The 143,302-nt window shown below is 49.2% G+C and overlaps 3 protein-coding genes across 3 annotated transcripts; 2 read left to right on the forward strand and 1 right to left on the reverse strand.

Moving 5' to 3' along the window:
• Window positions 1–13,568: 13,568 nt before the first annotated feature.
• On the forward strand, window positions 13,569–20,754 carry LOC135981887 (GTPase IMAP family member 2-like). Its single transcript, XM_065586654.1, has 2 exons — window positions 13,569–13,689; window positions 18,555–20,754. Exons 1-2 carry the CDS (start codon window positions 13,644–13,646, stop codon window positions 19,343–19,345), a joined length of 837 nt encoding a protein of 278 aa, XP_065442726.1. The 5' UTR covers window positions 13,569–13,643; the 3' UTR covers window positions 19,346–20,754.
• A 20,272-nt stretch (window positions 20,755–41,026) lies between these two features.
• On the forward strand, window positions 41,027–41,848 carry LOC135981064 (GTPase IMAP family member 2-like). The gene has a single exon (XM_065582382.1). It carries the CDS (start codon window positions 41,027–41,029, stop codon window positions 41,756–41,758), a length of 732 nt encoding a protein of 243 aa, XP_065438454.1. The 3' UTR covers window positions 41,759–41,848.
• Window positions 41,849–64,515: 22,667 nt separating this feature from the next.
• Window positions 64,516–116,596, reverse strand: LOC135981874 (cytolytic toxin-alpha-like). The gene is made up of 5 exons (XM_065586530.1): window positions 116,518–116,596; window positions 94,611–94,742; window positions 79,629–81,680; window positions 68,522–68,586; window positions 64,516–66,075 (listed from the first exon to the last, which is right to left on the reverse strand). Exons 2-5 carry the CDS (start codon window positions 94,705–94,707, stop codon window positions 65,980–65,982), a joined length of 2,310 nt encoding a protein of 769 aa, XP_065442602.1. The 5' UTR covers window positions 94,708–94,742; window positions 116,518–116,596; the 3' UTR covers window positions 64,516–65,979.
• Window positions 116,597–143,302: the final 26,706 nt, after the last annotated feature.

Genomic DNA, 143,302 nt, shown 5'->3' on the forward strand with positions numbered 1-143,302 from the left:
AGTATGGCCGTTCTTATGTAAATGTAACTGTAAATGGGGAATCATCATCAAGGGGGTCTGTTTCTAGTGGGATCCCTCAGGGAATGGTTCTTGGCCCCATGCTATTTAATTTTTTTTTTATTAATGAATTGGAAGAAAACATAAAATCATCACTGATAAAGTCTGCAGATGACACAGAAATTGTAGGACTGGTAAATAATGAAGAGCACAGGTCATTGATTCAGAGCAATCTGGATTGCTTTTTAAACTGGTGCAAGCAAATATGTATTTAAACATGTCTAAATGTAAATGTATACATCTAGGAACAAAGAATGTAGGCCATACTTATGTAAGCAGAGTCAGGATGAGCTCTACCCTGACATCTGGTGGTGAATTATGGCGAGTGTGGAAAAGAACTCCAGGGGTTGATCTGGTTTGCATAGGCACACCCACTCGCCTGGCATGAAACAACAGCAACTCAAAGTGGTTACTTTGGCTGGTGTGGGATCCCCAGTTTCTTTGTTATTGGGGCAGGAAGAATAAAGTTTTGTTACCCTGATTCTGTGAATCAAGGGCAGTGAACCTGTTGTATGACAGAAGGACTGAGTGAGTCCTTCACCATTACCTAAGTAGCACTTGCTTGACAAGGGGCATGGGTTACAAAACCCAGTGAATGGAGAGAGGATGGGGATAGGTATTTGTACTTGATGGTATTGGCCCCTCTCTGAGGGGTTGGAACACCAATTGCACTATCTCCTCTCTCTACTGTTGCATATCAGAGCTAACTTTGATTCCATTAGGAGTCTAGTTACAGACTGCTGAACTGAATTTGCTTTGGGCCCATGGTGCACTGGGGCTCCCCTACTATGAACTGAAATTGCTAAGAGCTGAAATTGCAAAAGAGCTGAGATCACTGGGGCTGTGTTAACTAGTGGGGGAGCCTGAAGCTATAATGCTAAGCGGCTGGCAGAGCAGCTAGCAGAGTGGAGCCTTGTGGGACGGTTGGAGTGGAGCGGAGTGGCTGGAGGAGCAGCTAGCAGAGCAGAGCCTTGTGGGAGCGGCCCAAGGGACGGCTGAAGTGGAGCAGAGCTGAGCGGCTCACAGGTTGGTGAGCAGAGTGGAGCAGCTGCTGGAGCAGTTCGTGGGACAGCGGGAGTAGCTCATGGGACAGCTGGTGGAGTGGAGTGGCTCGTGGTGAAGGCTGCGGCGGAACCCCATCGGCCTCGGATCACGTAAGGTACCCCTTAATGCCCTGTGCGCCCCCCCCAAACTCTGGGGCTGCACTGACCAGGGACAGAGACTTTGGGGGGTTGTTGGACTTTTGGGACTTTGGTGATCCTTGGGTTGCTGGTTTCAAGAACCCAAGGGAAAGGACACAGCCCAACTTGCTGGGGTGGTTTTTTTTTGCTCATGGGTTGTGTTATGAATCCTGTTTGTGGTGTTTTTCCAGTTTAATGCTGATGTCGTTTACCTCATGTTATTAAACATTTTCTGTTACACTCAGACTCCGTGCTTGCGAGAGGGGAAGTATTGCCTCTTAGAGGCACCCAGGGGGTGGTATGTAATGGTCCCAGGTCACTGGGTGGGGGCTTGAGCCGGTTTTGCATTGCGTTATTAAAACGGAACCCCTAGATACAGAACCCGGCCCTTGTTGCTGCCAACTTAGATGGGCAGAAGGGTTACACTTACATGACAGGGGACTCCATCCTGGGAAGCTGTTGTCATAATTTCAGGGTTAACTGCACCTTTGACACCCCTCCTGGTCTGCCTCGAGAGCACTCACTTAAAGATTTCAGGCTCCTAGTCATCACCTCTCTCGAATGGAGGCCCATGTCTTTCTCCCTCCAGAGGGGGCTTTAGGCTTGCAGTCCCTCTGCATTCCACTGTGATTTTCCCCACAGCCTAAGTGGGGTCCAGCGCCTGTGGTTAGCCTTCCTCCAGGGGCTATAGCAGTGTATGCCAGTAACCAGCCAGCCTTCACAAAGCAAAATGCTTTTACCCTACGAATGAATCCATTACAGACAAAACATACACACAATACAGGCTTTCCAGAGGTCGCCCATCGGTCTTAAGGGACCCTAGTAACACAAAGTCTTTCCCACCCTTCCTCAAGGGTTGGGGGCACACACACACGCCCTTGGATAGAAGGTCCTGTCCATTTGCTGAATCAAAAGAAGGCTCTGAGTCAGTTTAAACAGCCTTTTATCCCCCAAACCCATTCTTTGTCTGTTGGTCTCTGGAAAACCCAGTTTGAACCATTATATACAAGCCACCCCAGGCAGTAGTACCCCTCTGGAGGTGTTTACAGTTTCAAAGACTAGCCTTACTCCCACACTGTTTTTAGTTCCTGGAAGAGCGATGGTAACCCTCCTCCCTGGAGTTGCATACAATCCCTGGCCCACCATGATATGTAGAACATGAATAGACTTTATACAGTATGGTTCCCCAGTAATACTGCATCTGGTTGCAATATCGGTCACAGCAGGAACCCTGAAAAAGAATTGGGGTGTGGTGGAGAATCAGCTGAACGTGAGCTCCCAGGGCAACACTGTGGCCAAAAGGTCTAATGTGATGCTGGAATGCATAAACGGGGGAATCTCAAGTAGCAGCAGAGAGGTTATTTTACCTCTTTATTTGGCACTGGAGTGACCGCTGCTGGAATCCCGTGTCCAGTTCTGGTGCCCACAATTCAAAAACGCTGTTGGTAAATGGGAGAGGGGTCAGAGAAGACCCAGAGGAACGATTAAAGGATTGGAAAACCTGCCTTACAGTGACAGACTGCAAGAGCTCAATCTGTTTAGCTGAACAAAGAGAAGGTGAAGGGGTGACTTGATTACAGTCCACGAGTACCTAGATGGGGAACAAATATTTATTAATGGGCTCTTCAACCTAGCAGAGAAAGGTCTGACACGATCCAATGGCTGGAAGTTGAAGCTACACAAATTAAGACAGGAAATAAGGCGTACATTTTTAACAATGAGAGTAATTAACCATTGGAACAATTTACCAGGGGTTGTGGAGGATTTTGCATCATTAACTATTTTTAAATCAAGACCAGATGTTTTTCTTAAAGATCTGCTCTAGGAATTGTTTTTGGGAAGTTCTATGGCCTGTGTTTACACAGGAGGTCAGACTAGACGATCATAATGGTCCCTTCTGACCTTGAAATCTATGATATTACATATATACACAATGAACCCTTGCAGAAGAATGCTAAGGTTGAAAATGTAAACCCTGCAGCATTAGGCAATGCCAGAATTATTACTACTCCTACCATCTTGCTTCAGGAAGAATGGTCTAGTTGAAATTTTTTTTTTACTAAAACAGTCTCTCCTGTATTTTTAAATCTCACACACACACACACACACACACACACACACATGGAGGAGGAAACCCTCTGATTCAAATGAAGAAGGGACAAAAACTGGACTTAGAGGAGGTAAAATAGCAGATTGGGACAAGGAATCTGGTGAGACTGGGACTGGAGGGCTTGGGGAGAGAAACAGGGACTGGAATTTGAAGTGGGGCAAAATGGGGCTGGTTGGGTGTGACAATGGTGTGCCCTGTGGGAGCCAGCTGAGGTCACTCAATTAGGGTGAAATGCAAACAGAATGGGGAGGACAAATATCAAACACTGGTGGATCTTCCAATATTTAGATTTATCAACCAGCCCAAAACAGTTTCTGTGTTACCTCACTGGTTACTCAGAAGTCCAAACAATGCAGTTCCCTTAAAGTGCCCAGTCTCAGGCATCCATCCAGGTACCCATGTCAAAATATGATAATGATTATTGGAAATCTTATCTCATCATATAAAAGAAAAGGTTCTTCCAACCCCAAAGGACCAGCCACACACCCAAGTCAAATTACAGCATAGATCTTACTCAAAATACACGCCTATAGCCAATTCTTATTAACTAAACTAAAATTTATTAAAAAAGAAAAAAGAGAGTGTTGGTTAAAAGATCACTGTACATAGAGACATGACTTCAGTTCTTCAGGTTTAGATACATAGCAGAGATGGTGAGCTTGTCATTGCAAAGAGTTCCTTTAGAAATAGTCCATAAATTCTAGTCCACAGTCCATATCCAGGGTGGAATCCAGCCAATGACTGGCATCTCAATCCTTATGGCCTAGGTTTCCACTGTATGAAACCTGAAGCAGATCTGAGATAAAACAGAATCAGGTTCACAGGCTTTTATACATTTCCAGAAGCCTCTTAACCATTCAGTCCTGGATGAACAATATACTTTTGATGTGACTCCTTTTCCCCCAAACATCACCGGCAATTAGCTGTGCAGATTAACACAAGGTAATTTATCCATTAAACAGTTCAGATACAGTTCACCACAAACTTGAAAGAGACATGTAAACAATGCCCCTACTTTAAGGTTCATCTAACAGTTAGCCTTCCCTTTTGATTTCTGCAACAACATCCATGGTAATAGACAGGAACTCTATTACACTGTCAGCATCTATAAGATATAAGGAAACACATAGAATTAGTATTGCCTCTAACTTCTAACAATACCGGATTGCACTTCAAAGTTCTACTCCAACCTAGTGGAATGACCTCGTTATCATTTACATATCTTCCTAACAAGTCTTTAAAGGTCGACCTTGGGTCATCCAGCCTATGGGTTCGTTAACCTTTCTGGCCATGTGCCACATTTTGCTCAGATAACGTCACATTAGGCAAGGAGTCTAGTACTGGGAGCCGGGGTTGGGGTCGGGGGAGCGATGGTATTGGGACAGGGACAGACTGCAGGGGAGAGGGCAGAAGAGTCTAATCTTGGGGAAGAGGCCGAAGAGTCTGTGCCCACCAGAGCCCATTTCCCCTCCCAGAGCCTGGAACAGAACCCAGAACAGAACCCAACCTGAGTCTCACCATTGCTTTCCTGTCAGGAGATATCTGTGAAACCCACTGGCAAAGTGTGGGTCTACCAGGTTAAGATTGCCCTGTGCTATAGGTGCTGACTTTGTGGGTGCTCCAGGGCTGGAGCACCCACGGGGAAAAATTTGTGGCTGCTCTGCACCCACCGGAAGCCAAGCTCCCCTCCCCGCTCCCCCGCCTCGCCTCACCTCCACCTCCTCCCTTGAGCGCGCTGCATCCCCGCTCCTCTGCCTACATCCCAGCATAACAAGCTCCGGAAGGGAGGTGGGAGGTGCGGGAACACTGTGCACTCAGGGGAGTAGGCGGGGAAAAGGTGGGGCTGGGGTGAGGATTTGGGGGAAGGAGTCCATTAGGGGCAGGGAGGGGGTGGAGTTAAGGCAGGGACTTTGGGGAAGGGGTTGGAATGGGGGGCGGGGCAGAGGCAGGAGGAGGTAGGGCAGGGGTGGAGTCGGGGCGGGGCCGGGGGCAGAGCGCGGTTGAGCACCCACTGGCGCCAACAGAAGTTGGTGCCTATGCCCTGTGCAACATTAGTTTGCCCCCCTTGTGCCAAATAAAAGACTCCGAGTGCTCAGTTAATGAGCACCTATTGAATATTTTATGCTAATTGTTTAATACATAGCACTTGGCCTTATTTTTTTACACACTAATTAAGCCCTCCTCTGATTACAGAACTATTAATTCCCATATGGGCTTTTCTTTGGCACTCCAATATTATAGTATTCAAGTGCTTCACAAACATTAATTTATGTTCATAATACCCCATTTTACAGACTGGAAGCTGAGCCACAGAGAGATTAAGGTAAAAAATATCTGCCAATTTTGGGTGCCCACTTTGAAGTGTCTGGACCTGACTTGTCAGAATCCTTAGCATTATACCACACTTTATTTGTTCAAACTCAGCTCCCATTAACTTCAGTTGCAGCTGTGAGTGCTCAGCTAGGGTTGCCAACTCTCCTGGACTGGACGGTCCGGACGCCATTTGCGGCAATGGCATACTGTCCGACCGAGTTGGAAACCCTGCGCTCAGCACTCCTTCAAATCAGCCCTCAGGGTCTCACTTTGGACAGCCAGGGAAAGAGGAACACTCAGCTAGTGACCACCTGTGAAAAGCTGGATTTAAGGGACTTGCCCAGCATCACCCAGTCACTCTGTGGCAGAGGCAGGGATAGAATACAAAGGCAGAATTCCAGGGCATTGTTCAGCTGCCTTAACCTGGAAACCATCCTCTCTGCTCCTGCAATCCCCACCCTCATTCCTGTGCACCTGTGACTCTGTGGGTGGGGCTTGCCATTGCTGCTGGGGATGTGGTTGGAGCTCTCCCCCATCCCATTCACTCCTGCTGACCATCTACTTGCCTGTTGGCCTGCACCCCCCACCCCCTTCCTGGGATTATCTCAGCAGAGACTCTCGTTTCACAAGTGCATGTGCATGCATATATCTCCTTGGACTCCCCCTCCGCAGTTTGCATTGGGCTGTTGGGCCTCCTCCTCCTGCTCTTGCCTTCCCACCAGACATCCCCCCCTCACAGTTTGCTGCTCCCCCATCTCGAGTGGTCCCCTCTCTTTATAATTAGCTGTTCTCCCCTCCCCACCCATTTTGTGTGGTGAAAAGCTTGTTACCTGCCTCCCCCCAGTCCCCCTTTGCTGTTTGTTGCTCGCTTTCCCTGCCCCACCAAGCCCTGCTTGCCCTATGCCTCCCTAGCACTTGTGACTTCCCTCACCCACATTTCATTTTATCCCCTGTTCAATGCACCCCTCACACTTACAGCTGCCTCTCACTCAGAGTGCAGCTAGAGGAGTTGGTTCCTCCTCCCAAAACGGTCTATTTTGCTTCCCGCCTTCCTTTATTTATATCATTAACCCACTCCATAGCCTACTGCGGAGGAGTGGTTAGCCAGCATGTTTCCTGCCCCCACCCTTCCCTTTCCCATTTCTCTCCCCCTCTCCAGTGGCTGTTCCCATCACTTGCCCTCAAGGGCAGGCCCTGTGTGAGGCTTCCACTCCAGCGACTTCACACGTTGGGGGCTGGGGGAGACTGAGGGAGGAGGATCCCCAGCCACCATTGTTGCTTCTGCCCCCATGGCAACCCATAGGCGTGGGAACTAGGAATGTGAGGGGTGCTGCAGCACCCCCAGGTTTTACACAGGGCTCTGCTCTTGTCCCCATGCCAGGGGTCCTGGTTACTGCCTCACACCCAGGGTCCCGGATGCTGCCCCACACCTGGCCTTGGGCTCCACTGCCAGCCCCACATCTGGGACCCTGGCTGCCACCTCACGCCTGGAGTCCCGGCTGCTGGCCCCATGTCCTGCCCGGGGTCCCAGCTGCTGGCCCCAGCCTTGGCCTCCTTACCCCTGTAAGCTCTAGGGGAGGGTGGACAGGCGTAAGGGGGCTGGCTTTCAGTGCCCCCACTATTAAAAGTGTTCCAGCACCACTGTGGCATCCACCACCACTGCCAGTGTCAGGCAGCTGCTGCCCCCTCACTGAAATAACTGTGGGGCTTTTGGTTGGCCTCTCCCAGTACCAGGAGAAATGGGGAGGGCTGAAGAGACAGCAGGATGCTGAGACTGACAGTCCCCACGGCCAATAGGGAGAGGCCAATGCTTCAGATCAGCCTGATTGATAGGGCCGGCGGGCCAATGAGGGAGTCAGGAGCCCAGAGGCCCCATCCTCCGTGTGAGCTGGAGTTGTCTGGGCCAGAGTGGGGCTGAGCTAAGGGGAGAGCAGCAGGCGTAGCTGGGCTGGGGGCAGAGCCGCGCCAGCCAGATCCAGAGTGGAGCTGGGGGCAGCGCTCGGGACGTGCAGGTCAGCCGCGATGACGGGGAGCTGCGGGCCCAGCGCTGGGGAGCGGACGCCGGCTGTGCCACAGGTGATACCAATGCCGAGTGTGGGGAGCAGCTGGGGAGAGCGAGGGGCACCGTGGGCAAAGGGCCCAGCGCAGGGAGACGCCCCCAGCCAAGAGATCTGGCAGGCCGGACTTGGGAGGGAGGGGGAGGTCATGCTCCCAATGGGGGGCTGATGCTGGGGAGAAGGGTCCTGCCACTAGCGCCTGAGGGCACGGGGCCGCCACCAGAGCAGGTGGCCGACCCGCAGTGTCACCGCAGCACAGTCAGGGCCTGGGAGGGAGGTCTGGGATGTGTGAGGAGCAGACTGTGAACTTTCCCTTCACCGCAGAGATGGCTGGTTATGGCGTCCCAGGGTCCACTGGGCGGGGTCCTTATTTCTTTCACCTTTTCCATTTTTTCCTTAATTTTTCTTACAGTTGCTGTTTAATAAATTGTATTTGCTTGAACCATATGTAATGATCAGTGGTCCAGGGAAGCGCCCAGCGCAGAGAGAGCAGCCTTAGTCTAGAGCAGCCTGCTCTAAGTGACCATGACAAGGTTGGGGGTCGAGCCCCCCAGGAATCCTGGGCCCAGCCTTGTTGGGGCTATGAGGACTCTGTCACACAGGAGAGTGGGAGGAGAGCCCTCGAGGTCAGGAAGGCCTCCAGGAAAAGGGAGTGGGAGCGAAGACTCAGATCCTTTCGCTACTAGCCAATGCTACTGGGGTAGTACAGAAACAAGGAAAGTTCCCCACAATAGCAGGACCATGATAGCTTAGAGCAGTACCATCAGTGCCCCCAAAATTCCTGTGGGGTGGGGACTCTGTGGTCAAAATTCCTGCCACCACCAAGGGAGCCCTGTCAGTCAGCAAAAAGGGCAAGAATCTCAGCTGGAAGGCTCCGTTCTTGCTGGTGGCTGCCACCAATGTGACCCCACTATCATCCATGACTCTCCAGCCCCTTGCCATCCCTTATAGCAGCTCTAGGGGCACTCACTCAGCCCACAGAATGTGCATGCAGGTGGCCATAGATCCATCCCCTGCCCTATTTATTGGCATCTGCCGGAGCCCTTCCTTCTGCCACTGCCACCACCTCTTTTAATGTCAATGGTGGCCAGGGCTCCTTTCCTATCCTGACTAGGAGGAACAACGCCTGTTGCCTCCTGGTGGCCGCATTGCCCCACATTGAAAATTAGATGTGGGCTTTGGCAGGGGTAATAGGGCCCTCGGTCATCGTGGTGGCTTCAAAGATGTACAAGAAGGTTGGCATCAGAGGCTGCCGCCCAGGAGGCACTGGAAAAAGACATCTCAGCGGTGATCCTCTTTGTCCCCATCGAGCCCCTGGAGGATCCAGGAGTACAGGTGGTCCTCACCACTATCCCGCCCTTCCTCCCCAACGCTGCCCTACTACGTCCACTGTATGCATTGGGGAGACTGGTCTCTGCCATCAGCTGTAAATTCACCTCTCCCCTTCCTGTTTCATCACATCCTTTCATTCTACTGGCAAATCATGATCCAGGTGCCAGTGGCCAGTGAGAGCTTAGAGGCAGGACAACCCTTTGCCAGTGGGCCTGGTCTGGTGCTGAGTCCATTGTGGCACCACCCACTCCTCCCTTTTCCCAGTCTACTGCCCAGTTCACTGCCCATGCTCTTGTTTCTGGGGTGCCCCCTGCCCTTCCCATCTGCATGGCTGTGGATAGCACCATGCTTGAGGCACCAAGCCTGCTGAGGCAATGGCCAGTGTTGGGTTTACAGCAGTTCAGGGGTCGCCAAGCTTAGGCTGAGGCTATGGGCACAGAACCCATTGTGGTGCCAAAGCCTGGTGTCATAGGGGGACCCTGCCCCTAACTGTCTCACTCCTGTGCCTGGTGAGGTGATGCCACACACGGGCAGCTCAGCTGCTGGAGACCCCAATCCCTCTCTCGGCCCTCCCTTTCCACCTTCTATAACTTCCCCTTTTGGGGGTCTGTCCCTCAGGAGGTGGTATTTGTATTGCCCTTCTCTGCTCCATGGGGGCCTGCTGCACTCCCTCCTTTGTTGGGGGATGAGGCAGACAACACAGTGCAGGTGGTGCTGCACTAGGATTCTGTCACCATTGAGGGAAGGGCACACATACCCTGCCTGAAGGCTGTGGGGCTGCTGAAGGGCCCCAGTTGGAGGACAGCCAGGAGTCAGTGGGCTCAGTTGAGTCAGTGGAGCTCTCAGCCCCCGACATGCTGCGGGATGAGCTGCATCAGTTCTTGGCAGCTATGCATGGCTTCAGGAGGAAGGTGGAGCTCACTCTCCAGTGGTGGGGGATGGAATTTTCATCTTGTCCTCCAGGTCGCAAGGGCCTTGGTCGGGGAAGGCAAGAGGACCAGGAAACAGTATACTGCAGTCTACCAGAAGGCCTGCAGCTTCTCTGATTCCCTCTGATTCCTTCAGGATTGAGCACAGGTTGCTGTGTAGTTGTGGGTGGGTGGCACTCCTGGCCATAAGGATCCTAAACCCCACAATGAGACCCTTCACTCTCAACACCAGGAGTTGTAGGGTTAGTCTCTGAAGGTGCCAGTGTAAAAATACAATTAGTAAGGCCAAAAAAGAATTTGAAGAACAGTTAGCCAAACACTCAAAAAGTAATAACAATGAATATTTTAAGTACATCAGAAGCAGGAAGACTGCTAAAGAACCAGTAGGTCCACTAGATGATCGAGATGCTAAATGAGCACTCAAGGGAGATAAGGCCATTGCGGAGAAACTAAATCAATTCTTTGCATCGGTCTTCACGACTGAGGATGTGAGGGAGATTCCCAAACCTGAGCCATTCTTTTTAGGTGACAAATCTGAAGAACTGTCCTAGATTGAAGTGCCATTAGGGGATGTTTTGGAACAATTTGATATTACTATTTAGTCTAAGTCATCAGGATCAGATGGGATTCACCCAAGAGTTCTGCAGGAACTCAAATGTGAAATTGCAGAACTACTAACTGTAGTCTGTACCCTATCATTTAAATCTGCTTCTGTACCAAATGACTGGAGGATAGCTAATGTGACACCAATTTTTTAAAAAGGTTCCAAAGGTGATCCCAGCAATTATAGGCTAGTAAGCCTAACTTCAGTTACAGACAAACTGGTTGAAACTATAGTAAAGAACAAAATTGTCAGACACATAGATGAACACAATTTGTTGGGGAAGCATCAACATGGTTTTTATAAAGGGAAATCATGCCTCACCAATCTACTAGAATTTTTTGAGGAGGTCAATAAGCCTGTGGACAAATGGGATCCAGTGGATATGGTGTACTGTACATCAGACGCCACCGGTGTGGTGCTCTGCTCTGTTAATTGTTGATAACCGTCGGCTGCGTGTGTGTGTTCCCGCTGCGTGCTGCCCTGGCTCTGTGCAGATCGCTGGCACAGCAGACCGCAAGAGAATCCCCAATGATCACAGACTCAGATAAGGTATGAAGGCACCCTGCTAGGTTTATTGCCAAATGAAGCACAGTAGAAGCACCCAGCAGACTCTACCAGGATACTAAGAATGCGTTCCCCTGACAATGGACTCAGCTTAATCAGTGATGGGACTCTCCACTGCCCCTAGGCTGGACAAAGACAGCTCCCCCAGAGGTACATTTTTATACACAGGTACAAACAAGTTACACATCACTCCTGACGTATCGAGGTACAACCCCACATCACTCCTGACGTATTGAGGTACAACCTCTCAATGTGTCAAGCTGCCGCTTATTACCTTGCACATGTTGGTTCAATCAAAACAACTCTATCCTCATATTACCCTTTTGACCCTGTCTTCAAGATGGATCAGCATGTTCCTGTTATCTGAGGGGAATGTGCTAGTACCGGAGTGTTCTGGTACCACCCTAGCATATGTTTATATCACTTGTGCCTAGTACCTTCTAGGTATGTGTATATTTGCAACATCAGCCCTGTTCTTGCCAGATTCTGTGAACAGGGCCTGCCTCTTGCTCACAGCTTAACTTTGCTTTATATCAGCAAAGTCTTGACATTACTTTAGTTCAGGCCTTAGGCCTCATACTAGGCCTCTAATACAAGAGTTTATGTTTCAGGGCGTCATCTTACTAAACTTAGATTTTCAGAAAGTCTTTGACAAGGTCCCTCACCAAAGTAAGCTTAAGCAAAGTAAGCTGTCATAGGATAAGAGGGAATGTCTGCTCATGGATCAGTAACTGGTTAAAAAATAGGAAACAAAGGGTAGGAATAAATTGTCAGTTTTCAGAATAGAGAGAGGTAAGAAACCAATCCTATTCAACATATTCATAAATGATCTGGAAAAAGGGGTGTCACTGTGCCTCAGTGGGTCACAACTTAGAATGCCAAATTCAGGACAAATTGCTAAGAAATAGGGCAGACACACCCCAAAACTGGTGGTTATTCTTCCATAAGAAATACCAAACCAGCAACAAAAGTTAACTTCCATCTCACCACACTGGCTAACAAGAAGTCATAAATGCATCTCCTTAGATATTCCAGTTCTGGATTCAACACCCAGACACTAGACTTAATGATGAGTGGTTATTTAAAACCAGTTTCATCAATCAAAGGGTTCTTCTGATCCCAAAGGACCAGCCACACATCCAGGTCAATATATAACTCAGATCTTACCCAATAATCACAGTGTTACCAATCCTTTAGTATCTAATATCTGAAGGTTTATTTATAAAAAGAAAGAAAGGTGAGAGTTAAAATTGGTTAAAGGAATCAAATACATACAATAATTGCAAAGTTCTTGAATCAAGTTTGAAGCAGTGATGGCATAAACTGCTGGCTTGTTAAATCTATGGTTGCTTCCAAATGACTGGAAGGTCCTCAGTCCTTTGGTTAGATGCTTCCATTAGTATAAATCCATAGTCAGATATCAGAGCAGGAAAGAGGCAAAATGGAGATGTTTCAAGGGCCTTTTATATTTTCTGCTATGTGGAGGGAAACTCATTGTTTCAAGCAAAGCCCTCAGCACAGTTTGTGGAAAAGTACAGCCAGAAGATGGAGTCCAGTGTTACATGAGCTGGTCACATGCCCTTGCATGCTTCGATGAGTCATAGGAAGGGCCATTACCCATATTCTGGCTGGAATGTCCACAGGAAAGTCCATTGGGTGGGGATAAGTTTCTTCCATGGCCCCAGGTGTTTGTTGATAGGCCATCAATTAGAAAGGTTCATTCACATACGCTGGCTAGACTGGATGTAAACTACCTTGTGGGTGTTACCACAGGAGCAAACACATTTGAAATACAGGTACATAGTCAACATTCATTACTTCAGGTACATAAATGAAACACACATACAAACAGGATAACCATGGTCAGCACGTCATAACTTTTTCATTGACTCCTTACATGACATACTTTGCACAAGATTTGTTACAATTGGACAACAGTGGTCGCAACAATAGTATGTATGGTCATATTTTAATCAGATAATGTCACAAGGGGTAAGCAGTGAAGTGGCAAAATTTGCAGATGATTCAAAATTACTAAAGATAGTTAAGACCCAGCAGACTGTGAAGAGCTACAAAAGGATCTCACAAAACTGGGTGACTGTGAAACAAAATGGCAGATGAAATTTAATGTTGATAAATACAAAGTAATGCACATTGGAAAACATAATCCCAGCTATACATATAAAATGATGGGGTCTAAATTAGCTGTTACCACTCCAGAAAGTGATCTTGGAGTCATTGTGGATAGTTCTCTGAAAATATCCATTCAATGTGCAGTGGCAGTCAAAAAAGCTAACAAAATGTTGGGAATCATTAGGAAAGGGATAGATAATAAGACAGAAAATATCATATTGCCTCTATATAAATCCATAAAAACTGTTATGACTATACCCTTTAACATTGGATGGTAAATAACTACATTCTCCTCTTTCTTTTGTTCAGAAATCCAGTGAGATACTGAGTATTAAATTGGGATTGAACACCTTGCTGGTTAAAATGTCTTCTAAGGAATCTTCTCCCACCACATCTGGACAGCCCGAAGGTAAGGTTTTTATCAGCTGCGTTCAGTGAAAGTTTGTGACAATATTGCATTGCCAGACAATTCGGCCCTTGCTCAATATGGATCTGATCCAATGCTCATTAAATCAATCAAGGGGAGTCTTACCATTGATTTCAATGGGCTTTGGCCCAGGTATTGTGTTTATATCTAAAATGGGACATATGGTCACTGCAGCTCTCACAGCAGAGATTCAGTGATGACTAGAATTCAGAGACCAACTCACTCTGCCTGGGCTAGACTTAGCTCAAGCAGAGAGAGATGAAAACTGGTCCGGATTATCACTCAGCCTGCCAGTTCACGACAACCCACCACCCAGCCTGTTCTCTCTCTGGACAGAGGAGGAGAAGCACTCTCAGGCCTTGTCAACATTGGTAGATGTACAGTGCCAGCAGTTACAGCACCGCTCAGAGAGCGTTGCAGGGAAAGCACTGTTGTGTCTAAACACAGTCAGCTGCCACGATGGTGGCATGGCCACAGTTGCGACACTTGCAGCGGCATTTGGAGCGGTGCACTCTGGGCAGCTATACCACAGAGCTCCTCTTCCTCTTCTGCTTCTGAGGCTTGTGGGAAGGTGGAGAAGGGGCACAGGACATCCTGGGTCCTTTCCCAATGCCCCATCATGCATCGCTTTGCATCCCAGCAGCCCCTTCACTTCCGTCCATGTTTGGCGCCATCTTTCAACAGGTTTTGTACTGTGCACTCACCCTGCCTCTTCAGTCTGTGGGAATGGATCCTGAACTGTTGAAGAATGTGCTGATGGGTCTCCCTAACATAGAGTGACCAGACGTCCAGATAAAATCGGGACCGTCCCGATATTTAGGCGTTTGTCCCACTTCCCGATCAATCTTTGGTCGGGACGCAATTAGTCCCGATATTTCGCAGTACTCCTTGCACTCCACTGGCAGCACTCGGCTTTTCTCAGCTTCCCCCCCACCCTTCTGCCGGCAGCACTCGGCTTTTCTCTGCACTTTTTTTTTTTGCTCCACCAGTGACACTCCCCCCGCATGTGTCCCGATATTTTTTTCCTCTCATCTGGTCACCCTACACTAACACGTTATGAATGGCAGCTGAGTTACTCCTTAAACTAGAAAGTGATGACGAAGAGGCTGACACTGATGCTGCCACACATAGTAGCTATGACACAAGATTGCTAGTGGCATTCATGGAGGTGCTGACCACAGTGGAACGCCGCTTTTGGGCTCAAGCAACAAGCACTGAGTGGTGGGATCACATCGTCATGGAAGTCTGGGATGACGAGCAGTGGCTGCAGAACTTTCGGATGAGAAAAGCCACTTTCATGGGACTGTGTGAGGAGCTCACCCCCACCCTGTGGCGCAAGGACACGAGATTGAGAGCTGCCCTGCCAGTGGAGAAGCGGGTGGCTATTGCAATCTGGAAGCTGGCAACTCCAGACAGCTACTGGTCAGTCGCAAACCAGTTTGGAGTGGGCAAGTCTACCGTTGGACTCGTGTTGATGCAAATGTGGAGGGCCATTAATTGCATCCTACTCAGAAAAACCGTGACTCTAAGCAACATGCAGGACATTGTGGATGGCTTTGCATAAATGGGTTTCCCTAACTGCGGAGGGGCGATAGATGGCACGCATATTTCAATTAGGCACCAGACCACCTAATTTCCGAGTATATTAATCGGAAGGGGTATTTCTCAATGGCTCTCCAGGTGCTTGTGGATCACTGTGGGCATTTCATGGAGATTAATGCAGATTGGCACAGAAAGGTGCATGACACACGCATCTTTTGGAACACTGGCCTTTTCAGGAAGCTGCAAGCCAGGACTTTCTTTCCGGACCAGAAGATCACTGTAGGGAAAGTCGAAATTCCCATTGTGATCATGGGAGACCCACTTACCCCTTGATGCCATGGCTCATGAAGCCATGCACGGAAAGCCTTGACTGCAGCAAGGAACAGTTCAACAACAGGTTGAGCTGGTGCCGAATGACTGTGGAGTGTGCCTTTGGCCATTTAAAGGCCCGCTGGCGATGTCTGTATGGGAAGCTGGACCTGGCCGATGACAACATTCCTATGTTTATAGCCGTGTGCTGTACCCTCCATAATATTTATGAAGGGAGGGGTGAAAGCTTCACTCAGGGCTGGACCACTGATATTCAGCACCTGGAGGCTGAATTTGAACAGTCAGAGACCAGGGCTATTAGAGGGGCCCAGTGCAGGGCCATAAGGAGTAGGGATACCTTGAGGCAGCAATTCAATGCTGAAAACCAGTAATCTCTGGTGCCCTGCACAGGAGTGCAGTGCTTGCAATGCTAGTAGGCAACTGTGATTGCTGCATATGATGCACTGACTAGCAGTACTGTTGCTTTCCCAGACTATGCTCGCTTTCATTTAATGGAATAAAGAATGCTTCTAACCCCCCCCAAAATCATTTATTACAAAAAACCCCCCCACAGTTGGAGAGAACTAGAGGTTATGACACATGTGCACTGTATGGGATGGGAGAAGGATGGGAGGCCCAGAACATTCACAGATTTGCATATGTCCATATGTTGCCTTGCTGTCTGGAGTGCTGTGCAATGGGTGCTGCACTTCAACCAGGCTAAACTGCATGGGGAGGGGGGTTGAGTGCAGTGGGAGCTTCCGGTGGGAGCCTGCAGGGCTGGATGGTGAAGGGGCAAGTGTGGAATGCAGTGGGTGCTGACTGGGGTCAGGACGGTGGCCCAACTGTGTTGGCGGTGACATGGGGGCGCAAGGGAAAGAGTTTTGGGACAAGGGCTGCAGGATGGGGGTGGGCACGGATCTGCTCCATATGCAGTGCTCTGAGCGCCTGTATCGAGTCTGCCTGGCACTCCATAATGCTTAGGAGTCGCTCTGTGGTTTCTTGCCAACGATCCGCATTCTCCTGGCAGACCCTCCTTTCGGTCTCCCGCCACTCCTGTACTTTTTGATTTTCAGTAAGGGACTGCTGCATGACTTCATGCAGAAGGTCCTTGCTTCTTCACAGCCATTTCCTGAGTCTGTGCAGCCATCCAGCCGTTGATAACAAGGACGGCTGGGATATCAAGGTTGCATCTGTAAAGCCAAAACATAACATTTAACAGAGGCAGTACTGTTAACACTAATCAGAGCAATGATTCGGCCAATCTTAAAGCACATTGCACATAATAGCACAAACTGCCTGTCCCAAGGTGGGCGCACACAACCCACAAGAGCCCTGAAATGGTGAGTAACCACAGGAGCACGGGGGACTGATTGTTCCAGGGCCGTACTGTCCTCTGGGGTCCAGTGCCTTGGGGAGAGCCAACAGCTGCAGGGGGCCCCTATACTCAACGCTGTCCCCACATTTTCCACAGGATGGGTTCGTCCTGGAAGATATCTCGCTGCTGAGGGTGACCTGGGAAGCAAGGGAGGGTCTTCTACAACAACGTGGCTTCCACCCTGGCCCTTATGTGGCTTGCCTGTGTGCAGCAATGGTCCCCCCGCCCCTCACGGCACAGTGCCGTGGACGTGTTAGCCTTACTGGGACGAGGAGCACAGTAGCTCTGCCAAGGAACCTGCGCAAGTGGATTGCCCAGCTTCTGCATGAGACCTTTGAAGAGATCACTGAGGCCGATTACCGCGTTGTGAGAGAGCGCATCAACACCCTATTCCGCATCTAGGCATGCACGCAGCCCTAACCCTTCTTTCTGCAGCCCTCCTCGCCCCAACAATCCACACCCAACAACTCCCTTCCAAAAATCAAAGTCGCTTACCAGCCACCTCATCTGCTGTTTACTCCTCCCCAAGCACTGGATTCTGCGACTCACAAGCTTCCTCCAGGCTTGAAAACAGCTCCTGGCTGCATGCACCTATGGATGGCGAGTCATCCTCTGGGCCCCATCCTCCTCAGCACCCTCGCTCCTGCTTTCCTCCTCCTGGTTCGTTGCACTCTGGGATGGCACGGCCTCTGAAGTGTCCATGGTGCTCTTCGGAGTGGAGGTGGGGTCGCCCCCAAGTATCGCATCCAGCTCTTTGTAGAACCGGCAGGTTGTGGGCGCAGTACTGGAGCGGCGGTTTGCCTCCTGCACCTTGCAGTAGGAATTCCACAGCTCCTTCACTTTAATCCTGCACTGCACTTAGTCCCGGTCATGGCCCCTTTCGGTCATGGCCCTTGATACCTGTCCACAGGTATTGTAATTCCTACGGCTGGAGCGCAACTGGGACTGGACAGCTTCCACCCCCCCAAACACTGATGAGGTCCAGCACCTCGCCATTGCTCCATACTGGGGATCACCTGGCAGGTGGGGGCATGGTCACCTGGAAGGATGCGCTGAGAGCACTCCACACCTTGCTGAGCAAACAGGAAGGGGACTTTCAAAATCCCCAAAGACTTTAAAGGGCGTGTCTCATGGTTGGTCACCTGAGGGCAGAGCAGTAGAGTTCAAACGATGATCAGAGTGTCTAGAACCGGCATTGTGGGACACATCCCAGAGGCCGATCACAGCACAGTAATAGACCAGGGCGTCCACACTGGTGCTGCGGTGCTTCAGCCTGGGTGCAGAAAGCTCTATGCCTCTCATGGAGGTGGATTACCAGGAGCGCTCCAGCTGCAGAGTCTGGGCGCTCCAAGTGCCTTGCCAGTGTGGACACCTCAGGAGTTATAGCGCCTGGGGCTGATTTAATGTGCTCCAACTTGCAAGTGTAGAGAAGGCCTAAGGTCCACTAGGATGAGACGTAAGCTGACTTCACTTTCAGCATGATTTAGTTGGATCCAATACCTCTAGGCCACCCATTTATCCTTCCATTGAAAGTTAAAACATTAAGCCATTATTTCTCTGCCCCCTCTCTGGTACCTGCGCAGTGATGTTCTGAATCTGTCACACTTGTTCCCAACAGGGCCGGGGAACAGCAGCCAACTCTCTGGGGAATCAGAACTGAGGATCATCCTCGTCGGTAAGAGTGGAGGTGGGAAAAGTGCAACAGGAAACACCATCCTTGGGGAGGAGAAGTTTGAATCCGTACTTAAGGCAAAGCCTGTTACTCAGACATGTAGTGAAGGCAGCAGGATCTGGAAAGGAAGGAAGGTTGTGGTTATCGACACACCTGCTATTTTTGACACCAAGGACTCTGATGAAGAAACCACCCGTGAGATCAATCACTGTATGGAGCTCTCCTCCCCAGGCCCCCACGCTCTGGTGCTGGTGACCCAGCTGGGCCGTTTCACTGAGGAAGACCAGCGCGCCGTGAGGAGAGTACAAGAGATTTTTTGTCCCAAGGCCATGAAGTACACAATCGTCTTATTCACCCGCAGAGAAGACTTACAGAGTGGAACCCTGGAGGAGTATATCTCCCACTCAGATAACAAACAGCTTCAGGAGCTGATCGAACAGTGTCAGGGCCGATACTGCGCTTTTAACAATAAAGCTACAGGGGAGGAACGGGCTGCCCAGGCTGACAAGCTGATGACTAAGATTGCTGATATGGTGGAGGAGAATAAAGACCAACCAGTCTATACTAAAGAGGTGTCTGAAAAGGCTGAGAAGCTTCAAAAGGAAAATACAGGTTTGGACGAAAAGATGAAGGAAAAACAGAAACACAGAAATCCTGTGAGAACAAACAAAAATTCAGACTGGATAAAAAAATACATATTTCTTGGTAGGCATGCTTCCTTTAACTTCCCAAAATAATAGTAACTGGGCTAATCTATTTTCTAATTCTCCTGTAGTTTTACCATTTTTGTATCATTTCAGCTATTACAGCTGGATGGAAAAGAACTTTTTATTTTTCTTAGGTAAAGTTTCCAAAAGTGTTTAAGGTTATGTCCACATGGCACTTTGGAGCAAATGGGAGCAAATGGGAGCAACCCTCTCACACCAGCTCGATAAAAGCCCACCCCCTGGGCTTCAGAGTCTGAGCCTCAGCTCGAGCCGCAACTTTCAAAGGGTGTTTTTTGAGAGCTAGTGTGAGCTTTGTTAGCCTGGGCTCAAATGCTGTGTAGACATAGGTTCTTAAGTTACGTAGGATGTCCCATTTTGTGCATGTCTTGAGAGACTTTGAAGGATTGTTCCTGACAATATGTACTCCAATGTTATGTTCAATTCAGTCTTAAGCAAATCACTGATGGAAATCATGTTTGTTGATTATCTGTTAGGAAAATGTCCTGTTACCCTGAATGTTCTTTTCCTCAATTTCATCCAATTATACCTAGTGTGACAAAGTTCCTCCTCTGCCTTGGTGGCTTCTGCGCTTATTGGCGGATTTGCTCGCCTCAGAGATTCACAGCAGTCCTCGGTTTGGCCACTTTTGCTAGTGGCTCAAACCTGCTGTTCACTCAGCTAACCTCATCACTGGCCAGCATGGGGAAAGGGAGGAGAATAATCCCCGCAGTCTCTGCTGACCCACTAGTGGGTCAGGGGACAGGCCAGGGACCTTCCCCTCTGGTGGGACCCACAGTCCAGGTCAGCTCCTCTTGTATCCAATAGGGAGTTGGGGGGATAAGGGGAACCTGGGCCCTCCCTCTACTCCAGGTTCCAGCCCAGGGCCCTGTGGATTGCAGCTGTCTACAGTGATACATGTAACACCTGTGGGACAGCTACAACTCCCTAGGCTACTTCCCGATGGGCTCCGCCCCAGAGGTGAGCTGGAGCTGGTTCGCGGGAACTGGTTGTTAAATTTAGAAGCCCTTTTAGAACCAGTTGTCCCGCTCAGGACAACTGGTTCTAAAAGGGCTTTTAAATTTAACAACTGGTAAAGCTCCAGCAGCTCCCTGCCCTGCCCCCGGCCCCAGCTTACCTCGCTCTGCCTCCTCCCCTGAACACTCCCCCCAGCTTCTCCTCCCCCTCCCCGGCTTCCCACGAATCAGCTGTTCACGCAGGAGGCCTGGGAGGGCTGAGAAGGTGAGCTAGGGCAGGGCGTGAGGAGGGCTCCAGGCGCCACGCGGCCCGGCCTGGCTCGGCTCCGGCCCGGCCTTGGCCGCGCGGCTCTGGCCCAGCCCCGGCTCCAGCCGAGTGGTGTGGGCGCAGCCCAGCTCCGGCTGAAGCGCCGCCAGCCATCTCCAGGAAGCGTGGTAAGGGGGCAGGGAGGGAGCGTTGGAAGAGGGCAGGGGAGTTCAGGGTGGTGGTGGGGAGGTGGATAGGGGTCGGGGTGGTCAGAGGGCAGGGAACAGGGGGATTGAATGGGGGCAAGGGTCCCGGGGGGCAGTCAGGAAGGAGCTGGGGTTGGATGCAGCGGTGGGGGGCAGTCAGGGGACAGGGAAGGGGGGTGGATGGGGCAGGGGTACCAGGGAGGGCAGGCCACGACCCCCTCATGGGGTGAGGAGAAGGGAACCGGTTGTTGAGTTTTTGGCAGCTCATCACTGCCCTCCCAACACTTTCTTTGTCCTCACCACCAGACCTTCCTCCTGATGCCAGATAGCGTTTGTACTCCTTAGTCCTCCAGCAGCACACCCCTTGCTGACTGAAGTGAGGTCCTTTTTCAACCAGGTGCCCTGATTAGCCTGCCTGTCTTAATTGATTCTAGCAGCTTCTTAATTGTCTCCTGGTGTCCTAATTAGCCTGCCTGCCTTAATTGGTTCCAGCAAGTTCCTGGTTCCGCCCCTGTTACCTTACCCAGAGAACAGGACCTGCTTAATCTGGGGCTACTATCTCTCCTTTCAATCGGTCTCCTGTAGCTCTCTCGCCTGGAGGAAGGAGGGAGAGGGCTGCTCCCCTGGCTGGGCCAGACACACCCCCTTCTCTGTTACCCAGTGGCTGACTGGCTGGTGGACCTGCCCCCCTACCCTCCATTACTGCTGCTGCCGCCCCAACTGCAGCCGCTTGTGGGGGAGGGCCTGCTGGCCCACTCCCCAGGGGAAGGGAGTGGGGGACCCCAGCCCCAGCCATTGCTGCTGGGGACACCACCACCACCTGTGAGGGGTCCTTTCTGCTGGCCACCGGACTGCCGCCTGGAGCTGCTGTTGCCAGCTGGGAGCTGCTGGAGTCCTGAGGGGGAGGAGAAGAGGACCATCTGCCAGTGGAGGAGTGCACTGAGACTGCAGACCACCGTGGAGGGGGCCTCCCAACCAAGGACTGAGTAACTTTTGAACTGTGCTCTTGTGGTGGGGGTCTAGACTGAGTTTGTGGGGACGCAGGGGGTGTGGTGTGGAGCCTGCCCCCTGATCCATCTGTGTCCCCTCCCAATCCCCAACACCACCATCATCGCTGCCCCCTCCTCCACCCCCACCGGCTGCTTACCATCTAGCTCCGCTCCTGCCCCTGGGACTCAGCTACTCACCTGGCTTGCCACACCTGTTTCCACCAGTCGGGCCTGAAGCAGCAGCCAGCCCAAATTGACTTTTGTGCAAGCGCATGTACCCCCCCTTGGACTGACCCCCTCCCCTCTGCAACAGGTCCCCAGCTTTTGCCCCTTGCAACCTGCCCCATTTGCCCCTTGCAGCCTTTTGCCCCTCCCCTTTGCCCCATCCCCCCTCATTAGCTTAAGTTTGTTTGTCTGCCCCACCCATTCCCCTCTGCTGCTCTGTTTGCCCTGCCCCAGCCTCTGAAGCTAGCCCCTTGGTTCCTCTGCCCCACTCCTAGCCTGATTGTTCCCCTGCCCCTGCGGTCCCTCCTTGCCCTGATTAACCCCTCCCCTCATGCGCCCATGCCCCTCCCATGCACTTGTGCCCCTCCCCTGTTTGAGTTGACCCCCGTATCACTGCACCCCCATTGCTATTGTAACTCCCCCTCCCCTAGTTCAACTAGAGGAGCCGGATCCCCATCTTGAGTCAGTGACTGAACCCCCACAGGTCCTTGATAGCCCCCCTGTCTAGCCCTCCCCTTTCGGTGGCCTCCTCCCCTGCCCACAGCCTAGCGGGGAGGAGTGGTCGACCTGTGCCCTCCTTTTCCCTCCTCCGTCCGAAGTTCCCCCTTCCTCCCCGCTCATTATGGCAGGGGACATGGCAGACGAGACCCCTCCAGCAGACCCAGCCACCCCTCCCCTGCCTGCCCCCCATCACCTCCCCTAGCCTCTACCTCAACCACCGCTGCCGAACCACCTGCTATGGCCCCCGCTGGTGCACCGGCAGCAGCGGGCAATTGGGTAAACTCTGCTGCTGCCACGTCCCTTGCCCCCTCCGACTCTGGGGGAGCCCCCCCAACCAGCGGGAAGGGCCAGGGCAAAAAGAAGGGTAAGGGCCCCTCCAAAAAGACCAGGTCCTCCATTGCAGGTGCTGCCCCCACCGCCGCAGCCCTGCCACTGGCCGCAGCGTCCCTTCCCGCTGCTCCCTCCACCAGCTCTGTGGGTGCCCCTCCCCCAGCCCCCAGGGTGTACGCCCAGGTGGCGGCGGCCCTCCCACCTGCCGCTACGTCATCTCTCCCAGCCACTGCCTCTGCTACCATCTATAGTGGCTGGGGCCCCTTCCCCACCTTGACCAGGAAGCACGGCGTCTGTTGCCTCCTGGTGCCCGCCTCGCTCCATGTGGAAACCTATGTGCGGGCGTTGGCGAGGGTGATGGGTCCCACGGCCATCGTAGCGGCCTCCAAAATGTACGGAAAGGTTGTCTCCCTAGCATCGGAGGCCACTGCCCAGGAGGTGGTGGAGAAGGGCCAGGTGGTGGGGGGCGCGTTCGTCCTCCTGGAGCCGCTAGAGGACCTGGGCATCCGGATAGTCCTGACCTCCATCCCTCCCTTCCTGCCCAATGCCGCCCTGCTGCCCGCCCTCTCTACCCTGGGGAAACCCATCTCCGTTGTTAGCTCTTTCCCACTGGGCTGCAAAGACCCCGCCCTCCATCATGTCCTCTCATTCCGCCGGCAGGTGCAGCTTCAACTGCCGCCGGTGGCGCGTGATGGAGAGGCGCTCGAGGGGTCCTTCCTGGTCCCCTATCGGGGGCCCGCTACCGGGTGCATTATTCCACTGGGGAGGCCCGGTGCTACCTCTACTGGGTGATGGGGCACGTCCGGAGGGACTGGCCCTTGGCCCGGCAAGGAGGAGTGTCCAGGACCCCTGAGCCCTGACAGGGCGCCGGCCCCATCATCGCTGGCACCTCTAGCTGTCCAGCACCTGGAGCTGCCCCACCTCCTTCTTGGTCCACCACTGCTCCTGTTCGAGCCCAAGGGGTACTCCCCCCAGCACACCCAGATGAGTGGGAGAGCCCCGCCTCCGCTGCATGCAATCTGCGGGGCCCGTGGAAGAGGGTGTGGCGGGGATACCGCCGGACATAGGAGAGGGCCCACCCCAAGGGGAATCTTCCGTCCCTCGTGCTGCCCCACCTTTACCTCCCCGAGTCCCTGAGCCATCGCCCCTGCCCCAACCCCTGTTAGGCAGCCCCCTGATGATGTCATGGAGGGCTGGGCCCTAGTGCAGGGGAAGCGGGGCAAGTGGAAGGCTCGAGCTCCGCTCCTTCTATCCAATGCGAAGGCCCCCCGGAAGACCAGGAAGGGGGGCACCGATGCCGAGCCGTCCTCCATCCCCCCTGGCATATCCCATCCAATAGTGCTGGCTGAGGAAGTCGTGGCAGCACTGGAGGGTAGCACTGTCCCTCCTCCACAGTCCTTCCTCGCGGAGGCCCCCGATGGAGCCCGTCCTGCCCCCTTACCATCTGGAGCCCCGAGGCAAGCATCGCTTTGGGCGCTGGCGGGGAGAGCCCCGGGGTGGGGGAAAGTGATCTCCCTTCCACCTACAAGGAGATTGAGTCCCTGGGTCTGATCCCGGTCTCCCAGGGGGAGGACGAACCTCTGCCAGCGGGCCTCAATCTGAGCGATCTCACCCCGGCCCCCCTTTCACCATGCTCAGTCCCCCAAACCGTTGCTTCTGCTCCTGCCTCCGAGGGGCCCCTGGACTCTTCCACCAACCTGGCCAGAGATGGCACCCCGCTGACGGCTGCCGAGCCTACTGAGGTGATGGCCAGTGCCTCGCGGCTGGGACCCGAGTCACCAGGGGACTCCCTTGTAGCTGCGGGGCAACCGACCTCCTCCCATGTGGGGGCCCCTTCACTGATTCTCCACCCATGGATGCCGTGGCCATACCACCTGCCTTAGAGCAAGAGCCTGGTATCGCTGAGGGCCCCTCTCCCATCCCACTGACCCCGAGCCCAATTGCAGGGTGCCACCCCCCCAGTGGCCCAGCTACTGGGGCCCCCGGTTCCACTATTGCCCCTGCCTCTGACCTGCCCCTGGTGCTGTCCCCATCCTTGTCCCCTCCACCTCCTGCGTTGCTATTGTCACCCCTGGGGCCGAATCCTTCCCTTTCCCATAGGATGACCCCCCGAGAGCGGCCTTTGTGTTTCCCTGTCCCGACCTGCTGTACTATAAACCTCTCAAAATTAAACAAACATTATTTAGATATATGTTGAAATGTATTTTATATTCATGTTTTGATTATGCTGAAAAAGAAATTGAGTAGGTAATCTAAGGTTCTGATGTATGAAATATTAGATAGTTATAGTGAAAAAAAATATGAACTAATCAAATTAATGGTAATTTTGAAATCCTGGTATAGTGAGACTTTTTTTAAGTTAATGATACATTGGTTGCCAAAGCTTGTAAAAGACTGCAGAAGATACATTCCTTGTAAAGTGAGAGAAACTAACAATCTTTCTCTTTCTTCTAAAATTTTAGAAAATTAAGTTTTCCTGTAACAGGTGTAAGCAGAGTCAGGAAGAGCTCTACCCTGACATCTGGTGGTAAATTGTGGCAAGTTGTGCAAAAGAACTTCAGGGGCTGATCTTGTTTGCATAGGCACACCCAGCCTGCCTAGCATGAGCCCACAGCAGCCCAAAATGGTCAATTTGGCTGCTGTGGGATCCCCAGTTTCTCTGTTATTGGGGCAGGAAGAATAAAGTGTTGTTGCCCTGATTATGTAAATCAAGGCCAGTGGAACTGTTGTATGACAGAGGGACTCGCCATCAACTAAATAGCACTCGCTAGACAAGGGACATGGGTTCCAAAACCCAGTGAATTGTGTGAGTGTCAGTGACTGACTGACTAAGCACTTGCATTGTCTTTCTTCTCTGTTGAATGTCAGAGCTAATTTTGATTCTATTAGGAGTCTAGTTACAGACTGCTAAGCTGAATTCACTTTGGGCCAATGGTGTACCAGTCCTGGGGCTCCTCTACTACAAGCTGGAATCACTAAAGAACTAAAAATCACTGAGTGCTGTGTTACCTGTGGAGAGGCCTGAAGATATATTGCTAAGTGGCTGGCAGAGCTGAGCAGTTTGTGGGATGGCTGGTGGTGTGGAGTGGCTTGGGGTGAAGGCTGCAGCAGAACCCCATGGAGAGGCAGGGTAGTTGGCCTCAGACCATGTAAGGTGCCCCTTAATGCACCCTGCCCCCATTTCCACCCAGGGGGGTAAAAATGCTGGGGCTGCATTGACCAGGGACAGAGACTTTTAGGTTGTTGGACTTTTGGTGATTCTTGGGTTGCTGGACTCAAGAGACTTTGGGGACTTCGGGTGATTTTGGGGTTGCTGGACTCAAGAACCAAAGGGAAAGGACAGCCCAATTTGTTGGGGGTGGGTCTTTGCTCATGGTTTGGTCTTTGAACTCTAGTTGTGGTGTTTTCCCAATTTATTGCTGATATTGTTTACCTCATGTTAAAATTTTTCTGCTACACCGAGACGCTTTGCGAGAGGGGAAGTATTGCCTCTTTGATGCGCCTAGGGGTGTGTGTAAGATTTTCCCAGGTCACTGGGTGGGGGCTCGAGCTCCTCGGTGGTCCCTGCGCCGAGAACCCAGAGGGAGATGTACCACTTCCAGGGAGCTGCGCAGAACCCGGTATGGAGCCTACCAGCCCACACCAACCAGACGCCTGACAACTTTACAATATTGGGACAAATGGCATCCCAACTGTATATAAGTCGGGACATGGGACAAAGAGTTAAATATCGGGACCATCCTGATTTTATTGGGACATCTGGTCACCCTACATGGGACAGTGTCTTCTGCCTCATGTTCTTGAGTTCTACAACCAAAAATTCCTTTTCTGTGCCCCCCCTCTGCTTTCTTACCACACCCCACTTACAGTGCTTGTCCATGGTCAGCGAGGACCCAGGGCTCAGAGGTGCATCTGTGTGAGTTCACCTCCCATCTGGGGAAGAAGGCACATGGCTTGCTCTGCCATCTGAGCTCTGGCTGGCCGACTCACCAGCCTCTGTTCATCTTTGCTGCCTGCTTTGCCTGCCACTGTTCCTTGCTGCTCCCACCAGTTGCTGTTCCTCACCACCTCCCGCTGGCCGACTGCTTGTCATCTGCCTCTCTGCTGTGACCTCTGTCGGTCAGTCTCTTATGCTTTGTCTATACTATGCAACTTTTAGTGACACAGCTGTGTCACTACAACCGTGCTGCTAAAAGGTGTGCAGTTTAGCCGTTGCTTGTCGGCTCTCTTGTTGACAAAGTCTTCCATCCCCAACGAGCAGCATTAGCTTTGTCCTGCTGACAAAGTGCTGTTCTCACAGGTGCCTGTCGCAGGCAAAACTGTTGTGTTTCAGATTGTGTGTTTTTTAACACCTCTTAAAGACAAAACTTTTGTTGTTCAGTTTCCCATGTAGACATAGCCTTAGTGATTGCCAATGGTTGAAGTATCTTAGACTAGGTCTACACTACGGGGGGGGGGATCGATCTAAGATACGCAACTTCAGCTATGTGAATAGCGTAGCTGAAGTTGCGTATTTTAGGTCGACTTACCTGGCTGTGAGGACGGCGGCGAGTTGACCGCTGCCACGCTGCCGTCAACCTCCGCTTCCGCCTCTTGCCGCAGTGGATTTCCGGAGTCGACGGCAGAGCCATCGGGGATCGATTTTATCACACCTTCACTAGACGCGATAAGTCAATCCCCAATAGATCGATTGCTACCCGCCGCTCCAGCGGGTAGTGAAGACGTGCCCTTAGTTCAATGTACCTGGTTCTTCTCACAGCGGCAAGTCAACTGCCGCAGCTCTCCCGTTGACACTGCTTACTCCTTCTGCCGAGGTGGAGTAAGTACAAGTGTCAATTTGCAGATCAATTTATCATGCCCAGAGGAAACATGATAAATTGATCCCCATGACATTGAACTCTACTCACCAATCCGGCAGGTAGTTTTTAGCTCTTAGGAGGCTGGATAGAAACAATGCTCTATCACAAGTGATTCCAGCTCTGACTGAGCATTTAACATAACAAAAGACTCTTAATGAAGTCTATTTAGCTTTATTTTTGAACAGTGCAAAGGAACAGGTTAAACTAGACCAGGCCTACACAACTCGTAAAGCGGCGAGGGCCATATTACTCCAAAGAAAACAGCTGAGGGCCGAAACCCCCTGGCCCCGCTGAACCCCCCCCCCAGCTCCGCCCAGCCCCCCCGAAAGACAACACCACCACCCCAGCGCTGCCTGCCCCATGGAACCCCCCCAGCGCCACGCAGCCCCCCCCAAAACAACCCCCCCAACAACCCCTCCCCCCAGTGCCACATGTCCCACGGAAACAAACCCTCCTTCCCCAGTGCTGCCCTACCGAAACAGAGGTATTGTACCTTGGTAATATGTTATAGTGGGCCACTAAGGCAGTATAATTAAGGTAAAAGAAAAATGTCTTTTTGCTAGAAGTAGAATAAGATCTTTCCCCCACTTTGTAATCAATTGCCCTGTTGAATGAATGAGATGTGAATGAGGAAGGCAGCACCTCCAGACAGCTGCAACCTTTGGAGAGGGGATGGGAGCCAGACCAGATCAGTAGAACAGGTCAGCCACCGACTCGCCGCTCACCTCCTCAGCCCCCCTACCACGGCTCACCTACTCACCCCTCACCACTGCCCACCCGCTTGCCTTCTCAGTCCCCCACCCCCCCGCTCGCCTACTCAGCCCCCCTCCCTTGCCGCTGGCTCACCTGCCCACCCGCCCACCTCCTCAGCCCCCCACACCTCCGACTCACCTACTCACTGCCTGTCTGCTTGCCTCCTCAGCCCCCCTCCCTCACCCTTCACTTGCCTACTCACCCCCCATGGGCCGCATAGTGAGCCCACCTACTCAGCCCACGCGGGCCGCATGTTGTGCAGGCCTGAACTAGACCAAGATCCCTTTAGGGACAGGCCACACCTCTCAGCTCAGACACCTGTCCCCACCCTTCTTGCTTTCAGTGGGTACTGGCATTCCAGCCCTTGGCTTAATGAGGCCCTTTCAGCTGAGAGTGACCGCCTCATTCGGGCCAGGTTAAGCACAGTTCTGCTTCCCTTTACTTACACAATAAAGACAACTACACGGATAACATTTCACTACCCCTGCATTTAGTAACTACAGTGTTTTGTAACCCAACACCAGCCAAAGTTTCTCACTTTTGAGCAACACAGCTCCTGTCTGCTGGATACCTACACAGAGTGGGTGTATGCATGTAAATACAGTTTGCTCCTGAAGTCTCTCCCCCTCCCAGTTAGCTGTCAGCAGAGAGCTCATTGAGACCCTGCTTACACTTAGATAAAAAGATTCTCTTTTAGTGGACATTTTAAAAATCAAAGAACTCATTCAAATATTTCAATGTGTTTTTAAAAATCATAAGCTGAAATTGAACACTATACATAAGAACAATTGTGCTGGGTCAGACCAAAGGTCCATCTAGCTTAATATCTTTTTTTTTTTTTTTTCTACACTGGCCTGTGCCAGGTGCTTCAGAGGGAAGGAACAGAACAGGCAATCAAGTAATCCATCCCTTGCTGTCAACTCCAGCTTCTAGCAGTCAGAGATGTGTTTCTCAAATACAGCCACCAGGGGATTTTCATGTGGCCACAACAGCCTCCTGGGCAGTGATGGGAGGGGTGCAAAGCAGTGACTCCATCCCTGCCCTCCCTGTTACTCTCGTATGTGCTGCACAATGCTGGAGAAGGAATCTGAGTTGTTGATCCACCTTGATGGGGCAGACTTGGGCTCAGATTTCATCCTTGGGGTGGTTGGGTGGCGGGTTCCAGCGGTGGGACGTCACTTCAGGGCCACAGGGCTATGGCCATGCGGTGGCAGGCACTGACCCTCTGGGTTGGGCTCAGGCCCCCCTGGCCACAGCCCCCAGGATCCTGCTCTAGCCCCCCAGCTGCCTACCCTCAGCTCCAGCCATGCAGCAGCAGGCGCCACCCCCCATCACCTATATCCCCAGTGCCTCCTCTATCCCCACATCCATCCCCCCATTGCCCCTGGTCCCCACTACTCCCCCCTGGTTTAATTTGTCCTGGGCTTACTGAGAAAAGTGATATTAACAAACATGCAAGTATCACTTTTCACAGCAGACTTACTAGCTAACTGGGAGGCTGTGAAAAGTGACACTTGTATGTTTGTTAATAAGACTTTTCTCAGCAAGCCCAGAAACAATTTACGCTTGAGAATAAAGACAGCTGTGCACTATTTTATAACTGAGTCTGCAAAAAATCTCTACATAAATAAATTACAATGATTTTGACATGTATATCTGCATATTTGGAGTGGGCAAGTCTACTGTGGGGGCTGCTGTGCTGCAAGTAGCCAATGCAATCGTTGACCAGCTGCTATCAAGGGTAGTGACTTTGGGAAATATGCAGACCATGGTGGATGGCTTTAATGCGCTGGGGTTCCCTAACTGCGGTGGGGCGATAGACGGAACGCATATCATAGAATATCAGGGTTGGAAGGGACCTCAGGAGGCATCTAGTCCAACGCCCTGCTCAAAGCAGGACCAATCCCCAACTAATCATCCCAGCCAGGGCTTTGTCAAGCCGGGCCTTAAAAACCTCTAAGGAAGGAGATTCCACCACCTCCCTAGGGAACCCATTCCAGTGCTTCACCACCCTCCTAGTGAAAAAGTTTTTCCTAATATCCAACCTAAACCTCGCCCACTGCAACTTGATACCATTACTCCTTGTTCTGTCATCTGCCACCACTGAGAACAGCCGAGCTTCATCCTCTTTGGAACCCCCCTTCAGGTAGTTGAAAGCAGCTATCAAATCCCCTCTCACTCTTCTCTTCTGCAGACTAAACAATCCCAGTTCCCTCAGCCTCTCCTCATAACTCATGTGCTCCAGCCCCCTAATCATTTTTGTTGCCCTCCACTGGACTCCTTCCAGTTTTTCCACATCCTTCTTGTAGTGTGGGGCCCAAAACTGGACACAGTACTCCAGATGAGGCTGCACCAATGTTGAATAGAGGGGAACGATCACGTCCCTCGATCTGCTGGCAATGCCCCTACTTATACAGCCCAAAATGCCGTTAGCCTTCTTGGCAACAAGGGCACACTGTTGACTCATATCCAGCTTCTCATCCACTGTCCTTTTCTGCAGAACTGCTACCTAGCCATTCGGTCCCTAGTCTGTAGCAGTGCATGGGATTATTCCGTCCTAAATGCAGGACTCTGCACTTGTCCTTGTTGAACCTCATCAGGTTTCTTTTGGTCCAATCCTCTAATTTGTCTAGGTCCCTCTGTATCCTATCCCTACCCTCCAGCATATCTACCACTCCTCCCAGTTTAGTGTCATCTGCAAACTTGCTGAGAGTGCAGTCCACGCCATCCTCCAGATCATTAATGAAGATATTGAACAAAACCGGCCCCAGGACCGACCCTTGGGGCACTCCGCTTGATACCGGCTGCTACCTCGATATGCAGCCATTGATCACTACCCATTGAGTCCGATGATCTAGCCAGCTTTCTATCCACCTTACTGTCCATTCATCCAGCCCATACTTCTTTAACTTGCTGGCAAGAATACTGTGGGAAACCGTATCAAAAGCTTTGCTAAAGTCAAGGAATAACACATCCACTGCTTTCCCCTCATCCACAGACCCTATCTTGGCCCCGGAACACCAAGGCGGCCAGTACGTAAACCGCAAGGGGTACTTTTCCATGGTGCTGCAAGCACTGGTAGATCACAAGGGATGTTTCACCAACATCAGCGTGGGATGGCTGGGAAAGGTGCATGACGCTTGCATCTTCAGGAACTCTGGTCTGTTTGAACAGCTGCAGGAAGGGACTTACTTCCCAGACCAGAAAATTACTGTTGGGGATGTAGAAATGCCTATAGTTATCCTCGGGGACCCAGCCTACCCCTTAATGCTATGGCTCATGAAGCCATACACAGGCACCGTGGACAGTAGTAAGGAACAGTTCAACTATAGGCTGAGCAAGTGGAGAATGGTGCTTTTGGACATTTGAAAGCGTGCTGGCGCAGTTTACTGACTCGGATAGACCTTAGCAAAACCAATATCCCCATTGTTATTAGTGCTTGCTGTGCCCTCCACAATATCTGTGAGAGTAAGGGGGAGACGTTTATGGCAGAGTGGGAGGTTGAGGCAACTCGCCTGGTGGCCAATTTCACACAGCCAGACAATAGGGCAATTAGAAGAGCACACCAGAAAGTGTTGCGCATCAGAGAAACTTTGAAAGCCAGTTTCATGACTGGCCAGGATACGGTGTGACAGTTGTGTTTGTTTCTCTTGTTTCTCCGCCCCCTATATATATATGAAAGGAAATAAAGTCACAATTGTTTAAAAAACACTCTTTATTATTTGCTGCACAACACATTGAGAGAAATCAGAAGGTAGTCCGGGGGAGGGGGGGAGGAGGGATTTGGTTAGGGGGGTGGAAGAGGAGGGAAGGAAAAGTCCAGAAACCAAATCAAAAGTTCACATATGTCAGCTTTATGCTGCTTGGGTGATCCTCTGGGGTTGAGTGTGTGGGTCTCCGTAGCCTCCCTCCTCATGTTCTTGGGCATCTGGGTGAGGAGGCTATGGAACTTGGGGAGGAGGGAGGGCAGTTATACAGGGGCTGTAGCGGCAGTCTGTGGTCTTGCTGCCTTTCCCGCATTAGATCCACCATACAGCAGAGCATATCAGTTTGCTCCCCTATGAGCTTGACCACAGTGTCCTGCCTGCTCTCATCGCCCACGTCCCTCCTCTCTTCGTGTTCCTGTAATGCTTTATGGGACACCACAATTGTTTGCCTCCATGCATTCAGCTGGGCCCTATCAGTGTGGGAGGACTGCATGAGCTTGGCGAATATGTCATCCTGAGTTCATTTTTTCCGCCTTCTAATCTTTCCGTCATGGCCCTGGAGACTTTAGCGTATGTATTTGTGTTCCTTTTTTTGGAACGTAGTTCTGCCATAACAGATTCGTCTCCCCAACATGCGATGAGATCAAGTACCTCCCATTTGGACCATGCTGGAGCTAGTCTGCGAATCTGGGACTGCGTGATCTCTTGTGATGGTGGACTCTGCATGGTCGCCTGTGATGGTGGACTGTGCTGATGGTGACCAAATAGGAAATGAAATTAAAAAGTTCCCGGGGCTTTTCCTGCCCTCCTGGCTAGTGCATTGGAGTTGAGAGTGTTGTCCAGAGCACTCACAAGGGAGCATTCTGGGATAGCTCCTGGAGGCCAATAACGTTGAATTGCGTCCACAATACCTTTAACCCAGGATTGCGATCTCGATTTAAATGCTAATCCACTTGCCAAGGTGGAGTACAGAAATCGGATTAAAGAGCCTTTTAAATTGAAAAAAATGGTTTGGTTGTGTGGACGGAATCTTTTTTTTTAAATTAACTCGGCTAATTCCAAAATAACCGACTAATGTAGACCAGGCATAAGTCTTTTTTGAACCCAGTTATACTTATAGCCGTCACAACATTCCCTGGCAAGGAGTTCCACAGGTTGACTGTGCGTTGTGTGGAGAAGTGCTTCCTTATCTTTGTTTTAAACCTGCTGCCTATTAATTTCATTGGGTGATCCCTGGTTCTTGTGGTTCAGGGGGCTGGTCAGGACACAGGGACTGAGAGGAGGAGCAGAGACCGGGTGAAAGGGGGATGAGGATAGCGTGACCCGGCCGAAAAGGGACCCTGGCAGCTCTGGTCAGCACTGCTGACACAGCCATTAAAGGTTCGGTCAGCAGTGCTGCAGCACTAAGTCAGGCTAGTCCCTACCTGTCCTGGCTCCGTGCTGCACCCTGGAACTTAAGTGGCCAGCAGGTCCAGCTCCTAGGCGGCGGTGGGGCCATGGGGCTCTGCGCGCTGCCCCCACCCCAGCACTGGCTCCACCCTCCCATTGGCCAGGAACTGGCCAATAGGAGCTGGAGGGTGGGACAGTGCCTGTGGGCAAGAGCAGCATGCGGAGCCTCCTGGCCCCCCGGCTACTAGTGCTTAGGGTTACCATATTTAAAAAATAAAAAAAAGAGGACACTCCACGGGCCCTGGCCCGCCCCTTTCCCACCCCAGCTCCACCCTTCCCCGCCTCTTCCCCAAAGTCCCCGCCCTAACTCCCCCTCCTCCCTCCCAGCCACGCGAAAAGGACTGCCCGAGTGCTACCGGCTTCATGGTTTGCTGGGCAGCCTCCAGACCCTGCGCCCCCAGCCGGCGCAGGGTTTGGAGGCTGCCCGGCAAACTGTGAAGCCGGTAGCGCTCGGGCTTCGGGCAGCCCCCTTGCCTCCGGACCCTGCGCCCCCAGCCGGGCACTTCCCCTCCCGGGCTCCGGCTGCTGTGCTCCTCCCCTGACTCTTTGGCTCTGTTTAAGGGCCGAGCTGCCCAAGCGCTACTGGCTTCGGGCAGCCCCCATGCCTCCGGACCCTGCGCCACCAGAGCAGAGCAGCTGGAGCCCGGGAGGGGAAGTGCCCGGCTGGTATTTTCCCAGACATGTTCAGCTTTTTGGCAATTCCCCCCGGACGGGGGTTTGATTACCAAAAAGCCGGACATGTCCAGGAAAAACCGGACGTATGGTAACCCTACTAGTGCTGGACCTTCTGCTTCCAGGGCACGCGCCATGTGGTGTCAGCTCAGGCAGCCTGCCTTAGCTTTGCTGCATCACTAACAGGGAGCCACCCGAGGTAAGCACGCAGCTCAATCCTGAGCCCCAAATCCCTGCCCTAGCCCCGAGCCCTCCCAAACCCGGAGCCCCCTCCTGCACCCCAAAGCCCTCATCTCCAGCCCCACCCCAGACCCTGCATCCCCAGCCAGAGCTGTCACCCCCTCCTGCACCCCAAGCACCTACCCCAGCCCAGTGAAAGTGAGTGAGGGTGGGGGACAGTGAGTCACCAAGGGAGGGGGAATGTAGTGAGTGGGGTGGGGCAGGGCCTGAGGGAAGAGGTGGGGCTAAGGTGTTCAGTTTTGTGCAATTAGATGGGGAGAGTGCAGGGCAGCAGGGCACTGGGCGAGCAAGAGGCAGATTTAGGGGTGCAGGGAATGGGGATCACGGGGATGTGGCAGCAGGAGGGAGGCTGAGGGGGGCGCAGAGGACAATGATGGAGTTAAAGATGGAGGAGATCAGCTGGCAGCTCTCCCAGCCTGAGGCAGTGGTGGGGAAAGGAGTCCCCTCCAAGCAGCCAGGGGAAGGCCGTATTGCAGTGTTGCTAAGCTCTCACTCCCCACTGTGCCTGGGGCCATGGCGGGAGGGACAGGGCTTCACCGGTCGTGGGGTTGCAGTGGGGGACGGGACAGAAAGGAGCAAACGGGGTTGCGGGGCTGTAGTGGGGGGTGGAATGGGGGACCCTGGATGGAACAAAGGTGGGCCCCGGGCAAGTGGCAGAAAGGGGTGGGACTGTGGCGGGGCTGCAGGCAGAAGGGGTGGGGAGGGGTCCCCCCACTTGCTCTGGCCCAGGGCCCCAGGAAACCTGAATCCCCCTCTGTGTCTAACTGAGCACACTGTGTGTTCTGGCAGCCCCAGCCCCTCAGCTGAGGAGGAGGAGAGGGTCCTTCTGGGGGTGACAAGCTCCAGCAGCCCTAGGGGGCTATTGAAGGCCCCGTACACCACAGTAAATATTCAGAAGGCAGCCAATGCCCCATGACACTTCCCAGGGTACCCAGGGCTGGGAGGCCCCTTGCTAGCACCTGCCCTTAGCATGAGGCAGCCTTGTCTGGCAGGGGTCAGCTCCCGGCGCCCCCAGCCACAGGCCGCACCAGCTCCCCCCCTCTCAGCCTACGCAGGCTCCGCTCCCTCTGCAGATTAGCAACAGATACGCTCCAGCCCCCGAGCATCAGAGCATCCCCTGCAGTGTCCAGCCCTGGAGCCACTGGGCACTCACAGAATTACAGACCCACTGGTCCCAAAGGCGCAGTACAGCACCACTTACTAGTTACCCTGGGAACAGAGCTCTGTATAGCACACAGCACTGAGATTTGTACATAGAGAAGGCGAGTGTACGTGTATTGAACAAAGACCAGAGAGTCTGATGGCAGCCGGCAGCAGCACTGGAAACAAAGGGTTACAGATAAAATAAAATGATAGCGCACAGACTAAAGCCTCAACTTAACTCATGGCACTTTATGATGTCATCAGAGCAGAAGCTCACCCCAAATCCTCCCCGTGTGTTCCAGCCTGGCGTGGCTGTGAGCTTCTGTTCATGAAGCAAGGCCCCTGTCAGCTCACGTCCTAGGTGAAAGATCCCGTGTGTCTCCCTGCGTTCTCCTGATAGATCTAAGAATTAGTCAGGTCTTTGTCATAAACCAGACACCCGCCTGCTGCACGTTCCTTCCTTTTTTTGATCTCTGATCGACTTTGCAATCTTGATTAGCTGGTGATTCCATGTGCACTTTGACTTCCACTGCCAGACACACACTACACAGTGGTCAGCCAGGCATTGTCTCCTGTCCCTCATCTGAACAGAACCTGTCACTGTCTGGTGACCTGTTTTACCGACTATGACGGGTTGGATCACAGAAACCCACTTGGGAGCTGCCACCCGATGTGCAAAGACGACTTCTACCCCTGTTTTCCCTGCCAGCTCAGGACCCCAGCACCCTGTCTTGCTGAGCCAGACACACCTGTCTGCTCCAACACAGACCCAGGGTCTGAATTACTTGCCCCAAAGCTGCAGGCTTCACTGAAAGCAGCTAACAGAAGTGTTTTTGTCTTTAACACTTACATACCCAACTCCCAATGGGGAGTAAACCCAAATAAATCCGTTTTACCCTGTATAAAGCTTATGTAGGGTAAACTCATAAATTGTTCGCCCTCTATAACACTGATAGAGAGAGATGTACAGTTGTTTGCTCCCCAAGTATTAATACATACTGTGACAAAGTTCCTTCTCTACCTTGGTGGGCCTTGGGCTTATTGGCGGATTTGCTCCCTTCACAGATTCACCCTGTGGGTCAGGAAACAGTCCAGAGACCTTCCCCTCTGGTAGAAGCTATAGTCCAGGTCAATTCCTCCTGTGTTTGATCAGGAGTTGGGAGGTTTGGGGGAACCCGGGCCCACCCTCTACTCCGGTTCCAGCCCAGGGCCCTGTGGACTGCAGCTGTTTAGAGTGCCTCCTGGTACAGTTGCACGACACCTACAACTCCCTGGGCTACTTCCCCATGGCCTCCTCCCAACACCTTCTTTGTCCTCACCACCGGACCTTCCTCCTGATATCTGATAACACTTGTACGTCTCCATCCTGCAGCAGTACGCCTACTCACTCTCAGCTTCTTGCACACCTCTTGTTCACTCCCAGTTCCTCTCTCTCTCACACACACTTCCTCTCCTCTGACTCCCCCTGGCCTGACTGGAGTGAGCCCTTTTATAGCATTAGAGGGGCCTTAATTAGAGTCAGGTGCTTAACTGCCTCACCTGACTCTTAGCAGGTTAATTGGAGTCAGGGGGTCTATTAGCCTGGAGCAGCCCCTGCTCTGGTCACTCAGGGAACAGAAAACTACTTATCCAGTGACCAGTATATCTTCCTTCTACTACTCTGCTGTTCCCAACTGGTCTGGGTCTATCACAATACTCTGAGTTAATTAATAAGTAAAAAGTGATTTTATTAAATACAGAAAGTAGGTTCCAAGTAGTAACAGACAGAACAAAGTAAGTCACAAGCAAAATAAAATAAAATGCGCAAATCTGTCAGATCAAACTGAATACAGATAATCTCACCCTCAGAGATGCTTCAGTAAGTTTTTTCTCAGACTGGACCCCTTCCAGGCCTAGGCACAATTCTTTCCCCTGGTACAGCTCTTGTTCCAGCTCAGGTGGTAGCTAGGGGATTCTTCATGATGGCTCCTCTCTTTAGCCAGCTGAAGACAAAATGGAGGGGTCTTCCAAGGGTTTAAATAGACTTTCTTTTGTGGGTGGAGACCCCCCTCCTCAGTCCTATGCAAAGTGCAGCTCCAAGATGCAGTTTAGGAGTCACCTGGGCAAGTCACATGTCCATGCATGACTCACAGTTTTTACAGGTAGCATCCATTGTTTACATGCTACCTTGAACGTCCTCAAGTAGACTTCTTATGTGGATTGCAGCCTTACAAGATTCATTGTCCATTAAGTCTCTCTTGATTAGGTATTTCAACATTCCTTTCTCCAGGAACTGACCAAATGCTCTACTGAGGTTATTTAGAAACCAAGCCAGTACACAGCCAACATTCATAACATTCATAACGTCGAATACAAAAATGATACATGCATGCAAATTGGATGAATAGATTCAGTAGATCATAACCTTCACAGAGATATGTTACATGGCATATGTAGCATAAAACACATTCTAAGCATATTTCCATAAAGCCTTATGGGAGGTACCGTCACACAGACCTTGTACGTTTTCAGTGTGTATATTGGTGAGAACAGGTTATTGTGGCTGAGCCTGGGCCGAGCCCTGGTGCACATGTGTTACGTAACCCAAACCTAAGATGAGGTTTCCCTAGTCTAGAATCAGGTTAACACCTTGTACCTTGATTTCACTGGTCAAGATCAGCCTTCGGGGATCCTGGGGGTCAACATGGACCAGTGAAATCAAGGCAGGAGTGGGGAGCTGGGAGGACCAGGAAAGTTTCTGTTCCCAGCAGCAGATGAAGCCCTTAGTTTTGGGGTTTGTTTCACAACCTTCTTCTGTGAACAGACTCTTTAGGGTATAAGATTATATAAGCTCAATAGATGTGCATGTGTATAGAAAAAGCGTTACCGGCATAGGATGAGTTCTGTCTACACTACTGTATCCAGTTCTACTTACCTAGTTGTACTTTTTACCATTATTCAGTAGCTACCACCACCCTAGGAGGAGTTCAGGGGTTGCTTGCAATGGAGTCAGGTCAGCCAAAGAGAAAAAAGCATCATCAATAGGGTTTGCATGAATGAGGCTTCAGGTAGCTCTTGTATAATTAAATGAACTGGTAACATTATAATAAAAACCTGCTGGATCTGTTCTAGTGTTGCAGGGCTCAGCAATACCAATAATACAAAACTCCTTCATTTCCTGGAGGGGGGCTGTTGCACTTCCCAATGAGACCATCACTGAACTCCAACAGCTACTAACCTGCCTGAGGTATTACCGCACAGCCCTGCAGTGATGGGATTCCTGAATCCAGATTTCAAACAGGCTTTTTGCTTTCATTTAGGCGAAGTTTTCAATTCTGTGTCAGAGGAGGAAAAGAAAGCACCAGGTACTCTGCACAGGTAGGATATTTATTCCCTACCAAGGGGCAGCTGTCTGACTTGTTCTGAAGCCAGATGGTACCATCCTCACTCCTACAAACAGAGACAAAACGGTGTCATTACTAGGGCACTGTCTCATGAAACTTGAACATTTACTTTAACGCATTTGATCTGTGCTCCATGTTAAAATGTGTGTGAAATCCCCATCTCTGATGGAGCAATTGGGGGAAATCTCCCCTAATCCTGCCCCAGCTTCTCCCACCCCCCAACCACCCACAGAACATTTATCCCCACTCTCCCATCCCACCAAAACCTCCCTGTTTTCCCTTAAATTTCATGTGGCTTCAGGCGATGTTGTGGGAGGTTCTGCACCAGCTCTGAGGGCCTTTCCCTGTTTGCCAGAAGCCGGGAATGGGCGACAGGGGATGGATCACTTGATGATTCCCTGTTCTGTTCATTCCCTCTGGGGCACCTGGCACTGGCCAGTGGCCACTGTTGGAAGACAGGATACTGGGCTAGATGGACCTTGGTCTGACCCAGTGTGGCCGTTCTTATGTTCTTAAGAACATGGGCAAGGGGACTGGGCCCGATAAAGGGGTTTCCCCAGCCTAGGGAATGCCAGGTTCAGGAGTGGTACCTTTTGAGCAATGGGCAGATTGTGGATAGAGCTTGTGGTGGATCCCGCTACCTGCAGCAGCGGAAGCCATGCACCATCCAAGATGATACATTAATATTGTAACCAGCTTTCATTTGAAAGCCCCATTTTAGCCCCCCTATAACTTTAGCCTGGAAAATGTGTTAGGCCTAAAAAATCCCAGATTTACCTAGTAAACTAAGAGTTTCTGAGGAGTCTGACGATAACTCGTGAAATGGTGTTTGAGTTACGGAACATGAAAACATTTCCCCGGTTTGACATTTTCACATGTGAATGTTTCTTTGGCTCCCTCTAGCTCAAAGAGCAGCTTGTTTGTTCTTCAAACTTCCTATATTGTTAAATCACCCTGAGAGCTCATGCACTGGCGATATTTGGTAAAAATAGATTGTAATTAGGCCATTATTATTATTATTATTATTTTGGGGGGCCCAGACTAGTTCCTGCTGATAACAATCGGAATTGTTTCTCCTGGGCTTCAATGGGACCAGTACTGGACTCTGTATGCGTGTAAGCTCTGTAAGCGAGTCACTCCTTGGTCCCCTCTGCTTCTCCCTAAACGTATTTTTTTCGGGTGATCTCAGGCCTGCTAATGGAGGGGAGGGAGAAGGGGGCAATTGTCTAGGGGCCTGGGCGATTTCAAAGGACCCGGAGCTCCAGCCATGCAGGAATGATTCAAGTAGGGTGACCAGATGGCCCAATTTTATAGGGTCTGTCCCAATATTCAGGGCTTTTTCTTATCATAGAATCATAGAATAGGGTTGGAAGAGACCTCAGGAGGTATCTAGTCCAACCCCCTGCTCAAAGAAGGACCAACCCCAAGTAAATCATCCCAGCCAGGGCTTTGTCAAGCCGGGCCTTAAAAACCTCTAAGGAAGGAGATTTCACCACCTCCTTAGGTAACCCATTCCAGTGCTTCACCACCCACCTAGTGAAAAAGTTTTTCCTAATATCCAACCTAAACCTCCCCCACTGCAACTTGAGACCATTACTCCTTGTTCTGTCATCTGTCATGTGAGACTGAATCAAAAGCCTTACTAAAGTCTAGATATATCACATCTACCACATCCCCCCATTCACAAGGCTTGTTACCCTGTCAAAGAAGCTATCAGGTTGGTTTGACATGATTTGTTCTTGACAAATCCATGCTGACTATCACTTATCACTTTATTATCTTCTAGATGTTTGCAAATTGATTCCTTAATTAGCAGGTAGCAGGTTTAAAACAAACATGAGAAAGTATTTTTTCCACACGATGCACCGTGAACCTCTGGAACTCCTTGCCAGAGGGTGTTGTGAAGGCCAATACTATAATGGGGTTCAAAAGGGAGCTAGATAGATTCATGGAAGATATGGCTATTAGCCAGGCTGGGCAGGAATGGTGTCCCTAGCCTCTGTTTGTCAGAAGCTGGGATTGGGTGACAGGGCATGGATCACTTGAGGATAAGTGCAACAGGAAACACCATCCTTGGGGAGGAGAAGTTTGAATCCATACTTAAGGCAAAGCCTGTTACTCAGACGTGTAGTGAAGGCAGCAGGACCTGGAATGGAAGGAAGGTTGTGGTTATCGACACACCTGCTATTTTTGACACCAAGGACTCTGATGAACAAACCACCCGTGAGATCTGTCGCTGTGTCGCGCTCTCCTCCCCAGGCCCCCACGCTCTGGTGCTGGTGACCCAGCTGGGCCGTTTCACTGAGGAAGACCAGCGCGCCGTGAGGAGAGTACAAGAGATTTTTTGTCCCAAGGCCATGAAGTACACAATCGTCTTATTCACCCGCAGAGAAGACTTACGGAGTGGAACCCTGGAGGAGTATATCTCCCACTCGGATAACAAACAGCTTCAGGAGCTGATCGAACAGTGTCAGGGCCGATACTGCGCTTTCAACAATAAAGCTACGTGGGAGGAACGGGCTGCCCAGGCTGACAAGCTGATGACTAAGATTGCTGATATGGTGGAGGAGAATAAAGACCAACCAGTCTATACTAAAGAGGTGTCTGAAAAGGCTGAGAAGCTTCAAAAGGAAAATACAGGTTTGGACGAAAAGATGAAGGAAAAACAGAAACACAGAAATCCTGTGAGAACAAACAAAAATCCAAACTTTATAAAAAAATGCACATTTCTTGGTAGGCATGCTTCCTTTAACATCCCAAAATAATAGTAACTGAGCTAATCTATTTTCTAATTCTCCTGTAGTTTTACCATTTTTGTATCATTTCAGATATTACAGCTGGATGGAAAAGAACTTTTTATTTTTCTTAGGTAAAGTTTCCAAAAGTGTTTAAGGTTGTGTCCACATGGCACTTTGGAGCAAATGGGAGCAACCCTCTCACACCAGCTCGATAAAAGCCCACCCCCTGGGCTTCAGAGTCTGAGCCTCAGCTCGAGCCGCAACTTTCAAAGGGTGTTTTTTGAGAGCTAGCGTGAGCTTTGTTAGCCTGGGCTCAAATGCTGTGTAGACATAGGTTCTTAAGTTACGTAGGATATGTCCCATTTTGTGCATGTCTTGAGAGACTTTGAAGGATTGTTCCTGACAATATGTACTCCAATGTTATGTTCAATTCAGTCTTAAGCAAATCACTGATGGAAATCATGTTTGTTGATTATCTGTTAGGAAAATGTCCTGTTACCCTGAATGTTCTTTTCCTCAATTTCATCCAATTATACCTAGTGTGACAAAGTTCCTCCTCTGCCTTGGTGGCTTCTGCGCTTATTGGCGGATTTGCTCGCCTCAGAGATTCACAGCAGCCCTCGGTTTGGCCACTTTTGCTAGTGGCTCAAACCTGCTGTTCACTCAGCTAACCTCATCACTGGCCAGCATGGGGAAAGGGTCTCTGCTGACCCCACTAGTGGGTCAGGGGACAGGCCAGGGACCTTCCCCTCTGGTGGGACCCACAGTCCAGGTCAGCTCCTCTTGTATCCAATAGGGAGTTGGGGGGATAAGGGGAACCTGGGCCCTCCCTCTACTCCAGGTTCCAGCCCAGGGCCCTGTGGATTGCAGCTGTCTACAGTGATACATGTAACACCTGTGGGACAGCTACAACTCCCTAGGCTACTTCCTGATGGGCTCCGCCCCAGAGGTGAGCTGGAGCTGGTTCGCGGGAACCGGTTGTTAAATTTAGAAGCCCTTTTAGAACCGATTGTCCCGCTCAGGACAACTGGTTCTAAAAGGGCTTTTAAATTTAACAACTGGTAAAGCTCCAGCAGCTCCCTGCCCTGCCCCCGGCCCCAGCTTACCTCGCTCTGCCTCCTCCCCTGAACACTCCCCCCAGCTTCTCCTCCCCCTCCCCGGCTTCCCACGAATCAGCTGTTCACGCAGGAGGCCTGGGAGGGCTGAGAAGGAAGCAGTGGCTTCCCACAGGTGAGCTAGGGCAGGGCATGAGGAGGGCTCCAGGCGCCACGCGGCCCGGCCCGGCTTGGCTCGGCTCCGGCCCGGCCCTGACCCCGGGGCCCGGCCTTGGCCGCGCGGCTCTGGCCCAGCCCCGGCTCCAGCCGAGTGGTGTGGGCGCAGCCCAGCTCCGGCTGAAGCGCCGCCAGCCATCTCCAGGAAGCGCGGTAAGGGGGCAGGGAGGGAGCGTTGGAAGAGGGCAGGGGAGTTCAGGGTGGTGGTGGGGAGGTGGATAGGGGTCGGGGTGGTCAGAGGGCAGGGAACAGGGGGATTGAATGGGGGCAAGGGTCCCGGGGGGCAGTCAGGAAGGAGCTGGGGTTGGATGCAGCGGTGGGGGGCAGTCAGGGGACAGGGAAGGGGGGTGGATGGGGCAGGGGTACCAGGGAGGGCAGGCCACGACCCCCTCATGGGGTGAGGAGAAGGGAACCGGTTGTTGAGTTTTTGGCAGCTCATCACTGCCCTCCCAACACTTTCTTTGTCCTCACCACCGGACCTTCCTCCTGATGCCAGATAGCGTTTGTACTCCTTAGTCCTCCAGCAGCACACCCCTTGCTGACTGAAGTGAGGTCCTTTTTCAACCAGGTGCCCTGATTAGCCTGCCTGTCTTAATTGATTCTAGCAGCTTCTTAATTGTCTCCTGGTGTCCTAATTAGCCTGCCTGCCTTAATTGGTTCCAGCAAGTTCCTGGTTCCGCCCCTGTTACCTTACCCAGAGAACAGGACCTGCTTAATCTGGGGCTACTATCTCTCCTTTCAATCGGTCTCCTGTAGCTCTCTCGCCTGGAGGAAGGAGGGAGAGGGCTGCTCCCCTGGCTGGGCCAGACACCCCCCCCTTCTCTGTTACCCAGTGGCTGACTGGCTGGTGGACCCGCCCCCCCCCCTCTATTACTGCTGCTGCTGCCCCAACTGCAGCCGCTTGTGGGGGAGGGCCTGCTGGCCCACTCCCCAGGGGAAGAGAGTGGGGGACCCCAGCCCCAGCCATTGCTGCTGGGGACACCACCACCACCTGTGAGGGGTCCTTTCTGCTGGCCACCAGACTGCCGCCTGGAGCTGCTGTTGCCAGCTGGGAGCTGCTGGAGTCCTGAGGGGGAGGAGAAGAGGACCATCTGCCAGTGGGGGGGTGCACTGAGACTGCAGACCACCGTGGAGGGGGCTTCCCAACCAAGGACTGAGTAACTTTTGAACTGTGCTCTTGTGGTGGGGGTCTAGACTGAGTTTGTGGGGATGCAGGGGGTGTGGTGTGGAGCCTGCCCCCTGATCCATCTGTGTCCCCTCCCAATCCCCAACACCACCATCATCGCTGCCCCCTCCTCCACCCCCACCGGCTGCTTACCATCTAGCTCCGCTCCTGCCCCTGGGACTCAGCTACTCACCTGGCTTGCCACGCCCATTTCCACCACTCGGGCCTGAAGCAGCAGCCAGCCCAAATTGACTTTTGTGCAAGCGCATGTACCCCCCCTTGGACTGACCCCCTCCCCTCTGCAACAGGTCCCCAGCTTTTGCCCCTTGCAGCCTTTTGCCCCTCCCCTTTGCCCCTTCCCCCCTCATTAGCTTAAGTTTGTTTGTCTGCCCCACCCATTCCCCTCTGCTGCTCTGTTTGCCCTGCCCCAGCCTCTGAAGCTAGCCCCTTGGTTCCTCTGCCCCACTCCTAGCCTGATTGTTCCCCTGCCCCTGCGGTCCCTCCTTGCCCTGATTAACCCCTCCCCTCATGCGCCCATGCCCCTCCCATGCACTTGTGCCCCTCCCCTGTTTGAGTTGACCCCCATATCACTGCACCCCCATTGCTATTGTAACCCCCCCTCCCTTATTTCAACTAGAGGAGCCGGATCCCCATCTTGAGTCAGTGACTGAACCCCCACAGGTCCTTGATAGCCCCCCTGTCTAGCCCTCCCCTTCCGGTGGCCTCCTCCCCTGCCCACAGCCTAGCAGGGAGGAGTGGTCGACCTGTGCCCTCCTTTTCCCTCCTCCGTCCGAAGTTCCCCTTTCCTCCCCGCTCATTATGGCAGGGGACATGGCAGACGAGACCCCTCCAGCAGACCCAGCCACCCCTCCCCTGCCTGCCCCCCATCACCTCCCCTAGCCTCTACCTCAACCACCGCTGCCGAACCACCTGCTATGGCCCCCGCTGGTGCACCGGCAGCAGCGGGCAATTGGGTAAACTCTGCTGCTGCCACGTCCCTTGCCCCCTCCGACTCTGGGGGAGCCCCCCCAACCAGCGGGAAGGGCCATGGCAAAAAGAAGGGTAAGGGCCCCTCCAAAAAGACCAGGTCCTCCATTGCAGGTGCTGCCCCCACCGCCGCAGCCCTGCCACTGGCCGCAGCGTCCCTTCCCGCTGCTCCCTCCACCAGCTCTGTGGGTGCCCCTCCCCCAGCCCCCAGGGTGTACGCCCAGGTGGCGGCGGCCCTCCCACCTGCCGCTACGTCATCTCTCCCAGCCACTGCCTCTGCTACCATCTATAGTGGCTGGGGCCCCTTCCCCACCTTGACCAGGAAGCACGGCGTCTGTTGCCTCCTGGTGCCCGCCTCGCTCCATGTGGAAACCTATGTGCGAGGGTTGGTGAGGGTGATGGGTCCCACGGCCATCGTAGCGGCCTCCAAAATGTACGGAAAGGTTGTTTTCCTAGCATCGGAGGCCACTGCCCAGGAGGTGGTGGAGAAGGGCCAGGTGGTGGGGGGCGCGTTCGTCCTCCTGGAGCCGCTAGAGGACCTGGGCATCCGGATAGTCCTGACCTCCATCCCTCCCTTCCTGCCCAATGCCGCCCTGCTGCCCGCCCTCTCTACCCTGGGGAAACCCATCTCCGTTGTTAGCTCTTTCCCACTGGGCTGCAAAGACCCCGCCCTCCATCATGTCCTCTCATTCCGCCGGCAGGTGCAGCTTCAACTGCCGCCGGTGGCGCGTGATGGAGAGGCGCTCGAGGGGTCCTTCCTGGTCCCCTATCGGGGGCCCGCTACCGGGTGCATTATTCCACTGGGGAGGCCCGGTGCTACCTCTACTGGGTGATGGGGCACGTCCGGAGGGACTGGCCCTTGGCCCGGCAAGGAGGAGTGTCCAGGACCCCTGAGCCCTGACAGGGCGCCGGCCCCATCATCGCTGGCACCTCTAGCTGTCCAGCACCTGGAGCTGCCCCACCTCCTTCTTGGTCCACCACTGCTCCTGTTCGAGCCCAAGGGGTACTCCCCCGAGCACACCCAGATGAGTGGGAGAGCCCCGCCTCCGCTGCATGCAATCTGCGGGGCCCGTGGAAGAGGGTGTGGCGGGGATACCGCCGGACATAGGAGAGGGCCCACCCCAAGGGGAATCTTCCGTCCCTCGTGCTGCCCCACCTTTACCTCCCCGAGTCCCTGAGCCATCGCCCCTGCCCCAACCCCTGTTAGGCAGCCCCCTGATGATGTCATGGAGGGCTGGGCCCTAGTGCAGGGGAAGCGGGGCAAGCGGAAGGCTCGAGCTCCGCTCCTTCTATCCGATGCGAAGGCCCCCCGGAAGACCAGGAAGGGGGGCACCGATGCCGAGCCGTCCTCCATCCCCCCTGGCATATCCCATCCAATAGTGCTGGCTGAGGAAGTCGTGGCAGCACTGGAGGGTAGCACTGTCCCTCCTCCACAGTCCTTCCTCGCGGAGGCCCCCGATGGAGCCCGTCCTGCCCCCTTACCATCTGGAGCCCCGAGGCAAGCATCGCTTTGGGCGCTGGCGGGGAGAGCCCCGGGGTGGGGGAAGGTGATCTCCCTTCCACCTACAAGGAGATTGAGTCCCTGGGTCTGATCCCGGTCTCCCAGGGGGAGGACGAACCTCTGCCAGCGGGCCTCAATCTGAGCGATCTCACCCCGGCCCCCCTTTCACCGTGCTCAGTCCCCCAAACCGTTGCTTCTGCTCCTGCCTCCGAGGGGCCCCTGGACTCTTCCACCAACCTGGCCAGAGATGGCACCCCGCTGACGGCTGCCGAGCCTACTGAGGCGATGGCCAGTGCCTCGCGGCTGGGACCCGAGTCACCAGGGGACTCCCTTGTAGCTGCGGGGCAACCGACCTCCTCCCATGTGGGGGCCCCTTCACTGATTCTCCACCCATGGATGCCGTGGCCATACCACCTGCCTTAGAGCAAGAGCCTGGTATCGCTGAGGGCCCCTCTCCCATCCCACTGACCCCGAGCCCAATTGCAGGGTGCCACCCCCCAGTGGCCCAGCTACTGGGGCCCCCGGTTCCACTATTGCCCCTGCCTCTGACCTGCCCCTGGTGCTGTCCCCATCCTTGTCCCCTCCACCTCCTGCGTTGCTATTGTCACCCCTGGGGCCGAATCCTTCCCTTTCCCATAGGATGACCCCCCGAGAGCGGCCTTTGTGTTTCCCTGTCCCGACCTGCTGTAGTATAAACCTCTCAAAATTAAACAAACATTATTTAGATATATGTTGAAATGTATTTTATATTCATGTTTTGATTATGCTGAAAAAGAAATTGAGTAGGTAATCTAAGGTTCTGATGTATGAAATATTAGATAGTTATAGTGAAAAAAAATATGAACTAATCAAATTAATGGTAATTTTGAAATCCTGGTATAGTGAGACTTTTTTTAAGTTAATGATACATTGGTTGCCAAAGCTTGTAAAAGACTGCAGAAGATACATTCCCTGTAAAGTGAGAGAAACTAACAATCTTTCTCTTTCTTCTAAAATTTTAGAAAATTAAGTTTTCCTGTAACAGGTGTAAGCAGAGTCAGGAAGAGCTCTACCCTGACATCTGGTGGTAAATTGTGGCAAGTTGTGCAAAAGAACTTCAGGGGCTGATCTTGTTTGCATAGGCACACCCAGCCTGCCTAGCATGAGCCCACAGCAGCCCAAAATGGTCAATTTGGCTGCTGTGGGATCCCCAGTTTCTCTGTTATTGGGGCAGGAAGAATAAAGTGTTGTTGCCCTGATTATGTAAATCAAGGCCAGTGGAACTGTTGTATGACAGAGGGACTCGCCATCAACTAAATAGCACTCGCTAGACAAGGGACATGGGTTCCAAAACCCAGTGAATTGTGTGAGTGTCAGTGACTGACTGACTAACCACTTGCATTGTCTTTCTTCTCTGTTGAATGTCAGAGCTAATTTTGATTCTATTAGGAGTCTAGTTACAGACTGCTAAGCTGAATTCACTTTGGGCCAATGGTGTACCAGTCCTGGGGCTCCTCTACTACAAGCTGGAATCACTAAAGAACTAAAAATCACTGAGTGCTGTGTTACCTGTGGAGAGGCCTGAAGATATATTGCTAAGTGGCTGGCAGAGCTGAGCAGTTTGTGGGATGGCTGGTGGTGTGGAGTGGCTTGTGGTGAAGGCTGCAGCAGAACCCCATGGAGAGGCAGGGTAGTTGGCCTCAGACCATGTAAGGTGCCCCTTAATGCACCCTGCCCCCATTTCCACCCAGGGGGGTAAAAATGCTGGGGCTGCGTTGACCAGGGACAGAGACTTTTAGGTTGTTGGACTTTTGGTGATTCTTGGGTTGCTGGACTCAAGAGACTTTGGGGACTTCGGGTGATTTTGGGGTTGCTGGACTCAAGAACCAAAGGGAAAGGACAGCCCAATTTGTTGGGGGTGGGTCTTTGCTCATGGTTTGGTCTTTGAACTCTAGTTGTGGTGTTTTCCCAATTTATTGCTGATATTGTTTACCTCATGTTAAAATTTTTCTGCTACACCGAGACGCTTTGCGAGAGGGGAAGTATTGCCTCTTTGATGCGCCTAGGGGTGTGTGTAAGATTTTCCCAGGTCACTGGGTGGGGGCTCGAGCTCCTCGGTGGTCCCTGCGCCAAGAACCCAGAGGGAGATGTACCACTTCCAGGGAGCTGCGCAGAACCCGGTATGGAGCCTACCAGCCCACACCAACCAGACGCCTGACAACTTTACAATATTGGGACAAATGGCATCCCAACTGTATATAAGTCGGGACATGGGACAAAGAGTTAAATATCGGGACCATCCTGATTTTATTGGGACATCTGGTCACCCTACATGGGACAGTGTCTTCTGCCTCATGTTCTTGAGTTCTACAACCAAAAATTCCTTTTCTGTGCCCCCCCTCTGCTTTCTTACCACACCCCACTTACAGTGCTTGTCCATGGTCAGCGAGGACCCAGGGCTCAGAGGTGCATCTGTGTGAGTTCACCTCCCATCTGGGGAAGAAGGCACATGGCTTGCTCTGCCATCTGAGCTCTGGCTGGCCGACTCACCAGCCTCTGTTCATCTTTGCTGCCTGCTTTGCCTGCCACTGTTCCTTGCTGCTCCCACCAGTTGCTGTTCCTCACCACCTCCCGCTGGCCGACTGCTTGTCATCTGCCTCTCTGCTGTGACCTCTGTCGGTCAGTCTCTTATGCTTTGTCTATACTATGCAACTTTTAGTGACACAGCTGTGTCACTACAACCGTGCTGCTAAAAGGTGTGCAGTTTAGCCGTTGCTTGTCGGCTCTCTTGTTGACAAAGTCTTCCATCCCCAATGAGCAGCATTAGCTTTGTCCTGCTGACAAAGTGCTGTTCTCACAGGTGCCTGTCGCGGGCAAAACTTTTGTGTTTCAGATTGTGTGTTTTTTAACGCCTCTTAAAGACAAAACTTTTGTTGTTCAGTTTCCCATGTAGACATAGCCTTAGTGATTGCCAATGGTTGAAGTATCTTAGACTAGGTCTACACTACGGGGGGGGGGGGATCGATCTAAGATACGCAACTTCAGCTATGTGAATAGCGTAGCTGAAGTTGCGTATTTTAGGTCGACTTACCTGGCTGTGAGGACGGCGGCGAGTTGACCGCTGCCACGCTGCCGTCAACCTCCGCTTCCGCCTCTTGCCGCAGTGGATTTCCGGAGTCGACGGCAGAGCCATCGGGGATCGATTTTATCACACCTTCACTAGACGCGATAAGTCAATCCCCAATAGATCGATTGCTACCCGCCGCTCCAGCGGGTAGTGAAGACGTGCCCTTAGTTCAATGTACCTGGTTCTTCTCACAGCGGCAAGTCAACTGCCGCAGCTCTCCCGTTGACACTGCTTACTCCTTCTGCCGAGGTGGAGTAAGTACAAGTGTCAATTTGCAGATCAATTTATCATGCCCAGAGGAAACATGATAAATTGATCCCCATGACATTGAACTCTACTCACCAATCCGGCAGGTAGTTTTTAGCTCTTAGGAGGCTGGATAGAAACAATGCTCTATCACAAGTGATTCCAGCTCTGACTGAGCATTTAACATAACAAAAGACTCTTAATGAAGTCTATTTAGCTTTATTTTTGAACAGTGCAAAGGAACAGGTTAAACTAGACCAGGCCTACACAACTCGTAAAGCGGCGAGGGCCATATTACTCCAAAGAAAACAGCTGAGGGCCGAAACCCCCTGGCCCCGCTGAACCCCCCCCCAGCTCCGCCCAGCCCCCCCGAAAGACAACACCACCACCCCAGCGCTGCCTGCCCCATGGAACCCCCCCAGCGCCACCCAGCCCCCCCACAACAACCCCCCCAACAACCCCTCCCCCCAGTGCCACATGTCCCACGGAAACAAACCCTCCTTCCCCAGTGCTGCCCTACCGAAACAGAGGTATTGTACTTTGGTAATATGTTATAGTGGGCCACTAAGGCAGTATAATTAAGGTAAAAGAAAAATGTCTTTTTGCTAGAAGTAGAATAAGATCTTCCCCCCACTTTGTAATCAATTGCCCTGTTGAATGAATGAGATGTGAATGAGGAAGGCAGCACCTCCAGACAGCTGCAACCTTTGGAGAGGGGATGGGAGCCAGACCAGATCAGTAGAACAGGTCAGCCACCGACTCGCCGCTCACCTCCTCCGCCCCCCTACCACGGCTCGCCTACTCACCCCTCACCACTGCCCACCCGCTTGCCTTCTCAGTCCCCCACCCCCCCGCTCGCCTACTCAGCCCCCCTCCCTTGCCGCTGGCTCACCTGCCCACCCGCCCACCTCCTCAGCCCCCCCACACCTCCGACTCACCTACTCACTGCCTGTCTGCTTGCCTCCTCAGCCCCCCTCCCTCACCCTTCACTTGCCTACTCACCCCCCATGGGCCGCATAGTGAGCCCACCTACTCAGCCCACGCGGGCCGCATGTTGTGCAGGCCTGAACTAGACCAAGATCCCTTTAGGGACAGGCCACACCTCTCAGCTCAGACACCTGTCCCCACCCTTCTTGCTTTCAGTGGGTACTGGCATTCCAGCCCTTGGCTTAATGAGGCCCTTTCAGCTGAGAGTGACCGCCTCATTCGGGCCAGGTTAAGCACAGTTCTGCTTCCCTTTACTTACACAATAAAGACAACTACACGGATAACATTTCACTACCCCTGCATTCAGTAACTACAGTGTTTTGTAACCCAACACCAGCCAAAGTTTCTCACTTTTGAGCAACACAGCTCCTGTCTGCTGGATACCTACACAGAGTGGGTGTATGCATGTAAATACAGTTTGCTCCTGAAGTCTCTCCCCCTCCCAGTTAGCTGTCAGCAGAGAGCTCATTGAGACCCTGCTTACACTTAGATAAAAAGATTCTCTTTTAGTGGACATTTTAAAAATCAAAGAACTCATTCAAATATTTCAATGTGTTTTTAAAAATCATAAGCTGAAATTGAACACTATACATAAGAACAATTGTGCTGGGTCAGACCAAAGGTCCATCTAGCTTAATATCTTTTTTTTTTTTTTCTACACTGGCCTGTGCCAGGTGCTTCAGAGGGAAGGAACAGAACAGGCAATCAAGTAATCCATCCCTTGCTGTCAACTCCAGCTTCTAGCAGTCAGAGATGTGTTTCTCAAATACAGCCACCAGGGGATTTTCATGTGGCCACAACAGCCTCCTGGGCAGTGATGGGAGGGGTGCAAAGCAGTGACTCCATCCCTGCCCTCCCTGTTACTCTCGTATGTGCTGCACAATGCTGGAGAAGGAATCTGAGTTGTTGATCCACCTTGATGGGGCAGACTTGGGCTCAGATTTCATCCTTGGGGTGGTTGGGTGGCGGGTTCCAGCGGTGGGACGTCACTTCAGGGCCACAGGGCTATGGCCATGCGGTGGCAGGCACTGACCCTCTGGGTTGGGCTCAGGCCCCCCTGGCCACAGCCCCCAGGATCCTGCTCTAGCCCCCCAGCTGCCTACCCTCAGCTCCAGCCATGCAGCAGCAGGCGCCACCCCCCATCACCTATATCCCCAGTGCCTCCTCTATCCCCACATCCATCCCCCCATTGCCCCTGGTCCCCACTACTCCCCCCTGGTTTAATTTGTCCTGGGCTTACTGAGAAAAGTGATATTAACAAACATGCAAGTATCACTTTTCACAGCAGACTTACTAGCTAACTGGGAGGCTGTGAAAAGTGACACTTGTATGTTTGTTAATAACACTTTTCTCAGCAAGCCCAGAAACAATTTACGCTTGAGAATAAAGACAGCTGTGCACTATTTTATAACTGAGTCTGCAAAAAATCTCTACATAAATAAATTACAATGATTTTGACATGTATATCTGCATATTTGGAGTGGGCAAGTCTACTGTGGGGGCTGCTGTGCTGCAAGCAGCCAATGCAATCGTTGACCAGCTGCTATCAAGGGTAGTGACTTTGGGAAATATGCAGACCATGGTGGATGGCTTTAATGCGCTGGGGTTCCCTAACTGCGGTGGGGCGATAGACGGAACGCATATCATAGAATATCAGGGTTGGAAGGGACCTCAGGAGGCATCTAGTCCAACGCCCTGCTCAAAGCAGGACCAATCCCCAACTAATCATCCCAGCCAGGGCTTTGTCAAGCCGGGCCTTAAAAACCTCTAAGGAAGGAGATTCCACCACCTCCCTAGGGAACCCATTCCAGTGCTTCACCACCCTCCTAGTGAAAAAGTTTTTCCTAATATCCAACCTAAACCTCGCCCACTGCAACTTGATACCATTACTCCTTGTTCTGTCATCTGCCACCACTGAGAACAGCCGAGCTTCATCCTCTTTGGAACCCCCCTTCAGGTAGTTGAAAGCAGCTATCAAATCCCCTCTCACTCTTCTCTTCTGCAGACTAAACAATCCCAGTTCCCTCAGCCTCTCCTCATAACTCATGTGCTCCAGCCCCCTAATCATTTTTCAGAGGGGTAGCCGTGTTAGTCTGAATCTGTAAAAAGCAACAGAGGGTCCTGTGGCACCTTTGAGACTAACAGAAGTACTGGGAGCATAAGCTTTCGTGGGTAAGAACCTCACTTCTTCAGATGCAAGTCTGAAGAAGTGAGGTTCTTACCCACGAAAGCTTATGCTTATGCTCCCAGTACTTCTGTTAGTCTCAAAGGTGCCACAGGACCCTCTGTTGCTTCTAATCATTTTTGTTGCCCTCCACTGGACTCCTTCCAGTTTTTCCACATCCTTCTTGTAGTGTGGGGCCCAAAACTGGACACAGTACTCCAGATGAGGCTGCACCAATGTTGAATAGAGGGGAACGATCACGTCCCTCGATCTGCTGGCAATGCCCCTACTTATACAGCCCAAAATGCCGTTAGCCTTCTTGGCAACAAGGGCACACTGTTGACTCATATCCAGCTTCTCATCCACTGTCCTTTTCTGCAGAACTGCTACCTAGCCATTCGGTCCCTAGTCTGTAGCAGTGCATGGGATTATTCCGTCCTAAATGCAGGACTCTGCACTTGTCCTTGTTGAACCTCATCAGGTTTCTTTTGGTCCAATCCTCTAATTTGTCTAGGTCCCTCTGTATCCTATCCCTACCCTCCAGCATATCTACCACTCCTCCCAGTTTAGTGTCATCTGCAAACTTGCTGAGAGTGCAGTCCACGCCATCCTCCAGATCATTAATGAAGATATTGAACAAAACCGGCCCCAGGACCGACCCTTGGGGCACTCCGCTTGATACCGGCTGCTACCTCGATATGCAGCCATTGATCACTACCCATTGAGTCCGATGATCTAGCCAGCTTTCTATCCACCTTACTGTCCATTCATCCAGCCCATACTTCTTTAACTTGCTGGCAAGAATACTGTGGGAAACCGTATCAAAAGCTTTGCTAAAGTCAAGGAATAACACATCCACTGCTTTCCCCTCATCCACAGACCCTATCTTGGCCCCGGAACACCAAGGCGGCCAGTACGTAAACCGCAAGGGGTACTTTTCCATGGTGCTGCAAGCACTGGTAGATCACAAGGGATGTTTCACCAACATCAGCGTGGGATGGCTGGGAAAGGTGCATGACGCTTGCATCTTCAGGAACTCTGGTCTGTTTGAACAGCTGCAGGAAGGGACTTACTTCCCAGACCAGAAAATTACTGTTGGGGATGTAGAAATGCCTATAGTTATCCTCGGGGACCCAGCCTACCCCTTAATGCTATGGCTCATGAAGCCATACACAGGCACCGTGGACAGTAGTAAGGAACAGTTCAACTATAGGCTGAGCAAGTGGAGAATGGTGCTTTTGGACATTTGAAAGCGTGCTGGCGCAGTTTACTGACTCGGATAGACCTTAGCAAAACCAATATCCCCATTGTTATTAGTGCTTGCTGTGCCCTCCACAATATCTGTGAGAGCAAGGGGGAGACGTTTATGGCAGAGTGGGAGGTTGAGGCAACTCGCCTGGTGGCCAATTTCACACAGCCAGACAATAGGGCAATTAGAAGAGCACACCAGAAAGTGTTGCGCATCAGAGAAACTTTGAAAGCCAGTTTCATGACTGGCCAGGATACGGTGTGACAGTTGTGTTTGTTTCTCTTGTTTCTCCGCCCCCTATATATATATATGAAAGGAAATAAAGTCACAATTGTTTAAAAAACACTCTTTATTATTTGCTGCACAACACATTGAGAGAAATCAGAAGGTAGTCCGGGGGAGGGGGGGAGGAGGGATTTGGTTAGGGGGGTGGAAGAGGAGGGAAGGAAAAGTCCAGAAACCAAATCAAAAGTTCACATATGTCAGCTTTATGCTGCTTGGGTGATCCTCTGGGGTTGAGTGTGTGGGTCTCCGTAGCCTCCCTCCTCATGTTCTTGGGCATCTGGGTGAGGAGGCTATGGAACTTGGGGAGGAGGGAGGGCAGTTATACAGGGGCTGTAGCGGCAGTCTGTGGTCTTGCTGCCTTTCCCGCATTAGATCCACCATACAGCAGAGCATATCAGTTTGCTCCCCTATGAGCTTGACCACAGTGTCCTGCCTGCTCTCATCGCCCACGTCCCTCCTCTCTTCGTGTTCCTGTAATGCTTTATGGGACACCACAATTGTTTGCCTCCATGCATTCAGCTGGGCCCTATCAGTGTGGGAGGACTGCATGAGCTTGGCGAATATGTCATCCTGAGTTCATTTTTTCTGCCTTCTAATCTTTCCGTCATGGCCCTGGAGACTTTAGCGTATGTATTTGTGTTCCTTTTTTTGGAACGTAGTTCTGCCATAACAGATTCGTCTCCCCAACATGCGATGAGATCAAGTACCTCCCATTTGGACCATGCTGGAGCTAGTCTGCGAATCTGGGACTGCGTGATCTCTTGTGATGGTGGACTCTGCATGGTCGCCTGTGATGGTGGACTGTGCTGATGGTGACCAAATAGGAAATGAAATTAAAAAGTTCCCGGGGCTTTTCCTGCCCTCCTGGCTAGTGCATTGGAGTTGAGAGTGTTGTCCAGAGCACTCACAAGGGAGCATTCTGGGATAGCTCCTGGAGGCCAATAACGTTGAATTGCGTCCACAATACCTTTAACCCAGGATTGCGATCTCGATTTAAATGCTAATCCACTTGCCAAGGTGGAGTACAGAAATCGGATTAAAGAGCCTTTTAAATTGAAAAAAATGGTTTGGTTGTGTGGACGGAATCTTTTTTTTTAAATTAACTCGGCTAATTCCAAAATAACCGACTAATGTAGACCAGGCATAAGTCTTTTTTGAACCCAGTTATACTTATAGCCGTCACAACATTCCCTGGCAAGGAGTTCCACAGGTTGACTGTGCGTTGTGTGGAGAAGTGCTTCCTTATCTTTGTTTTAAACCTGCTGCCTATTAATTTCATTGGGTGATCCCTGGTTCTTGTGGTTCAGGGGGCTGGTCAGGACACAGGGACTGAGAGGAGGAGCAGAGACCGGGTGAAAGGGGGATGAGGATAGCGTGACCCGGCCGAAAAGGGACCCTGGCAGCTCTGGTCAGCACTGCTGACACAGCCATTAAAGGTTCGGTCAGCAGTGCTGCAGCACTAAGTCAGGCTAGTCCCTACCTGTCCTGGCTCCGTGCTGCACCCTGGAACTTAAGTGGCCAGCAGGTCCAGCTCCTAGGCGGCGGTGGGGCCATGGGGCTCTGCGCGCTGCCCCCACCCCAGCACTGGCTCCACCCTCCCATTGGCCAGGAACTGGCCAATAGGAGCTGGAGGGTGGGACAGTGCCTGTGGGCAAGAGCAGCATGCGGAGCCTCCTGGCCCCCCGGCTACTAGTGCTTAGGGTTACCATATTTAAAAAATAAAAAAAAGAGGACACTCCACGGGCCCTGGCCCGCCCCTTTCCCACCCCAGCTCCACCCTTCCCCGCCTCTTCCCCAAAGTCCCCGCCCTAACTCCCCCTCCTCCCTCCCAGCCACGCGAAAAGGACTGCCCGAGTGCTACCGGCTTCATGGTTTGCTGGGCAGCCTCCAGACCCTGCGCCCCCAGCCGGCGCAGGGTTTGGAGGCTGCCCGGCAAACTGTGAAGCCGGTAGCGCTCGGGCTTCGGGCAGCCCCCTTGCCTCCGGACCCTGCGCCCCCAGCCGGGCACTTCCCCTCCCGGGCTCCGGCTGCTGTGCTCCTCCCCTGACTCTTTGGCTCTGTTTAAGGGCCGAGCTGCCCAAGCACTACTGGCTTTGGGCAGCCCCCCTGCCTCCGGACCCTGCGCCGCCAGAGCAGAGCAGCTGGAGCCCGGGAGGGGAAGTGCCCGGCTGGTATTTTCCCAGACATGTTCAGCTTTTTGGCAATTCCCCCCTGACGGGGGTTTGATTACCAAAAAGCCGGACATGTCCAGGAAAAACCGGACGTATGGTAACCCTACTAGTGCTGGACCTTCTGCTTCCAGGGCACGCGCCATGTGGTGTCAGCTCAGGCAGCCTGCCTTAGCCTTGCTGCATCACTAACAGGGAGCCACCCGAGGTAAGCACGCAGCTCAATCCTGAGCCCCAAATCCCTGCCCTAGCCCCGAGCCCTCCCAAACCCGGAGCCCCCTCCTGCACCCCAAAGCCCTCATCTCCAGCCCCACCCCAGACCCTGCATCCCCAGCCAGAGCTGTCACCCCCTCCTGCACCCCAAGCACCTACCCCAGCCCAGTGAAAGTGAGTGAGGGTGGGGGACAGTGAGTCACCAAGGGAGGGGGAATGTAGTGAGTGGGGTGGGGCAGGGCCTGAGGGAAGAGGTGGGGCTAAGGTGTTCAGTTTTGTGCAATTAGATGGGGAGAGTGCAGGGCAGCAGGGCACTGGGTGAGCAAGAGGCAGATTTAGGGGTGCAGGGAATGGGGATCACGGGGATGTGGCAGCAGGAGGGAGGCTGAGGGGGGCGCAGAGGACAATGATGGAGTTAAAGATGGAGGAGATCAGCTGGCAGCTCTCCCAGCCTGAGGCAGTGGTGGGGAAAGGAGTCCCCTCCAAGCAGCCAGGGGAAGGCCGTATTGCAGTGTTGCTAAGCTCTCACTCCCCACTGCACCTGGGGCCATGGCGGGAGGGACAGGGCTTCACCGGTCGTGGGGTTGCAGTGGGGGACGGGACAGAAAGGAACAAAAGGGGTTGCAGGGCTGTAGTGGGGGGTGGAATGGGGGACCCTGGATGGAACAAAGGTGGGCCCCGGGCAAGTGGCAGAAAGGGGTGGGACTGTGGCGGGGCTGCAGGCAGAAGGGGTGGGGAGGGGTCCCCCCACTTGCTCTGGCCCAGGGCCCCAGGAAACCTGAATCCCCCTCTGTGTCTAACTGAGCACAGTGTGTGTTCTGGCAGCCCCAGTCCCCCAGCTGAGGAGGAGGAGAGGGTCCTTCTGGGGGTGACAAGCTCCAGCAGCCCTAGGGGGCTATTGAAGGCCCCGTACACCACAGTAAATATTCAGAAGGCAGCCAATGCCCCATGACACTTCCCAGGGTACCCAGGGCTGGGAGGCCCCTTGCTAGCACCTGCCCTTAGCATGAGGCAGCCTTGTCTGGCAGGGGTCAGCTCCCGGCGCCCCCAGCCACAAGCCGCACCAGCTCCCCCCCTCTCAGCCTACGCAGGCTCCGCTCCCTCTGCAGATTAGCAACAGATACGCTCCAGCCCCCGAGCATCAGAGCATCCCCTGCAGTGTCCAGCCCTGGAGCCACTGGGCACTCACAGAATTACAGACCCACTGGTCCCAAAGGCGCAGTACAGCACCACTTACTAGTTACCCTGGGAACAGAGCTCTGTATAGCACACAGCACTGAGATTTGTACATAGAGAAGGCGAGTGTACGTGTATTGAACAAAGACCAGAGAGTCTGATGGCAGCCGGCAGCAGCACTGGAAACAAAGGGTTACAGATAAAATAAAATGATAGCGCACAGACTAAAGCCTCAACTTAACTCATGGCACTTTATGATGTCATCAGAGCAGAAGCTCACCCCAAATCCTCCCCGGTGTGTTCCAGCCTGGTGTGGCTGTGAGCTTCTGTTCGTGAAGCAAGGCCCCTGTCAGCTCACGTCCTAGGTGAAAGATCCCGTGTGTCTCCCTGCGTTCTCCTGATAGATCTAAGAATTAGTCAGGTCTTTGTCATAAACCAGACACCCGCCTGCTGCACGTTCCTTCCTTATTTTGATCTCTGATCGACTTTGCAATCTTGATTAGCTGGTGATTCCATGTGCACTTTGACTTCCACTGCCAGACACACACTACACAGTGGTCAGCCAGGCATTGTCTCCTGTCCCTCATCTGAACAGAACCTGTCACTGTCTGGTGACCTGTTTTACCGACTATGACGGGTTGGATCACAGAAACCCACTTGGGAGCTGCCACCCGATGTGCAAAGACGACTTCTACCCCTGTTTTCCCTGCCAGCTCAGGACCCCAGCACCCTGTCTTGCTGAGCCAGACACACCTGTCTGCTCCAACACAGACCCAGGGTCTGAATTACTTGCCCCAAAGCTGCAGGCTTCACTGAAAGCAGCTAACAGAAGTGTTTTTGTCTTTAACACTTACATACCCAACTCCCAATGGGGAGTAAACCCAAATAAATCCGTTTTACCCTGTATAAAGCTTATGTAGGGTAAACTCATAAATTGTTCGCCCTCTATAACACTGATAGAGAGATATGTACAGTTGTTTGCTCCCCAAGTATTAATACATACTGTGACAAAGTTCCTTCTCTACCTTGGTGGGCCTTGGGCTTATTGGCGGATTTGCTCCCTTCACAGATTCACCCTGTGGGTCAGGAAACAGTCCAGAGACCTTCCCCTCTGGTAGAAGCTATAGTCCAGGTCAATTCCTCCTGTGTTTGATCAGGAGTTGGGAGGTTTGGGGGAACCCGGGCCCACCCTCTACTCCGGTTCCAGCCCAGGGCCCTGTGGACTGCAGCTGTTTAGAGTGCCTCCTGGTACAGTTGCACGACACCTACAACTCCCTGGGCTACTTCCCCATGGCCTCCTCCAAACACCTTCTTTGTCCTCACCACCGGACCTTCCTCCTGATGTCTGATAACACTTGTACTCCTCAGTCCTCCAGCAGTACGCCTACTCACTCTCAGCTTCTTGCACACCTCTTGTTCACTCCCAGTTCCTCTCTCTCACACACACTTCCTCTCCTCTGACTCCCCCTGGCCTGACTGGAGTGAGCCCTTTTATAGCATTAGAGGGGCCTTAATTAGAGTCAGGTGCTTAACTGCCTCACCTGACTCTTAGCAGGTTAATTGGAGTCAGGGGGTCTATTAGCCTGGAGCAGCCCCTGCTCTGGTCACTCAGGGAACAGAAAACTACTTATCCAGTGACCAGTATATCTTCCTTCTACTACTCTGCTGTTCCCAACTGGTCTGGGTCTATCACAATACTCTGAGTTAATTAATAAGTAAAAAGTGATTTTATTAAATACAGAAAGTAGGTTCCAAGTAGTAACAGACAGAACAAAGTAAGTCACAAGCAAAATAAAATAAAATGCGCAAATCTGTCAGATCAAACTGAATACAGATAATCTCACCCTCAGAGATGCTTCAGTAAGTTTTTTCTCAGACTGGACCCCTTCCAGGCCTAGGCACAATTCTTTCCCCTGGTACAGCTCTTGTTCCAGCTCAGGTGGTAGCTAGGGGATTCTTCATGATGGCTCCTCTCTTTAGCCAGCTGAAGACAAAATGGAGGGGTCTTCCAAGGGTTTAAATAGACTTTCTTTTGTGGGTGGAGACCCCCCTCCTCAGTCCTATGCAAAGTGCAGCTCCAAGATGCAGTTTAGGAGTCACCTGGGCAAGTCACATGTCCATGCATGACTCACAGTTTTTACAGGTAGCATCCATTGTTTACATGCTACCTTGAACGTCCTCAAGTAGACTTCTTATGTGGATTGCAGCCTTACAAGATTCATTGTCCATTAAGTCTCTCTTGATTAGGTATTTCAACATTCCTTTCTCCAGGAACTGACCAAATGCTCTACTGAGGTTATTTAGAAACCAAGCCAGTACACAGCCAACATTCATAACATTCATAACGTCGAATACAAAAATGATACATGCATGCAAATTGGATGAATAGATTCAGTAGATCATAACCTTCACAGAGATATGTTACATGGCATATGTAGCATAAAACACATTCTAAGCATATTTCCATAAAGCCTTATGGGAGGTACCGTCACACAGACCTTGTACGTTTTCAGTGTGTATATTGGTGAGAACAGGTTATTGTGGCTGAGCCTGGGCCGAGCCCTGGTGCACATGTGTTACGTAACCCAAACCTAAGATGAGGTTTCCCTAGTCTAGAATCAGGTTAACACCTTGTACCTTGATTTCACTGGTCAAGATCAGCCTTCGGGGATCCTGGGGGTCAACATGGACCAGTGAAATCAAGGCAGGAGTGGGGAGCTGGGAGGACCAGGAAAGTTTCTGTTCCCAGCAGCAGATGAAGCCCTTAGTTTTGGGGTTTGTTTCACAACCTTCTTCTGTGAACAGACTCTTTAGGGTATAAGATTATATAAGCTCAATAGATGTGCATGTGTATAGAAAAAGCGTTACCGGCATAGGATGAGTTCTGTCTACACTACTGTATCCAGCTGTGCTTACCTACTTGTACTTTTTACCATTATTCAGTAGCTACCACCACCCTAGGAGGAGTTCAGGGGTTGCTTGCAATGGAGTCAGGTCAGCCAAAGAGAAAAAAGCATCATCAATAGGGTTTGCATGAATGAGGCTTCAGGTAGCTCTTGTATAATTAAATGAACTGGTAACATTATAATAAAAACCTGCTGGATCTGTTCTAGTGTTGCAGGGCTCAGCAATACCAATAATACAAAACTCCTTCATTTCCTGGAGGGGGGCTGTTGCACTTCCCAATGAGACCATCACTGAACTCCAACAGCTGCTAACCTGCCTGAGGTATTACCGCATAGCCCTGCAGCGATGGGATTCCTGAATCCAGATTTCAAACAGGCTTTTTGCTTTCATTTAGGCGAAGTTTTCAATTCTGTGTCAGAGGAGGAAAAGAAAGCACCAGGTACTCTGCACAGGTAGGATATTTATTCCCTACCAAGGGGCAGCTGTCTGACTTGTTCTGAAGCCAGATGGTACCATCCTCACTCCTACAAACAGAGACAAAACGGTGTCATTACTAGGGCACTGTCTCATGAAACTTGAACATTTACTTTAACGCATTTGATCTGTGCTCCATGTTAAAACGTGTGTGAAATCCCCATCTCTGATGGAGCAATTGGGGGAAATCTCCCCTAATCCTGCCCCAGCTTCTCCCACCCCCCAACCACCCACAGAACATTTATCCCCACTCTCCCACCCCACCAAAACCTCCCTGTTTTCCCTTAAATTTCATGTGGCTTCAGGCGATGTTGTGGGAGGTTCTGCACCAGCTCTGAGGGCCTTTCCCTGTTTGCCAGAAGCCGGGAATGGGCGACAGGGGATGGATCACTTGATGATTCCCTGTTCTGTTCATTCCCTCTGGGGCACCTGGCACTGGCCAGTGGCCACTGTTGGAAGACAGGATACTGGGCTAGATGGACCTTGGTCTGACCCAGTGTGGCCGTTCGTATGTTCTTAAGAACATGGGCAAGGGGACTGGGCCCGATAAAGGGGTTTCCCCAGCCTAGGGAATGCCGGGTTCAGGAGTGGTACCTTTTGAGCAATGGGGAGATTGTGGATAGAGGTCGTGGTGGATCCTGCTACCTGCAGCAGCGGAAGCCATGCACCATCCAAGATGATACATTAATATTGTAACCAGCTTTCATTTGAAAGCCCCATTTTAGCCCCCCTATAACGTTAGCCTGGAAAATGTGTTAGGCCTAAAAAATCCCAGATTTACCTAGTAAACTAAGAGTTTCTGAGGAGTCTGACGATAACTCGTGAAATGGTGTTTGAGTTACGGAACATGAAAACATTCCCCCGGTTTGACATTTTCACATGTGAATGTTTCTTTGGCTCCCTCTTGCGCAAAGAGCAGCTTGTTTGTTCTTCAAACTTCCTATATTGTTAAATCACCCTGAGAGCTCATGCACTGGCGATATTTGGTAAAAATAGATTGTAATTAGGCCATTATTATTATTATTATTATTTTGGGGGGCCCAGACTAGTTCCTGCTGATAACAATCGGAGTTGTTTCTCCTGGGCTTCAATGGGACCAGTACTGGGCTCTGTATGCGTGTAAGCTCTGTAAGCGAGTCACTCCTTGGTCCCCTCTGCTTCTCCCTAAACGTATTTTTTTCGGGTGATCTCAGGCCTGCTAATGGAGGGGAGGGAGAAGGGGGCAATTGTCTAGGGGCCTGGGCGATTTCAAAGGACCCGGAGCTCCAGCCATGCAGGAATGATTCAAGTAGGGTGACCAGATGGCCCAATTTTATAGGGTCTGTCCCAATATTCAGGGCTTTTTCTTATCATAGAATCATAGAATAGGGTTGGAAGAGACCTCAGGAGGTATCTAGTCCAACCCCCTGCTCAAAGAAGGACCAACCCCAAGTAAATCATCCCAGCCAGGGCTTTGTCAAGCCGGGCCTTAAAAACCTCTAAGGAAGGAGATTTCACCACCTCCTTAGGTAACCCATTCCAGTGCTTCACCACCCACCTAGTGAAAAAGTTTTTCCTAATATCCAACCTAAACCTCCCCCACTGCAACTTGAGACCATTACTCCTTGTTCTGTCATCTGTCATGTGAGACTGAATCAAAAGCCTTACTAAAGTCTAGATATATCACATCTACCACATCCCCCCATTCACAAGGCTTGTTACCCTGTCAAAGAAAGCTATCAGGTTGGTTTGACATGATTTGTTCTTGACAAATCCATGCTGACTATCACTTATCACTTTATTATCTTCTAGATGTTTGCAAATTGATTCCTTAATTAGCAGGTAGCAGGTTTAAAACAAACATGAGAAAGTATTTTTTCCACACGATGCACCGTGAACCTCTGGAACTCCTTGCCAGAGGGTGTTGTGAAGGCCAATACTATAATGGGGTTCAAAAGGGAGCTAGATAGATTCATGGAAGATATGGCTATTAGCCAGGCTGGGCAGGAATGGTGTCCCTAGCCTCTGTTTGTCAGAAGCTGGGATTGGGTGACAGGGCATGGATCACTTGAGGATAACCTGTCTGTTCATTCCCTTAGTAGCATCTGCCATAGGCCACTGTCAGAGGACAGGATACTGGGCTTGATGGAGCTTTGGTCTGACCCAGTATGGCCGTTCTTATGGTCTAATTATTTGCTCCATTATCTTACCTGGTACAGAAGTTAAGCTGACTGGTCTGTCATTGCCTGGGTTGCCCTTGTTTCCCTTTTTATAGATAGGCACTATATGTGCTCTTTTCCACTCTTCTGGAATCTCTCCCGTCTTCCATGACTTTTCAAAGATAATTGCTAATGGCTCAGATATCTCCTCACTCAGTTCCTTGAGTGTTCTAGGATGTATTTCATCAGGCCCTGGTGACTTGAAGACATCTAACTTGTCCAAGTAACTTTTAACTTGTTCTTTCCCTATTTCAGCATCTGAACCTACCCCATTTTCACTGGCATTCTCTGTGGCAACCTTCTTGGTGAAAACCAAAACAAAATTGAATTAAATTAAATGGCAACAAAATTAATGAACTTAGAGTTAAGGTTGCCCAGTGATCTCTCATGTCCTTGCTGGATATTAAGTTCACCAAAATTCAAATGTCTGAAAACCAGGAAATACAGAGTTCAGTTAAGCACCCATGCAACTTTAACTCTGTTCCCCGTCACTGGCAATAGCCACTGGGAATGATCTGCCTGCACTCCAGCTGCATTCACTGTGTTAAGTGTAGCTGTGTTGAATGGTGGAGGAATTTGTTTGTTTGTTCTTTGAAATATCAAAGTATTTCAAAATTTTGATTAGCTCTGGCACAAAGCAACACATTGCATAGTACAATATACTTAACACACAATCTGACAATGGTCTGAAAGCATAAAGTAGGATTTTATTTAGTAATTTCTGCCGTTAAAATACTTTGCATTCCTTTGCAAGACAAAGATATTTTTACAGTAGGATACAAACACATATGAACAACCCAGAGAGAAGATTAGATGTGAGTAATCATTTTAGCACAATGGTAGGGGTTGATCCTGGAGCAGGGTTCTGCCTTTTGTAGCCTTTTATTTTATTTAGAATAAATGCAGTGATTTGATCCTACATCACCCTGGGTTCGGCTCTGGTTGCCACAGTGTCGAGATTAACAGAGTGACAGTCACCTATTTGCTTCAGATTTAGAGCCTCTAGGAACACAGGAAGACCATGGATAGTGACACACACACTCACAAGTACAATGTCTAGTCTGTATTACACATTTTATTAGAGTCACGAGCAAGGTTACAATTACCCAAGCATATAGAAATCCTATGATTACCCAGGCCCAAGTTATAAATATAGTCATACTCACATCCCTAAAGATATTCTTAGAATCTGATGGATTCCTCACCCATTGAACGTCAGTAGAGGGATGGTTCCTGCTGGGAATGTTCCCTTGGCTACCCTCAATTTTACTCACTCTGGGAACCCTCTTTTATTTTGTAATTTTGACTACATCTAACATACTACGCATGTGCACGAAGGTGTCAACCCTTTTTTTTCCTTATCTGTATTTCCACACCCCATAAATATTGGGGTGCCCTGTTTTTCATAGGTTGTTTGTAGTTCCTCTTATTTTTATTAGCATCTACGCACAACATGTACCCTGCGGTCAGGACCTGTGTTGTAAATAATATTACAATAAAGTATCTTGTGATCTTGAACAGTACATTGTGGTTGATTTTCCACAACGTCACCTGCCGGCACATCTTTCCATTAGTCTTCTGATCTTACTGGCTGTGACAGCGGTGCCCGTGGGAGCCAGCTGAGGTCACTCAATTAGGGTGAACTGCAAAGAGAACGGGGCGAACAAATGCCAAATGTGGTGGATATTCTAATATTTAGATTTATCAAGCCAGCACAAAACAGCTTCTGTATTACCTCACTGGTTACTCAGAAGTCCAAACAACAGAGTTCCCTTAAAGTACCCAGCCTCTGGCCTCCGGCCAGACACACATGTCAAACATATGATGATAATTACTGAAAATCTTATTTCATCATATAAAAGAAAAGGTTCTTCCAACCCCAAAGGATCAGCCACACACCCATGTCCAATTATAACTTAGATCTTACCCAAAATACACACTATAGTCAATTCTTATTAACTAACCTACAATTTATTAAAAAAGGAAAGATAGAGAGTTGGTTAAAAGATCAATATACAGACTTGAGTTAAAAAAAAAAAGCAGAGATGATGAGTTTGTAGTTGCCAAAAGTCCTTTTAGAAATAGTCCAGAGGTTATAGTTCAATGTCCATATTCAGGGTGACTCCAGTCAGTGACTGGGGATCTCAATTCTTATGGCTTAAGGTTTCCCCCTCTTGAAACCGAAAGCAGATGTGAGAAGAAGGATCCTGTTCCACGGTTTTTATACGTTTCCAGCAGCTTCATGGCCTGAAAGAACAATAGGCTTAACTCTCTGTCTCACACACATCCTGGCAATTAGCACAGGTAATTTATCCATTAAACAGTTCAGATACAGTTTACCACAACCCTCAAAGAGACATAGAGACAATAATACTATTTCCCTCAAGTGTCATCATAAATGTTAATATTCCTTTCGGATCTTGAATCAAAGCTATACTAATAGACAAGAATTGTTTGCTTACATCTCAAGACCTGAGCAAACATCTCCCCTTCTACCTCTAACAATCCAGGCTTGCATTTCAAAGTTCTAGTCTAACCTAATGGGATAGCCCAACTATCATTACATATCCCTTCCTAACAAGTCTTTAAATTTTTGCCATGGGTCATGTCAGTCTATGAGTTAGCTAACTCTTTCTGGCCTTGTGTCACTTTTCAATGAGATATTATATTACACCAATATAACGTCACACTAGCGTAGAGTCAATCTTTGGTTACTTATTCATGTCAGGCATTCTTAAACCTATGGCCTAGTATGGCTAAGCTGAAATCTGACAGGCCTCAGCCTGCAGGCCTTGCGTTTCAGCCATGCTGCACGTATATACCTAATGCTACTTTTCACTCTTATACTTCTATAATCCTACAGCTTAAGTCTAGTTAGCATACCTGAATTAGAAGTAACTTAGCATATGAGTTAACATCACACAACACAACCATACATGGATAATAAAATGAGCTAATTGGCTACACCTTGCCCCCTCAGACTGTGCAAAGGGCCCATGCTGCGAGTGGAGCAATTATACGTGAATCAGCTAGAAGCCCCTTGATGAGCACGTGGAGACGGTGCAGTGAGCTGCCAGGGCTTGTGCCCTGTACAGGAAGAGGGGGTGGAGATGCAGGGCGAGAGCCCTGGTTTTACTTCGCCCCTTTCAGACAGTGAGCACCACGGGGGTTCTGGCCAAGACCTGCACAGGGCTCAAAGGGCGGAGCTCCTGGTGCCCGTTCTGCAGCTGAGCTTCCAGCCGCAGTGGCTCTAGGACAGCGCGGGGATCGCACTGCCAATGGCATTCTGGCCCTGCCTGCAGACCCCTCAGCTTTCCTTTCCACCCTCCGCGCCTGTGCGGGGTCCAGCCAGAACCTCCCACAGACTCATTCTACAGCCCGCGGGCTGGATCCAGCCCCTTGCTCATTTTCATCCATCCCATGGGCCACACATGTGCAAATCACCTGCTGAGGGGGGTGGGGGAGTGAGTGGAGGCTTGGGGCTTCCCCCTCTCTCCCCCCCCCCCCCCCCACACAGCTGGGCAAGCCAGCTCTCATGGCTCCAGCCCCGTGTGTGTGTGAGGGGGTGCGCGCCAAGGCTGTGAGCTGCAAGTGCCGGCTCACCCCATTGCATGGGGGAAGCCCTGACTCTTGGTGCCCCCGACAGGCTGGAGCTGCGAGTGCCGGCTCGCTCCGCTGCAGCCTCCGTGCCCCCCTGGGCCGGTGAGTTGAACACGTGTGGCCCTCCATTGATTTTTTGGGTGGGTCAATGGCTCCTGATACAAAAAATGTTCCCCACCCCTGTTCTAAGGGATCCCGTTTCTGTCAGATGTATTGGTGCACTGAGCGTGCTCCGGACAGGATCCTGCCCTGGGACGGAGAATCTCACTTACTTCACGAGGAGAAGTATTAAATCCTCACCTCAAATACATATCAAGGTCTGTGTACTTTGCAAGGTGGCTGCCCCTCCCCCTTCTAGCTGTTCACTTTGTTATCCATCCTTCATCCCTCCCCCCCCAAGCCCCCAGTTCTCCTCTCCCATCCCCTCTTCCTCCCCTCCCCGAGGCACTTTCTTTCCTTTCTCCCTCTTCCCCCTCCCCCCTTCTCTGATCCTGTTCACTGATATAATCCTACAGAACCATACAGTATGAGAACAAGCAGACTGGGCAGTCACTGCAGGACCATGAGATGGGTTTATCTAGCCTGCTCTCTCTGGTACTGACAGGGCCCCGGGCTACCCTGAGTCTCAGGGAAGCAGGGTTAGCTGGAATCCTGTATTCAAGACCCAGAAGAAAGGGAAGATTTTCTCCCCATTGAAATAGGCCCGTGGGAAAGTGAAGATCGGGGCCAGATCATCAGCATAATTAAATGCCACCAACCCCCCTTCATAGTCCAGAGAGACCCGGATCCTCCTAGGATCTCTCCTCAGGCACAGGCGGGTGATAGGTTTGGTGTGAGCCCGGTAGTCATGGACACCATCCCACTGCCGTACCCCCATCCAGACCCCCTCCTCAGGAGTAAAGCCAACCTCTCCCTTTCTCTGCACTGACTCTCTAGCTACCCCCACAGCCCAGAGCCCAGCTGGCCCTCCCTCCACCTTCACCTCCCAGGAATGTTTCCCGGTGGTGAAGCCCTCAGAGCCCAGCACACAGTAAGAATAATCAAATCTCTCAGGATTGTCAGGCAAACTCTGTTTTTTGTGTCCCCGGCTCACAGTTTTTAGATCTTCAGACAGGACGAGCTCAGGATGTGCTGTGGCTGGATCCAGAGTCAGATTCGCTGGGGAGAGACAGAATCAGAGCGTTATTGGCAGACACGGGTCAATGACAGAGCGAAAGGATCGGCTGGGCCAGACCTGAGACTCAGAATCTTCCCCCCTGCACTCACCTACTTAGGAACAATACTGTGTAACGTATACATGTGCCAGTGGGTGCTGCTCTTTATATAGCTAACTATCTACACAGAGAGAGAAATTACAGGGCAAAAATACTCAGTAACCCAGCGTTAAGGTGTTGGTGATACTTGCACCCTTCAAGAAAGCCAAGTTCAGCAAAACTGAATCTTGCGAATGCCAGGAGATAGCGAGTTCATGTAAATGCCCTCGCAACCTTAACTCTGCCCGCTGGAGCTGGCAATAGCAACTGGGAATTACATGCATGCACTGCAGCTGTAATCCCTTTGGTAGGTGTAGCTGTACTGAAGGGTGGAGGAATACGTTGGCACAACTTGAAGAGCTGTGATTGTGATCTGGGAGCTGTGGCCCTCTACAGGGTGTGTGTGTGTGTCCGTCCCTCTCTCCCTGGCCCCTGTGTGGGTGATCAAAGGACAGAGGTGCCTGGGTACCTTGGGAGAGCCAGGATGCCTCGTGTCACTGCTGCACTGGGCAGGCTGGTGTCACTAGTGAGGCACAGGGTTCCTCTTGCCCTGGGGAGCTGGGAGATGAGTGTGGAAGGTGAGTTTAATGCAGGGTAAGGGAACGCAGGGTGTCCGTTGGCATCATGTGCATTAGGGTGAAGTGATTGTAAAAGGAGTTGAAGGGGTTGTAAGATTTAGCAGCTGTGATGTTCTTTCTGTGGCGTGGGCTGAGATCGAGTGTAGGGCAGGTGTAGGGAGCTTCTGTTCAGTACAGCACAAGGACAGAGCATGAGTATTGTTATGGGTGTACTGGAGCATTTCTCAAAGTGGGCAGAGTCAAGGTTGTGTGGACATGTCCCTTAGCTCTGTATTTCCTGGTTTTCACAAGCTTGAGTTTTGCTGACCTTGATGATTTGGAAGGTGCGAGTTATCGCCAGGCAGCCTCAGCTCTGGGCTAATGAAGTTTTCTGCTATTTAATTTCCGAGGTTTTTTAACAGAAGGATAAATGTTGTTGGTAGGAGAGAGCGGCCATTTTATCATGTGAGTGTGTAGTTCAGGCACTACTGTGGACACGTAAGGACGATAATTCCTAGCTCTCGCACAGCCCTTTTCATCAGTAGAGCTTGAGGAGGGAAAAGGTGTTATTCCCCTGCTATAGATGGGGAAATTGAGGCACAGAGCGGTGCTGTGACTTGGCCAAAGTCATCCCACAGGCTAGTGGCAGAGCCAGGAACAGAGCCCAGGGTTTCTGAGTCCTGGTCCACCATTCACACCACCAGGCCACACACTGCTATAAATAAAATAAAAATAAATTAAATTAATTGAGATATCCCATCTCCTAGAACTGGAAGGGACCTTCAAGGTCATTGAGTCCAGCTCCCTGCCTTCACTAGCAGGACCAAGTACTGATTTTGCCCCAGATCCCTGAGTGGCCCCCTCAAGGATTGAACTCACAACCCTGGCTTTAGCAGGCCAACGCTCAAACCACTGAACTATCCCTCCCCCTGTACTACGTGATTCCTCACAGCTCTTCTCCCTCCCTGTACACTTCGGTATACTGAGATGGGGCTAATGCTCATGCTTTGAAATGTTTGGAGTATGTAATCACGACTGGTGTGAAGGAAGTAAATCAGGAAATGTTATTTACTCCTTCTGATAACACACAAACTAGGAGTCACCAAATGAAATTAACAGGCAGCAGGTTTAAAACAAACAAAAGGAAGTATTTCTTCACACAACGCACAGTCAGCCTGTGGAACTCTTTGCCAGAGGATGTTGTGAAGGCCAAGACTATAACCGGGTTCAAAAAAGAACTAGGTAAGTTCATGGAGGCTAGATCCATCAATGGCTATTAGCCAGGCTGGGCAGGGATGGTGTCCCTAGCCTCTGTTTGCCAGAAGCTGGGAATGGGCGACGGGATGGATCACTTGATGATTCCCTGTTCTGTTCATTCCCTCTGGGGCACCTGGTATTGGCCACTGTCAGAAGACAGGATGTGCCAGATTTTTGTTACCAATTTGCTTGAGGCGTTAGGTGATTAGGCTGAGGCCACAGGATTGTTTGGGGAGGAGATGACAAAACACAAGCGATTACATTTTAAAGCTTTATTAATAAAATAATACAGCAAGAGAGTGATGGGTGCTTTTTATGTTACTTAGAGGAAGCAAGAAAGCGTTAGTGCCCCAAGCCCTAACCCACTTTTATACTTACACATGATTTATTTGAGGCTGGCCAAGCCTGGGTGTACCATAAGAAGAAGGGGGGGAAGGGTGGACGGGAGTTTTGTCCTGGTCCCAAGTTGTTTGGGGTCCGCTGTGATCTCCGGCTTGCTTTGGGTTTTGAGAGGGTTTTTAAGCTCTGGGTTTTTTGGGGGGTGTTTTTGTTTAGTCACTTTTGCTTTTGGTGCTTTTTGTATTAGTTTAAACTGGGTTTTTGTGGCCTTTTCAGCTTTTTAAAAACATACCAGCTTTAGACATACCGGCTAGACTTTGGGTTTTGTGTGATACGGTGGCTGGGGTTACTGTTGGCCCTTTACATAAACAACTATATAGCACAAACATGCTACAGATTTGTTGGGTTAAATATTGTTGGAGCTGGGAGCACACTGAATTTCATGCTAGTTGGTTTTTGTCCTTAATTATGGTTTTAATTAGTCCCTGCAAGGTATTTCGTGTGTGGAGAGCCAATTTGGCAGGATGTTTGAGGGCGGCAGTGGCCACTGTCAGGTGGGTGAGATTTGTACTTGTGACTAGTTTTATGGCCTTTTTTAATTGTTTGTTTTTTATGGCCCCTTGCTGAATATTCTAAATACTAGCTGCCATATTGGGCCCATTTCACAAGGAGCCCACTAAAGTCTGGTTTTTTGGGGGGGGGACAAGGACAACATCTGCCTGAGGAGGGCCAGTTGGAGGGTGGCCTCGCTGGTACAATTGGGAAGGAAGGCTGGGACCTGAAAGCATGTCAGGGGCAGATAAATGTCTAAAGCTCCCAAGGTGGCATTCAGGAGGATTCAGCGTTAAGTGGCTGCCTCCCATTTAGTGGTGGGTAACATTTGCCACCACAGCTGGTGGGGCGATGGGACATAACGTTGTCCCGTCTGGGGCTGCCTGGCAGGGTATGGAGCTTTTCTGGGTCAATTTTGTTTGGGACTTAATTGGGGAGGGATATGCAGAGCCAGGGGACCTGGGGCTTTTGGCTGGGGGCCGCTTTTGAAGAATACCCAGAAAAACATTGTATTACAATGAAGGATTTTGCAGGCCTGAAGCAGCAAGAGCAGTTCCACCACTTCTGTTTTGGGTGGTTTGGGGCTCTTGCTATTACAGCCTTGTTTTGTAAATAAAGCAAAAGGAAAAGAAAAAGAACAACGTAAATACATTTACTGGGGAAACTGAGGCACGGACAAAAACTTTTAAAGTTATTAGTTGTTTTGGTATAGCTTTTTTTGCCTTTTGTTAGGGATGTTGTTTGCTTGGTTTAGGAGGTTGCAATAACAATACTGCGTTCAGGGATTAGGGATTACTATTATTTGCCAGAGGGCTTTTTATTTTGCTTTTGGCCACCACAGGAGGAACAGGGTTTGTCCCCATGAGGTTCAGGGCATGTTCAGGGCCACCCACCAGGTATTTTGCTGTGGCCCTGCTGTGTCTATCCAGACTATGCATTGTTTTTAAGGCACTTTTTGTTTAGCCTTGCGCCACACTGTGGCTTGGGTCCCATCAGCAGCTCAAGCCAGGGAGAACCTTTGAAGGGTTGTTTTTTTTTAAATGGTAATTATTTAGATAATTTTATGGATAGCTGGAAACCCAGATGGTCCAGGCAGGTGGCTGGTCCACAACTGAGCCCCATGATGCCATGACCAAAAACCTAGGAAGAAACATATGTTTTGAGCTGATTGTCGTGCGCCCATTTTAATTTCCCGGGTAGCTGAAGTTGATACACTACTGGAGAGATGCAGCTTACAATGGCATATGGGCCCCTCCGCTTAACATCCAAGATGTGGGCCGCTTTCCCCAGTTTTTGCAATATTACCTTGTTTTTAATTTGCTATTCCCTGATGTTTTTAACGATGATTCCTTTGCGTTTGGCTTTTTTTTTTAAGTGGCCTTTACGGCTTTGTGGGTTTTACATAGCTTTTTTTTTTATAATTGGGCAAAGCTGAAACTTTTTGGTTGTGGAAAACAGTAAATGTGATTATTGGTAAACATAATATGGACATTACATTTATACTTGTTTACTAGTGGGTTGCTAACATTTTTATTTTTTAAAAACACTTTTTTAGGAATTAATATATACACACTGCCCATTATACAGTATTTTAGTTTTATTTAATTTATTTTATATACAGGATTTTAATGACATGTTTTTACTACAGGGCTTTGGAGCAACAGGCAAGGACAAACACACCCACTTTTGAGGAGTCCACTCGGTACAACCTTTGGTGTCCAATAGTTTTTTGTTTTTTTTAGCCCACTGGCTTGAGATCCGGGGTAGCCAGAAAGATTCTATGTGCAATATGGGGAGTGGGCTAACTTTTTATATTTTTGCTTTAAAACCAATTTTTTGTAATATGGTGTTTACTACCTGAGGATGTTTTTTTGCAGCATTTGATACATAACAGTGCTAGCAACAAGACAAACAACACAAGACAAAACATAGAACACAAAACACACTTTCTATTGGGACAGTAGATTTATGGCATTTTGAGTTGCTTTTTAGCTGGTATTAACTTTTTTTGATTTTTTGAAAGACAAAAAACATATTTTTACCCCTTTGGGGGTGGCAGATTATTGCTTAAATACTGGGCAGTACAGTATGGGGAGAAGGTGACCAGCCCTCTGTGGAGAAAGAAGTGATTCGGGACTATTTAGAAAAACTGGACGTGCACAAGTCCATGGGGCCGGATGCGCTGCATCCGAGGGTGCTAAAGGAGTTGGCGGGTGAGATTGCAGAGCCATTAGCCATTATTTTTGAAAACTCATGGTGATCGGGGGAGGTCCCAGATGACTGGAAAAAGGCTAATGTAGTGCCCATCTTTAAAAAAGGGAAGAAGGAGGATCCAGGGAACTACAGGCCAGTCAGCCTCACCTCAGTCCCTGGAAAAATCATGGAGCAGGTCCTCAAGGAATCAATTATGAAACATTTAGAGGAATCATAGAATCATAGAATATCAGAGTTGGAAGGGACCTCAAGAGGTCATCTAGTCCAACCCCCTGCTCAAAGCAGGACCAATTCCCAGCTAAATCATCCCAGCCAGGGCTTTGTCAAGCCGGGCCTTAAAAACCTCCAAGGAAGGAGACTCCACCACCTCCCTAGGTAACGCATTCCAGTGTTTCACCACCCTCCTAGTGAAATAGTTTTTCCTGATATCCAACCTGGACCTCCCCCACTGCAACTTGAGACCATTGCTCCTTGTTCTGTCATCTGTCACCACTGAGAACAGCCGAGCTCCATCCTCTTTGGAACCCCCCTTCAGGTAGTTGAAGGCTGCTATCAAATCCCCCCTCATTCTTCTCTTCTGGAGACTAAACAATCCCAGTTCCCTCAGCCTCTCCTCATAAGTCATGTGCTCCAGACCCCTAATCATTTTTGTTGCCAAAATGAGAGGAAAGTGATCAGGAACAGGGGGATTTGATAGCAGCCTTCAACTATCTGAAGGGGGGTTCCAAAGAGGATGGAGCTCGGCTGTTCTCAGTGGTGGCAGAGGACAGAACAAGGAGCAATGGTCTCAAGTTGCAGTGGGGGAGGTCCAGGTTGGATATTAGGAAAAACTATTTCACTAGGAGGGTGGTGAAACACTGGAATGAGTTACCTAGGGAGGTGGTGGAGTCTCCTTCCTTAGAGGTTTTTAAGGCCCGGCTTGACAAAGCCCTGGCTGGGATGATTTAGTTGGGAACTGGTCCTGCTTTGAGCAGGGGGTTGGACTAGATGATCTCTTGAGGTCCCTTCCAACCCTGATATTCTATGATTCTATGATTCTGATTGCACTGGCTACAGATGTGGTTGCTCTCCCCACCAGCCCAGCTTTTCCCCTGCCCCAGTCCTCTCCCAGGCTGCTTTAACCCCTTCTGGGCAGGAGTGGGGTGACCACCCCGCTACAGGGACACAATTAACTTTTACTAGAGTTTTGATTACTTTTAATTTTTTGCTTTTAAAACACACAGTGATTTGAAAAGGAAAACACAACTTATTGTGGCTCCCTTTGGAGCCCTTATAGGATTTTAATAAGTACCATGGTAGGTTTTCATTTTATTTTTTATTTTTTTTAATATATACTGCACATATCCTGGGGAAAATACACATTTTTTATATTGCTTTGTTTTTATATAGCGGTATATAAATTACATTTTTATATATATATTTGGGTCAGTTAAGTGCTAATAGAACCCCCTTATGTTTTTTTAGCAAATTTGACTAACTTGTTTATAGTTAAATGATTTTACTTAGATAGTTTTTTTGCTTCGATTATTTACAGACTTTTTTTGGAAAAGGGCCCATTTTCCCTTTAGAATGGCTGAAAAGAAACCAAGATTTTTTTTTAATATAACACTTTTTTTAACATTGTTACAATGTTTAACTGCTTAATTCTTTTTTAGCTTTTGCAGAGTTAATTTTTTTTAATTACTTGCCTATTTTTTAAAATGACACATACATTAACTTTTTAAGTACTATTTTAGGGATTTGAAATTTTTATATCTGTACTTACTGCTTTTTTTACTTTTGCCACTATGCCCTTAGGGCTTTTAACCCGTTTTTTTATTTTTCTGTTTGCTGCCTGTTTGCTTGGCTGGGCCCAGTTTTGCTTTTTTTGCTGAATTGTTTTTTTTTATGGGCACAGGCTTTGTTTTATTACTAATTTAGCAAGGAAGGTGGGCTCCTCAACTAGCCACCCCCCCCCCTGGTCTCTTTGCTCTTTGTAATTACCCCACGAGGTGCTCTCCTCATAGTCGGGGGTGCCGTACATATGACCTTTTCCTCCTTCACCCGCTGGACCTCTCCTCGGTTTCAATAAGGGCCACTATAGGGGTGCAACAAGGTTCCATCCAAACTTGAGGATTCCCACAAAGGGAGAGATTAAAGTTCTCACAAGGGTCACCCAAATCATCCCCTGTGAGGCTCACCACCTGGACCGAACGCATGGCCAATTGACGTTTTAACTGTTCGATTTTTTTTATGGCGAGCACACTGCCATTGTGGCATATGCTGGGCATGGATGGTCAAGTCTTTGACAAGTCCCTGAAGAACTAGTACTTGCTTAGCCAGTGCTTCCAGGCGGGTGCGTTCCACCTTTTCCACCTGGAAGTCCTGTCCCAAGGCATGCAACTTGTCCTGGGCATAGGCTTGGGTTGCAGCCTGGTTAGTGATTTGCACTTTCAGTTGTTCAATTTCCACCAGCTGTTGGGTACACACCTCTTCCCTTCTCCGCAACTCCTCTCTCTGTCCCAACATTTGATATCACATGACCACTGCAGTCCAAATACCCTTTAGCTTCAGCTTTTTATATTTGGCATACAGGTCTAACAAATTCTGCCCAGTCTGCATTTTTTTCTGAAGCTCCGCTATGGAACCCCAGGGATTATATCCCACTTTGGTGAGAGCCCTCTCCAACCGAGAGAGATCTTCATCCCCCATTTGAAAGAGACAGTAGGGTCCCGTCCCTCTTTGTCACCCCTCCCGTGGCTCGGGCATCAGATCCACCTGCCTCCTGTGACGCCAGCTGACCGGGCAGCCGGACTTCCATGTCCGCGCTCCCTAATGCCCGTACATCCAGCCTTGAACTCGTCTTTGATTCCATCGCCCACAACTGCGGGACTCCCAAGTCCGCAGCTGTACCTTCTGTTTCCTGAACATGTTGTTACAATTCGTTAGTACAACTCTTAAGATCTTTTAATTACTTACGCCCCTACTCTACTTGCGCTACATTGATGACATCTTCATCATCTGGACCCATGGAAAAGAAGCCCTTGAGGAATTCCACCATGATTTCAATAATTTCCATCCCACCATCAACCTCAGCCTAGATCAATCCACACAAGCGGTCCATTTCCTGGACACTACTGTGCTAATAAGCGATGATCACATAAATATCACCGTATACCGGAAACCTACTGACCGCTATACTTACCTACATGCCTCTGTTGGGACAAGCTAAATGGGTTATATGTTATAAGGTGATGGCAGATGTTTAGGAAATATATGAATAGAGGGAAATAGTTGAATGTAGTTTTAGAGGCCTAACTGAGGACTCCCTGTGTCTCTGTTCACTGCCTGTTTCTCTGGTTCTGCTGTAAATTGTTGAAGCAATCCCTGTAAGGAGCCCAAGGCCAAAACACTAATTATCTAAGGCCTGGAAAGAATTGAATATGTGACTAACCGATAAGAATGCTGTTACAGGACAGAAAGTTTGTACCAGGGAGTGATAAGAACTTTGGGAAAACAATGATGTTTTGCCACTGGCCCTCTCATCCCTTGGAATCTTGATTGTGCTATGTGAATTCTGTACCAATGTTTTTTAGCAATGCAAAGAGGGGAAAAAAAACATGTAAAACAAACCTGTTAAGTTTGGATGTGAGAATGCTGAATGCATGGAAGTGAGTGTTTGTGACAGGTAAATGATCGATCAGGAACTAGTACCAGCCGAAACTTAAGACTCACAACTATCTGCGGGCTGAAGATAATGCAGGGTGGAGGAAACTGGATGACCCCCGGAGGGCAAGCCGGAACCCGCCCAAAGCACATCAAGGAGAGATAGAAGACTCGAAGATAACATGCATAACATATGTCCATCATAAATGTACCATCCGCTGATCAAGCTGATTGATGGTTGCCCCAATCATGACCTCAGCATGACGAGGCAATCCCCATAGACTTGCATAGGACCAAAGACCTATAAAAACAAAACCGTGGGTCTGTGTTCTTTGAGTCTGGTTCTGCTACCACCCTCCAGGAGCATCGGATGCTCATCTGACACGACTCTGCTCCAACTTCGTGTCCCGGGCACCTGGCCAGTGACTTGGTACGAGCAACTTAAGGCTGGTAACTATAACTGATTACTGCAGAACCTGTGTGAATGCTTGTGTGAATGAATGAATGTAACAACTGTCTGTTGTATTTGCAATAAACGTGGCATTTTGCTTTATCCCTCTTATAAGATCCTGTTGGTATTCTCTTATTAGTATAACATTTCCAACTTCCATCCAGGACACACCACACGATCCATTGTCTACAGCCAAGCTCTAAGATACAACCACATTTGCTCCAATCCCTCAGAGACAAGCACCAACAAGATCTCTATCAAGCATTCTTAAACCTAAAATACCCACCTGCTGAAGTGAAAAAACAGATTGACAGAGCCAGACAAGTACCCAGAAGTCACCTTCTACAAGACAGGCCCAACAAAGAAAATAACAGAACACCACTAGCTGTCACCTTCAGCCCCCAACTAAAACCTCTCCAGCGCATCATCAGAGATCTACAACCTATCCTGAAAGATGATCCCTCACTCTCACAGATCTTGGGAGACAGACCTGTCCTCGCTTACAGACAACTCCCCAACCTGAAGCAAATACTAACCAGCAACCACACATCACTGAAAAAAACACTGACCCAGGAACCTATCCTTGCAACAAAGCCCGATGCCAACTCTGTCCACATATCTATTCAAGTGACATCAACATAGGACCTAATCGCATCAGCCATGCCATCAGGGGCTCGTTCACCTGCACATCTACCAATGTGATATATGCCATCATGTGCCAGCAATGCCCCTCTGCCATGTACATTGGCCAAACCGGACAGTCTCTACGCAAAAGAATTAATGGACACAAATCTGACATCAGGAATCATAACATTCAAAAACCAGTGGGAGAACACTTTAACCTGTCTGGTCATTCTATGACAGACCTGCAGGTGGCAATTTTGCAACAGAAAAGCTTCAAAAACAGATTCCAACGAGAAACTGCTGAGCTGGAATTGATATGCAAACTAGATACAATCAATTTAGGCTTGAATAGGGACTGGGAATGGCTGAGCCATTACAAACATTGAATTTATCTCCCCATGTAAGTATTCTCACACTTGCTTCTTATCAAACTGTCTGTCCTAGGCTATCTCGATTATCACTTCAAAAGTTTTTTTCTCTTACTTAATTGGCCTCTCAGAGTTGGTAAGACAACTCCCACCTGTTCATGCTCTCTGTATGTGTGTATATATATCTCCTCAATGTTCCATTCTATGCATCTGAAGAAGTGGGCTGTAGCTCACAAAAGCTTATGCTCAAATACATTTGTTAGTCTCTAAGATGCCACAAGTACTCCTGTTCTAATAGATTAGTAAGACATGATTTCCCTTTACAGAAACCATGTTGACTTTTGCCCAACAATTTATGTTACTCTATGTGTCTGACAATTTTATTCTTTACTATTGTTTCGACTAATTTGCCCGGTACTGATGTTAGACTTACCGGTCTGTAATTGCTGGGATCACCTCTAGAGCCCTTTTTAAATATTGGTGTTACATTAGCTAACTTCCAGTCATTGGGTACAGAAGCCGATTTAAAGGACAGGTTACAAACCATAGTTAATAGTTCCGCAATTTCACATTTGAGTTCAGAACTCTTGGGTGAATACCATCTGGTCCTGGTGACTTGTTACTGTTGAGTTTATCAATTAATTCGAAAACCTCCTCTAGTGACACTTCAATCTGTGACAGTTCCTCAAATTTGTCACCTACAAATGCCTGCTGCTGGGTTTGGTCCATTATTGGACCCAGTGGTTGGGTTTTGTATGCATTACAACAAATCAGTTATTAAGTAGCAATAAATTGTTTGATTCTCAACTCATTTGTACATTATAAGCCTGGGATGGCTCAGTATTCTTCCAATGACAAATACAGTTTTACCTGAAACAAGTGCCTCAGAGTCCTGTGTGTTGGGGGGGGGGGGGATATGCAAATATATTTAAATGTTTACCTTTTAGCGTTGAGAGCCAAATTTCTTCACTTGGGTCACTCACAGCCCCATCTGCACACACAGCCGACACCCGGAATCTATAGGGCGTCTCAGGATGCAGTTCATCAATGGTACAGAACTCTGTTCTCTTTCCTGTCCTTCGTTCCAGCCATTTGTCTTTCCCCTCGTGACTCATATCTCCTGCCTCCTCTTTATATTCCACCTTATACTCCCTTATACTGACTCCATCTCCAGTGACACTTGGACTCTCCCAGCTGAGGGTGATGGCAGATGAATCTACAGCAGTTGCTACAGGCTTCCCAGGAGGGCTGGTTGGAGAGAGCGTCTTCACAGGATCACTCACGTCGCTGCTCTCGCTGAGCCCTGGTTTGCTCACTGCAGCGTATCGGAACTGGTACTCGGTGTTTGCACGTAGCCCTGTTACTGTGATTGTCTCTTGTTTGTTATTTACATCCACAGCCGTCCAGTTCTCCTGCCCTACAATTCTGTACTCTGCCCGATAGCCGGATATCGCAGCCCTGCCATAGGCTGCTGGGTTAAACGTGAGCTGCACACGGTCATGTTTGATTCCACCAATCAGGGCAGGAAGAGGCTTTGATGGAGGTTCGAAGTTCGTGCTGACGAGCTCTCCCTCCTCATACAGGTAAATGGCAGTGCCGGGATTGTCCTTGTCTGGAACAAAGGCCACAATGAACCGAGTCTTCTTATTAGATTTGTTGACACTGGCAAAATTTGAAAGGGACTTTGCAGATTTTCGAGCTTTTTTATACATTTCTTTTTCCTCAAACCACACTTTGGATTTTGGTTTCTCAACGACAGAACTGGCTGAGGCAGGATCATGAGTTTCCTTCATAGACTGGGTCTGAAGCCAGAGATTTAAATCTGATAAATATGGCTCCTCTTCATTTAATGAGGTGAATGTAAATGAGACGATGAAATCAAGCCCAGTGTCAAGTACTATTTCATCTAGTTCACTCTGAGAGGACACCACTTCTACATCCATTAGGGCCCTAAGGTAGGAATTCACATAATTCATCTCTCGCTCCTTTGTATCCAGAAATTCATTGAGTTTCTGAGTGTTAAACGGTGACTGGTTTTTACATGATAAAATGTCCGCCAGGGCCCCTTCTTCTTTTCCACCTCCACGGATAGATGATAAGAGGTCTGCTAGCTGTTTCTGGAAAGTCTCTCTGTGTTGCTTACACAGATCCTTGAATTGCTGGATTTTGCTCCTGATTTCAGGGAACTTTGTGGCATTTGATTTCTTCACCACATCATTGCATCGCATGTCTAATTCTGTCAGTTGCTCCAGAGCAGTTTGAACATCAAAGATCAGTTTTGTGCTGATCTCACGCACCAGCTGAGCAGCTGTGGACTCCAGCTTGATCAGCGGGTACAGCCAGACTCTCACCGGTACGGCCTTCTCCCCCCTGTAGCCCAGCAGCTTGGGGAGGGTGGAATAAATTTTCATGGCAGCTTGATAAGTAGCTGGATTGTTCTCAAGAGCAAAATCACCATAAAACTTACAACTAAGTTTTTCAGCTTGTGCTTTTTCTGTGTCATCCATTTTGAGAGCTCCTTCCCCTTCGATGGAAACCTGGGGTAGCTTTTTAATGATAACGTGGAGTTTTCCGTGTATGTCTTGTATGTTCTCAGATGAAGAAACGTCCTGATCAAAGACAAAAAAAGCCTGCGCCCCGTACAGCACAGCCGTGACCACGTGGGTGGCCGTGCCTTGGTCAAACACATCAGGGTAAGAGATATTATGGTGCCCTAACCGGCTCATACTCAGCTGCTTAAACTGTGTTGTAGTTGAGTACTGGAGAGAAACACGGGCTTGATGTTTTGATGTCTTGGTATCACTTAAATATTCGGCGGATCCATTCACTTCCACCAGGCCAGACAGGAAACTGGCCTTCAGCGATGCTGTGACATTGAGGGCAGAGGCCTTGTCTTCAATGGTGTCAGATGCAATAATTTGATAGTCAGTCTTGGGCTGTGGTTCTGCATCTACATGATTTCGAAGTGTCTCCAGGTCCCATAAAGTGATGCCTAGAATAGTACAGACAGACACATGGTAAATGGCAAAGAGGGTAAGAAACCTTTCTGTTCTGTAACCACAAGACATTGTCTAAAATTAAAATAAGAGCTGAATGTCCCTGAACAAAGTGTCTGATCTGGTAACACGCTTCACTTCTTGTGTTTGTGTGTGAGATGAAAAATAGATTAACATTTGTTTAAAAATCTAACATAAACACACAATGATGACTATGCAAAGTTATGATTAAAATGACATTTTTATTGTAGCCTGCTGCACTTAGGGCAGTTTCAGCAGCTGATAATGAGAATACTTGCTCTTATTATCCACATGGATCCAAAGCATCTAACAGATTGGACTAGCTCCTTCTCCAGTTCAATATCTATACACTTAATTTAAAAACAAAAACAAAAAACTTTTACATTAAGAAAGTGAAGGTTGCAAAGCCAAACAGTGAAAAGTAAGGTAATGTCATAATTAAGGTTTCCACCCAGCCTTAATTGAGCCACCTTGTGTGTATGCATTCTGGCACAGTCTTTAATTACTTGATCCAATAGTGTCTGTTCCAGAGAGCTCCTCGTTCAATGCACAGTTGGAATGGTTCTCACCTGAATGGTTATGATCCAATATTTCTTTGTATACTTCTCATTCAATGTGTGGCCCCAGGCCGCATTCACTGTCACCATTCAAGGCCTGCACTGAATACAGAACTGTTAATTTCCTCCTGGGTGACCATCACCATAAGTGTGTCATGGGACCACCATGTCCCATTCACCCTTGGCCTCAGCGTGGAATGGCCTAGTGTCTGAAGTCAATGTGGCAGCTCTCACTCGCAGGTCTGTGCAGCCTAAGGGCTAGAATTAATATGGCTGCCTTCTCCCTCAGGGCTGTCTGGCCTAATGGCCAGTGGGGAAAGTGAGTCGCCACCTAGGGGTTAGTGGCGGCCAGGGTAGAAGGACCCAGGCCCTCCCTAATCCACTGGGTCCCCGCCCAGGGCCCTGTCAGTGGCAAGTGTATTTGCCACCGAGTCAGCTGGGATCCGGCTGAAACCCACTGATGTCGCTTTGCTCTATGGCTGGTCCCCCTGAGCTACTTTCTGCCCTGTCTCTTCATGTGGTGGCCTGGGTGTCTCTCGGGTCTCTGGATTCCTCAGCTTGGGCAGTTCCATGGGCTCCGACCTCTCTTGGGCGCCCTCTGACATCCTGGGGTCCTCCTGGGTCTTGGCAGGTTTGGCTTCTGCAATCTGGAAATTTGGCAGCTCCCGGGCTGGAGCCAGCAACATGCATCTTCCTTCTTCAGTGACTGAGCTGAATTGCTCCCTTTTGTACCTGGGTTCCAACCAGAGCATGCCCAGCAGGGCCAAGGGGGCGTGGTCTCCTCAGCCCACAGAATGGGATTAACCCCCGCTGAACCAGTGTGGGGCAAGCGTGCCACATCACAAAGTGCTTCAACAACATTAATACACTTTTCTTCACAGCACCTCTGTGAGGCAGAGAGGTGTTAATATCCCTATTTTACAGAGGAACTGAGAGTAAGGACAAAATTGTTAAAAACATCCACTTATTTGGGTGCCCAGCTTGAGAAGCCCAGGGCCTGATTATTTTCAGAGCTTTTAGCAGGTTTATAGCACTTTACATGTTCAAGTGCAGCTCCCATTGACTCCAGTTCAGCTGTGAGTGCTCAGCGCTTCAGTAAATCTGATCAGCCACAGAGGGGAAGAGAGACACATCTTCCAGCGGGATTTGCAGCTATTTGCCGTCAGCAAAGAAACGTAGGGCCAGATTTTTAAAGGTATTTAAAGATGCATAAAGTGACACAAAGGTGCCTAGTGGGATTTTCAGAAGCCTGGTGCAGCCTTTAATAAATCTGTCCTCTGAAGCCTGTGTCCAGTGATCAAACATAAAGGGAGAGAGCCAAGATAGTGCAACATTCAGGCTCTGTTCAGTCCTCGACATTTACTGTGCTTTCCCCACAAGCTTCCTGAAGGTCGGGTTCTCTACGTTCCTGTACATCATCACACTGTAGCGCCCCCTGGTGGGAAGCTATCTGCCATAACACGTGAGGGTAAGGACACTAAAGACTCAGGGTCCTTCTTCCTCTCTCCCCCACAGGGCTGACCTTTTCTACCCTGGTCCCTGTCTTGTGCCCTGTCTGCAATCTGTCCCTGTGACAGTGTCCACCCCACAGCTCCTGGTTCCCTTTCCTTCCCCTTCTGGGTCACGTCTCAGTCTTCTCCTGGCTCAATCTGTCTCTGCCTGACCTGCCCCGCTTGGCCTCCAGTTCATTCTGTCACCTCCCCACCGCATTCTCATTACTGTTCTGATGCTGATTTTCGGTGGGGCCTTGGACAAATTACGTAACCTCTCAAAGTCGGTTGGCCCGGCTGTGACGGTGGGATGACATTTACGCTTTCATAGGGCTCTTTGAGACCTGTCTTAATAATGTTTCTATAGTGCAAAGTATTTTTAAAATGATATAGCAGGGGTAGGAGCAGAATGTGGGGGTCCTGGTTACCAGGCCCATGCTTAGTTCACCCAGACCCTCTTGATACACAAGGATGTTACTGACTTGCTAAGGCAGGTAGCTGTGCTGTATACACCTTATGGCCTCTGATGAGTTTCTAGTGACTTCAGCAACCACATTAAAGCCCAAATCCCAGGCCTGAAAGTTAGAAGGACCAAGGCAGTTCCACTGCACAGGGACCGCAGCCCACAGAGACAAGTTTCCGTGGAAGGCCAATGGCTTCTCTAGCTGAACTGTTGGCGGTGGTACTTAGATGAGGGTGAGGGGGTAAGAAATCAGGCCTGTCATGGAAAGTTAGCTTCACCCTGACTATGCTACTGCTCTTGCTCACCCCAGTGCAAACTGAAGTCACAAGAATTTTTCCTGATTGAAACCAATGAAATGGAAAACAGAGTTTGACACGACTGTCTCTCCACAGCACTTCACGTGACCTTAGCCAGAAAGCTAGAAATAACACCATGAGCAGAAATTAATTCCTGGTAAAGAGGAAACCTCCTTTTGCATGGACTTTACAACGCTGCTCTATTAGTGCAAATACTTTGCAAGTACAGCAACAGGCCTGTTATGCGTTTCAGTGGGGACACTGAGCAAAGCACATGCTGTGTGCGCACTAAGGGAAGAGTTTGCTCTCTTGCCGTGCTGGTTCTGTGCACTGGCTGAAACTCAGTAATTAGGGAACAGTCCTAAGTGTCAAGTTGAACTCTTGGGTCCATGTAGAATGGGAGCTGCCCAGGGACTGTCTCTGCAGTTCCACGTGGGAGCAGAGATGCTGGATGTTTGTTCAGCCGCAGTAGTGACGCCTGTCGTGCCAAAGGGAGCTCTGCTAACGGCTCGGCCTGCAAGGAACTGGGGAGGAGGCGGCACATGGCCAGGCATAGAACAGAGCCAGCGCCCGGCTGAAGGTTCCAGTGGTGCACAGTCAGGTGGGAGAGCTCCTCAGGGGACGGGGGGACTGGAGAAGAGTCAGGGAGAAAGTGGCTGCCTGACATCAGAGTCAAACACAAGCTGACTTTAGTCAAACACAAGTTCCTGGGCTCAATAGAGGGGTCATGAGGTGAAATTTATTGGCCTGCGATATACAGGGGTTCAGACTAGTGGCTCTGATGGTTACTTCTGGCCTTAATATCCATGAATCTGTGAGAAAAGTCAGACTCTTGTTCCCTTCAACTGCGCCACCAAGACATTTGTGATCTCCCAAAATGAGCCTCCTTGTGCACAGAGCAGCTGTTGGGTGGCTGGAGCTGGGGTGGCCTCAAGATAGACAGGGAGTGGCCAGAGAGTCTGTCCCGAGACAGGTTATAACTGGGTGCAAAAAAGAATTAGATGAATTCCTGGAGGACAAGTCCATAAATGGCTATTAGCCAAGATGTTCAGGGACACAACCCCATGCTCTGGGTGTCCCTAAACCTCTGCTAGAATCTGGGAGTGGATGACAGGGATGGATCACTCGATCATTGCCCTGTTCTGTTCATTCCCCCTGAAAAAACTGGCATTGGCCACTGTCGCAAGACCGCACACTGGGCTAGGTGAATTATTGGTCTGACACAGTATGGCCGTTCTTAGGTTACTAAATGCCAGGGAGGTGATCATAGACTCATAGAATCATAGAATATCAGGGTTGGAAGGGACCTCAGGAGGTCATCTAGTCCAACCCCCTGCTCAAAGCAGGACCAACCCTAACTAAATCATCCCAGCCAGGGCTTTGTCAAGCCTGACCTTAAAAACCTCTAAGGAAGGAGTTTCCATCACCTCCCTAGGGAACCCATTCCAGTGCTTCACCACCCTCCTAGTGAAAAAGTTTTTCCTAATATCCAAACTAAACCTCCCCCAATGCAACTTGAGACCATGGCTCCTTGTTCTGTTATCAGGTACCATTGAGAACAGTCTAGATCCATCCTCTTTGGAACCCCCTTTCAGGTAGCAGAAAGCAGCTATCAAATCCCCCCTAATTCTTCTCTTCTGCAGACTAAACAATCCCAGTTCCCTCAGCCTCTCCTCATAAGTCATGTGCTCCATGTTTAGACTTTATTGGTTGGTGGGTGGGAATGTGAGAGGGCAGTCACCCTGAGAAAAGATCAGGAGAAAATAAATCTTCCAAGCTGGGCAGTGGGTAGTTTCATGTAATCAGGAACATGAGATGTTGGCAAGGCTAATTCCCCACTCAGGCACTTTGAGTGCAGAAGGTGGGGGCCCGCAAAGACTTTAAAAAAAATAATACTTGCCACTCCAGGCTTGTATTAAACTCCCAAGGTTACAGATCCTCCTGGCTTTGGGTTGTAGTGCTGCCACCACCCAAATGCAAAAACCCTTTTGAGAGCCTAGGAAGAAGGTGACCAACCCTCTGTGGAGAAAGAAGTGATTCGGGACTATTTAGAAAAACTGGACGTGCACAAGTCCATGGGGCCGGATGCGCTGCATCCGAGGGTGCTAAAGGAGTTGGCGGGTGAGATTGCAGAGCCATTAGCCATTATTTTTCAAAACTCATGGCGATCGGGGGAGGTCCCAGATGACTGGAAAGAGGCTAATGTAGTGCCCATCTTTAAAAAAGGGAAGAAGGAGGATCCGGGGAACTACAGGCCAGTCAGCCTCACCTCAGTCCCTGGAAAAATCATGGAGCAGGTCCTCAAGGAATCAATTATGAAACATTTAGAGGAGAGGAAAGTGATCAGGAACAGTCAGCATGGATTCACGAAGGGGAAGTCATGCCTGACTAACCTAATTGCTTTCTATGATGAGATAACTGGCTCTGTGGATGAGGGGAAAGCAGTGGATGTGTTATTCCTTGACTTTAGCAAAGCTTTTGATACGGTCTCCCACAGTATTCTTGCCGCCAAGTTAAAGAAGTATGGGCTGGATGAATGGACTGTAAGGTGGATAGAAAGCTGGCTAGATCGTCGGGCTCAACGGGTAGTGATCAATGGTTCCATGTCTAGTTGGCAGCCGGTTTCAAGCGGAGTGCCCCAAGGGTCGGTCCTGGGGCCGGTTTTGTTTAATATCTTTATTAATGATCTGGAGGATGGTGTGGACTGCACTCTCAGCAAGTTTGCAGATGACACTAAACTAGGAGGCGTGGTAGATACACTAGAGGGTAGGGATTGGATACAGAGGGACCTAGACAAATTAGATGATTGGGCCGAAAAAAACCTGATGAGGTTCAACAAGGACAAGTGCAGAGTCCTGCACTTAGGACGGAAGAATCCCATGCACTGCTACAGACTAGGGACCGAATGTCTAGGTAGCAGTTCTGCAGAAAAGGACCTAGGGGTCACAGTGGACGAGAAGCTGGATATGAGTCAACAGTGTGCTCTTGTTGCCAAGAAGGCTAACGGCATTTTGGGCTGTATAAGTAGGGGCATTGCCAGCAGATCGAGGAACGTGATCGTTCCCCTTTATTCGACATTGGTGAGGCCTCATCTGGAATACTGTGTCCAGTTTTGGGCCCCACACTACAAGAAGGATGTGGAAAAATTGGAAAGAGTCCAGCGGAGGGCAACAAAAATGATTAGGGGTCTGGAGCACATGACTTATGAGGAGAGGCTGAGGGAACTGGGATTATTTAGTCTCCAGAAGAGAAGAATGAGGGGGGATTTGATAGCAGCCTTCAACTACCTGAAGGGGGGTTCCAAACTGGATGGAGCTCGGCTGTTCTCAGTGGTGGCAGATGACAGAACAAGGAGCAATGGTCTCAAGTTGCAGTGGGGGAGGTCCAGGTTGGATATCAGGAAAAACTAATTCACTAGGAGGGTGGTGAAACACTGGAATGCGTTACCTAGGGAGGTGGTGGAGTCTCCTTCCTTGGAGGTTTTTAAGGCCCGGCTTGACAAAGCCCTGGCTGGGATGATTTAGCTGGGAATTGGTCCTGCTTTCAGCAGGGGGTTGGACTAGATGACCTCTTGAGGTCCCTTCCAACTCTGATATTCTATGATTCTATGAAGGTGCATTTGGGAATTCCTTCCTGTAGGGCAGTTGTTCTCAACCTGGGATCCGGGCCCCGCTATGGGGCCTCGAGCAGGTTTCAGGAGGGCCTCTAAGCAGGGCCAGCATTACTCACTGGGGCTCAGGGCAGAAAGCTGAAGCCCCACTACATGGGGCTGAAACCCAGGGCCCTGATCCCTGCCACCCAGGGCTGGAGCCAAAGCCTGAGCAGAGTAGCTGCACAGGAGCCCCTGTGGCATGGGGCCCCAGGCTATTGCCCTGCTTGCTACCCCCTAACACCTGCCCTGGCTTTTGTATGCAGAAAACCAGCTGTTGTGGCACAGGTGGGCCGTGGAGTTTTTATAGAGTGTTGCGGGGGCCTCCGAAATAAAAAGGTCGAGAACGGCTGCTGTAGGGTACTCTAAAGCTCTTTCACCCGCCTCCGGGGAAGAGCCAAGAAAGAAAAGAGAAAAAGAAATCAGCTGTTGCCACCAGCTGAACCTGGAACGCTTTGTTCCTCTTAGTAGCTAATTAAATAACATGTGCACAGGCCTCTTTACCTCCTAAGACACAGGAATCCAATCATGTTCTTAAAAAGGGTAATTTTTATTAAAAAAAAAAGGAAGACAGCACCTTTGGAAAATCAGGCTGTTGCTAGATTTTAAAGAGCAACTGAAAAGGGTTAAATGCCAGAAATGGCTCCCTGGGGGTCCAGCGTAAAGATTACAAAAGAAAACAAAAGCACCCATGTTCAGCACAGAGGAATCCACAAGCCCAAAATAAAGAGATAAACCTGATCACGTCTAAATAAACATTTCCTGTTCTACTTACATAGCTGTAGTTCCAAATGAGGAATTCTAGGTATGAATGATGAGGAATTTTCATACCTGGCCCAAGCTCCTTACAGCAGACCTGCTGGCTCTATCTCTCCAGCCAAGAGAACAACAACACAGACCCAGAGGGGAAGTTTTTTTTCCAATTTTAAAAGTTTCTAGTCTTCCCATTGGCTCTTTTGGCCAGGTGCCAATTCACTTCCTTTTACCTAAGCATTTCAGTGAGACTTCTTAATCCTTTACAGGCAAAGCAAGTAGAATACCACTACTAAGAAGGATTTTTATAGCTAACTGACTGGCTGGCTGTCCATAGAAGGGTGCTACCCCCCCACACACACCCCACCATTTACCAGATGTTTTAGTTCTACATGACCTAGAACAGAGGTTCTCAAACTGGGGAGCATGGGAAGCTTTAGGAGAAAAAAACCTCACTGTGCACATTTTACCCACAGCAATGAATAATGAGCAAAGCTGGTTCCTCCAGAAATATCAGGTCCTCAGAAAGCGCTGTGCATTTGAGTCTTGATCAGTGGTCACTAATCTGCCTGAGCCCTGCTGCACCGCCAGCATGGAGCCACCTGTGGTAAGCGTCTCCCAGCCAAAGCCTGCACCTCACCCTCCCTCCTGCACCCCAACCCCCTGCCCCGGTCCCAGCCTGGAGCGCACCCCACCACCACTCCAAACTCCTAGGCCCCAGCCCAGAGTCTGTACCCCAACCCCTTGCCCCCGTCCAGTGAAAGTGAGTGAGGGTAGGGGAGAGTGAGCAATGGAGGGAGGGGGGAATGTAGTGAATGGTGCAGGGTCTTGGGGAAGGGGCAGGGTAGATCCTGGGTTGATCTTAAATTCTAGATGGTGCTGTGTACTTGACTCTGGGTGGTGCTGTGCATTCTGATGGATTTCTGTTAAGCTTGCGTAGCATTATACAAGGTCGTTGCCATCTGTACATTAACCCGCTTGCTACGAGGCGGGGTGTACATTTGATTGTAAGTGTAACCAGAGTCAGGATGAGCTCTACCCTGACATCTGGTGATGAATTATGGCAACTGTGGAAAAGAACCTCGGGCTGATCTTGTTTGCACAGGCACACCCACACACCTAGCATAAGCCCACAGCAACCGAAAGTGGTTACTTTGGCTGGTGTGGGATCCCCAGTTTCTCTGTTATTGGGGCAGGAAGAATAAAGTGTTGTTACCCTGATTCTGTGAATCAAGGCCAGTGGAACTGTTGTATGACAGAGAGACTCACCATTAACTAAGTAGCACTTGCTAGACAAGGGGCATGGGTTAGAAAACCTAGTGAATTGAGAGAGAGGATGGGGTTAGGGGTTTGTGCCTGATGGTATGAGTGCCTCCCTCTTTTTTGTATTAGAGGGGTAGCTGTGTTAGACTGAATCTGTAAAAAGCAACAGAGGGTCCTGTGGTACCTTTGAGACTAAGAGAAGTATTGGGAGTATAAGCTTTCATGGGTAAGAACCTCACTTCTTCAGATGCAAGAAATGGAAATCTCTAGAGGCAGGTATAAATCAGTATGAGATAACGAGGTTAGTTCAATCAGGGAGGGTGCAGTGCTCTGCTAGCAGTTGAGGTGTGAACACCAAGGGAGGAGAAACTGCTTCTATAGTTGAATAGCCATTCACAGTCTTTATTTAATCCTGATCTGATGGTGTCAAATTTGCAAATGAACTGGAGCTCAGCAGTTTCTCTTTGGAGTCTGGTCCTGAAGTTTTTTTGCTGTAAGATGGCTACCTTTACATCTGCTATTGTGTGGCCAGGGAGGTTGAAGTGTTCTCCTACAGGTTTTTGTATATTGCCATTCCTGATATCTGACTTGTGTCCATTTATCCTCTTGCGTAGTGACTGTCCAGTTTGGCCAATGTACATAGCAGAGGGGCATTGCTGGCATATGATGGCATATATAACATTGGTGGACGTGCAGGTGAATGAGCCGGTGATGTTGTAGCTGATCTGGTTAGGTCCTGTGATGGTGTTGCTGGTGTAGATTTGTGGGCAGAGTTGGCATCGAGGTTTGTTGCATGGGTTGGTTCCTGAGTTAGAGTTGTTATGGTGCGGTGCGTGGTTGCTGATGAGAATATGCTTAAGGTTGGCAGGTTGTCTGTGGGCGAGGACTGGCCTGCCTCCCAAGGTCTGTGAAAGCGAGGGATCATTGTCCAGGATGGGTTGTAGATCACTGATGATGCGTTGGAGAGGTTTAAGCTGAGGACTGTAGGTGATGGCCAGTGGAGTTCTGTTGGTTTCTCTTCTGGGCCTGTCTTGTAGCAGGAGGCTTCTGGGTACACGTCTGGCTCTGTTGATTTGTTTCTTTATTTCCTTGTGTGGGTATCGTCATTTTGAGAATGCTTGGTGGAGATCTTGTAGGTGTTGGTCTCTGTCTGAGGGATTGGAGCAGATGCGATTGTACCTCAGTGCTTGGCTGTAGACGATGGATCGTGTGGTGTGACTGGGGTGGAAGCTGGAGGCATGAAGGTAGGCATAGCGGTCGGTGGGTTTTCGGTATAGGGTGATGTTAATGTGGCCATCGCTTATTTGTACGGTGGTGTCTAGGAAGTGGACCTCCCGTGTAGATTGGTCCAGGCTGAGGTTGATGGTGGGGTGGAAGCTGTTGAAATCATGGTGGAATTCTTCCAGGGTCTCCTTCCCATGGGTCCAGATGATGAAGATGTCATCAGTATAGCATAGGTAGAGAAGGGGCATGAGTGGACGAGAGCTGAGGAAGCGTTGTTCCAGGTCAGCCATAAAAATGTTGGCATATTGTGGGGCCATGCGGGTGCCCATAGCGGTGCCACTGGTCTGGAGGTATATATTGTCACCAAATTTGAAATAATTGTGCGTGAGGATAAAGTCACAGAGCTCAGCAATAAGTTGTGCTGTGTCATCATCAGGGATACTGTTTCTGACAGCTTGTATTCCATCTGTATGTGGGATGTTTGTGTAGAGAGCCTCTACATCCATGGTGGCTAGGATGGTGTTTTCTGGGAGGTCACCAATGCATTGTAGTTTTCTCAGGAAATCTGTGGTGTCACGGAGATAGCTGGGAGTGCTGGTGGCATAGGGTCTGAGTAGGGAGTCCACATATCCAGACAGTCCTTCAGTGAGAGTGCCAATGCCCGAGATGATGGGGCGTCCAGGATTTCCCAGGTTTGTGGATCTTAGGTAGTAGATAGAATAACCCCGGTCGGGGCTCTAAAGGTATGTTGATTTGTTCCTGTGTTAGTGTAGGGAGTGTCCTGAGTAGATGGTGCAGTTTCTTAGTGTATTCCTCAGTGGGATCTGAGGAAAGTGGCCTGTAGAATTTGGTATTGGAGAGTTGTCTGGCAGCCTCCTTCTGGTAGTCAGACCTGTTCATGATGACAACAGCACCTCCTTTATCAGCCTCTTTGATGATAATGTCAGGGTGGTTTCTGAGGCTGTGGATGGCATTGCGTTCTGCACGACTTATGAGGCAAGCGATGTTGTTTTTCCACAATTTCTGCCTGTGCACGTCGGTGGAAGCATTCTATGTATAGGTCCAGACTGTCATTTCGACCCTCAGGAGGAGTCCATGTGGAGTTCTTCTTCCTGTGTTGTTGGTGGGAGGGTATCTATGTATCAGTGCGCTGTTCAGTGTTATCTTGAAAGTATTCCTTGAGTCGGAGGCGGCGAAAGTAGACTTCCAGATCACCACAGAACTGTATCATGTTTGTGGGGATGCTGGGGCAAAAGGAGAGTCCCCGAGATAGGACAGACTCTTCTGCTGGTTTGAGCGTGTAGCTGGATAAATTGACGATATTGCTGGGTGAGTTAGGGGTACCCCTGTTGTGGCCCCATGTGGCAGGTAGGATTTTAGACAGCTTACGGTCCTTTTTCCTTTGTAGAGAGGTGAAGTGTGTAATGTAGATCTCCTGTCTTATTTTAGTAAAGTCCATTTGTTTGGAGGGTTGGTTATTTATGAAAGTCTCCAGGTTGGAGAGCTCTTTCTTGATGTTTTTCTGTTTGCTGTATAGGATGCTGATAGATGGTTCCTCAGTTTCTTTGATAGTGTCTGGCATAATCTCTCACTGTGGTCTGTGCAGTATGTAGATAGCAATGGATTTTTCACCTTCAGTCCATTTGGTATGATGTCCATCCGTTTGCATTTGGAAAGGAAGATGATATCTGTCTGTATTTGTATCTGTATCACCACGAACATGATTGAACTAACCTTGTTATCTCCACACTGATTTATACCTGCCTCTAGAGATTTCCATTACTTGCATCTGAAGAAGTGAGGTTCTTACTCACGAAAGCTTATGCTCCTAATACTTCTGTTAGTCTCAAAGGTGCCACAGGACCCTCTGTTCCTCTTTTTTTGAGGGCCTGAAACACCAATTGCACCACCTTCTCTCTCCACTGTTGAAGAGCAGAACTAATTTTGATTCTATTGAGAATCTAGTTACAGGCTGCTATGTGAAGTTCACTTTGGGCCAATGGTGCACTAGCACTTGGGCTCCCCTACTGCAAGCTGAAATCACTAAAGAGCTAAAGTTACTAAGAGCTGAGATCACTGAGTGCTGTTTTAACCAGTGGGGGAGCCTGAAACTATATTGCTAAGTGGCTGGTGGAGTGGCGCAGTTTGTGGGATGGTTGGAGCGGCCCATGAAACGGTGAGCGGAGTGAAGCTGAGACGTTTGCGGGGACGGCGGGCGGAGCGGAGCAGTTTGTGGGGTGGCAGAAGTGGCTCGCAGGACAGCTGGTGGAGTGGAGCAGCTTGTGGTGAAGGCTGCGGCGGAACCCCACAGAGAGGCGGGCAGTCGGCCTCGGACCACGTAAGGTGCCCCTTAACACCCTGCGTATCCCCGTTTCTCCCCCCCTTTCCACCCAGGCTGGGGGGGGGGGGTAAAACCCTGCAGATAAACTTTAGAACTCTGGGGCTGCACTGACCAGGGGCAGAGACTTTTGGGTTGTTGGACTTTTGGGATCCTTGGGTTGTTGGACTCAAGAGACTTTTGGGGTATTGGACTTTGGGTGATTTTTGGGTTGCTGGATTCAAGAACCAAAGGGAAAGGACATGGCCCAATTTGCTGGGGTGGGTCTTTTGCTCATGGTTTGTGTTATGAATCCTGTTTGTGGTGTGTTTCAAATTTAAGGCTAATGTCGTTTACCTCATGTTATTAAACATTTTCTGCTACACTCAGACTCCGTGCTTGCGAGAGGGGAAGTATTGCCTCTTAGAGGCGCCCAGGGGGTGGTATGTAATTGTCCCAGGTCACTGGGTGGGGGCTCGAGCCGGTTTTGCATTGCGTTATTAAAACGGAACCCCTAGATACAGAACCCGGCCCTTGTTGCTGCCAACTCAGATGGGCAGAAGGGTTACATAAGCATGGACCGCAGTTGCAGTTTTGCTTTTGCTCTTATTACAATGGATCGTTGGCTCTGTTTGAATCAAGGGGAGCGTAAACCACTGCAGAAACAAAGAAGGGGAGAACCACTGACCTAAAACAAATGTCAGCAGGACCCCAATGCAGGTACCTCCTGCCCCATCCAGTTACTTCTGACCCTGGGGGAATGTTCTGGGCCATTTCCATAATAACCATAACGAGGCCACTCAAAGCCCACTTGGCTCATTCTCAGGTATGAATCGGTTCGGACTGTGACCCTTTCCTCCTCTCACTCCTGAGTTCAGGGGCTACAGAATTACCTGGGATGAGGGCGTCTTTGCGGCAGTCGTACAGCATCCCCAGCTGGAACGGGCGGCCCAGAGCCGGCATCTCAATGGTGTCAGCTGACCCGGCCATGGTTCCACACCCAGACGCTCTCCCCTCTGTCTGACCTGCAAGAAATAACTTGTGTTACACTGAAGTCCTCCAGGGGGCAGCAGATTCAAACACTTCTTCTTGGCTGCGGACTTCACACCTCTCCGACCAGGTGAGTTGGGTTCATCACACTGGAAGTGTGAGTTTGTGAGCATGGTTCGGTGTCAATTCCTGACACACACTCAGGTGCAACGTACTGAGGGCCAGAAACTGATTCCCAACAGTAACTAGTCCATGCAGGAGCCTGGCAAAAGGGCTAGTTTTGCTCTTCTGTGCATCATTTTGATGTTACTGACATGACTGGGGGAGTTCAGTGATCTCACTGTCTGGTGTAAACACAGAGCTCTGGGCAACAGTGAAGGGAAATGTGGGTGTGGAAAGCTCGTTGGTGAGCTCAGCCAGGGCAGGATTGCTGGAAGAAGTGGGTTTAAAAGAGAAAGTTGAAGGGAGAGAGAAGGAGATGGTTGGACAGGATAAGGCAGACTGGGGTAGGAGACCATGGCCTGATTCTCCACTGCTTTATGCCCAGTGTCATCACTGATTCCCCTACAAAGCGAGTATGAAATGCGTCCGCTCTGGTCTGGTAGCATTTTAAACCCACTTTTCTACATGAGTCAAAAATGACACAAGCACAAGGCAGGGGAGAATCAGGCTCTATGCAGTTAGGACCCGAAGGAAGCAGTAAGACGAGGGGACTGGGAGACAGTGGGAGGAGAGATGTGGGCAGGGGAGAATCAGGCTCTAAGCAGTTAGGACCCGAAGGAAGCAGTAAGACGAGGGGACTGGGAGACGGTGGGAGGAGAGATGTGGGCAGGAGAGAATCAGGCTCTAAGCAGTTAGGACCCAAAGGAAGCAGTAAGACGAGGGGACTGGGAGACGGTGGGAGGAGAGATGTGGGCAGGAGAGAATCAGGCTCTAAGCAGTTAGGACCCGAAGGAAGCAGTAAGATGAGGGGACTGGGAGACAGTGCGAGGAGAGATGTAAGCAGGGAAGGGAACAAGCAGGGTCTGGAAGGTGAGGACAAGGGACCTGATTCACTGCAGCTCTGCACGTTGTGGAGACACCAGGGCAAAGTGAGCTGAGAGGGGTGTAAAATGTTGCCAAATCAGAATGGTCGTGTTTCACACCCACCTTGCACTGGTGTACATCACTACACAAGATGCAGGGCAAGAGTGATTTGGACCCTGAGCTTTTTAAATCACTAATGATGATTTGTCATATTGTTAATACATTTAATTCTGTGCCTGTGCATTTCACACAATGAATCCTGTAGTCCTGCCTACACTACAGGAAATGGTCACCGTATCCAGTAGGTGAGTAGCACAGGGGAAGCTGGGATGGTTTTGTTATTTGGCCAAGAAACAGAATTTCCAGCCCATTAAAAATTTGAGTTTTTGAAAAATGTTCTGTCCTGAATCAGGACCAAAAGCCCCAAACTGGACATTTTTAGTGGGACTAAAAGTCTGATACATTTTGTTTTGGAAATACCTAAATATTCCAGCTGCCCACGCTGCTGTTTCGGTGTCCCTGAAACGCAATGTATTCCCTAGTATCGGGGGTAGCTGTGTTAGTCTGTAGCCACAAAACAATGAGGAGTCTGGTGGTACCTTAATGACTAACAGATTTATTTGGGCATAAGCACCGGACTCCTCGTTGTTTTAATGTATTCCCTAGACACACACGGCAACCCAGCAGGAGGAGGGAGATCCTTCGACTAAACTCACATGTTCCCGTGGAAGGTGCTGATCTGTTGAGTCCGTCAGAAAAGTTTTGACCAGCTGTAGTTGTGATGTTGCACTCCATACTCTTTATGAAACTATGCTTATGAATATGACATAACTGGAATATGCTTTACACTAAATACCCCTTGTATGGTAGCATTAGAAAGCTTATAATCTACTGCATGTTCATCCTATTTGTATGCAGATATCATTCTTATATCTGAAGTTAGAAGTATAAGATATGAACTTGTATTTCTGATGTAGTCATACCAGGTGAGGGCCGTCAATGGGACATTAAGAACTTGATGGCTCCCATTGACCAGGACAACTGGCTGCAAATGGCCTTGTTTACCTGAAACCTTCCTGTGTATCACTGAAAGAGAGATATGCACAATGTGATATATGCCAGCATGTGCCAGCAATGCCCCTCTGCCATGTACATTGGCCAAACTGGACAGTCTTTACTCAAAAGAATAAATGGACACAAATCTGACATCAGGAATCATAACATTCAAAAACCAGTAGGAGAACACTTCAATCTCCCTGGTCACTCAATAACAGACCTAAACGTGGCAATTCTTCAACAAAAAACCTTCAAAAACAGACTCCAATGTGAAACTGCAGAACTGGAATTAATTTGCAAACTGGACACCATCAGATTAGGCCTGAATTAAGACTAGGAGTGGTTGGGTCATTACAAAACCTAAACCTAATTTCCCCAATACTAATTTCCCCCTACTGTTACTCACACCTTCTTGTCAACTGTCTGTAATGGGCCACTCTCTTACCACTTCAAAAGTTATTTTTCCTCCCTTGGTATCCTGCTGTCAATTGAATTGTCTCACTAGACTGACCTCACACTTGGTAAAGCAACTCACATCTTTTCATGTACACCTCTACCCCGATATAACACGACCCGATGTAACACGAATTCGGATATAAAGCGGTAAAGCAGCACTCCAGGGGGGCGGGGCTGCGCACTCCAGCGGATCAAACCAAGTTCAATATAATGCGGTTTCACCTATAACGCAGTAAGATTTGGGGCAGGTGATTGCGAATGATCCCCACCTCCCCAAATTTGAAGATCATTTTTAGTTGGTGGTTCAGCAGGGGTAGCTTTTTACTGCCAAACCACGCAGGCAAGCTGTGACATTATTGACATAATCTGGGACCATGTAGAACATGGTTGCAACCAAAGTCCTGTAGTGGCACCAAATCTTGTATAAAGGGGGTCAAATGAGGTGTCTAAGACAAGGTTATGGTTAGCTGGTTATGATTATGCTGTCTGTATGTGTGTATCAGTTTTGTAGTTGAAGTTATGAATATTGGCTCTATACTGTCTGTATGGCAAACTTATGCTATGCTTCTGGGTGACATCCCAGAAAAGTTGGTGTTAGCTCTGCCTAGCCTGCTTGAGGGCCCATTAAGGACCATCAGCTATACAATGGACCCATTGAGAGAAGGCAGATACGCCTTGTAACTCAGCAAAGTATGCAGGAACTTGCCCATGTGACTCCAGACTCCATTTTGCTGTAATTTTCCCCAGTAAGAACAAAGAGGTGTTCTTACACCTGTAAAAGGCTATAAAAGGCTGATGCCTCATCTCCATCTTGTCTTCAATCCTGCTTCTGACCTCTGCAGGGACTTTGCTACAAACCGAAGCTCTGAACAAAGGACTGAGGACCCATCCCAGCTGTGGATGTACTCCAGAGACTTGATTTGAACCTGCAGTTTATCCTATCACTGCAACAAGCCTGAACCAAGACTTTGCCATTACTGTATGTAATTGATTCCATTTAACCAATTCTAACTCTCATCTCTATCTTTTTCCTTTTATGAATAAACCTTTGGATTTTAGATTCTAAAGGATTGGCAACAGCGTGATTTGTGGGTAAGATCTGATTTGTATATTGGTCTGGGGCTTGGTCCTTTGGGATCGAGAGAACCTTTTTTCTTTTACTGGGGTATTGGTTTTCATAACCATTCATCCCCATAACGAGTGGCACTGGTGGTGATACTGGGAAACTGGAGTGTCTAAGGGAATTGCTTGTGTGACTTGTGGTTAGCCAGTGGGGTGAGACCGAAGTCCTCTCTGGTTGGTTGGTTTGGTTTGCCTTAGAGGTGGAAAAACCCCAGCCTTGGGCTGTAACTGCCCCGTTTTAAGTGATTTGTCCTGAGTTGGCACTCTCAGTTGGGTCCTGCCAGAACCAGCATCGTCACAGTGGCGTAGTTGTGCTTGGATCCACAGAACCAGGTCAATTAAGCTTTGGGTCAGAACCCCGCGCTATCCAAATTTGAATTTTGGTATTGAGAGTTTGGTTGGTTAAAGAACTGCTGCAATGGCTGAGCAAAGAGCATGTGAGGGCCTCGGCAAAAAAGCCCTGGAAGATTTGTGTTCAGAAAAGAGGATAAGCATTAGAAAGAACGCTACAAATCAAGAACTGAGAAATCTGTTAATGGCCAGTGATCGGGGGCAAGAGCGCAGCCCTTCCCTGAGGCTACAGAAGATGCAGAAAAAATTAGAATGCAAAAGGCGACAAATAAACTGCAAACTTGAGCATGAACAGAATCTAGCAGATCTTCGATTGCTGGAGAAGCAAAAGAATGCTGAATTGGAAGAAAGAGCACGTAAGGGGCGTCTGGAGCTGCTGGCTGCTGAGGAGGAAGCTTGACAGCTGGAACAGGAGCCTCACAAGATGGAACAGGAGACGGCCAAACTTCAGCTCCAAGTAATGGAAGAGCAGAGAAAGGCATCCCCACCTGGTACTCCACTTCCCCCCCGCCAGGAAAAAACCTGGAAGAGGATGTGTCCGATACTGAGGATATAGAGGAGTTTTTTTGTCTACCTTTGAACGCTTCTGCAATCTGTACCAGATCCCCGAGGGTCAGCGAATGCCTGTCCTGCTGATCAGACTGACTGGAAAAGCCAGGGAGGTATTTAATGAACTGGGGGAACAAGAAGCCTTAGATTATGAGCGGTTTAAGGATTCTGTGTTAAGGCGGTTCAAGGTTACTCCTGAATCTTACAGAGTTAAGTTTAGATAGTTTAAGATGTCTAATGACTGTACTTTTGTAGAATGTGCTCATAAGCTGATGGGTTTTGTTAAAAAGTGGGTTATGGGAGCCAAGGCGCATGGGAGTTTTGAAAAACTGCTGGATTTAATAACTTGGGAACAGTTCTTAGACATTGTGCCTGACCATGTGAGAGGAAACGTGTGTGATAGGGACCCTGAGTCAGTTCTGTGGGCTGCAGAGATTGCGGATGCCCACACCCAAAACAGGGCTCGAGAAGGGTTTAAACCCCAGGGGAAAACTAATCACCATTCTCCCCAGTTCAAGAGGAGGGAAGGATTTAAAAGTAAACCTGGCCCTGACTCTTCTAAAGGAGCCAAAGGGGACCCAGAGGGTAGGAACTCTCACCCCAAGACTAAACAGGTTACATGCTATCACTGTGGTGTGCTGGGCCACATGAGACCACATTGCCCGACCCTGAAGGGAAGCCCAAAACCAGCAACCCCAAATGCCACGGCAAATGCTAATCCTGTTATAAACTCACAGGCAAGCCACACAGAGCCCAGCGTTGGTGCCCTATGTGCAAATGCTGTTTCTGTGGTCTCTTAAGATTTTGACTTTAAAACTCACATTAAAGCTAAATATGGGAAAAATAACGCAGAGTTTATTAGCAGTGCAGAAGTGAATGGGGTGAGGTGTATGGCATGGAGGGACACCGCAGCAGATATTACTCTGGTTAAAGCAACTCTTGTCAGGAAGGAAGATTATTTGCCAGGTGAAGATGTAACTGTTGTGGCCTTATCTGAGTATTCTGTCAGGGTGCCTTTGGCTAAAATCCACCTGAGATGGAAGGGATTTGAGGGCACCATGGTTGTGGGAGTAAAAGACACAATCCCTAAGGATATTATGATTGGAAATGATATTAAAGCCATGTTCAGTCAAGTTAACACAAACCAGGCACAAGAGAGGATTAATCCTAAAGTTGTGTCTATGGAGGGTTTTTCCAAAAGTTTATCTTTGGAAAGTAGCTGTTTGTCTGTAAATGAAGTTTCTGAATGTCTATCTAATGTCTCAGAAGTGAATCTGGAGTTAGATCAAGAGCAGAAAGATCTCATTGGTCAGGAAAATGTTTCTCTGGAGCACATTAAAGTAAATGGTCAGGTGGAAGCCCTAACTGAGGAAGGAAAGGGTACTGTAACGATGCTGGTTCTGGTGGGACCCAACTGAGAGTGCCAATTCAGGACAAATTGCTTAAAACAGGGCAGTTACAGCTCAAGGCTGGGGTTTTTCCACCTCTAAGGCAAACCAAACCAGCCAGACTAAGAGGACTTTTGTTTTGCCTCACTGGCTAACCACAAGCAATCTCCTTAGACACTCCAGTTTCCCAGTATTACCACCAGTGCCACTCGTTATGGGGACAAATGGTTATGAAAACCAATACCCCAGTAAAAGAAAAAGGTTCTCCTGATCCCAAAGGACCAAGCCCCAGACCCAGGTCAATATACAAATCAGATCTTACCCACAAATCACGCTGTTGCCAATCCTTTAGAATCTAAAATCCAAAGGTTTATTCATAAAAGGAAAAAGATAGAGATGAGAGTTAGAATTGGTTAAATGGAATCAATTACATACAGTAATGGCAAAGTCTTGGTTCAGGTTTGTAGCAGAGATAGATAAGCTGCAGGTTCAAATCAAGTCTCTGGAGTACATCTGTAAGCAGAGTCAGGATAAGCTCTACCCTGACATCTGGTGGTGAATTATGGCGAGTGTGGAAAAGAACTCCAGGGACTGATCTTGTTTGCATAGGCACACCTACCTGCCTAGCCTGGGACAACAGCAACTGAAAGTGGTTACTTTGGCTGGTGTGGGATCCCCAGTTTCTCTGTTGTTGGGGCAGGAAGAATAAAGTGTTGTTACCCTGATCTGGTGAAGCAAGGCCAGTGGAACTGTTGTATGACAGAGAGATTCACCAGTAGTTAAGTAGCACTTGCTAGACAAGGGGCATGGGTTACAAAACCCAGTGAATTGAGAGAGGATGGGGACAGGTATTTGTACTTGAGGGTATGGGCCTTCTTTGAGGGCTTGAAACACTAATTGCACCACCTTCTCTCTCCATTGTTGAATGTCAGAGCTATCTTTGTATCAGAGGAGTAGCTGTGTTAGTCTGAATCTGTAAAAAGCAACAGAGGGTCCTGTGGCACCTTTAAGACTAACAGAAGTATTGGGAGCATAAGCTTTGGTGGGTAAGAACCTCACTTCTTCAGATGCAAGAGTGGAGTCTAGTTACAGGTTGCTGAGCTGAATTCACTTTGGGCCAATGGTGCACTAGCACTGGGGTTCACCTACTATGAGCTGAAATTGCTAAGAGCTGAAATCACAAAAGTGCTAAAGTTATTAAGAGCTGAGATCACTGAGTGCTGTGTTAAATAGTGGGGGAGCCTGAAGCTATATCGCTAAGCGGCTGGCGGCGCAGTGAGCGGCACGGAGCCTGGCGGGGATAGTTGGAGCAGCCCAAGGAATGGTGAGTGGAGCTGTTTGCGGGGACGGCTGGTGCGGCTCACAGGTCGGTGAGCGGAGCCATTTGCGGAGACGGCTGGAGTGGCTCACAGGTTGAGGAGCGGAGCAGCACGTAGAGCAGAGCAGTTCGTGGGACGGCAGGAAGTGGACTGGCTCATGGTGAAGGCTGCGGCGGAACCCCACGGAGAGAGGGCTGGCCGGCCTCGGATCACGTAAGGTGCCCCTTAACACCCTGCGTGCCCCCCTTTTACTCTGGGGCTGCACTGACAGAGACTTTGGGGGATTGCTGGACCCAAGAGACTTTGGGGGTGTTGGACTTTGGGGACTCGGTGATTTTTGGGTTGCTGGATTCAAGAACCAAAGGGAAAGGACACAGCCCAATTTGCTGGGTGGGTTTTTTGCACCTGGTTTGTGTTATGAATCCTGTTTGTGGTGTTTTTCCAATTTAATGCTGATGTCGTTTACTTCATGTTATTAAACATTTTCTGCTACACTCAGACTCCGTGCTTGAGAGAGGGGAAGTATTGACTCTTAGAGGCACCCAGGGGGTGGTATGTAATTGTCCCAGGTCACTGGGTGGGGGCTCGAGCCGGTTTTGCATTGTGTTATTGAAACGGAACGCCTAGATACAGAACCCGGCCCTTGTTGCTGCCAACTCAGATGGGCAGAAGGGTTACACATCCACAGCTGGGATGGGTGCTCAGTCCTTTGTTCAGAGCTTCGGTTTGTAGCAAAGTCCCTGCAGAGGTCAGAAGCAGGATTGAAGACAAGATGGAGATGAGGCATCAGCCTTTTATAGCCTTTTCCAGGTGTAAGAACACCTCTTTGTTCTTACTGGGGAAAATTACAGCAAAATGGAGTCTGGAATCACATGGGCCAGTCCCTGCATACTTTGCTGAGTTGCAAGGCGTATTTGCCTTCTCTCCATGGGTCAGTTGTATAGCTGATGGTCCTTAATGGGCCATCAAGCAGGCTAGGCAGAGCTAACACCAGTTTGTCTGGGATGTCACCCAGAAGCATAGCATACATTTGAAATACAGACAGTATAGAGCCAATATTCATAACTTCAACTACAAAATGATACACACATACAGACAGCATAATCATAACCAGCTAACCATAACCTTGTCTTAGACACCTCATTTGACCCCCTTTATACAGGACTTTGGTTGCAACCATGTTCTACACGGTCCCAGATTATGTCAATAACCTCACATAGCCTCATCTGGTTTAGGAGAGGATCATCACAGAGGATTAGTTGCATCACTTTGTGGTCAAGTTGCTCCACAGGATGATGCAAGGACTTCCACCAGTAAACCAAAGCTTTTCCCTTCAAAAGGCTTACACTGGGGGCTTAAAAAAATCCCGCAGATCCCATTAAATCACTGATTGGGGAGGAATAGCTCTGTGGTTTGCGCATTGGCCTACTAAACCCAGGGTTGTGAGTTCAATCTTTGAGGGGGCCACTTAAGGATCTGGGGCAAAATCAATACTTGGTCCTGCTAGTGAAGGCAGGGGGCTGGACTCCTTGACCTTTCAAGGTCCCTTCCAGTTCTAGGAGATAGGATATCTCCATTATTTTAATTTATTTTTTGTTTATTTATTTGATCATGTAGGCCGGACATATTCAGCACTGTCAACTAAATGTGAGGAAAGTTGTTTGATGTGTACGCCACCCTTACTGCTGCACCACTGCTGGTGGCCAGGGCTGGATTAACGCAGGGACTTCAGGGGCTGCAGCCCAGGGCCCTGGACTAAGGGGCCCGCTGCAAAAAGATCTCCAGGTGGCCCAAAGTGAAGATCTTTTTGTGGGGCCTCCTTACCCCAGGGCCCTGGGCTGCAGCCACTAAAGACCCTGTTTCAGACCTGCCTGGTGCAGGTGCGGGGGAGGTGGCTCCGTGTGCTGCTGTTCCTCCCCACCTGGGCTGGAGCCATGTTGCCGTGAGTGCCGGGAAGCTAGTCCATCCCCACGCTGCCCTCGCCTGCTGGCTCCACCCCTGCAGCTCCCATTGGCCGGGAGCCTCACAAAATCTAATAGCCCCGAGCCCCAGAAGAGTTAATCCAGCCCTGCTGGTGGCAGCACGGCCTTCCGAGCTGGCATCTGGTCAGCAACTGCTGTTCTCCGGCTGCTCAGCTCTGAAGGCAGCGCCACTGCCAGCAGCAGCGCAGAAGTAAGGGTGGCAATGCCAATACCATGCCACCTTCACTTTTTTCCATAACATGTGACCTTTGCGCTGGGAGGGGTGGCTATAGGGACACTAAGGCAAATTTTAGGGTGGCTATAGCCGGCACAACCTTCCCCCAGCACCACCCTGCCACTGCACCAGGAAAGGAGCACCTTTCCCCCACCTCACTTTTCCCTTCTTCTATGTTCTCTTTGTTCCTTAAGGCATAACATGTCTCTTGGGGGGTGCGTGGGTACCACACTGAAAAAGCAGGGCTGTCCGATTATCATCCAGTCCTCTTATAGACATTCCCACAGGCACTCGGACTGGGATCCCTGTGTAGCCCACAAAGGGTTTTGCTACTTCCCTTTGCCGGTCTTACTTGGTTCAGTCACCTCCCAGCACCGAAGTGCCAGGTCAGTGTTATCCACTGGCAGTTTCGGCTCTGTCCTGCCAGGGGGCACCTGAGCAGCACTGCAGTTTGAGACTCTCACTTGAGGCTTCTGCTCTCATGTTAGTCAGTGTCTTGTGTGGCTTTGACTAGAAGCTGGAGTGCACACTCTGGACTTGCAGCAGTCGCTATGCAGCACTTTTGCTGTTCCCACGGGATAAGCAGCTGGTTACTCACCCACCCGAAGCTGCAGCCTTTATGGGAAGACAGAAGCAGCTAGAACAGCCTTGTCTCTTATGTTCATTTCTCCTCCTGTCTCTGAGTAGGATTCCCGTCAATAATCCTTTTGGCTTTTTGCTCGGAGAGTTGCTGTTTGGGGTCTGCTACTAAGCACTATATGCTCAGTTGATCTTATCATTCAAACACTTCGCCAGGATTGAGCAGCAGTAACATTCTAACCCCACAATCTTTTTCTATGATATGTCTCTATTTTATTTTATTTACAAACGTGTGCCTCGGGTACCTGTTGGCACATATAGCCCAACTACAGTTACAGTAAATGATTAACTTCACTCTCTGAATCAGGCATTCAGAAACAAACCAAAGAAAATACCTATTACTGTGACAGTCTGTATCCCTATGCTGACCCCTTTTACAAGACTATGATAAATATGCCTTGTTAGGTAACATTTACAAACTTATAATTTGCTGAACATTATTGTTCTGGTAAAATATCTGTGGCATCATTGTGGCATAACTGTCTGTACTGAGCTAGCTTGATTATCACTTCAAAAGTTTGTTTTCTCTTAATTAATTGGCCTCTCAGAGGTGGTAAGACAACTCCCACCTGTTTATGCTCTCTGTATGTGTGTATATATATCTCCTCAATATATGTTCCATTCTATATGCATCCGAAGAAGTGGGCTGTAGTCCACGAAAGCTTATGCTCTAATAAATTTGTTAGTCTCTACGGTGCCACAAGTCCTCCTGTTTATCATTGTATGTAAAGTTATAAAATTCTACTGTACGAGACTGTGACAAAGTGGGAATTCTCTTAATGTTTTGTATGAACACTCTGTGTGTGCCTCAGTTTCACTGATGTGTTGCACAAGTATCTAGGAGGTGAGACAAGGGTGTGTGATTGTTGCAGAGACCCCTAGAGGGCAGGTGTGACTGCCGGCTGGCTCCCTGGGCTCAGACAATGGCCAGAGACTCTGTATCTGGGCAACTGATATCTGGGGCCCATCCTCTGCAAGAGCCAACTGGTGGGGTTGAAGAACAAAGAGAGGTGAAGGTCAGATGACCAGTTTTCCCCGGGCTGCTGGAAGCTGGTCAGTCCCCTGGGTCTCAGGGGGGAGAGCCCTGGCTCTGGATCTCGTCGAGATGGACTTTACTGAATGTTCCTAATTTCTGTGCTAACAGGATCTGTTCTACGCCGGGTTCCCGATGACTAGTAACCCATCTGTGTCACACGCTGGCTGAGAGTCACTGCTGGCTGCGGAGTTGGGGTGTGTGAGCCTTTGGGGTGCATGTAAGTCTTCCCCAGGTTTCCTATCCAGGCAAACTCACTGTGGGGAGCTCACGGTATGAAAAAAGGTGCTGAAAGTTCCAGGCCCTGCTCCTGTAACGGCCGAGGATTTTAATTTGAATCCAGAGAACCAATTGGCTAAGACTGAAATTGTCAGTGACAATGCAAATGACCTGGCTGGCAGGAGGGAGGGGCTGCTGGGCTCAGGGTACCTGCCTGTCTGTAACCAGACCCCTGAGGCTGAGTGTGTCGGAGAAATGTTCCCCGCCCCCCTGCACACCGGAGAGGGGGCTCACGCTGGTTCTGATGCTGTGACCAGAGCAGAGCTCGCTGCCTGCCCCCACTAGGACAGCCAGGGTAGCGCTGAGCACGGTGGGAGCTGAGACCCCAGCTGAGTGGGGGGGACACACAGGCAGGTCAGGTCAGCTGCTAACCAGGTTTGCCTGGTCCAGACGTGCTGCTGGGAAGTGATTACACAGCAGGGAGGGAGCTACCAGGGACTGGGCTCAGGGGAGCTGTGACCCCAGGCCCAGCCAGCGAGAGAGAACAGGTCCCACTCCCTTCCCCAGCCGCTGATTTCCAGACCGAGCTGTGGAAGGATCCCTCCTTGGAGAAGCTGAGGGAACTTGCTGGCCACAGCGCTGCAAACCCCCTTGAGTGTATCTTTGTATATATTATACATGGTTTAAAAGCAAGCTTTTTTTTTAAAATGATTAATTTGCCCTGAGGACTTGGGATGCATTCGGGGCCAGTACAGCTACTGGAAAAGTCTGTTAACGTGTGTGGGGATGGAGCGGAAATCCTCCAGGGACATCTCCATGAAGCTCTCCTGGAGGTACTCCAAAAGCCTTGCCACAAGGTTTGTGGGCAGTGAAGCCTTATTCCGTCCTCCATGGTAGGACACTTGACCACGCCATGCTAGTAGCAAGTAATCTGGTATCATTGCCTGACAAAGCCTGGCAGCGTATGGTCCCGGTGTTTGCTGGCATTCAAGCAACATCCGTTCTTTATCTCGCTGTGTAATCCTCAGGAGAGTGATATCGCTCATGGTAACCTGGTTGAAATACAGGAATTTTATTAAGGGGCCATTCCTACTGGCCTGTTTGCCTGTGGTGTGGCTGAAAAGAAATCCTCCCTGCAATTAGCCAGGCGGTGGTTGGGGGTGTGTGGGGAAATGGCACTGAACTGTTCGCATTTGGCTAGCAGGGATCTTCCCTGATACCAGCCACGTGGTTGGGGGGAGGGGTAAAACGATCATCCCAGGGAATTGGGGGTGGGGGGAACGGGGAGTTTTGTTTCTGATGCCGTGCGGTTGGAGAAGCCGAAAGACTATGGCTTACCATGGCAGACTGCAAGCCGAATTCTGTTGCCCGGCGTCTTTCAGGTCTAACACCAAAGCCGCAGGCACTCAGTATTAGCAAGCAGATCTAAGCAAACTTTACTAGAACAATTTTTTATTATTAATTTTTTTTGCTAATTTAAAATATACTGTAGTATGTTTGTTATTATTTACAATAATTATTGTAATTATTATTTAAAACAATTTTTGTTAGGCCTTTGGGATTACACTGTAACCTGTTAGGGTTTGGGCCTACAGTGAGTTTTTCATTTGACCTTTTAATATTAATATATTCAATGGGTCACATTTTAGTTAATTGGTTTAAAGCCATGTATTGTGAAGCAATTTGGGCTTGTGGCTTTAATTTCAGGTACTTTTTTTATTTTAAAGCATATATAACACTTTATAACAAACATGCCTATTAATACAAAAACAATTATAGGGTTGATTACAATATAATACTAGCCTTTGCAGATGTTATACCAATGGTGTATTATTATTTGTTGGGCTTGTGCTGATACTTTTAGAATTTTATTTTCTGGTGCAGAATGGCCAGGCTTTGTGTTAGTATTTATGTTTGGGTTGCTGCAGGTAATTGACTGATTTGTTTGGTTTTTGCTAGCTATTGGTATGAGGGGGTTTAATTAACCCTGAAAGAGAAATGAAAACTTACAGCATTGCTGACATTTGTTAGGTTAATATTTTAATTTTTATGAACTGGAAACCATAAAAAGTTATGGTAGGGGGTGATAATATTGTTATATTCCATATATACTGTTGCACAGGTGGCTTTTGAGTTTATATTTTTACTATATAATTTTTTTAATTTAAGAATTTAAATATATTTTATTATAATATATTTTGGTGGTTCTGTTATTGAATTTGTTTTACAAATATGTTGCTAATTTTTTATTATGCATGGAGCAAGTGTTTTTTTTTTTTTTTTAAATTGGAAGGTGGGGCATATTTATTGCCAGGTAATTTATTATTTTATTTATGGTGATTAATATTTTTTATTTATGTATATTTTTGTTAATTTGGGGGCTTAGATATGCTTTTTTTTTTTTTTTTTGGAGAGTTGGGAGTGGTTGGAAAGACCATAGGGTGTTTAGGTATTTGGACGGTTGAGTGTGCTGCGTATGGTGATGTGTTTTGTTAGGGTATTTGTGTGCACGTATTGTTAGAATGTAGATATTCAGGCCTGCCTGTAAAGGCCTAGACTTTAAGAATTTAGGTGTATTTTTATCACTTAGCTAGTTATAAGGGTAAAAAAAGGAAGAATCAAAATCACTGTCTGTCTGTGTAATATACACGCTCACTCTGACCGTCTGAGGCCTCGTTCTTTGGCTAAGCAGCAGAGGCAGCCATGGGCTGGGAAGCGAACGGTCACATCCTCACATCCCAAACTAGTCACATGGAAATAAGGTAAAATTAGGCTGTTAAGAAGGCGATCCAATCTATCACCTCCAGAGAAAGACAAGATCCTAGAAGGTTTAAAGAAAACTTTGTGTGATAGCTTTCTGTCTGCCAAGCTTTTACTCGTTCTGAAAAGGAATTCACAATGACTAGTACTTGTGGCACCTTAGAGACTAACAGATTTATTAGAGCATAAGCTTTCGTGGACTACAGCCCACTTCTTCGGATGCATATAGAATGGAACATATAATGAGGATATATATATACACACATACAGAGAGCATGAACAGGTGGGAGTTGTCTTACCAACTCTGAGAGGCCAATTAATTAAGAGAAAAAAAACTTTTGAAGTGATAATCAAGATAGCCCAGTACAGACAGTTTGATAAGAAGTGTGAGCATACTTACAAGGGGAGATAGAATCAATGTTTGTAATGGCTCAGCCATTCCCAGTCCTTATTCAAACCGGAGTTGATTGTGTCTAGTTTGCATATCAATTCTAGCTCAGCAGTCTCTCGTTGGAGTCTGTTTTTGAAGTTTTTCTGTTGTAATATAGCCACCCGCAGGTCTGTCACTGAATGACCAGACAGGTTAAAGTGTTCTCCTACTGGTTTTTGAGTATTTTGATTCCTGATGTCAGATTTGTGTCCATTAATTCTTTTGCGTTGAGACTGTCCGGTTTGGCCAATGTACATGGCAGAGGGGCATTGCTGGCACATGATGGCATATATCACATTGGTAGATGTGCAGGTGAACGAGCCCCTGATGGCATGGCTGATGTGATTAGGTCCTATGATGATGTCACTTGAATAGATATGTGGACAGAGTTGGCATCGGGGTTTGTTACAAGGATAGGTTCCTGGGTTAGTGGTTTTGTTCAGTGATGTGTGGTTGCTGGTGAGTATTTGCTTTAGGTTGGGGGGTTGTCTGTAAGCGAGGACAGGTCTGTCTCCCAAGATCTGTGAGAGTAAAGGATCATCTTTCAGGATAGGTTGTAGATCTCTGATGATGCGCTGGAGGGGTTTTAGTTCGGGGCTGAAGGTAACAGCTAGTGGTGTTCTGTTATTTTCTTTGTTGGGCCTGTCTTGTAGGAGGTGACTTCTGGGTACTCGTCTGGCTCTGTCAATCTGTTTTTTCACTTCAGCAGGTGGGTATTGTAGTTTTAAGAATGCTTGATAGAGATCTTGTAGGTGCTTGTCTCTATCCGAGGGATTGGAGCAAATGCGGTTATATCTTAGAGCTTGGCTGTATCAGACCTAATCACATCAGCCATACCATCCGGGGCTCGTTCACCTGCACATCTACCAATGTGATATATGCCATCATGTGCCAGCAATGCCCCTCTGCCATGTACATTGGCCAAACCGGACAGTCTCTACGCAAAAGAATTAATGGACACAAATCTGACATCAGGAATCAAAATACTCAAAAACCAGTGGGAGAACACTTTAACCTGTCTGGTCATTCAGTGACAGACCTGCGGGTGGCTATATTACAACAGAAAAACTTCAAAAACAGACTCCAAAGAGAGACTGCTGAGCTAGAATTGATATGCAAACTAGACACAATCAACTCCGGTTTGAATAAGGACTGGGAATGGCTGAGCCATTACAAACATTGACTCTATCTCCCCTTGTAAGTATTCTCACACTTCTTATCACACTGTCTGTACTCGGCTAGCTTGATTATCACTTCAAAAGTTTGTTTTCTCTTAATTAATTGGCCTCTCAGAGTTGGTAAGACAACTCCCACCTGTTTATGCTCTCTGTATGTGTGTATATATATCTCCTCAATATATGTTCCATTCTATATGCATCCGAAGAAGTGGGCTGTAGTCCACGAAAGCTTATGCTCTAATAAATCTGTTAGTCTCTAAGGTGCCACAAGTACTCCTGTTCTTCTTTTTGCGGATACAGACTAACACGGCTGCTACTCTGAAACAATGACTAGTAGGGATTGAAACCTTTTTTCACTGTTTGGTAATTTATTCATGAAATTAATCTGAATTTTGTGCCATGGTTTAAGTTGTTGCTGGTGGATTGTTGGCTGCCAATGTGGGGGTGAGCTTTATTCCTCACACAATGAACAGAATTTTGGACCCATGTTTTTATATTATTTTTATATTTGCTCATTTAGCTACTTGCTCTTACTATTTTAGTGGTTTTTTTACACCCGGGTGCATAAATTGGTGTGCTACATTAAGCAGTATTTGTTTTTTAAGCTTTTTGGGGTACGTTTAGAATCGCTTAGGGCACCATTTACTGGCTGAGATGCATCATTGCTAGTGCTGTTTGTCTGGCTTTTAGTGATTACTGCTATATCAGGCTGTTGAGCGTAATAAGACCCCTGGGAAGTTTATGGGGTCTTTCTGTGTTAATTGGAAAGTAATGAAGGTTGTTTTGAATTAGCATTATTTTGGGTTGTTTTCAGAGTTTTTGCAGCATAGTTTTGATTTTGCTTTTTTGGCTTTACTTTTCTTTAGTTTGGGGCCTTTGCTTTAGGATTGTTAATTTGCCCTTCTTCAGCCCTTCGAACGACCCCGACAGTTTGGTCGGCGCCTCTCGAATTTTTGCTCCCCTTTGTTTATCCTGCCCACTTGGTGCCTCCTATTTCTTCTCCGTTAGCACACCATACATTCCTTCCCTCACACGCAGAACAGCAAATAACTTCAACAGCAAGACTTCTTGCAGAGCAAAGGGTTTTTACAGAGCAAGCAGAGCTAAACAAAAGCTAAACAAACCTTACGAAAACAATTCCTTCTTACTACGACTAAAACTTTTTGATAAATTAAAATACATTATGCTTGTTACTACTTACAATAATTATCATAATTATTATTTAAAACAATTTTCTCTGTTAGGCTTCTGGACCTATACGCTGAGGAGGAGAGGAGAGAACTGAGCCCACCCCACACACTTTAAATGGTGCTCCAGAACCCTGTTCGACAGCTCCTAGCGAGCAATGTATCTTCTCTGAAGGGTCTCTCCTCCTGAAGCTAAAAAAATCTGTAGTGACATAGGCCCAGACAACAGCATTTAGGTTCCTAACTGCCTAACGCCCTTTTGAAAATAAACCAGGTTCCTACGTAGACTAGGTGTGCAACCCTGAGCACAGCAATGCCTAAATACCCTGTCAAAAATCTGGGCAAGAGAGACCTTGAAGGACAATCATTGGCTTAATTGTTGTCATCAAGTTCTTTACAATATTTTCCATGGAGAAAAACGACAAACAGATTTCCAGCCCTTGATAGTTCATACCTGTTCACCAGACAGAGCACTGCTAATTAAAAGAAATAAACTTCTGAAAAATATATACTCTATGCTATAACGCAAGCTGGTCATCAGATCTGCGAGATTATATTAACTGAGCTGCAGGAAGAAAACGCCACCAAAGAGATTCTGGATGGAGAACATCTAGAGCAAATGCTCCACAGCACGAAGTCCCATTAGATTTCCCAGGTGCTGAAGTGTTTGGGGGATTTTCGTGTAAAATAGGCAGGTTTACACCCCCATGGGTTTCAAGAGGGGGAAACCTTAAGCCACAAGGATTGAGATCCCCAGTCACTGACTGGAGTCACCCTGAATATGGACATTGGACTCTAACCTCTGGACTATTTCTAAAAGGACTTTTGGCAACTACAAGCTCATCTCTGCTGTGTATCTGAACCTCAAGAATTGAATTCAAGTCTGTCTGTACATTGATCTTTTAACCAACACTCTCTCGCTTTTCTTTTTTAATAAATTTTAGTTTAGTTAATAAGAATTGGCTATAGCGTGTATTTTGGGTCAGATCTAAGTTATAATTGGACATGGGTGTGTGGCTGATCCTTTGGGGTTGGAAGAACCTTTTCTTTTAGATGATGAGAGAAGATTTTCAGTAATCATCATCATATCTGACAGGTGTGTCTGGATGGAGGCCTGAGGCTGGGCTCTTTAAGGGAACTGTGTTGTTTGGACTTCTAAGTAACCAGTGAGGTACTATAGAAGCTGTTTTGGGCTGGTTGGTAAATCTAAGTATTGGAATATCCACCAGCGTTTGGGATTTGGCTGCCCCGTTTTGTTTGCAGTTCACCCTGATTGAGTGACCTCAGCTGGCTCCCATGGGCAGCACTGTCACAAGGGGTGGGCAAAGTTTTTGACACCTCGGGGTGTGACACTATATCGAGGGCCGGGTAGGGAAGGCTGTGCACATGTCCCCAAACAGCCTGGCCCCCGCCCCTGCCCCCATCCGACCCCTCCCACTTCCCACCCCCCTCAGAACTCACTACCCATCCAACCCCCCCCCCCTTCCTTGTCCCCTGACCGCCCCCACCCCTAACCGCCCCCTGGGACCTCATCCCCTATCTAACCTCCCCCCCATTCCCCGTCCCCTGTCCCCGAACCTCTGCCCCATCCAACCTCCCCCTGTTCCCCATCCCCTGACCTCCCCCCCCGAACCTCCGCCCCATCCAACTGCCCCCTGTCTCCTGACTGTCCCCCAGGACACCCTGCCCCATATCTAACCCCCCACAGCCCCAGCTCCCCTTACCATGCTGCTCAGAGCAGCATGTCTGGCAGTCACGCCACCCAGCCAGAGCTAGACGCGCTGCCCTGCAGGAGTGCTCAGCCCCGCTGCCCAGAGCGCTGCCCGCGCGGTGGCATGGGTGCAGGGGAGGAAGAACAGCGGGGGAGGGGCCGGGGACTAGGCTCCCCAGCCGGGAGTTCAGGGGCCAGACTGGACGGTCCTACAGGCCGGATGTGGCCCACGGGCCGTCGTTTGCCCACCTCTGATCTATGATATGCCAAAAGACTTAGACCACTGAGATGTCAGAGGTAACTCAACCAATCACCACCTTCACTCTGCCATTAATTTGCATGCAACAATTTCATGGGTTGTAGGAAGGAGACTGCACAGATAGGGCCAACTGGCAGAGTTCTTCAAACCCGCACACAAAATAGCTTCAGACATGGGCGGCGGGTATAAGAGGCAAGGGAAGGCTCTGCCTCCTCTGGGTCTTAGTGCCCAACCCCCAGCCTTTCCTATCCCTGTTCTGACCCTTCCTGCAGGCGTCCACAGCTGTAGCTGCTGCGGCCTGGTGAGTCTTTCTCCAGAGGGGATCTGGTAACTTAAATGTGAAAAAACCTCCAGCCGCCAGACCTATTAGTATTAGGACATCATTGAAACTGTTAAAGAGCCATTCAAGTGGTAATGAAGCCATTTAACAGGCATTTGCCAGCCCCCAGGTATAGACTGTCAGTTTCTGAATTTACTGACAAAACAGTTGTGCATCACTGTAATATTTACTCAGAACATGTCAGCCTACAGAACCTTACTTTAAAATTTGCTTTAAAAATATTCCATTCGTGTGTTGCTGAAGATGATAAACTCACATCTCTAAAAAATCCTTGCTTAGATTTATAGATGCGCAATCTGAGTATTCATCTTTAGCCTTCAATGGTTGGATCTTCAGACATGTAGTTTTTAAAACAAATCCTTCAAAAGACCACGCTTCTCTAACATACACATTTTAATATTAATTACTATAGTACAAAAAACTTGCTTCCAAAGTCTTCCTGTCCTGTCCATCCTTGTAATCTTTCTCCCTTCCCCTCCTGTGGAAGAGAGCCCTTAAAGGGACAATACCCCTTTTCTTCCAGATAGGGAAACTCCTTTGTCCACCTTTCTTTACTGTTCTGACAATCTGGTGAACTAGTTTTAAGAGAGCCCTCCAGCAAAATCAGTACCTTAGTAAGAAATAAAATCCTTTGTTATGCCTAAAATCTTTGGAAACATATTTTTTAAAGTTGGTGAAATTTCATAAACATGTCTATTGTTATGGAGATCACACAATGTAAATGATTGTCCCTTTTTCTAAAAGCAGTGAACATTGTTATGAACACACTAAACCTCTGTGACTGATTAATTTAAAATAACGTCTTTGTTTCAGTGAGTTAAATATGTAGTAATCTGGAATGATTACTAAGAGTACATTTAAATATAAAATCAGCTTAGAAATACTGATTGAGAAAATGTAAAACAGAGAAGAGCTGCATCGTGTATTCCATAATAGTTAATGTTCTATTCAGCAGGACACCTGACTTGCCCTTACTACAAAGTTTTTGCAAATAAATCTCTGACAAACTTCAGGATATATCAAAAAACCTGTGACGGGCATTTTTTATTTCCAAGTTTAGTGCTTTTAATTAGGTACTTTCTGCATGTCCAGTCTTCACCATCTGGCCTGCAGTGGAAAACATGCTCCATTTTCTTTAGAAAGAAATTGCGGAGGAGTGATTTTCTCAAACATCATTTGCTTCATTTGGGTTCAGGGATTTGGCTGGAAGGGGGTGAGCAGGGGGGAGGGAAGAGAGGAGGGAAAAAAGTGGGAGGGGTGGGACTTGTGGCAGAGCAGGGGTGGAGCATGGGCAGGGCCACAGGCAGAAAAGATGGGCTGGGGACCTTCACCCACTGCCCATGTCGTCAGACGTCACTCTGAAATCCAGACTGTCTGAGCCAGTGTGAAGTGATGGAAACTCCTATGCGCCTGGCTGAGAGCTGCTTTTGTTCCAAATATCACCAGGTTCAATCCCCACTGGGATTCACAGTCTGTTACGGTCCAATTTTTAAGTTTTCAACCATTTTTGGCTTTTTTACACATGGCTTTACAAATTACATCTGTGTGACAGCCTGGGGCTTTCAGCTACTAGTATAGATTCGGCAACATCGAATAAATTTCCTAGGGAGGTTGTGGAATCTCCAGCTCTGGAGATATTTAAGAGTAGGTTAGATAAATGTCTATCAGGGATGGTCTAGACAGTATTTGGTCCTGCCATGCGGGCAGGGGACTGGACTCGATGACCTCTCGAGGTCCCTTCCAGTCCTAGAATCTATGAAGCTAAACATTGAGATCCTCCCAGCTGAGCTTACCTGATCCCTGGTCACCACTGGTAAGAGGCTGGTCTCCAAGATAACTGGGTCTGGGGTATTTCAGAGCTTTGACTAAAAGCACTAACTTCAGCTCATTAGGATTCATGAAGTTATATCACTCATTACAAGTATTCAGGCAACTGCTGGTTATTTATTAAAAGGTTCACAAATCACAAAAGCGTAATGAGTTTTAGCACAAATGAATATTCTTTGAAAACTTATTGGAATGAATAACATTCAAAGTGAAGAGGATCCAAACACATACACTGGCAGAAAGCATTTCATCTGGAGTATTTTGAATAGTTTACAAATCATGAACACACTTGCAGAAGTCAGGAGTGATTCACCAACCAAAAATGTGACAAGTTCATCCTTCATTTGACACATAAATATCTGACCAGCTGTAGTTATCACCAGGGAATGACCTATAGACCAGCAAAACCTGAATACCACGAATTCATGGTTATAGTATCTCTTGGAATGGGGGCATCCTCTGCAATATGCTGCTAAAGATACTAAATTTATTGAGATGCTTTCAAATTAGCATGAGATTATTAACCAAGTTCAATCAAAGCTCTGAAGAATCACCTTCTGGGTGATTCCATCTCTCTTGGGAATTGGCATCACTGGATGTTGTACAGACAGACGTGTAGAGAGAGAGAGAGAGAGACAGAGAGATCTGCCAGTCAAATACTTGTTCTTCCTGTAACCCAGGAGCATTTTCAGTGGCAGATCTTCAGATATACACATTCTTTAGTCAGACATTGCACCCAAGTGAGGACATTCAGCCAACAATACCTGTGTGCCTGGAGAACGAACGTGTGCTCCTCCTGCAGCCTCTGGAGCGCCTTCCTTCTGCTGTGCTGTCCGGCCAGGCTACTGCGGCTCCGACAGGACTGATGCCAATTTATAGGATGCCTCTGCTATGTCACTGATACAAAGTAAAACTGAAACTAAGTGCTTATGGAAAGACAGAGATAGAATCAATTATTGGTCTATGTAATTTGTGTGGGGTGGTGGGGTGGAGTCGGAACCTGATTAGCAAGCGACCTCTGTCTGGAGAACAATTGCAGATGTGTTTTATAGGAACTGGGTAACCTGACTGCTCTCAACCTGCCACAGTGTCGGAAATAGAGCAGTGCACGAACCGGAGAACTGAAGTGCTGGTACCTCTCTCCCATCAGGGCTGCAATCGGGTTGATCAGCTCTTTCCCCAAGGCTGCAACATCTGATAGATTCTCTTCCCCCATGTGCTGAAATCCATCTGACATGTTGGGTCTGGGGTTGGGTGACTGGGAACTTTTAACATTGAAATAAGTCTTGAAATAAGACTCTGTCTTCAGCTCCCTTTTTCTGCAGTCTAGCTCAGCAGCCTGTCTCTGACAGAGGCCAGCCCCTCATGATTCACAGGAAGGTGTAAGAACCTCACATGGGGCAGATGTGGGACAATCCCCGCCCCCCAAGCTGATACATCTCATCCTGATCTCTAAGGGTACGTCTACACTAAGAAATTACTCCCATTTTACAGAATTCGATTTTAGGCAACAGATTGTATAAAGTCGAGTGCATGCGGCCACACTAAGCACATTAATTCGGAGGGCTGCATCCACAGTACCGAGGCTAGCGTCGACTTCCGGAGCGTTGCACTGTGGGTAGCTATCCCACAGTTCCCGCAGTCTCCCCCGCCCATTGGAATTCTGGGTTGAGATCCCAGTGCCTGATGGGGCAAAAACATTGCCGCGGGTGGTTCTGGGTACATGTCGTCAGGCCCCCCTCCCTCCCTCCCTCCATGAAAGCAATGGCAGACAAGCGTTTCGCGCCTTTTTTCCTGGGTTACCTGTGCAGACGCCATACCACAGCAAGCATGGAGCCTGCACAGATGACCGTCACTGTATGTCCCCTAGGTGCTGGCAGACGTGGGACTGCATTGCTACACAGCAGCAGCTCATTGCCTTTTGGCAGCAGACGGTGCATTAGAACTATAAGCCATCATCATCTTACAGAGATGGGAGTGACTCAGCCAGGTCTGCTGAGAAGACAGAAGATGATGATGGTTTCCAGGCTTAATGCAGCATCTTCTGGCAAGCACCCAGGAGATAATGGCTTGCAGTCTTACTGCACCGTCTGCTGCCAGCCTAGGATGTAAAAGATAGATGGAGTGGACCAGATTTATTTTATATCATTTCCTTCCCCCCTCCCTTATTGAAATCAACAGCCTGCTAACCCCAGTCTTTTGAGTTCAATCCTTGAGGAGGCCATTCTGTGTGACAGTTGTTTGTGTTTCTCCTTGATGCAAAGCCTCCGGTTTTGTGGATTTTAAATCCCTGTAAGCCATGTCATCAGTCGTCCCTCCCTCCATCACAGCAATGGCAGACAATCGTCTCGCGCCTTTTTTCCTGGGTTACCTGTGCAGACGCCATACCACGGCAAGCATGGAGCCCCCTCAGCTCAACGCAGCAGTCATGAACATTTTAAACACCTCGCGCATTATCATGCAGTTTATGCTGAAGCAGATCCTGGAAAACCAGGCGAGGAGGAGAAGGAGGAAGCAGGAAAGACAGCGCGACAACGAGAGTGATGAGGACATGGACACAGAATTCTCTCAAAGCGCGGACCCCGGCGCTTTGGAGATCATGGTGTTAATGGGGCAGGTTCATGCCGTGGAACGCCGATTCTGGGCCCAGGAAACAAGCACAGACTGGTGGGGCCATATAGTGTTGCAGGTGTGGGACGATTCCCAGTGGCTGCGAAACTTTCGCATGCATAAGGGCACTTTCATAGAACTTTGTGACTTGCTTTCCCCTGCCCTGAAGCGCCAGAATACCAAGATGAGAGCAGCCCTCACAGTTGAGAAGCGAGTGGCGATAGCCCTGTGGAAGCTTGCAACGCCAGACAGCTACCGGTCAGTCGGCAATCAATTTGGAGTGGGCAAATCTACTGTGGGGGCTGCTGTGATACAAGTAGCCAAAGCAATCACTAAGCTGCTGCTACCAAAGGTAGTGACTCTGGGAAATGTGCAGGTCATAGTGGATGGCTTTGCTGCAATGGGATTCCCTAACTGTGGTGGGGCGATAGATGGAACCCATATCCCTATCTTGTCACCGGAACAACAGGGCAGCCAGTACATAAACCGCAAGGGGTACTTTTCAATGGTGCTGCAAGCACCGATGGATCACAAGGGATGTTTTACCAACATCAACGTGGAATGGCCGGGAAGGGTTCATGACACTCGCATATTCAGGAACACTAGTCTGTTTAAACAGCTGCAGCAAGGGATTTACTTCCCAGACCAGAAAATAACTGTTGGGGATGTTTAAAAAGCAACAGAGGGTCCTGTGGCACCTTTAAGACTAACAGATGTATTGGAGCATAAGCTTTCGTGGGTGAATGCCCACTTCATTGGATGCATGTTGGGGATGTTGACATGCCTATAGTTATCCTTGGGGACCCAACCTACCCCTTAATGCCATGGCTCATGAAGCCATACAGAGGCAGCCTAGACAGGAGTCAGGAGCTGTTCAACTACAGGCTGAGCAAGTGCAGAATGGTGGTAGAATGTGCATTTGGATGTTTAAAGGGTCGCTGGTGCACTTTGCTGACTCACTCAGACCTCAGCCAAACCAATATTCCCATTGTTATTGCTGCTTGCTGTGTGCTCCACAATCTCTGTGAAAGTAAGGGTGAGACATTTATGGCAGGGTGGGAGCTTGAGGCAAATCGCTGGCTGCTGATTACGTGCAGCCAGACACCAGGGCGATTAGAAGAGCATACCAAGAAGCGCTGCGCATCAGAGAAGGTTTGAAAACCAGTTTCATGACTGGCCAGGCTATGGTGTGGCAGTTCTGTTTGTTTCTCCTTGATGAAGACCCGCCCCTTTGGTTGACTCATTCCCTGTAAGCCACTCACCCTCCCCCTTCAATCGCAGCTTGCTTGCAAAGGAAATAAAGTCACTGTTGTTTAAAAACCATGTATTATTTATTAATTGATTATACAAATAGGGAGATAACTGACAAGGTAGCTCGGGTGGGGTTTGGGAGGAGGGGAGGAGGGAAGGAAAAGGTCAGTTCAAAACTTGTTGAATGACAGCCTTCTGTCCACTGGGGTGGAGTGGCAGGGTGCACGGAGCCTCCCCCCCACCCCGCGTTCTTGGGCATATGGGTGAGGAGGCTATGGAACTTGGGGTGGGGTGAGGGTGGTTACACAGGGGCTGCAGAGGCACTCTGTGATCCTGCTGCCATTCCTGAAGCTCCACCAGACGCCAGAGCATATCGGTTTGATCCCGCAGTAGCCCCCAGCGTTGCATCCTGCCTCCTCTGATCTTCCTGCCGCCACCTCTCATCTCGATCGTCCCTCCTGTCCTCATGTTGTTCCCTCCTGTTCTCATGTTCATTGGCCGCTTTTCAGTACTGTGATACTGTGTCCTTCCACGCATTCTGATGAGCTCTTTCATTGCGGGTTGACTGCATGATCTCAGAGAACATTTCATCGTGCATGCGTTTTTTTCGCCGCCTTATCTGAGATAGCCTTCAGGACGGAGGAGGGAGGCTTGAAATATTTGCAGCTGCGGGAGGGAAAAAAGGGAAAGAAGTATTTAAAAAGATACACTTTACAGAACAATGATATACTCTTTCATGGTGAACAACACTATTCACATTACATAGCACATATGATTTCAGTACAAGGTAATTTTTTGCATCTAATATTGAGTGCCTGCGGCTTTGGTGTTAGACCTGAAAGACACCGGGCAACAGAATTCGGCTTACAGGTGGCCATGGTAAGCCATAGTCTTTCGGCTTCTCCAACTGTACAGCATCAGAAACAAAACTCCCGCCACCCCCATCCAATTCTCTGGGATGATTGCTTTATCCCTCCCCCCACCACGTGGCTGGTATCAGGGAAGATCCCTGCTAGCCAAACACAAACAGCTCAGTGCCATTTCCCCCCCCCCCCCCCCAGCCACCGCTTGGCTAACTGCGGGGAGGATTTCTTTACAGCCGCACCACAGGCAAACAGGCCAGTAGGAACGGCCACCTCTGAATGTCCCCTTAATAAAATTCCCATATTTCAACCAGGTTACTATGAGCGATATCACTCTCCTGAAGATAACACAGAGAGATAAGAAACGGATGTTGCTTGAATGCCAGCAAACACCGGGACCATACGCTGCAAGGATTTGTCATGCAATGATATCAGATTACTTGCTACTAGTATGGGGTGATAAAGTGTCCTACCTTGGAGGACGGAATAAGGCTGTTCTCCCCAGAAAGCTTCTGGAAAGGCTTTTGGAGTACCTCCAGGAGAGTTTCATGGAGATGTCCCTGCAGGATTTCAGCTCCGTCCCCAGACACGTTTATAAACTTTTCCAGTAGCTGTACTGGCCGCGAATGCATCCCAAGTCCTCAGAGCAAATTAATCATTAAAAAAAAATAGCTTGCTTTTAAACCATGTATAATATATACAAAGTACACTCACCTGAGTTCCCTTCTACGGCTTCATGATGTAGGATAACGGCTTGGGAGGGTATTTCAGTCAGGGTGAGAAAAAGATCCTGGCTGTTGGGGAGAAAGGTGTGATGTGTGCTCTCCCCAAGCTCGTCCTCCTCCTCCTCCTCCTCCTCCTCCTCTTCTTTCCCATCCGGAAAATCCTCACGCACGGCTGAGAGTAACCCCTCTTCGGAATCCATGGTCATGGGCGGGGTAGTGGTGGCGGCCCCCCCTAGAATTGCATGCAGCTCAGCGTAGAAGCAGCATCTCTGCGGCTCTGCCCCAGAGCGTCCGTTTGATTCTTTGGCTTTCTGGCACGCTTGTCTGAGCTCCTTAACTTTCACGCGGCATTGTGTTGAGTCCCTGCTGTGGCCTCTCTCCATCAGGGCCTTGGAGATTTTTTCATATGTATTGGCATTTCTTTTGGAATGGAGTTCTGATAGAACAGATTCATCTCCCCATACAGCGATCAGATCCAGTACCTCCCACACGGTCCATGCTGGAGCTCTTTTTCGATTCCCGGAATGCATGGTTACCTGTGCTGGTGAGCTCTGCATGGTCACCTGTGCTGATGAGCTCGACTGGCCAAACAGGAAATGAGATTCAAAAGTTCGTGGGGCTTTTCCTGTACACCTGGCCAGTGCATCTGAGTTGAAAGTGCTGTCCAGAGCGGTCACAATGGTGCACTGTGGGATAGCTCCCGGAGGCCAATACCATCGAATTGCGTCCACACTAACCCTAATTCGAACCGGCGATATCGATTTCAGCACTACTCCCCTCGTCAGGGAGGAGTACAGAAATCGATTTTAAGAGCCCTTTATGTCGAAGTAAATGGCTGTGTTGTGTGAACGGGGGCAGGGTTAATTCAATTTAATGCTGCTAAATTCGACATAAACTTGTAGTGTAGACCAGCCCTAAGAGAGATTTGCTTAACCCCTGAAGTACGAGGTTTAATACACTGCCCAAAATTTGTCACCTTTAATTAAAACTATTCTGGATATTGACTATTCTCATTGCCCTTCTGAGACCCCTACCAAGTCTGCAATAGCCTGTTAGAGACGGGGTGACCAGCACTGCCCACAATATCCCATTAGGCCACACTATCGATTTGTATAACGGCACTGTAATATTCTTTGCATTATCCCATTCCTTATGGACCCTAATACCTTGCTAGCTCTTTTGACCACAGCAGCACCCTGAACAGACGTCATCACCGAGCTGCCTACAGTGACGCTCAGGACCCTTTGATAAGTCAGTACAATTGTCCTAGGAACCTGCAAAGTGTCTGAGGAGTTTAAATCTTTCCCTCCAGTGAGCATCACTTTGCATTTATCAACAGTGACTTTTACTCATTGCCTGTTCCTAGAGCTTCTTCAGGTCTCTCTCGAGTTTCCCACAGCCCCCTCTGATCCTGACTCATCTAAATACCTTGTTGTCAGCTGCAGATTTTGCTCCCTCCCTGCTCACCCACCGCCCTGAGCAGATCATTAATAAATATCTTAAACCACACAGGACCTAGTGTGACGTTATTGACATAAACTGGGACCGTATAGATCATTGTTGCAACCAAGGTCCTGTAGTGGCACCCAAATCTTGTATAAAGGGGGTCAAATGGGGTGTCTAGGACAAGGTTATGGTTTACTGGTTATGATTATGCTGTCTAGATGTGTGTATCAGTTTTGTAGTTGAAGTTATGAATATTGGCTCTATACTGTCTGTATGGCAAACTTATGCTATGCTTCTGGGTGACATCCCAGACAAGCTGAGATTAGCTCTGCCTAGCCTGCTTGATGGCCCATTAAGGACCATCAGCTATACAATGGACCCATTGAGAGAAGGCAGATACGCCTTGTACCTCAGCAAAGTATGCAGGGACTGGCCCATGTGACTCCAGACTCCATGTTGCTGTAATCTTCCACAGTAAGAACAAAGAGGTGATCTTACACCTGGAAAAGACTATATAAGGCTGATGCCTGATCTCCATCTGGTCTTCAATCCTGCTTCTTACCTCTGGAGGAACTTTGCTACAAGCTGAAGCTTTGAACAAAGGACTGAGGACCCATCCCAGCGGGGGATGTATTCCAGAGACTTGATTTGAACCTGCAGTTTATTCCATCGCTGCTGCAAGCCTGAACCAAGAACTTTGCCATTACTGTATGTAATTGATTCCATTTAACCAATTCTAACTCTCATCTCTATCTTTTTCCTTTTATGAATAAACCTTTAGATTTTAGATTCTAAAGGATTGGCAACAGCGTGATTTGTGGGTAAGATCTGATTTGTATATTGACCTGGGTCTGGGGCTTGGTCCTTTGGGATCAGGAGAACCTTTTTCTTTTACTGGGGTATTGGTTTTCATAACCATTTGTCCCCATAACGAGTGGTACTGGTGGTAATACTGGGAAACTGGAGTATCTAAGGAGATTGCTTGTGAGACTTGCAGTTAGCCAGTGGGGTGAGACTGGAGTCCTCTTAGTCTGGCTGGTGGTTTGCCTTAGAGGTGGAAAAAACCCCAGCCTTGGGCTGTAACTGCCCTATTTGAGCAATTTGTCCTGAGTTGGCACTCTCAGTTGGGTTCCGCCAGAACCGCATTGTCACAGTGGCGTAGTCGGCAGGATCCACAGAACCAGGTCAATTAAGCTTTGGGTCAGAACCCCACGCTATCCAAATTTGAATTTTGGGATTGAGAGTTTTGTTGGTTAAAGAGCTGCTGCAATGGCTGAGCAAAGAGCATATGAGGGACTTGGGAAAAAAGCCCTGGAAAATTTGTGTTCAGAAAAGAGGATAAGCTTTAGAAAGAAAGCTACAAAGGAAGAATTGAGAAATCTGCTAATAGCCAGTGATCAGGGGGCAAGAGCACAGCCCTTACCTGAGGCTGCAGAAGATGCAGAAAAAATTAGGATGCAAAGGGTGACAAGTCAACTGCAATTTGAGCATGAACAGAAGCTGGCAGATCTTCGATTGCTGGAGAAGCACAAAATAGCAGAGTTAGAAAGAGAGAGAGAGAAAGAGGCTGCTGAGAGAGAGAAAGAGGCTGCTGAGAGAGAGAAAGAGGCTGATCAAAGAAAGAAGGAGGCTGAAGAGAGAGCCCGTAAGGGGCGTCTAGAGCTGCTCGCTGCTGAGCAGGAGACTCACAGGATGGAACAGGAGACTCACAAGATGGAACAGGAGACGGCCAGACTTCAGCTCCAAGTAATGGAAGAGCGGAGAAAGTCATCCCCACCTGGTACTCCACTTCCCCCCCGCCATGAGAAAAACTGGGAAAGGATGTGTCCCATTTACAATGATACTGAGGATATAGAGGAGTTTTTGTCTACCTTTGAACGCCTCTGCAATCTGTACCAGATCCCTGAGGGTCAGCGAATGCCTGTCCTGCTAACCAGACTGACTGGAAAAGCCAGGGAGGTGTTTAATGACTTGGGGGAACAAGAAGCGTTAAATTATGAGCGGTTTAAGGATTCTGTGTTAAGGCGATTCAAGGTTACTCCTGAATCTTACAGAGTTAAGTTTAGAGAGTTTAAAATGCCTAAGGATTGTACTTTTGTAGAATGTGCTCATAAGCTGATGGGTTTTGTTAAAAAGTGGGTTATGGGAGCCAAGGTTCATGGGAGTTTTGAAAAACTGCTGGATTTAATAACTTTGGAACAGTTCTTAGACATTGTGCCTGACAATGTGAGAGCAGCTGTGTGTGACAGGGACCCTGAGTCAGTCCTACGGGCAGCAGAGATTGCCGATGCCCATACCCAAAACAGGGCTCGAGAAGGGTGTAAAACCCCGGGGAAAACTGATCACCAGTCTCCCCAGTTCAAGAGGAGGGAAGGATTTAAAAATAAACCTGACTCTTCTAAAGGAGTTCAAGGGGGCCCGGAGGGTAGGAACTCGCATCCCCAGCAGGTTACATGCTATCGTTGTGGTATGCTGGGCCACATGAGACCAGACTGCCCGACACTGAAGGGCAGCCCAAAACCAGCAACCCCAAATGCCACGGCCAATGCTAACCCTGTTGTTGTAAACTCACAGGCAAGCCACACAGAGCCCAGCATTGGTGCCCTGTGTGCAAATGCTGTTTCTGTTGTCTCTGAAGGATTTGACCTTAAAACTCACATTAAAGCTAAATATGGGGGAAATAATGCAGAGTTTATTAGCAGTGCAGAAGTGAATGGAGTGAGGTGTATGGCATGGAGGGACACCGCAGCAGATATTACTCTGGTTAAAGCAAGTCTTGTCAGGAAGGAAGATTATTTGCCAGGCGAAGATATAACTGTTGTAGCCTTATCTAAGTATTTTGTCAGGGTGCCTTTGGCTAAAATCCACCTGAAATGGAAGGGATTGGAGGGCACCATGGTTGTGGGAGTAAAAGACATAATCCCTAAGGATATTATGATTGGAAATGATATTAAAGCTATGGTCAGTCAAGTTAATACAAACCAGGCACAAGAGAGGATTGATCCTAAGGTTGTGCCTATGGAGGGTTTCTCCAAAAGTTTGTCTTTGGAAAGTAGCTGTTTGGCTGTGAATGAAGTTTCTGAATGTCTATCTAATGTCTCAGAAGTAAATCTGGAATTAGATCAAGCGAAGGGAGAGGAGAACAAGGAGATTTTGGATGAGCCTAGGCAGTCTTGTGAGCTGATGGCTTTATCTAGTCAGCAGTTTGGGAAGGCAAGGAGAGTGGAAGATGAGTGCCCCTATACCTTATCTGTTTCCTGTGCGAAGAACAGTGACAGTGAAGGAAATGTGCCTGTGTCTGTCAGGGGTGTTGACTTGCCTATGGAGGAAGCTACCCCAGTCTCCAAGCAGTTGTCTGTGAACAGCCCGGTGTGCTGGGACAAGGGAAATGAAATCCCAAACAGTATGTCTAGTAAAGGAAAATGCGTCTCCAACTCTTTTTTGTCTGTGGAGCAGACAGAAGGTGCCTTTCGGCCTGTGATGGTTGAGAGTAATTTAGTTGTCTCAGAGTTGGTTCTGGATTCAACCAAAGCCCAGGAAGGGAATGGTCCTAAGTTTGCATCTGCTGGGGAGAATGGCCCCGTAACTAGGTTGCATCCAGTTAGTGGCTTAGCAAAATCCCAGAGACCAAACAGTTCTGGTGCTTGTATTTTGCCTGTTGCTCATGTGTGGTTGGAGAAGGGTGTAACAACTCTGTCTGATCAGGGTGATACCCTAGCCAGGGCACAAGGAGAGCAGAAAGGTAATTTGGTTGTGTTACCTACGGACAGTTTAACAACTTGTAGCAAAAAGGAAAAAATTCCTAAGCTTGTGTGTGGCAAAGAGAAGGGAAGTATTTCTAACCTTTTATCTAGGAAGTCTATGGGTTCGCCTGAAAGGGGATTGTGTAGAGATCTGCCTGATGGGCCAAAGGTGATCCTGAATGTAAGTAAGACCCAGACAGAGTCTGTTGTTGCTCAGGAAAGTGTGCCTTTAGAGCAAGCCCTAGGTGAAGAGGGTAAGGGCAGAATTTCTGTGAGGGGTGAATTGCTGCTTAGAAAAGCTCCTGGAGAAAGGAATCCTCATGGTACTCGGTGCAAGCAGTTCCCTGCAATTGAAGGGTGTGAGAGTGATTTAATCAAGGAAGTTTCAGTTCCTAGCAGCCAAAAATTGTCTGTTGTGAAGGGATCCACTAACTTTCCTTGTAAAAGATCCAGTGTGGGTAGCTTTGAGAAGGTCTCAGAGGAAGTAAAAGTTGTTAAGGGATTGAGGCATCCCTATAACCAAGTGGCTGTGTGGGGCCAACTTGTTGGGGAGACAATGGTGTTGGAACAGGAATGTCTCCTTTCTGATTCTTTAAATGAGCAGTTTGTGCTTCAGGGTTTGAGGACAGATTTGGTTACTGATGTGTCAGAGCAGAGCAGTTTTATGGCTAAATGCTTGAGGATGCGGGGGAGAGGAAGCAAACTCTCACCCGCAGACTTTTTGGATTTGTGTGGTATCTCTTTAAGACAGAGTCCAGCCTTGGAGATGATAGCAGTTACGAATATGAAAACTGGTGGACTGGCTCTGGTCTGGGGTAGTGCAAATTACTTGCCTGGCTGGGAAAGGAAGCACTTGCTAATAGCTGTTAGCACAGAGGGCCCACCCCATCAGCCAGTGAATTCTGTTAAGCAAGAGAAATCAGGGTTTGATCCTGCAGGACAAGGAGGAAAGAGAAAACTGAATTTTGCAAAGGGAAGCCACAGGTTAACCCTAAAATGCCCAAACTCCAATGGTATTGAGCCAAAGGGGTGGCATGACAAACATGACTGTAGATGGACACTTGCAATGAACTTGTTGTTATTGCTAAATTTTGTAATTAATGTGTTGCTATTGCCACAAACGGTAAAAATATACAATGTGCCTAATCTTTTGGAGAATTCATTGAACATGTTAAAAGGAATACATGAAAACACACGTTATGTTAAAAGGCCTTGTTACACTGGGGTTTCACAGGCAATGCATATAAACAATATGGGAACTTTTCACAGGGGAGAGGACATTCCAGACCTAATGTGCTGTATGAAAAGGAAGACTGAGGCACACTACCATATTGCTTTCATGGCTAAATGCCAAGATTCCTGGACTATGAAGAACATTAATATCTGCATTTATTCGATGTTAATTGGGTTCCAAACATTGGCCCGAGCTTGTATGGATAAAGTAGCAGTTTTCTTTAGCTCTTGGCAAGATCACATGGCACATACAGGAACCATGCTGCCAGAGCAGATCCAATCCACTATTGTTCTAACTAAGTGTTACCTTGAGTTTGTAAAGAGGTTCAATCATGTTATTGAACATGACTTTGATGAACCATTTCTGTTATACACTGGTATGGCTTCTAACCCAATACTAGCTGTAGTGAGACAGAACCCAGGATGGGGAGCTCTTGGGATGCAGTCAGTGATGTTTGTGTCATCCCTTCCTGCATCAATTTTGCGTTGGGGGTGTGACGTTATTGACATAAACTGGGACCGTATAGATCATTGTTGCAACCAAGGTCCTGTAGTGGCACCCAAATCTTGTATAAAGGGGGTCAAATGGGGTGTCTAGGACAAGGTTATGGTTTACTGGTTATGATTATGCTGTCTAGATGTGTGTATCAGTTTTGTAGTTGAAGTTATGAATATTGGCTCTATACTGTCTGTATGGCAAACTTATGCTATGCTTCTGGGTGACATCCCAGACAAGCTGAGATTAGCTCTGCCTAGCCTGCTTGATGGCCCATTAAGGACCATCAGCTATACAATGGACCCATTGAGAGAAGGCAGATACGCCTTGTACCTCAGCAAAGTATGCAGGGACTGGCCCATGTGACTCCAGACTCCATGTTGCTGTAATCTTCCACAGTAAGAACAAAGAGGTGATCTTACACCTGGAAAAGACTATATAAGGCTGATGCCTGATCTCCATCTGGTCTTCAATCCTGCTTCTTACCTCTGGAGGAACTTTGCTACAAGCTGAAGCTTTGAACAAAGGACTGAGGACCCATCCCAGCGGGGGATGTATTCCAGAGACTTGATTTGAACCTGCAGTTTATTCCATCGCTGCTGCAAGCCTGAACCAAGAACTTTGCCATTACTGTATGTAATTGATTCCATTTAACCAATTCTAACTCTCATCTCTATCTTTTTCCTTTTATGAATAAACCTTTAGATTTTAGATTCTAAAGGATTGGCAACAGCGTGATTTGTGGGTAAGATCTGATTTGTATATTGACCTGGGTCTGGAGCTTGGTCCTTTGGGATCAGGAGAACCTTTTTCTTTTACTGGGGTATTGGTTTTCATAACCATTTGTCCCCATAACGAGTGGTACTGGTGGTAATACTGGGAAACTGGAGTATCTAAGGAGATTGCTTGTGAGACTTGCAGTTAGCCAGTGGGGTGAGACTGGAGTCCTCTTAGTCTGGCTGGTGGTTTGCCTTAGAGGTGGAAAAAACCCCAGCCTTGGGCTGTAACTGCCCTATTTGAGCAATTTGTCCTGAGTTGGCACTCTCAGTTGGGTTCCGCCAGAACCGCATTGTCACACCTAGCATGGAACCTTCTGCCATGATGGAAGTTGCCTCTGGTCCGGCCTGGCCTGGGAGTGTGCACTCTGCGCACTAGCCCCTCTGAAGGCTGCACTGCGCTGTTTACACAGCTATTGTTACCTGCGCTGGCTGGAGTCAAGCTGGCTTGGGGAGGGGAGCCCATGCACCGATTTAGCCGTGTGCACAGACCCTCAGACTTCCAAAGGGCCTTTGACAGACTCCTGCACAAGAGGGTCCCAGACAAGCTAAGGAGTCGTGGGGTGAGAGGCAAAGGGTCGTCGTGGATCAAACACTGGCTAGGAGGAAGGAAGCCAGAGCAGGCTCTGCCGGCTCTCCTCTGTCCAGGGGACTGTCAATAAAGCAAAGAATTCTGAGACTAGTGAGACGTGACGCTGGTTGGCAGAATCCATGCTGGTTAGACCCTATAGGATCATGACCTTCCTGATGTTCTTTCTTTAATGAGTGATTCAACCAATTTACCAGGTAGCGCTGTAAGGCGTATGGGTCTATAGCGTATGTGCCATTGACACTCTTTGGTATGTCAGTTTGGCTCCACCTAGGTTGTAGTTCCAAACTTTAGCTTGAAGAACTCTGGGAATATTGCTTCCCGAAAGGGGCAGACACTCAGTGAGATCAGTCCCAAGATGGTGAGAACACCTGTGGGGGTGGAGGTGGGAGGGAGGGAGGGAGGAAACAGCCATTTGAGCTTCAGAGGCAAACAAAAAACCACTGTGAGTGCTAGGAAATTGAGATGTCATGTGATTTATAGGGGGCTTCATCTCAGGACCCACTTAGTCAAAAATCCCAAATACGGACTATTCACCCTTCCTGGCACCCCCAGGAGGCACAGCAATATTCAAGACCATCTGATTCAGCCTGTACATTTCAGAGCACTTAGAAAATTCCCTCTGACGCAGTGAGTGAGTCTCAATCTTAGCTGCCGCTATAATTAAACAAGACTTCCAGGGCCGGCTCTACCATTTTTGCCGCCCCAAGCAAAAAGAAATAAGCCACTCAGACTGCCGCCCCGAACTGCTGAAGCAAAAAAAAAAAAAAAAAAAAAGCCGCTTGGATTGTGGCGCCCCAAGAATGGACGGAATGCCGCCCCTTAGCATGTGTCGCCCCAGGCACGTGCTTCCTCCGCTGGTGCCTGGAGCCGGCCCTGAGACTTCATACACCCCTGAGAACCTGCACACACTGGAGACAGGAACCAGATTTCTGGTGTGACAGACCCAAAGCCCAGTGTGGATGGATTTGCAGCGATGGGTTCCCGAACTGCGGTGGAGCAAAGCACGCACACACGTCCCTGTTTTGGCACCAGACCCCCTGCCCCAGATTACAGCAAGAGAAAGGGAGACTTTTCTCCTGGCTCCCCTGTACAATCTGCTCGTAGAGATCCACGTTTCTACGGCTGGTCCATACCCGTGTCTGCACAGCCTCTTCTGCCCACGGGCCCAGGAGATCCCGTAGCTCCTGTCTACGCCAAGCAGGAGAGCAACGGGCCTGTGGAGCCGGCAGGGTCAGCTGGGGAGCTGCACACCCAGTCTGCTCCCCAAGCTGGACAATCTCCATGCCGCTCTGCTGCGGCTCTTTCCTTCCCCTGTGGCAGGGGCCCTGGGCTAGTGGTGCCAGAATTGGGGGGCTGGGGCAGGGCAGACCCCGCCCCTTTCCCCTCCTCTTCCCCTGAGGCCGTACACCCGGCCAGGCCGGCATGGAGACCGGCCAGGGAGCCTGGGCAGCTGTAGGGAGCTGCGATGGACCCTCCACCTGCTGGGGGTCGGGGGGGGCTGAGAGTGGCCCATGTCCCAGCCCCCCAGGCTCCCCGCCCAGCCCAGGGCAAGTAGAGGGTCTGCGACTCCACGTTGGCTCCCCACATCGGTTCCGGGGAGGTGGCTCGGAGCTGCAGCCCGGCCATGGTAAGAGCCAGGCAGGCAGCTGTGAGGGGCCATGGAGTCGCGGACCCTCCACCTGCCCTGGGTGGGGGGCCTGGGACACGGGCAGGGGCTGCTTTTGCCTCCATCTCACGCAGGGGGGTGGGGACCCCCAGCCCCACTTTTGGGAGGGCTCGGGCGCCCTTACCCTGGGCTGGGGCTGACAGGGGCTGGCTGCAGACAGCGAGTCCAGGCAGCTGGAGCCGGGGCTTGTGCTGCCCTCCCGCCTGGCACTTCGGGGGCTGGGGCCGTGCTGCCCGCCCACCTGCCCACTGTGCTGGAGCTGGGGGCTGCATTCAGCTGCTTGCCCACCCGGCATTGCAGGCCTGGGGGGGAGGGGGAGCGCGCTGTGCTACCCCCCTGCCCCACCGGCCTGCCACTCCTGGGGCTGCGGCTACGGGCCGCTCTGCCTGCGCAGTGCTCCAGGGCTGGCGGAGGGGGTGGGTCTCCGGACTCCATCGGGGAAAGGGGGCAGGAGAGAAGGGCCTGGACAGAAGGAGCAGGCCAGCCAGGAGTGGGGCGTTGCCTCCCCACGTCTGCAGTTCACCCCCCGCCCATGGGTAACTCAGTGTCTCCACTCGCGCTGCGTCGGCCTCCGTCAATTGACCCTGGCTCAGCACTGCTCGAGGCGCTGGTGTGACTGTGTGACTGTAACGGCGCTTACTCTGGTGGGACACAAATTTAACTGTAGACACTTGCACACCTACGTCGACACAAGGTGGCTGCATTGATCTAACTTTGTAGTGCAGCCCAGGGTGACCAGACAGCAAGTGTGAAAAATCAGGACGGGGTGGGGGGTAATAGGCGCCTATATAAGACAAAGCCCCAAATATCAAGACTGTCCCTATAAAATCTGGACATCTGGTCACCCTAGTCTGGTGGCTCCTTAAAGACTAACAAAGGTGCCACCAGACTCCTTGTTGTTTTTGTAGATACAGACTAACACGGCTACCCCCTGATACTGGTCACCCTAGTGCAGACCAGGCCTCAGTCAGATGCCGCCCCGTGCGTGTGGAATGAGGCTGAGGGAGGTGCACAGCAAATGCTTTAGGAGAACACGTTCTGTTTCTCGGAAATCATAAACACACAAACAAGATTACAGTGACTCAGACGGCTTTACCTCGTCCCTTGGCACAAAAGCAGCTAAACCACATTGAAGGGAAAACGCTGCACAGAAATAATTGCTGTCAAAGGGTACGAGTCGAAGTGATGTTGGATGATGTTCAAGAGGAAAATCTGGCCAGAATCAGGGACAGCATCAAATGGGGCAATTAGTAGGAAGGGGGTAAAAATGGCTCCCAGGTGGTGGAGGAGGTGGAACGACCAGCGGTGATCCAGAGAGGATGGGGAGTGGGAGGAAAGCCCTTTACCAGTGGAATATGAAGCATGAGGAAGCCAGTAATAAGGACATTGCTCTATGATGCAGGAAAGCGTTTTACATACACGGCTGGTTCCTGCCCCTCTGGTTCTCGCTCACCGGAGCATTGAGACACATGAGTCCATCATTCTCCAGACGTTCATAAGGCCCCATTTCAGTTCAGCGAGAGGCCATGGGCAAGGCAAGCTCTGCATGCTGCCAAAGTGGTTTAAAGCCAGGCCTGCAGTGTCTGTCAGGGATGGGTGTGACCTACCCAGTGTGCAGCCGCAGGGGAACACCACGTCGGAGTGGGGAGGTGTTAGCTGTGCACACAGCACTGGGGAGACTGTTACTGGGGCGCTGTGCTCAGGACGGGGTTACAAGTGTGTTTGGAATTTGATCCCTGGGTCCATTTCTCTTCGTTCCTGCCCCAGTGGCCGGCTGCTCTGTAGCGTCATCCTGTCATTTCCCATAGTATGAGCCTCATTGTTTCCCAGGGAGATGTGTTCTAGCTCCTGAGAAGATGGTGGAACGTTGGTTTGCGCTTGTATTTGGGACACTGACAGAGGAAGATTTCAACTCCGATCTCGGCTCTGTCCCATGGGGGTCACAGGCTCCTTTCTGGGTTCTGACTGTGCTCTGTGCCCCCGATTCCACCGTTTGTTTAGGGTCACTGAGTCTGGGCTGGGGCAGGAAAGGCCTCACTTCTGCACGTCTTTGTGGCGAGGTGTCTGCGGTGGGATCGTTCTGCGCAGGGATCGGTAGAGGTCCAGCTCGCGGCTGGTTTTAATGTGCTGCTCCCACTGACTGGTCTGGTGTGTTCCAAGGGCTGGTCTCGCCTTCTGAGCGGCTTTTCATTCCGATTGTTGCTCTGCTCCTTGGGGCTGGGGGTCGCTGAGCCCAGGGAAGACGATAAATAGGAGAGTGGATCGGGTTTTCATGGGGGTTTAGTTTTCATCCCTAGCGCTGTGCAGGGGACAGTGCGCTCGCTGCTTTGGCTGTGGTTGCACCAGCAGTCAAATATCTGTTCTCTGTCTCAGCCCAGTTCTGACGTACAGATGCTGCTGCAGGTCCTGTGCGCAATGGAGCGTTGGCGGGTGTAGGGAGCTGCCACCATGGAGCTGCAAGGGGGGGAGGGAGCTGCAGCATTTGTGTTTGCTGCCTGAGAAGACCCGTTATGTCCTAGTGCATCTCCTGCTTCTTTTCTTGCTGGGACTCCCAGACCTTTCTCTTGTCCGTTCTGTCCTTCTCCGTGCTGTCTGCCAATCCATGTTGGCCCTCCAGGCTCTTTGTTCACAGTCTGATGCAGCATTGGCTTGCAGGATATTTCATAACGTGTCCTCATTATTCCTTTTCTTTCTCCTCCTCATCAGGGTCAGGCATTCTGCAAGTGTGGAAGGGGAGTGAGGCTAAGTGAGGGGTTGGGAAGTGGAGAAAAGGAAGCTTGGACCATCTTCCTCCATGCTGATGGCAGAACAGGAGAAAGCATGCAGGGGAGGGAGCTGGTGCAGGGAAGATCATGGTGGCAGGTTTATTGTGCATTGAAGTTTTAAGCTCTATGAGGCAGGCACTGTCCCTTGCTGTATCTGCATAGGGCCCGCACAATGGACCCCCGATCTGAGCTGGGGCCCCTGGACATTACAGGAATACAGATGTAAGCAGGGTCTGAATGAACTCTCCCCTGACAGCTAGCTGGGAGGGGGAGAGACTTCAGAAGCAAACTGTATTTACATGAACACACCTACTCTGCCTAGGTATCCAGCAGACAGAGCTGTGTTGTTCAAAGTGACACAGAGAGCTTCTCCATGGTGAAGCTTCTTTTTCTGGCCTGAGATGGCCAACTCTGTTGGTGCCAGGAAGCCGCCCATGAGGAGGTCCCTGGTCTTTATGGGGCCTCAGATGAGATGAGAAAAAAAAAAAACAGGTGAGGGGAGACGTGCAACCAGAACCTCAGCAAGAGGATCTGGAGAAGCCAAATAGGTGAGTGCTGAGTCTTCCTCATGCTACAAAAGAGGCCAGCAACATGCTCGAACTCCCTGGAGGAGCTACCAGCTGAAGTGCCCATCAAGTCATGGAATCAAGGTGATGTGGCTAATCTCTCCCTGTCAGACAGAGGGTGGAGCTGCTCAGTGAGGCTCAGTGTTATCTCGGCTAGAGGGAAGGTTGAGTTTTGCTTTTTGTTTTAAGGTTATTTTAAGGACTAAGTGCTCAAAATCCACATGCTGACTCAGATTATCCTGAAATTTATGATGTCTCATGGGGGTGCAGGGTAGTGTGAGTGGTCCAAATTTGGGGTCTTTGAGCAAGGGGTTGGATAGACCCTGGTACATCCTCACAGATACAACTGCATTTTTCAAAATCAATTCATTCTTTCAGCACATCAGCACATCAGGTGACAGTCCCAAGGGGGGTCTCTGTGATCGAACCCGTCACATACCCTCACATATACAGCAACATTTTACAAAATCAGTTAATTCTTCCAACCTTTTTTTTTTTTTTTTTTTTTTGTGCATAGCTGGGGCTCAATCTATGGTTCTGATCATCCTCCAGTTGATCTCGGTCACTCCGCATTTCTCAGTTAGTTCACGGGACCCACAGCCCCTTTGGGACAGCAAAACCAGAAAAGTAGTTATAGGGGAGTGTGATGTTGCACTCCATATGTTTTATGAAAATATACTTATGAATGTGAATATGATATAACTGGAATATGCTTTATGCAAAAGGTCTCTTGTATGGTGTCATTAGAAAGCTTGTAATCTACTAAGTGTGTTCATCCCATTTGTTTGCATGTATTATTTCTATGACTGGAGTTAGGAGAATAAGATATAAAGTTGTATAACTGTTGTAGTCACATCAAGTGAGGGCCGTCAATGGGACATTAGGTACTTGATGGCTCCCATTAACTAGGACAATTCGTTGCAAATGGTTTATTTACCTGCAAAACTTTCTGTGTATGTGATGGGCCAACCCAGGAAGAATGAAGTCTAGGGATCTTACAGTGACATGTGACCATGTCACCTGGTAATGAAATCCATCTTAAATCTGGTACTTTTCCATTTAGCAGGAGGGGTGGGGACCCAGAGACAAAAGATTTCTGCCTTGTGCCAAAGCTATAAAAGGGGGTGGAGCAGGACAAAGGAGGCTGCCAGTCATGAGAAAACCCCTGCTTAGCGCCTGAGATGTCTGCTGGATCTAACAAAGACTGTACTGGGGAAGAGATTGGGCCCAGATTCAGAAGGCGTTTAGTCTGTGAAAGAAATTTATTGGAACATCTCTGAAGGTGAGATTTACCTGCATTTAGTTTTTACTGTATTAGGCTTAGACTTGCAAATTTGTTTTATTTTGCTTGGTAATTCACTTTGTTCTGTGGGGGTCCTAGCATCCATTTTTGCAGGTGGCTTTAAAAGGGCATGTTAAACCAGGCGATTAATAAAACTTATTTAAATCTGTCAATGTGAATGTGTCCCCACCATACTCGTGTTAGTAAAAAATGGTACAGGTAACAGTCATGTCTACGCAGACGGCTCTGTTAAAGAAAATATATCACACCCCCAGAGAAGATGGGAGCTTCAGTGGGGTGAACCCTCTTTTTCAAGTGGCTAAAAAGCATAGTAAAACTTTGAATAGAAGACCGGTCGGAGCTTGGCATTTGGGCCAGGACACTTACGCTTTACACAAACCAGCTCAAATGCATTTTAAAAGAAACAAGACCATTGTTTCAGATGTGGATGCGCAGTGACAGGCAGATTTGGTGGTGTGGAAGAATAACGCAGTCTTCAGTCTTAGGTTGGTTGCAACATGTCAGAGGCAGTTTAATCTCAAGCAATATTGCAAGGGGGAGAGTGAACAACGGCAGGTCTCCCAAAAGATAAACAATTAAGGCAAGCATTTATACCTTTTGATACATACAACTGCATTTTGTTTATACATATTCCTTTCTGATATCTTACTTTTCTCAGCAGTTCTTGCTATAGTCTGCGTTCCATTCTTATCTAACACAAGGTCAAAACAACCTCTCTTACAGTTTATTTCCACTTGCCCAAGCCCTGCTTGGAAGTCTTGCGTTATTAGCTGTTAGAGTTAGCCTGACTCTTGCTCTTCCTAGAAGACTAAGATGTCTGCGCTTTTTTCCACTTCCACAGTGGATATGCACGGTTCTCCAAACACAACAGCGGTTTTAAGTACATCTTAACAGTGATAGGTATTCTATCCAAATATGCCTGGGCCTTAGGCCTAAATGACAAGACGGGTGGTGAGGTATCCCAGGCCTTTAAAGCTATTTTCAGGAACGGTTGCGTGCCTCAAAAATTGCAAACTGATCGGGGGAAAGAATTTAAAAAAAAAACCTTTACACGGATTGTTAAAATCGCATGGTATTCACCATTTTGTTACTCATAATGAAGTCAAAGCAGGGGTGGTGGAGCGATTTAACAGAATTTTAAAATCTAGAGTGTGGAGAAATTTTACAGCCCACAACACCATTCGCTACATTGATGTGTTACCTGAGTTTATAAAGAGTTACAACTGGAGCTTTCACAGAACCATATGTACCAGACCCGTTAATGTTAACCCCTCAAATTCTCTGAAGGTGGGGAAAACGGTTTACAGAGACGGTTTTAAAATAAAACCGGTTGTTGCCCCACATGAGACTATCTAAAATCAATGGAGGTGTTGAAAAATGTTATGATCAAACCTTTACCGATGAGATATTCATAGTGGATGAAGCCTTAACCAGGGGCCAGAGACCTGTATACCGATTAAAAGGTTACGAGGGTGAGAGCACTAGTGGATCTTTTTACCCTGAAGAATTACAAAAAGTAAACTCCAAACGAGACAGGATTTACAGGACTGAAAAAGTTCAAGCGGCGAAAGGAAAAGGGAGAAAAAAGCAGTTACTGGTGAAATGGTTGGGGTGGCCCGATAAATTTAACAGCTGGGTGGAAGCTTCTCAACTCTCTGACATTTAGACACGAACAAAAACTATTCCTCCTGCAAAGAGAGAGAGAAAGAGAGAGAGAGAGAAATGAGCGACAGCGGGTTTTACATCACTTTTCCCAGCAACACCAGCTCTGGGGCTTTTCCCCAAAACACCAGCTCAAACTTTACAATACAGCTAATTAAGCCCTTCGATCTCCCGGGTGCCTGGGAGGTGGGGTTAGTGGCAATACAATACCCGCACAGCTGGAACATAATCAACGAAGACACCCCTTTCGAAATCACAATGCATAAGAACATAAGAATGCCCATACTGGGTCAGACCAAAGGTCCATTTAGCCCAATATCCTGTCTTCCAACAGTGGCCAATGCCAGGTGCCCCAGAGGGAGTGAACGGAACAGGTAACCATCAAGTGTTCCATCCCCTGTCACTCATTCCCAGCTTCTGGCAAACAGAGGCTAGGGACACCATCCCTGCCCATCCTGGCTAATAGCCATTGATGAATTATTCTAGTTCTTTTTTGAACTCTGTAATATTCTTGGACTTCACAACATCCTCTGGCAAGGAGTTCCACAGGCTGACTATACATTGTGTGAAGAAATACTTCCTTTTATTTGTTTTAAACCTGCTGCCTATTCATTTGATTGGATGACCCCTAGTTCTTGTGTTATGAGAAATAGTAAACAACACTTCCTTATCTACTTGCTCTACACCTGTCATGATTTTATTGACCTCAATCATATCTCCCCTTAGCGATCTCTTTTCCAAGCTTAAAAATCCCAGTCTTATTAATCTCTCCTCATACAGAAGCCGTTCCATACCCCTAATTATTTTTGTTGCCCTTTTATGAATCTTTTCCAATTCCAATATATCTTTTTTGAGATGGGGCAACTACATCTGCACACAATATTCAAGATGTGGGCGTACCATGGATTTATATAGAGGCAAGACGATATTTTCTGTCCTATTATCTATCCTTTCTTAATGATTCCCAACATTCTGTTCGCTTTTTTGATTGCCGCTGCACATTGAGTGAATGTTTTCAGAGAACTATCCACAATGACTCCAAGTGGTAACAGCTCATTTAGACTTGAGTGGTAACAGCTCATTTAGACCCCATCATTTTCTGTGTATAGTTGGGATTATGCTTTCCAATGTGCATTACTTTGCATTTATCAACATTAAATTTCATCTGCCATTTTGTTGCCCAGTCACCCAGTTTTGTGAGATCCCTTTGTAACTCTTCACAGTCTACTTTGGACTTAAATATCTTGAGTAGTTTTGTGTCATCTGCAATTTTGCCACCTCACTGTTTACCCCTTTTTCCAGATCATTTATGAATATGTTGAATAGGACTAGTCCCACTACAGATACCTGGGGGACACCACTATTTACTTCTCTCCATTCTGAAAACTGACTTTTTATTCCTACCCTGTTTCCCATCTTTTAACCAGTTACTGATCCATGATAGGACCTTCCCTCTAATCTCATGACACTGTACCCACCGGACCCCCTTGTCCACATGCTTGCTGACCCCCTCAAAGAATTCTAGTAGATTAGTGAGGCATGGGTTAGGGTTAGCGTAGTTCCTGTGCTCAAAGTAATGTTGGTTGGTGTAAGCAGCTGTTACCATGGAGCTGTCCACGGACTACAAAGGGGGGAGTCTGGGATTTTTGGACCTGTAGGTCAACTGGGAACTGCAGCATTTGTGTTTGCTGCCTGAGAAGACTCATTATGTTCTAGTGCATCTCCCGCTTCTTTTCTTGCTGGGACTCCTGGACCTCTCTCCTCTTTCCATTCTGTCCTTCTCCGTGCCATCTGCCAAGTTGGTCCTCCGAGCCCTTGGTTTGCAGTCTGATGCAGCATTGGCTTGCAGGATCTTGCTTAACATGTCCTCCCTATTCCTTTTCTTTCTCCTCCTCCTCAGGGTCAGGCATCCTGCAGGCGTGGAGTGGGGGGTGAGTGTAGTGGGGCGGCTGCCCCACGCCTGCAGAACAGGGGTTAAAAGCATCCAAGCTAGGCTGATTGGGGAAGTAACCATAGCTGTGGCCAGCTCAATTAGGGCCCAGCTGGCCCTGATTAGAGGGCTGGGAGCCAAGAGCTGAGGAGTCTCTCTCTAGCTTTGGAGAGAGATGGACCTAGCTGCCTGAAGGAGCAAAGGGTACCGTGGACAGAGCAGTGCTTGGGAAAGGGCAGGCTGAGCCCTGGTCTACTCTACAAGTTAAGGTTGAATTTAGCAGCGTTAGATCGATTTAACCCTGCATCCATCCACACAACGAAGCCATTTTTGTCGACTTAAAGGGCTCTTAAAATCGATTTCTGTACTCCTCCCTGACGAGGGGATTAGCGCTGAAATCGACCTTGCTGAGTCGAATTTGGGGTAGCGTTGATGCAATTCGATGGTATTGGCCTCCGGGGGCTATCCCAGAGTACTCCATTGTGACCGCTCTGGACAGCACTTTCAACTCCGATGCACTGGCCAGGTAGACAGGAAAAGCCCTGGGAACTTTTGAGTTTCATTTCCTGTTTGGCCAGCGTGGCGAGCTGATCAGCACAGGTGACCATGGAATCCCAGATTCACAAAAGAGCTCCAGTATGGACCGAATGGGAGGTACTGGATCTGATCACTGTTTGGGGAGACGAATCCGTGCTATCAGAACTCCGTTCCAAAAGACAAAATGCCCAAATATTTGAAAAAAATCTCCAAGGGCATGAAGGACAGAGGCTATAACAGGGACCTGCAGCAGTGCCGCGTGAAACTTAAGGAGCTCAGGCAAGCCTACCAAAGAACCAGAGAGGCAAATGGCTGCTCTGGGTCAGATCCCCAGACATGCCGCTTCTATGATGAGCTGCATGCCATTCTAGGGGGTGCCCCTACAACTACCCCTCCCCTGTGCGTGGACTCCATCAATGGATTCTCACGTAACAGGAATGCAGATTTTGGGGACGAGGAAGATGAGGAGGAGGAGGAGGAGGAGGAGGACATTGAAATAGTGCACAGCAAGCAAGCGGAGAAACTGTTTTCCCTGACAGCCAGGAACTGTTTATCACCTTGGAGCCAGTACCCTCCCAACCCACCCAAGGCGGGCTCCCGGACCTTGAAGGCGGAGAAGGGACCTCTGGTGAGTGTACCTTTGTAAATATTGTACATGGTTTAAAAGCAAGCGTGTTTAATTATTAATTTGCCTTGAAGACTTAGGATGCATTCGTGGCCAGTACAGCTACTGGAAAAGTCTGTTAACGTGTCTGGGGATGGAGCGGGAATCCTCCAGGGACATCTCAATGAAGCTCTCCTGGATGTACTCCCAAAGCCTTTGCAAAAGGTTTCTGGGGAGGGCAGCCTTATTGTGTCCTCCATGGTAGGACACTTTACCACACCAGGCCAGTAGCAAGTAATCTGGTATCATTGCATAACAAAGCATGGCAGTTTATGATCCCGGTGTTTGCTGGCATTCAAGCAACATCCGTTCTTTATCTCTCTGTGTTATCCTCAGGAGAGTGATATCATTCATGGTCACCTGGCTGAAATACGGGAATTTTATTAAGGGGACATTCAGAGGTGGCCGTTCCTGCTGGGCTGTTTGCCTGTGACTGAACAGAAGTCATCCCTGCTGTTAGCCAAGCAGTGGGGGGAGAGGTGAAGTGATTATCCCAGAGAATTTGGTGTGTGTGTGTGTGGGGGGGGGGTTAGTTGGGTTTGTGCTGCACGTTAACCCAGGGACGGTGCAAGGAAGTTTTGCGCCCTAGGTGAAACTTCCACCTTCCGCCCACCCCAGCCCTGCGGCAGCTCCCCGCCTGCCCTCCACCCTGAGGTGCCCCCCCCATGGCAGTTCCCCCCCCTCTGCCCTGAGGCGCCCCCCCGTGGCAGCTTTCCCCCTCCTGGTTCGGGGAGACGTGCGGCAGCTCCCCACCCCAGCTCACCTCTGCTCCACCTCCTCCCCAAGCACGCTGCCCCCACTCTAATTCTCTTCCCTTCCCAGGCTTGCCGCACCAAACAGCTGATTGGCACCGCAAGCCTGGGAGGCAGGAGAAGTGGAGCAGCAATGGCGTGCTCAGGGAGGGGGCATAGCAGAGGTGAGCTGGGGTGGGGAGCTGCCACACGGTTCCCCAGGCTGGGGGGTGGGGAGCTGCCGCGGGGGGGAAATTGGGGGAACCGCTTTTTGGCACCCCCAAATCTTGGCGCCCTAGGCAACCGCCTAGTTTGCCTTAATGGTAACACCAGCCCTGCGTTAACCCGAAAACCGCAGCCCCTCCTTTTAAATGGCCAACCCAACAGGTCGTTGGTATGGGAAATGAGGATGCTGCTGTTTTGAAACCATTCCCACATGTTATGAAGGTTAAAGAAGCCAAAAGACTGTGGCTTACCATGTCTGCCTGCAAGCCGAATTCTGTTGCCTGCCGGCCCTGTGTGTGTGATCTCTCACACCAAACCAGCATACCCTCAATATAAGAGGCAAAATGCGACCTTGTAAAGAAAGCACATGTGCTATGTAACGTTAACAGCTTGGTTCACCGTGAAAGAGGCTACCCATTGTTCTCTAAAATGTTTCTTTTTAAATACTACTGTCCCTTTTTTATCTCCTGCAGCTGCAAAGGTTTCAACGCTCCCCGTATCATCTCCATCCCAGAGGCTAGCGAAGATTAGAAGGCGAAAAAAACGCATTCACGATGAAATGTTCTGTGAGCTCATGCAGTCCTCCCACACTGAAAGAGCCCAACAGAATGCATGGAGGCAGACACTGTCAGAGTACAGGAAAGCACAAAATGAATGGGAGGACAGCAGGGACATACGAGAGGACAGGTGGCGGGAGCAAGAGGAGAGGTGGTGGGATCAAGATGATAGGTGGTGTCAGCATGATGAGAGGAGGCAGGAAGCAATGCTTCAGCTATTGGAGGATCAAACTGATATTCTCTGGCGTATTGTAGAGGTGCAGGAAAGGCAGCAGGAGCACAGACCGCCACTGCAGCCCCTGTGTAACCAACTGCCCTCCTCCCCAAGTTCCATAGTCTCCTCACCCAGATGCCCAAGAACATGGTGGGGGGGCCTCCAGGCACCCAACCACTCCACCCCAGAGGACTGCCCAAGCAACAGAAGGCTGGCATTCAATAAGTTTTGAAGTGCAGTGTGGCCTTGTCCTTCCCTCCTTCACCACACCATCCGTTGCGTCCCTACTCCCCCACCCCTCCCGGCCTACCTTAGCAGTTATCCCCCATTTGTGTGACGAAGTAATAAAGAATTCATGAATTTGAATCAACAATGACTTTATTGCCTCTGCAAGCGGTGATAAAAGGGGGGAGAGGAGGGCGGTTGGCTTACAGGGAAGTAAAGTGAACCAAGGGGGTGGGTTTTCATCAAGGAGAAACAAACAGAACTTTCACACGATAGCCTGGCCAATCATGAAACTGTTTTTCAAAGCTTCTCTGATGCGCAGTGCACCCTGCTGTGCTCTTCTAATCACCCTGGTGTCTGGCTGCGCGTAATCAGTGGCCAGGCGATTTACCTCAACCTCCCACCCCACCTTAAACGTCGCCCCCTTACGCTCACAGATATTGTGGAGCTCACAGCAAGCAGTTATAACAGTGGGAATATTGGTTTCGCTGAGGTCTAACTAAGTCAGTAAACTGCGTCAGAGCGCTTTTAAACATCCAAATGCCCATTTTACCACCATTCTGCACTTGCTCAGCCTGTAGTTGAACAGGTCCTGACTACTGTCCAGGGTGCCTGTGTATGGTTTCATGAGTCATGGCATTAAGGGGTAGGCTAGGTCCCCAAGGATAACTGTAGGCATTTCAACATTCCCAATGGTTATTTTCTGGTCTGGGAAGTAAGTCCCTTGCTGCAACCATATACACAGACCAGAGTTCCTAAAGATGCGAGC

The sequence above is a fragment of the Chrysemys picta genome, chromosome 2, assembly GCF_011386835.1.
Source record: "Chrysemys picta bellii isolate R12L10 chromosome 2, ASM1138683v2, whole genome shotgun sequence".
NCBI classification, from domain to species: domain Eukaryota; kingdom Metazoa; phylum Chordata; order Testudines; family Emydidae; genus Chrysemys; species Chrysemys picta.

What these genes read in the sequence shown, in the direction of transcription:
- LOC135981064 (XM_065582382.1), top strand. Translation starts at nt 41,027, where the DNA reads ATGGATCACTTGAGGATAAGTGCAACAGGAAACACCATCCTTGGGGAG.
- LOC135981887 (XM_065586654.1), top strand. Translation starts at nt 13,644, where the DNA reads ATGTCTTCTAAGGAATCTTCTCCCACCACATCTGGACAGCCCGAAG. An exon ending in CACATCTGGACAGCCCGAAG is followed by an intron (nt 13,690 to 18,554) that starts GTAAGGTTTTTA and finishes TGTTCCCAACAG; the next exon opens with GGCCGGGGAACAGCAGCCAA.
- LOC135981874 (XM_065586530.1), bottom strand. Translation starts at nt 94,707, where the DNA reads ATGGCCGGGTCAGCTGACACCATTGAGATGCCGGCTCTGGGCCGCCCG. An exon ending in CAAAGACGCCCTCATCCCAG is followed by an intron (nt 81,681 to 94,610) that starts GTAATTCTGTAG and finishes GTACTATTCTAG; the next exon opens with GCATCACTTTATGGGACCTG. An exon ending in TGTCTGAAGATCTAAAAACT is followed by an intron (nt 66,076 to 68,521) that starts GTGAGCCGGGGA and finishes TTGTTCTTTCAG; the next exon opens with GCCATGAAGCTGCTGGAAAC.